This window comes from Monodon monoceros, unplaced genomic scaffold (assembly GCF_005190385.1).
Source record: "Monodon monoceros isolate NGI ecotype Baffin Bay Population unplaced genomic scaffold, NGI_Narwhal_1 Super_Scaffold_7, whole genome shotgun sequence".
NCBI lineage: Eukaryota > Metazoa > Chordata > Mammalia > Artiodactyla > Monodontidae > Monodon > Monodon monoceros.
The window spans coordinates 39,012,659-39,156,837 of record NW_021703784.1 but is presented as its reverse complement, the minus strand read 5'-3'; the positions used below and the strand labels follow the sequence as shown (position 1 = coordinate 39,156,837).

At 37.6% G+C, this 144,179-nt stretch overlaps 1 protein-coding gene across 5 annotated transcripts; it reads left to right on the top strand.

Annotated features, from left to right (window-relative positions):
• Window positions 1-25,419: 25,419 nt before the first annotated feature.
• On the top strand, window positions 25,420-131,150 carry DEUP1 (deuterosome assembly protein 1). Of its 5 annotated transcripts, XM_029206988.1 has the most exons (14): window positions 25,420-25,527; window positions 27,263-27,335; window positions 56,188-56,359; window positions 57,759-57,854; window positions 64,849-64,983; window positions 69,639-69,752; window positions 71,761-72,003; window positions 77,950-78,095; window positions 81,503-81,608; window positions 86,267-86,476; window positions 88,174-88,260; window positions 109,034-109,185; window positions 114,865-114,979; window positions 130,140-131,150. In XM_029206988.1, exons 2-14 carry the CDS (start codon window positions 27,289-27,291, stop codon window positions 130,314-130,316), a joined length of 1,800 nt encoding a protein of 599 aa, XP_029062821.1. In that variant the 5' UTR covers window positions 25,420-25,527; window positions 27,263-27,288; the 3' UTR covers window positions 130,317-131,150. The 5 variants fall into 5 exon arrangements, with proteins under 5 accessions (XP_029062821.1, XP_029062822.1, XP_029062823.1 ...); XM_029206989.1 differs by lacking the exon at window positions 57,759-57,854; XM_029206990.1 differs by lacking the exon at window positions 86,267-86,476.
• The last annotated feature ends 13,029 nt before the right edge of the window (window positions 131,151-144,179 follow it).

Sequence of the window (144,179 nt, the reverse complement as noted above, 5' to 3'; positions counted from 1 at the left end):
TGGTGTGTCAGTTCTGCTTTATAATAAAGTGAATCAGTTATACATATACATATGTCCCCATATCTCTTCCCTCTTGCATCTCCCTCCCTCACACCCTCCCTATCCCACCCCTCTAGGTGGTCACAAAGCACCGAGCTGATCTCCCTGTGCTATGCAGCTGCTTCCCACTAGCTATCTATTTTATGTTTGGGAGTGTATATATGTCCATGCCACTCTCTCACTTTGTCCCAGCTTACCCTTCCCCCTCCCCATATCCTCAAATCCATTCTCTACTAGGTCTGCATCTTTATTCCCATCTTGCCCCTAGGTTCTTCTGACCATTTGCTTTTTTTTTTTAGATTCCATATATATGTGTTAGCATATGGTATTTGTTTTTCTCTTTCTAACTTACTTCACTCTGTATGACAGTCTCTAGGTCCATCCACCTCACTACAAATAACTCAGTTTTGTTCCTTTTTATGGCTGAGTAATATTCCACTGTATATATATGCCACATCTTCTTTATCTATTCATCTGTCAATGGACATATAGGTTGCTTCCAGTTCTTGGCTATTGTACATAGTGCTGCTATGAACAATGGGGTGCACGTATCTTTTTGAATTAGAGTTTTTGTCTTTTCTGGATATATGCCCAGTAGTGGGATTGCTGGGTCATATGGTAATTCTATTTTTAGTTTTTTAAGAAACCTCCATACTGTTCTCCATAGTGGCTGTATCAATTTACATTCCCACCAACAGTGCAAGAGGGTTCCCTTTTCTCCATACCCTCTCCAGCATTTATTGTTTGTAGATTTTTTGATGATGGCCATTCTGACTCGTGTGAGGTGATATCTCATTATAGTTTTCATTTTCATTTCTCTAATGATTAATGATGTTGAGCATTCTTTCATGTGTTTGTTGGCAATCTGTATATCTTCTCTGGAGAAATGTCTATTTAGGTCTTCTGCCCATTTTTGAATTGGGTTGTTTGTTTTCTTGATATTGAGCTGCATGAGATGCCTGTATGTTTTGGAGATTAATCCTTTGTCAGTTGCTTCATTTGCAAATATTTTCTCCCATTCTGAGGGTTCTCTTTTCATCTTGTTTATGGTTTCCTTTGCTATGCAAAAGCTTTTAAGTTTCATTAGGTCCCGTTTGTTTATTTTTGTTTTTATTTCCATTTCTCTAGGAGGTGGGTCAAAAAGGATCTTGCTGTGATTTATGTCATAGAGTGTTCTGCCTATGTTTTCCTCTAAGACTTTGATGGTGTCTGACCTTACATTTAAGTCTTTAATCCACTTTGAGTTTATTTTTGTGTATGGTGTTAGGGAGTGTTCTAATTTCATTCTTTTACATGTAGCTGTCCAGTTTTCCCAGCACCACTTATTGAAGAGACTGTCTTTCTCCACTGTATATTCTTCCCTCCTTTATCAAAGATAAGGTGACCATATATGTGTGGGTTTATCTCTGGGCTTTCTATCCTGTTCCATTGAACTATATTTCTCTTTTGGGGCCAGTACCGTACTGTCTTGATTACTGTAGCTATGTAGTATAGTCTGAAGTCAGGGAGCCTGATTTCTCCAGCTCCATTTTTCTTTCTCAAGATTGCTTTGGCTATTCAGGGTCTTTTGTGTTTCCATGCAAATTGTGAAATGTTTTGTTCTAGTTCTGTGAAAAATGCCAGTGGTAGTTTGATAGGGATTGCATTGAATTCACAGGTTGCTTTGGGTAGTAGAGTCATTTTCACAATGTTGATTCTTCCAATCCAAGCACATGGTATATCTCTCCATCTATTTGTATCATCTTTAATTTCTTTCATCAGTGTCATACAATTTTCTGCATACAGGTCTTTTGTCTCCTTAGGTAGGTTTATTCCTATATATTTTATTCTTTTTGTTGCATTGGTAAATGGGAGTGTTTTCTTAATTTCACTTTAAGAGTTTTCATCATTACTGTATAGGAATGCCAGAGATTTCTGTGCATTAATTTTGTATGCTGCTGCTTTACCAAATTCATTGATTAGCTCTAATAGTTTTCTGGTAGCAACTTTAGGATTCTCTATGTATAGTATCATGTCATCTGCAAACAGTGACAGCTTTACTTCTTCTTTTCCGATATGGATTCCTTTTATTTCTTTTTCTTCTCTGATTGCTGTGGCTAAAAATGCCAAAACGATGTTGAATAATAGTGGTGAGAGTGGGCAACCTTGTCTTGTTCCTGATCTTAGTGGAAATGCTTTCAGTTTTTCACCATTGAGGATGATGTTGGCTGTGGGTTTGTCATATATGGCCTTTATTATATTGAGGAAAGATCCCTCTATGCCTACTTTCTGGAGGGTTTTTATCATAAATTGTTGTTGAATTTTGTCAGAAGCTTTCTCTGCATCTATTGAGATGACCATATGGTTTTTCTCCTTCAATTTGTTAGTATGGTGTATCACGTTGATTGATTTGCTTATATTGATTCTTATCCTTGCATTCCTGGGATAAACCCCACTTGATCATAGTGTATGATCCTTTTAATGTGCTTTTGGATTCTGTTTGCTAGTATTTTGTTGAGGATTTTTGCATCTATGTTTATCAGTGATATTGGCCTGTAGTTTTCTTTCTTTGTGACATCTTTGTCTGGTTTTGGTATCAGAGTGATGGTAGCCTTGTAGAATGAGTTTGGGAGTGTTCCTCCCTCTGCTTTATTTTGGAAGAGTTTGAGAAGGATAGGTGTTAGCTCTTCTCTAAATGTTTGATAGAATTCGTATGTGAAGCCATCTGGTCCTTGGCTTTTGTTTCTTGGAAGATTTTTAATCACAGTTTCAATTTCAGTGCTTGTGACTGGTCTGTTCATATTTTCTATTTCTTCCTGGTTCAGTCTCGGAAGGTTGTGCATTTCTAAGAATTTGTCCATTTCTTCCAGGTTGTCCCTTTTATTGGCATATAGTTGCTTGTAGTAATCTCTCATGATCCTTTGTATTTCTGCCGTGTCAGTTGTTACTTCTGCTTTTTCATTTCTAATTCTATTGATTTGAGTCTTCTCCCTTTTTTTCTTGATGAGTCTGGCTAATGGTTTATCAATTTTGTTTATCTTCTCAAAGAACCAGCTTTTAGTTTTATTGATCTTTGCTATCATTTCCTTCATTTCTTTTTCATTTATTTCTGATCTGATCTTTATGATTTCTTTCCTCCTGCTAACATTGGGGGTTTTTTGTTCTTCTTTCTCTAATTGCTTTAGGTGTAAGGTTAAGTTTTTTTTTGAGATGTTTCTTGTTTCTTAAGGTAGTCTTGTATAGCTATAAACTTCCGTCTTAGAACTGCTTTTGCTGCATCCCATAGGTTTTGGGTCATTGTGTTTTCATTGTCATTTGTTTCTAGGTATTTTTTGATTTCCCCTTTGATTTCTTCAGTGATCTCTTGGTTATTAAGTAGTGTGTTGTTTAGCTTCCATGTGTTTGTATTTCTTCCAGATTTTGTCCTGTAATTGATATCTAGTCTCATAGCATTGTGGTCGGAAAAGATACTTGATATGATTTCAATTTTCTTAAATTTACCAAGGCTTGATTTGTGACCCAAGATATGATCTATCGTGGAGAATGTTCCATGAGCACTTGAGAAGAATGTGTATTCTGTTGTTTTTGGATGGAATGTCGTATAAATATCAATTTAGTCCATCTTGTTTAATGTGTCACTTAAAGCTTGTGTTTCCTTATTTATTTTCATTTTGGATGATCTGTCCATTGGTGAAAGTGGGGTGTTAAAGTCCCCTACTATGATTTTGTTACTGTCGATTTCCCCTTTTATGGCTGTTAGTATTTGCCTTATGTATTGAGGTGCTCCTATGTTGGGTGCATAAATATTTACAATTGTTATATCTTCTTGTTGGATTGACCCTTTGATCATTATGTAGTGTCCTTCTTTGTCTCTTGTAATAGTCTTTGTTTTAAAGTCTATTTTGTCTGATATGAGAATTGCTACTCCAGTTTTCTTTTGATTTCCATTTGCATGGAATGTCTTTTTCCATCCCGTCACTTTCAGTCTGTATGTGTCCCTAGGTCTGAAGTGGGTCTCTTGTAGACAGCATATGTACCGGTCTTATTTTTGTATTCATTCAGCCAGTCTATGTCTTTTGGTTGGAGCATTTAATCCATTTACATTTAAGGTAATTATCAGTGTGTATGTTCCTGTTACCATTTTCTTAATTGTTTTGGGTTTATTATTGTAGGTCTTTTCCTTCTGTTGTGTTTCCTGCCTAGAGAAGTTCCTTTAGCATTTGTTGTGGAGCTGGTTTGGTGGTGCTGAATTCTCTTAGCTTTTGCTTGTCTGTAAAGCTTTTAATTTCTCCATCAAATCTGAATGAGATCTTTGCTGGGTAGAGTAATCTTCGTTGTAGGTTTTTCTCTTTCATCACTTTAGATATATCTTGCCACTCCCTTCTGGATTGCAGAGTTTCTGCTGAAAGATCAGCTGTTAACCTTTTCAGGATTCCCTTATGTGTTACTTGTTGTTTTTCCCTTGCTGCTTTTAATATTTGTTCCTTGTATTTAATTTTTGATAGTTTGACTAATATGTGTCTTGGCATGTTTCTCCTTGGATTTATCCTGTATGGGACTCTCTGTGCTTCCTGGAGTTGACTAACTATTTCCTTTCCCATATTAGGGAAGTTTTCAACTACAGTCTCTTCAAATATTTTCTCAGTCCCTTTCTTTTTCTCTTCTTCTTCTGGGACCCCTATAATTCGAATGTTGGTGCATTTACTGTTGTCCCAGAGGCCTCTGAGACTGTCCTCAATTTTTTTCATTCTTTTTTCTGCTCTATTCTGCAGTAGTTATTTCCACTATTTTATCTTCCAGGTCATTTATCCGTTCTTCTGCCTCAGTTATTCTGCTATTAATCCCTTCTAGAGTATTTTTAATTTCATTTATTGTGTTGTTTATCATTGGTTTTTTACTCTTTCATTCTTCTAGGTCCTGGTTAAACTTTTGTTGTATTTTCTCCATTCTATTTCCAAGATTTTGGATCATCTTTACTATCATTATTCTGAATTTGTTTTCAGGTAGACTGCCTATTTCCTCCTCATTTGTTAGGTCTGATAGGTTTTTGCCTTGCTCCTTCATCTGCTGTGTGTTTCTCTGTCTTCTCATTTTGCTTAACTTACTGTGTTTGGGGTCTCCTTTTTGCAGGCTGCAGGTTCATAGTTTCCGCTGTTTTTGGTGTCTCCCCAGTGGCTAAGGTTGTTTCAGTGGGCTGTGTAGGCTTCCTGGTGCAGGGGACTAGTGCCTGTGTTCTGTTGGATGATGCTGGATCTTGTCTTTCTGGTGGGCAGGTCCACATCTGGTGGTGTGTTTTGGGGTGTCTGTGGCCTTATTATGATTTTAGGCAGCCTCTCTTTTATTTTTTTAAAAAAACATATGAACATTTTATACTATAGTGTTTTAAATTTTTGTATTTTACCTTCTTTGTCTTGAACCTTCTTAGGGTAAAAAATGGCATAAAAGTATAAATAAGTACATGTTAGCTTTAATTACTTATCATAATGGCCACCGTCTGTTTAGCGTCTTACTGTGGCAACTTGTCCCTGCCAAGCCCTGTGGTATGTGCTTTCCATGCTTTGTTCTATTTAATTTTTGCCATAACTCCATGAGATAAGTATTATGTTCAGACTCTTTTAGTTGTAAATGATAGGAACACAAGTCAAACTAGTTTAAGCAAAACGCATTTACTGGCTCAATTAGCCAAAGGATCTGGGGGTAGTGGTTCAGCTGGATCCAGGGCTCAAACAGTGCTATTAAGGTACTATCCGTATCCCTACTTCTAACCCTACCCTCATCCCCGTCCCTACCTCTAGCTCCACCCTCATCCCTATTCCTACTTCCAACTCTATCTCTATGCCTATCTCTAACTGTATTCCTATTCCTATCCCTAACTCTACTCCTCTCCTCAGCTCTACCTCTATCCTCTCCTCTGTCTCGAGCTCCATCTATATCCCTTTCCTTATCCCCGTCTCTATCTCGCCAAAATCTCTCTTCCTATAGCAATCATGGTGGGTGTCAATAGACTCAAACTTATATTCTACCCCCTTAGTAACCCAAACAAAAGAGAAGCATCTTCTCTACAGTTCTGGGAGTAAAATCCCAGGGAATTGTCTGATTGGCTCCCTTGGGCGTTCTGCCTCTCCCTGAAGTTGAGATTGATTAGGGAGGTGGGCAATGTGGTTGACCAGGCCCAGGTCATATCCAACCATGTGAATAGAACAGAGCTCAACCCCTACTGAGCTAAGCACGTGGAGTGAGTGTCCCTACAGGAAGGTAGAAAAATGCCTGGCAGGCAAAAATGGAAGATTTCTGTTCTCTCCTCGCAGATGAGAAAACTGAGCTCAGAGAGATTACTTCATTTTCCCAAGGACACATGAGAGGTAAGTCATGGGGCTGGGATTCAACTCCAGTTCTGTCGACTCTACAGTCTTTGTCCCCTAACACTCTGCTGAATTACCTTCCTTTATACAGTACTAAAAAGTAAACAGTAAACCTTCAAAGTTTAACGGATGATGAACCAGAAATAAAGAAAAATAATTAATTTGCCCAAATTTGTGAGATAGGGCTAAGGCTGTGATCTGAATTGCCCCCATCCCCCATATCCTACCCAACCAAGTTAAGTATCCTTACCAAAAAAGTATGCTATTCCTTTTTATACATTGTTCAAAAACAAAGAACTAAAAACATATGTGAGTCACTTTATGCCTTTAGGGAGTTTACTTTTCATTTTTCTTGAAGCTTTGTTCTTTACATAGATAGTTCCTATAAAGATATTTTATACTCAGCTTCTTAATACCTTTTTCTCACTAGACATAATCATAGCAACCTTAAACTACTCAAATGGATTCCTACGTGAACTCTACTTGTCTTGGCACTGCTTTAACACTGGTCATGCTTTTTGGTTAAAAAAACCTCTACCCTAAGAGAATACAGGCTACCCTTCCTACATACTTTCTATGTTTAACACTCATCCATAGGAATCCTAAAAGATTAAGACATGCCACATCAATATTAAGGGATTTGGGTGCAGGGAAGGATCTTAGAGATGATTAAACCCAATCATCACATTTCACAGATGAGAGAAATGAGATTCAGAGGTTAAGTGGTTTACCCGAAGTCACTCCACTGCTTTGGCAGAATTTGGGAGCCTAGTTTTTCTGATGCTTTGTCTAACACTGTGTCATCACCCACATTGCCCCATATCTCATTTACCATGCCCTGCTGGGTCTTCCTCTCCAGGACCTGAGATGCAACCTCCTCTGAGACTTTGTGGGCCAGAAAATTCAAGCTATAAACATGTGCCCTTGCACATTAGCCATGTGATTAAAATAAAGACGAGACAGACACAATCAAATTCCAAGGAATAGGAAAGTGTGCCTGAAAAATGCCAGGGTAAAGGTGTGGAGGTGGTTCAAGATGGAAGAGTAGGGAGATCCTGAGCTCACCTCCTCCCATGGACACACCAAATTTACAACTACATATGGGGAAACTGTCTCTGAGAACAGCCTGAAGACTAGCAAAAAAGAGGGCTACAACTAAAGATAAAGGGTAGGGACTTCCCTGGCGGTCCAGTGATTAAGACTCCATGCTTCCACTGCAGGGGGCACAGGTTCCATCCCCAGTAGGGGAACTAAGATACCTCATGCCACATGGCGGCCAAAAAATAAATAAGTAAAAAGGTAAAGGGTAAAAGCCACATTGAGATGAATAGGAGGGGTGGAGACACGGTCTGGCTGGGATCCACATCCCACAGGCAGAAGGGAAATCACAGCCTCAGAGGTTCCCCCTGAGGAGCAAGGGCTCTGAATCCCACACTGGGCTCCCCAGCCCGGGGCACCCACACAGGGAAGATGAGCCCCCATGACATCCGACTTTGAAAACAAGTGGGACTTATATCCAAGTGGGCCAGAGGGCTGTAGGAAACTGAGAATCCACACTTAAGGGGCACGCACAAAAACTCCAAGGCCCAGCACAGAAGCAGCAGTATGAAAGGCACCTGGAGATTCATTGACTAATTTTAGGGTATGTGCCTGAGGGGCAGGGATCTGATGGAACTTTTTCTTATAAAGGAGCTGGTGGATGGCAGTTTTGTTGTTTGGTTGGTTAGGTATTTTTCTTTCTAGCTCACCCTCTACCTAGCTGGCCCAGTGCTGGCAGGTGCCATTACTGACTCTCCCCATGCAACCAATTAACCCTGGGTTCACCCATGAACCCAACAGTATGGCGCCCTTCCAAAGCACCCCCCACACACACACTTCACCAGGCCTGGCAGGTGCCCTTGGCTGGCATTGGAGCCAGGCAACCGAAACAAAAGGAAAAATAAACAAATGGGACTATATCAAACTAAAAAAGCTTTTACAACAAGAAGAAAAATATCAACTAAATGCAAAGGCAGCCTACCAAATGGGAAAAATATTTGAAAATATGTCTGATAAGAGGTTAATATCCAAAATATATGAATAACTCATACAACTCAATATTTTTCTTTAAAAAAACCAGCAATCCACTTAAAAAATGGGTGGATGTTCTGAATAGACATTTTTCCAGAGAAGACATACAGATGGCCAACAGGTACATGAAGAGATACTCAACATCACGAATCATCAGGGAAATGCAAATCAAAACCACAGTGAGATACCACCTCATACCTGTTAAGATGGCATTTATCAAGTACACAATAAATAACAAGTGTTGGCAAGTATGTGGAGAAAGGGAACCCTTGTGCACTGCTGGTGAGAATGTGGATTGGTGCAGCCACTATGGAAAACACTGTGGAGGTTCTGCAAAACATTAAAAACAGAACTACCATATGATCCAGCAATTCTACTTCTGGGTATTTACCTTAAGAAAACAAAACACTAATTTGAAAAGATATATGCACCCTTATATTCAGTGCAGCATTATTTACAAAAGCCAAGATATGGAAGCAACCTAAATGCTCATGGATAGATGAGTGGACAAAGAAGATGTAATACACACACACACACACACACACACACACACACACACAGACACTGGAATATTACTCAGCCCTAAAAAAGAATAAAATTTTGCCATTTGTGACAGCATGGATGCACCTAGAGGTATTATGCTAAATGAAATGAGTCGGATAAGGACAAATATTGTATAATTTCACTTATATGTGGAATCTAAACAAAACAAATGAGCAAACAAAACAGAAATGGATTCATTGATACAAAGAACAAACAGGCGATTGTCGGGGAGGAAGAGGGAGAGTTTGGCAAAATAGGTGAACGGGATTAAGAGGTACAAACTTCCAGTTATAAAATAAATGAGTCACAAGATGTAATAGACAACATAAGGAATATAGTCAATAATACTGTAATAATTTTGTATGTAACAAATGGTTACTAGAATTATTGTGTTGATCATTCTGTCGTGTATTTGATTGTCAAATCACTATGTTGAACACTTGAATCTAATATAATACTTTACATCAACTATACTTCAATTTGAGAAAAAGAAGTGAGAGAGCAGGAAGAATCAAAGACATTGCAGATGTGTCCTGCTTGAGGAATAGCACAGATGCTATGGCTGTGTCAGGAAACTCTGAGGGAACCCACTAGCTCCTGTTATACACATTTCACATAAGGCTTTCATCTCATAGCTAACTTCTTTCTGTACCTTTACAATGAAGACAGTAGATTCAGAGAAAAATGTATTCCTTCTATTCAATTTCATGTCTACCCTAAAGCTGTTTAGAAAGTGATTTTTTGATATACCTCTCTCTACATAAAGCAATGGTCCAACCTGTAGAAATGGTAGAGAGGGTTATTAGATCTCTAATTAGTTCTCAATTGTTCTACATTTCATAAAAACGTTGGAAATAAATCCAGTTAAACATTTTCTTTAATGCCAGGAGATGCTGTGTTTGATGGATTTAAGTATGCTTCTTGAATCTTGTACAGAAACTCGTTCTCATTATAGAACAAATAATCCTAACACTGTGTCATAGAAATGAAAAAAGAAAGAAAGAACACCAAGATAAAAGAGTGCCAATAAGTCCTTGCAAATGACTGTTAAAAATTGTCCAGATAATTCTGGTATTCTATTTTTCTATCCCAAAGCATTTCTGTTCTCTTCCTTTTAATAATTCCTTTTCCAGATGTGTTCAAACCACAATAAATTGTCATGTTGTCATAGTAGCCTCGTCTCCAGATGTGAATTAACTATATGTTGACTTGAAGGAATATGATTTTCATATAAAATGCTAGGCCGATACTGCTAGTGAAGAGATTAAGCTACTATGAAAACTCTGAGGTAATAAAATTCTATTAATCATAGTGCTGTAAAGCTTCAAAGTATACCTTCATGTTAATGTTCAGAAACCTAAATGACTTCTTTCAACTGTAGCAGTTTCACTGGAATAACAGAGTTCTATAGCGCTGACGTACATCCTTTAATAAAGGTATTTCTCAGAATTAGGATATACGTTCTAATTCTGTATACCGTGAAAAATATTCTGGGCTTGCTTTCACTTAAGTTCAGAAATGCAAGGCCAGGCCTACACAAGACTGAGCATTTCCTCTTAGGCCAAGAATGGCAAAGAATTTTCAACTGAAGACCGAACTCCAATATACCTAAAAATAAGTGTTGGGAACGACTGTGAGTGAGATTCCAGCCTCTGTAGGGAATGAGAGCTTTATCGGTTAGTGATGTCTCCCGCAGACAAAAACAGGAGATGTAGCACCCTGTGGTGCATTTATACGCTCCAAAAGATAGTTCTTATTGTCTCTTTGTTTTCTTTTGTTTCAGTTTTAATTTTTATCAAACTTATATATGTACATAGCTAGAAAGTCAAATAGTCATGGTTAGAAAGCCCAAGAGAAAGACAAAAAACAGTTTCCTGATCAACCTCTTCCCACCCTTGATTTTCACTCCCAGAGGTAACCACTTCAAGTTCTTTAGCTATTCTTTTCGTATTTGCCTCTGTAGTTCTGAGGGTTGTTAGGTACTTGGAAACAACAGACTGACTCTAGACGTGGGGTAGCTCGTGGGGATGCTAAGCTTCCAAGAACAGTGATTAAACCATACAGCAAACTCCCCTGAAAAAAGACACATTCTACCACCACGTGCCCCATGGATGTCAATTCTGCTCTGGAACTCAACCTTGTGGCCACCCTCCAAAGCTGAATTGTTCTGCTACAGCCCTCACCAGCCAAATGTTTTCCATATGGGATCACCTTCCTCGAGTCGCTCACTTCTAGATCAGAATCTCATGGGAGTGAGTCTGCTGGCAGAGCCCAGGTCACATGTGTCTGTGCTAGCTGAAAAGGACACTGGAACAGAATTTGGGAGTTTATTTTGGGGATACAGAATTCATATGGCAGTAAATTCCCCAAATATAACAGTATGTTGTTCAAAAGGAGTTAGACAGCCTGAAAAGAAATGACAAATACATACCACAGCTTTCTAGTGAGCAAGTTTATTCTACTATTTATTAATTTTGTATTTTAGAGATTTTCTAGGCTCTCCCCACTGTTGAAGATACATCATGACACCCCTGGACACCACACAGACTCCTTCTTCATCTACCCACACATTTATCTGTATCATATTTTTAAATAGATCAGTATTTGAGTTTGCATTATTTTGTCTATGTGAACATTATTTTTATCTTAGCCAAGTACTGTATTATATTTTCTTATATAATGTTATGTTTTCCCTAGAATTAATAGTTAACTTTTTTCATTTGATAACTTTCTATATACCTATCATTAATGCATTCTAAACTTTATTCCAGAATTGTAACTTCTTGTATCATAGTTTAAAATTTCTAAGGTCTATTTGGTTTTCTAAATGTTCTTTTTATAACTTTTGTGTGCATGTGTCATGGATGTAACGCAGGGATGTAATCATCCCTGAAGATGATTATAGTTTTTTGTTTTTGTTTTTTCTGCTTCCTATATTGTTTCATCTGTGCTACCTTTTTCTATTTGTTTTGGTCTCTCTGATGTTAAAAGTTTCCCCAAATCTCTTGTTATTCTTATTTTGCTCATATTTAAGAAAGAGGACTTAAAATTGTGAGAAGAGAGAATAGGGCTTATTAAAGACTTGGCTTCACTGAAGGATAATTGAGTAGAACACAGCCATTTCATTAGGGGTCTCCCAAGTGCAAGTAGTTTATTTTGTTTTTCTCATTTTCCTCTTTGGCTGATCACTTTCCTCAGAGAGGAATCCTCTAATCTCCTGCCTTTAAATATGACTGCCAGCATTCTAAGAGCTGAGCCATGGAAGAGGTTGTTTAGAATAGAGGCTTTCATTCAGTTCCCCTGTTTTTGGTATGGTACTCTGTCCTCCTCTCTGCTGAATGTCCTAAGTCCGGAGACCTCTGGTTTGACATCTCCAGAGAGTAAACCTCTAGTTTTCTGCCAGATTCAAGAAGAGGCAGTTATCCAGCTGGGGAATGGTATAGAGGGAAGGATCTGGGTACACCCTATGTAGATGTTCAATCAACACTCTGTTTTCTTCCCTACCTGTTCCCCAATATTTTGAAGTACTCGGTGGATTCAATTCCTGAGCTTTCTTTTTTGGAAATCCCTGGCATAAGTTGACATACTTCTTAGCTTCAGCTCTTGTAAGCTTAGATTTCAGCTTCCCCTGGCCTAAGTAGTCAGTCACCACTAATCCATCAGCTTTCCAGCTGCCAAAATTACACCACTGTCTTCCTTCTTGTTCTTTCTCTTCCTGTTCCCTTCCCTTTCTCTCTCCTCCTTCTCTCTCTCATTCTCTCTCTCTCTCTTGCAATCTCTCTCTCTCTTCCTCTCTCTTTCTCTATCAATATCTACCTCCCTCTCCCCTCTTCTTCTATTTGTGTGTGTGTGTGTGTGTGTGTGTGTGTGTGTGTGTGTGTGTGTCTATCTCATCTTCTATTGACATTGTAGTGGAATTTCAGGAGAGGAGAGTAGGGAAGGCATGTTTCAATCTGCTGTATTAGTCAGAAATCCTTTGTTACATATTCTTTCTTAAAATATTGTCAACACCCTGTGGTCCAACAGATAGAATTGAAATTATGTTTTTCACAATTCACAGGGCTGATTTTATCCACTTTCAACAAATCAGATCTTCAGTACTAACAAACTGGTGTTCCTGTTGGGCTTTTGATCATTATGTTGAGATTTGGGTAAGGTCTCATCTCCATTCTCTTCCAATCTCCATCCAATGTTTATAGCTAAAAGTTAAATCTCTCCCTGTTATGCACACTTGCTACCTTCTAATTATATAAGCAATACATGTTTATTTTAGCAAGTTTGGAATCACAGAAAGACACAAAGAAAGAGTAAAAAAATTACTTGTAATTATTCCTCTTTTTCAATGTAATGTGTAAAACTCACTCCTCTGCAGTCCACTAGGCTCATTTCCAACCACCTACCATACCTCTGTAAGTACTATCAACATTTTCATCTGTAAGCTTCTAGAAACTTTTATGCTTACACCTACATATGTAAGATTTGGTCGGTTTCTCCCAAAATAAAAAATCACGCTATATATATCATTGCTTGCTCTGTTTTTTTAAATTAATGATATATCAACAATGCTTTTCTAAGTTAGTATTTTTTAACATACCTCATTATTTTTAATGGGTATCGATATGGTTTTAAAATACATTCACAAAGTAAAAGAAGTCCATTAATTCTTGATACTCCTTTCCAAAAGGTGGAGCCTAATTCCCCTCCCCTGAGTGTGGACTGAACTTAGTGACTCGCTTCTAATGAATAGAATGTGGTGGAAGTGACATTATGTGACTTCTGAGACTAGATCATAAAAGGCATAGCAGCTTCCCCTTTTCTCTTTCTCTCTCAGATCACTCATTCTGAGAGAAGCCAGTTTTTTGTCATGAGGACATTCAAGAAGCCCTGAAGAAAGACCTATATGGCCAGGAACTAAGGTCCCATGCCAACAGCCAGTGAGGAACAGTGGCCCTCTGACAGTACACATTCAAGTGAACCATCTTGGCAGTGGATTCCCCAGCCCCACTGAAGAAAAGAATGCCACGGGAGGGAGAGGAGGAGATAAATTAGGAGTTTGGGATTAACATATATACACTATTGTATATAAAATAGATAATCAACAAGGACCTACTGTATAGCACAGGGAACTATACTCAATATCTTGTAATACCTATAATGGAAAAGAATCTGAGAAAGATTATATATATATATATATATAACTGAGTCACTTCGCTGTACACTTGAAACTAACACAACTTTGTAAATTAACTATACTTCAATTTACAAAAGTGAAAACAGCTCCACTGACATCTTGACATCTCATGAGAGACCCTGAGCCAAAGCCACCCAGTTAAGTTGCTTCCTGATTCTTGACCCACAGCAATTGTGATATAATAAATGGTTGTTATAAGCTGCTATGTTTTGGAGTAATTTGTTACACAGCAGTAGATAATGGTACTGATTTTGATACCTGAAAGTTGGGTGCTATCCTAATAAGTACCTAAAACTGTGGAAGTGGCTTTGGAACTGGGTAGTGGGCAAAGGCTGTAAAGGCTTTGAGGAGAGTGTCAGAAAGTATCAATAGAGGCCTGGTTGCCATAGGGTGAGAGCTTACAGGAGAGTGAGGAACAGCTTTAGGGAAACTGGAGAAAAGGGGATCCTTGTTACATAGTGGCAGAAAGTTTAGTAAGACTGTCCCCTGTGGTAATGTGGAAAGTAGAAAATGTACCTGATGTGCCAGGTGATCTAGCTAAGGACATTTCCAGGTAAAATGCTGAAGGTGCCACCTGGTTTCTTCTTGCTGATTGTAATGAAATATGAGAGGAAACAGAGAATCCAAAGGAAGGATTGTTAAACACAAAGAAGCCAGAACTGGATGGTTTTTAAAAATTCTGTCTTTGCAGATGGCAAACAAAACTAAAATGAAGAAATGGGTTTGTAGCAAAGATCAATTCCAGGCCACTGCCAAGAAAGCCTAGTTTAGAGATGAGGCTAAGAGTATAGCTTTAAAATACTTTGCTTATGACCTCAGGAAGATCTAAGATGGTGCCTCAGAGAACTGTTCAAACAACAGAGCTTTGAAGAAGCTAAAGGATACTATCCTTCCATAGTTCAGCAGAAGCTCAAGGTAGAGAAGAATTTACCTTGAAGAGATTTGTGGGTGTGGCTTTTGTCTAATGAAGTGAACCCTGATAAGATTCATGGGAGGCCCACAGAGTTTCTAAAAATAATTATAATTACAGAAATAACACCAGCTTAGAATGAAGGAGATAGTACATAATGAAAACAGGCATTTGGAACTCCAAAATTTTACTGAGAAAACTATACAGCTCCAAAATAGGCTAACTTTCAAGGAATGAATCAGGAAAGTAGAAAATGTACCTGATGTACCAGGTGACCTTCAGAGGTTCTTGAAGCCAAGAGCCATGAACAATCATTCCTGGTCAGGAGTAGGAATGAGTTTGAATCAAGAACTTCTAACATGTAGCTGAGTGGATTTCAGAATTGCTATGGAACAGTGACTGCTTTGGACATCCCATTTTTTCTCTTTTTGAACAAGAATGTCCAGAGTGGTTATCCTGTGCCTGTCCCATATATACATATACATATATATACATACATATATATATATATGTATATATATATAGGATGAGTTATCCCCTCATGTATGTATTTATGTGTGTGTATATGGATGTATATATATATGGATAACTTGTCTCTTTAGTTCACAGGGCTTGAGATCTAAGGAACCATACTCAAGGAGTTTCACTTAAGGAATGACACCTGACAAGCCAAAGCCTCACCTGGATCTGATTAAGTTGACATGTTTCTGGACTTTAAACCGATGCAATAAATTGTTGAAACAGGGTTGGTTGGGGGGTGTTGGAAGGGGATGAGTATATTTTCTATGTGAGAATAATTTTAATCTGTGGCCAGAGGACAAGTTAAAGAGTTTTAAAATACATCCATAAATCATTCAACACCCTTCCCTCCAAAAATGGAGCCTAATTCACTTTCCCTTGAGCTTAGACTGGATTTGGTGACTTGGTGCTAATGAATAGAATATTATAGAAATGATAATGTGTGATCTCCAAGACTAGTTCATAAAAGGCATTGCAGCTTCCTTCTTGCTGTCTTTTAGATCATTTTTCCTGAGAGAAGCCAGCTGCCATGTCATGAGGATGCTCAAGAAGCTCCATGGAAAGGTTCACACGGTCCATGTAGAGAGGGACTGAGGTCCTCTGCCAACAGACAGGAGTGGGCCATCTTGGAAGCAGATCCTTTAGTCCCAGTCAAGTCTTCAAAGCCTCCAGTCCTGGTCAACATCCTGACTGTAATCTCATGAGAGACTCTGAGCCAGAAGCACCCAGCTAAGCCAAAACCAAATTCATGACCCTTAAAGAAATAAGGTAATAGATATTTGTTGTTTTCAACTGATAATTTTGGGGGTAATTTGTTACACAGCAATATATAGCTAATACAGGTGTACACTATTCTGTTGCTCTCCCCCTTCCTTTTTTGCTATTATAAACAATGCTGCAACAAAACCTCTTTATATGTATATCTTTATGTCCTCAAGAAATTATTTCAATAGGATAAATTCTTAAAATTGGAATTTTAGGCTTGCACATTTTAAATTTAGGTAGATATTGTTAAATTGCCTCCCCAGAATAATTGTAACAATTTATACTCTCCCAAACAGTAGATGAGAATGTCTCTCTCTCTTTGCCAATTTTAAATGTTATTAGTCTTTCTAATTTTTCTCAATCCTATTTGATAGTTTTATTAATTTGTATTCTTTATTGGTGAGGATGAGCATTTTTTTATATATTTATGATTTGAAAAAAGCACCTTGCTTATCATATGAATTTCTCTTTGCATGCTCCTACCCCTTGATCTTTCCTCTCCCACAATGCCTAGCATATAGTTCACATTACATAAATGTGCTGTTTTTGAATGGATGAATAATGGAATAATAAACGAAATTTCGACACACAGAAAGTCTTTATTTAACCCCATGGGATTGACTTTTAATTGGGAAAAATACCTTAGCAACCAATTAATTTAATTACCTTTCGCTTTCCCTTTATCAATATTTAATTATCATTCAGGTTCTCTGAATAAGCTCTTTATTTTAACTTGTCCAGGCTAATTTGCTTCTAAAAGTTTTTGTCTCTGAATATATAAAACACAGCAGAATAGTTATATAACAAATAATAACACTACAATAGAAACAACCATGTAGTGATGCTAATTCCAACTATTCTTAGGTACCTACTGAGTGACAAGCACAGCACATTAAATACATCATTGACCTAATTTAATATTTACTACAGCCCTGTAACTACTGTTATTTCCCACTATGGAAAGGAGGAAACTAATATTCAGTGAAATTAAATAAATTAGCCAGTCATATGGCTGTTAAATAACAGAGTTGGGATTCAAACTCTCGTCTGTCTGAATTCAAAGCCCATCTTCTTTCTGTAATGCTCAGCTGAATTTCTCAGAAATAAATCACTTGTATAGTTGTATTTTAATATTGTATATTCAAAGGAAAAGAAGGGTTCAAGATAAGAATTCCACAATTTTAAATGATGAACATTGAAATTATATATTTTTTCCTGCTTGGAGGGCACTGTCTACTGCTATTGATTCTTTTTTCAGAAGAATGAATTTCCTTTCCTTCATTGTTAACAAACCTAATTCAGCCATCGACAGGTAAGTGACTTAGCCCCAGTTAAAGTGAGAAATGCAATTGAAACATTTAACAATGAAAAGAGAAAAAAAAAAAAGAAAATGTGGTTTCTTCTCACAATGATCATCAGTCTCTACCATCTAAGGATCTATGTCAAGCTGAGAAAATTCTCCCAGTCAGTTCAGATATAGGACTGCATAATGAATTTCGGCACAACCCCATGATAATGAGATTGATGCCTTCTTTACAAAGCAATTTACAAACTTTCAGAGATAATTTTGGTTTCTGGATGTTGAGGTTACCATAAACTGAAGGCAAGTATCCTTTTCAGGTGACACTCCACAATGTTCCATCAGAATGATGTAAATTTATTTTTTAGAGATGATCAATCCCTAAATTGTCAAAAGTTGTTTTCTAACAAGTTTTCTGTAGAATCGAGCACTGTAGAATGCAAGCAGGTGGGGAGTAAGCGGCTCTCTATGTAAGGGCACTGGGAACTAGATTTCATGGTACATATTTCTCTGCTTCCTTTTCTGAGACGTATCTAAGAGGTTTCATCATTTTTGTCCAGGAAAAGGAAAAGAGAAAAACGTTCTGGTTTTCTTTTTTCCTATTGAATGTGGCAAACTCATGTTCCCTCAACACTGAACTCAGATGCCTCCTGGAATAACGTTTTATTATAGGCATAACAACTCATATTAGGTAGCAACAGGGACAGTGCTAACATGCTTTATACCAGGAACAAAAAGAGGCACAATGGTGGCAACATGATGAGTAATCTTGCAACACAAACCTAAGAAACAAAGGTACTAGGAGTCACTTTCCTTCAACCTTCATGTTGTTTCACATGCTCATTGAAGGGTGACACTAAAATGGATAAAACACTGGTATCTCTCTAAAACAGGAGCTGCAGTCTCTCATGGTGATGATAGAATGTTTATCCATTGAAATTTGTTTCTTCATGTATCTCTAATTCAGTTTTACTCAGCCACCTGCACATTAACCACTGTTTATAGGATAACTAGGAAACATGACACTCAGAGATACACAGAAAGTAATTCTCAATTCATAGAAGTCATTTCAATAAAATTAAATAACAACAAAATAATGATAGTTAGATTTCCTAATATAAAATCTGTGTTCTAAATATATTTTAAAGCCATATTCTCTTACTCTACACATTGCTATAGTCTGTTCTTTAATCTCTCACTAACAACACTATCTATAGCAGATGGGGGCTGATCTTGAAGCATTATTTATTTAACTCATTCATAATTTTTACTGTTGCTGTTTCTAAAAATAAAGAGCTGAGGAAACTTAAAGAACATTTATATATAATATGATATGAAAAAATTTAAATAATGTAGAAAAGACTTCCATTTCTGGCAGCATGTTTGATTAGGTATACTGAACAACCCTCCTTATCAAAACAAATAAAATATAAAATATAAATATATTGCTGAGTTGGAAAGAAAGAACGGAACCGATAGATTTATAAACCCAAGTAGAAGCAAGACCTCTAACAAGGGAGTGAATGCTAACAGCAGCTTTGCCCTGAGTGTTTCTTCTTACACTGTGATGACTATGGGCAGAAGGGCAATGGATATAAAGCCCAGGACCAGCCCAGGTGAGGATTCCAATAGAAGACCCCTGCAAAAAACTGGGATCCCCAAAGTCTACTCTCACTATAAAAGTAAATGACAGACAAAGAGTAAACTTTAATGCATACAAATTTTTTAAAAGTGATTTAGGGGGTTGAAGGATCCCAGGATGGAATGCAAAATGTGACATTCTAACTGTATTATAAATGTATGAAAGAGGTAAGGGGAAAAGGTACTGATCTGAGTAACTTTAGGTGTGAATAGAATCTGTAAAAAAGGCAAAATTAACTGTACATAAGTACTGTACTCTAACTGATTAAGTTGTTTTTCAGAGGATACAGGTTAACGCTTCCAATACTGCGATACCTGTATACTTATGCAGTTGAGTAATTAAGTAAATAGATGGTGGATGGTGGGAGCCAGTTTTTTCCTGTTGGAGTAGGAGTTTACACATAAGCAAGGAGAGGAGGTTAGAATGATCCACATAATAGGTTAGTTGGAGATTACAATGGGAACTCATGTTTAGCCTAATAAAGAAACAAATGGTTACGTACAGAAGCATTCATAGATACTTGTAGATATAGATATTTATAGATATAGATGAGCCTGGAACATCTTATAATGCCAGAAAGTCATGAAGTGCTTCAAAAAAACCCCAAACTAAACTAAACTAAAACCCACAATGATGAGAGTATGTCAAAGGGACATAGAAGTTAACTGAAAGAATTCCCGATGGCCAAAGCTGGAACAATTTGAGAAACAAACTAAATAAAAAAGCTTTGAATTATAATTCAAAGTATACAATAAATATCCATGAGTCCATACAGATATAAATAAATGAGAGAGAGGAGACAAAACTTCCATGCAGAAGAATTTCAAATAATTTATATAGATACCCTACCCTTAAGGAAGTGATGGAGCAAAACTCCTTACTCCTTAAGTGTGGGCTCTACATAATAACTTCCATCCAAAGAGCACAGAGTGGAAAGGGAGAGGAGAGTAACTTTACAGTGGGGAGACCTGACAAACACTATCTCAATCAGGTGACCAAGATCAACACCCACAATCATAAACCATGTGGACAGTAGGTACCCTTGATACAATGTGATGAAAATGGCAGTTTACTTCTGTGATCTTCTTCCCCCAAACCCATAATCCCAGTCTAATCATGAGAAAAACACAAGACAAATTCCAATTGAAGGACATTCTACAAAATACCTGACCAGCACTTCTCAAAACTGTCAAGATCATTAAAAACAAGGAAATTCTTAGAAGCTGTCAAAGCCAAGAGATGCCTAAGAAGACATGATAACTAAAGGTAATGTGTTATCCTGGGTGGGATCTTGCAACAGAAAAAAAGGATGTTAGGTAAAAACTAAGGAAATCTGAGTAAAGTACAAACTGTAGTTAATAATAATACATCAGCATTTGTTTATTAATTGTAACAAATGGACCATACTAATAAAAGATGTCAATAATAAGGGCTATTGGATGTGGGGTATATGGGAACTCTCTGTATTATCTTCATAATTGTTCTGTAAATCTAAAACTATTCTAAAATAAAAGACACTTATTTTTTTGTCACAAAAATGGAACAGCAGAACACATACCTATCTTAACTTTGACCCTAAGTGAAGGAAAATTCTTTCTCTGGAAATTTGTATCATAGTTGTCCCTACACTTATTTTTCATTCATTCATATTACCTGTGTTGTCTTAAAAATCTCCTGTCAAAAATTTAATATAAAATAATTTGGGGTTGGTTATGCCGGAAGGCAACTCTCAAAAGCAAATGCAAATCCTCTGGAAGAATTTAACCTCAGTTCTAGCCTCAAAGATGTCCCAGAAATGAATCCCCCCCCAAATTATCTTATAGTCAAAACTCATAAAACATACAAGAAAATAAGATAACATGATAAGAAATAGCAGTAATAGATCCCAAAATTTCAGATTGGAATTATAAGACACAGAATAAAAAATGACTATGATTAATATGTTTAAAAATTAAAAGAGAAACCTGAACACTTTGACAAAGAAATGGAACTTATAAAAAGTGACAAAGATGATTTGTGAAATAACCAAATTTCAAATTCAACAAATACTTCTTGAGTACCCACTAAATGCAAGGGCATGTACTAGATACTTTCATATATAGTATATATTTTTATTTTCATAACAACAAATAATTCTATTAATAAGTACTAAAGTTGTAAACCTTCATCTTAAAATATTTTCCAATATTTTGTCTTTTCCCTACAATCTGGAAAATTTCTTCTGATCTATTTTCCAGTTCACAAATTCTCTCTGTACCTGTATCAAATCTACTATTACACACATCTGCTGTGTTCTTAATTTTTGTTATTAGTAATTTTTTTAGCTTTAGAATTTCTATTTGGTTCCTTTTCAAATACACCAAGTTGCTTTTTATATTTAGCACTCCATACAGATTTTTCAATCTTATTTTTATTTCTTTAATCATATTATCCATATTTTTATAATCTTTGTCTGATTCCAATATATAAATCTTCTGTGGTTCTGTTTCTGTGGTCTGTACTTTCTACCAGTTTTCCCTGATGGTATCTTGTTTCCTGCTCCTAGATTATATTTGCGTCTGTTCTGCTATTTGAGAAATTATTCTTAGGAAGAATTTGAGGACTAGAATGATTTTAATCTTCACCAGAGAAAATTTTTGCTAACATTCTCCAGGTGTTTTAATCTACCAGTCCAACACTGCCTTATCCATGCTCAGAGACTGAGATTGTCCTGAATTACTTAGGTGATCCAAAGCTGGGCTGCAGGTTAGTGAGAGGACTGATTTATTTCCACTTCACCATTTTCCTGAGGGCAAAGCTCTTTGGGATTCCAGCTTAAAGGCAGAGGGTATTTATTGACTCCTTATCTGGGGTGAGCCCAGGCTTTGTCTTTTGGCCGCTTTGCTTCCCAAGACTACCAGAACTGCCGCTCAGTTTTGTGGTTATTCCTTCCAGAACATCGAATGCCTTCCAGGCAAAAGCAGCATTGAGCTCTGGGCTCACTTCTCTAGGTTCTTGCCTTTCTTCGATTTTGACCCAATAATTTCTCACTATCATATTAGCTCGAGACCTGAAATGTTTTAACAGAGATGAGCTTTTGGAAAGAGTTGACCCCTGGCTCCAAATTTGTCTTCCCCATTGGGAACCTTTCACTTCAGCATTAACCCTGCCATGCCTGATTCCAGGAAATAAGCTATTCCATCTATGAAACTTTAGCTCAAGACTGTAAAAAATCTTTGGTTCCCTTTAATATCCAAGAGAGGGTTACATTTCCAAAACCACAAAGCAAAACACTAAGGACCTCTAAGAAGGAAAACTATAGGAAAAAATCATGGAATCCATTTTCCAAAAAATTTAGTTTTGTTTTCTGAACCTAAAATGAGATCCGGTGTTCCTAATTCCCATCAGGAGGACGTGCTTCTGTGGCACCTGGGCCCCTGGCCAGCCGACACAAAGAGGCCCTTCCATCAAACCTGAATTGTCTGAATTCTCTTTGGAGAAGCAGCCCTGATGAGGAGAATTGACAGGACTGTGAGTCATGATGCAGTGAAAGGCCTCACCCTGCCTGGCTAAGGGGCCTAGTTATGCTTTTCTCCAATCCCGCTCCCAATGCAGAGAAGGTTAATGAGGATTTTGAGGGAGGAGACTTTCATAGTCCCTCTCAAATCACACCCAAATTACTTAGAATCTCTCTCATTGTATGAGGCTTCACACTTAACAAAAGGCTTTAGTACATTGACCAGGCACCTGTATTCCAGGGCTATGCTGTCCAATATGGTAGCCACCAGTCATGTGTGGCTATTCAGCACTTGAATATGGCTCTAGGAACTGATTGTGCTGGAAGTATAAACTACACACCAGATTTTGAAGACTAAGTATAGAACAAAAGAATGTAAAATATCTCAATTTTTTATACTGACTATATGTTGAAAACATATTTTGGGTATGTTGGGTTAAATAAATATATATTCAAATTAACTTCACCTGTTTCTTTTTACTTTTTAAGTTTGACTACTAGAATATTTTAAATTACATGGGTGGATAGGTGGTATGCATTATGTTTCTATGGGACAGTGCTGTCTCTAGGGTGGCCTTGGTTCTAAAGACCGAATCTCCTTTTCCTGAATGGCTATTTTCTCAACTGGAGTATGCATTGAAGCATCTCCAGAAAACTCCCTCAACCTGCTTCCACTTATAGAAGTGGCAAGATACCATAAGGAAAAAACCTGGATTCTAATCTCTATTTTTGTCATTAACTAGAAATAAAACTAGTCAAATCATTTTAATTCTTTGGGTCTGAGTTTCTTTATATAAAATGAAGGGTTGGACTAGGTGCCCTTAATGAATTCTTCCAATTCTATGGTTATTTCATAATTATTATTATTAAAATTTTTTTCTAAAATATTTTCCATGCATAAGGTAGTCATAACTTTTCATTGTAATATATATATAATTTTTTAGCCTTCTTTTGAAAATGATATAAAAATAAATATTCCCATGTTGATAAAAAGACAGACATAAAGATAATTTATATAACCTTCCATATATTAAAGTTGTATGTTTGTTTTCTGTACTACTATTATAAATTTTGGCATGAAAACTGTTTTGTTAATGAAGGTTTTTCAATGTTTAAGGTTCAGTCTATAATGATTATTATTTCTTCTACATAATTCATCCCTTAGCTTTTCTTCCAAAGACCATCCTCGATCCTCTCCTCATCCCTTTCAAAACAATTTCACCTGAAAAGATCTCATAATAGGTACATTTCAGGGTAAATTCAAGGCTTTGCAGTTCTTACTTGATGGCGGGGAGTCATGGAGCAGTGAGGAGCGGGGGAGGATAGGTCTTTGCATTTTAAGTTTTAGGTCTCACCCTGAAATGAAATCTTTATTCCTATTAAATTGAATGGGGTATTTCTATTCTGTATTGAAATTTTCTTTAAATCTGTCATAGTATGTGAACTCTCACATACCTATGCTTTGCAAGCCCTGCTCACATTCATTCTTTCTTGTGAAAATATGGCTTTAAATACATCTACAGTTACCTGTGCAAGATTCTGACTGCTAAAGAAACCTACTCAACCTCAATTTTAGGACAGAGTTTGAAGAGCACTGGATTTGAAGTAAGATGATCTTGGTTCATATCTTAGCTGCACTTGAACTAGATGTATCCTCTTGGACAAAATTTTTTTATTCTCTCTAAACCTTAGGTTCCTAATATGCTAAAAGGAGCTATAATAACACCTGTTACACTTGTGTTGCATGGTACATTTTGAGCATATAAGGAACTAATGAACATAAAAGTACTTACCAATGGTAAAGAGCTACACAGCATGAGTGATATTGGGCATCCTGAAACTTCATTAAATTTCATTCCTAGTTCCATTTTCCCTTCCTGGGGTCAGAATAAATACATTGATCCATTCAGTTTAGACAAGAATAGAGAATATGACTAAGGTTTACAGAATAATGGAAGGTCTCAAGTTAAGATAAAATGATCACTTTCTTCATTCAATCATAATGAGAACCATGAAACACTTATTAGCACTAATGACCTGAGTTACTTTACACAACTCATCTATGAAACTCAATTTGTCAAGTAACAGCAAATGTTTTTTTGAAATTCAGGTGGAATTTGGATGGAGGAATTGAGGTCAGTATTAAATTGATAGCCATATTAAAGTAACAAATTAATGTTAATATTATGAAAGTGGAGTGCAAATAAAAGATTTTAAGAATTAGGAATTAATCGACTGAATGTATTGCAAGGAATTCTGTCCCTAAAATAGATGCTGGAATATTTTCCAAACACAAAATCTAAGTGCTTAAAATATCACTCGTGGTATCAGTAGGAAAAAAAAGGGTATATATATATATGTATGTGTGTGTGTGTGTGTGTGTGTGTACAAGTATTTATGCATATATTCTTTCCTATCATTTCTTTGAAATCAGAACCATGAGACAGAGCTTCTGTCATCAATTATACTTGGAATTTGGTGAAAAAAAGAAAGAATTTGGAATCAATCACTCTGAGTTCCGTCCGTGTTCCCCCACTTAGGAGGCATTTCCTTCTCCCTAAAAGGGAAGCAATACTATCTGCTCCGTCTAACTCGCAGAGCTGCTCTAAGGACCCAGTGCGCTGGACGGGAAAGACAGGTACAGTTGCTGCTGAAAGTCCAGCTCTTCCTAGCTGGGGACACTGGCGACTCGAAAGGCAGCTCTCTTTGCCGTAAGTCTATTTCTTTTTCGTATCATTTCAAATGTGGGTAAGAGAGGGGGGAAGCCAGGGGATTTAAGGAACCTGGATGCAGAACCCTCCCTCCCCCCAGCTGTTTACACTTTGTTCCCTCGTTATTTCGTTCATTCATTCGACAAATATTTCTCGGAACCCGTCGAGTGCCGGACACCCTGCTAAGCAGTGGGAGCCACAAAGAGGACAGCACCCAGAATGTGGTCGCGGGGAGCCCTCCGCCTGCTGAGCAGACCCCACACCCAGAACTGCAGGGCGGCGAGGTCCCGGGTAGCCCGACAAGGCGCGCCAGCCGCGGCCTCCCGCGGGTCAGCCCGCCGCGCCGCCGAGCCCATCCCCCGCCTCACCCCCCCACCCCCCCCCCCCCCCCCCCACCCCGCAGCAGCGAGTTCGGCCGCGTCCCCATGGCAGCCAGCGGTGGCTCTGCGGCGGCGGCGGGCCGGGAGCTAGAGGCCGTAACGGCCTCGGAGGCCGCGCGGCGGGCGGGCGGGCCCGGGAGGCGGGCGGCGGGGCCCCTCGGGGCGGGCCGGGCTGGCGGTGGCCCCGGCGTTCCTACTCTCGGGGCTTCAGACCTCTCGGGAGAGCGCGGCGCGGCGCAGGTAACCTTCCTCGGACCCTCGACCTTTAGCCCAGCTTGCCCAAGAGGGGCGGGGGACCCCCAACAGACAGGCTGTTCCGCGGAGGCTGGCCTTGAACCCTCCTGGGGGGCGCGGGCTGCGGGGCGGGTGGAGAGAGGCTCGGACTGACCCTGTAGAATTCAGAACAGAGATTCTCCCTAAACTGGAAGGTCTGTGTTCTAGTTGTGTGGCTTTGGGCAAGTCACTTGGCTCGTCTGTGCCTCAGTTTCGCTGATGTTAAAGTGAGGGATTTGAGAACCTACAAAATGAAATTATTCATCTGAACGTACTGGTCAAGTTTTCATTGCCCATTCCTGCTCCTCGCCCTTCTGCTCCACTCTCAATTCCAGGGTCTCTCTTTAATCCCTTTGATTTGAGAGGGACTTGAGCCCGCCTGTCTTCCTCCTCTTTCTACCATCTTGAATGCTGTTTAACTTTTATTCAGAGGAGTCAAAGTCCTTTTCAATATTTGTCCATTTATCCTCATAGATTTTTTTCTTTTTAATTAAAACTACGTTGCTGGGAAAACCTTTTTTTTTTTTACTTTAGGAAGTACTAACATCCCTATTTTGTCAAAAGGGTGAGCAGGTGCCCACAGAGCCACTGAGGAATTGTTAAGATTTCTATTTTTAGGCAATTTTACGTTTTTTGTCCTAAATCTCATGGCATATTCATTCTAACTAAGTCCAGACAGGACCAAAGAAAGAATCTACTCAAATAAAGGTAGACCTTTAGGGGAACCACCAGGAAGGAAAGCTTGAGTACCTTCAGCTGGGACCCATCTGGAGTAGGAATTCTGTTTTACTTATCTCATGTGTTGGCACTTTGCAAAGTACCTGGCACCAAGCTGTTGTTCATTAGATAGTGAATGAATGTTCACTTCAGTCAGTAGCATCTATTTCAACTCATCACTAAGCCAGTAAATGCATGGGGCACACGCACACATGCAAGTTTCTACGTTTTGTGGAACCAAGAGCTACTACACTCAGAAAAACTCATATAACAACATGGTTTGCCAGTAGCAAAATTTTCTTGTTTTATAGGTTAATAAATGTAAGCATTTTAGGAATCTAGATCATTTTTTTTCCTCCTCACAGATTAAAAATCAAGAAATTCAAACCAGATGCAGCAGTTTCTTGACATGGAGAACCAAGCCCATAATACAGTGGAGTAAGTGCTGAGACATTGCTTTTTAATTACGTTGGTACTTAATTATGCCAAAATCTCCCTGATGATATGTGAATTTTGAAATTTAGTATTAATAGAGGATGTACCAATTATTTTTGGTGAGGACGTTGGGAGAAATTCAAGTGTCTTTAATTAAGAATCTATAGTTTGAGTCTTTCCAGTTTTGACTATGGATCTGTAGTCAAAAATCACCATTTTCCAACTTTTAGTGAAATTTTCCAGTGTTCTAGGGTGATGGATGCCCACATAGCCTCATGTGCTCTTGGGTTTCCACAGTGCAGCAGCTCCTGGCCAGCGTGCTCCTTTCCTGCTGCATTGAGTGTCCAAGCATCCCTCCAGGCTTGCCCTCAAGGCTGAACTCAAAACGTAAACATAGCCTCAAAACAGATTTAGCTCCTCAAAACTGCAGCAAGAACTGGATATTTTACCAAACGTTTCAGGAAGAGATAAGGAATAGAGTTTGTATGGCATTTGCCATTGTAAAAAATTAAATTCTTTTTGACAAATGTCTGTCCTGCCCTGCCACCAGCACCATAAAGGTTTCTCTTCCTACTGTTTCATTAGCCAACTGGCCACTGGCTGACCCTAGAGCTTAGGGAGTTGAGAGGGAGTGGAGAAAGTGGGAGAGGCATGGGGGGTAGGGGCGATACTATAGTGCCTGATCTTGACTGTGACTCACTTTGGCACTAGTCAAACACTCCAGATATCTTACTTTCAGTTATTCTGCTCAGACTGTGACTTTGACATCAGGCTAAAAGGTGCACAAGTCTTAAAATTCTACTGCATACTCCTCCTTAGAACAGCCCTGCTAGGTATCATTCTCATTTTACAACTAACAAAATTGAGCGTATTAGTTAGAGTATAGTCTAAGCTCTTGTGACAAAGAGACCCCCAAATACAGAGGTTTAAAAAAGATTGAAGTGTATTTCTGTTTCATCCACAAGACCAGAGATGAGCAGACCAGGGCTGGTAGGGCAGCTCTGCCATTCTCACTACATGATTTCCAGCTCTGGGCCTGAAGTGATTGCTTCAGCTCCCACCGTCATGACTGTGCTCCTGCCAGAGGGAAGGGGTAAGGGCAAGAGGAGAGAGTAAGACCATTCCTCTTAGGAGTATGACCTGGAAGTGACAAGCCTTGCTTCTGTTCACTCCGCATTGGCCAGAACTTAGCCCCAGGGCAAGAGCTAGCTGCAAGGAAGGCTGAGAAATGCAGACTCTAACTGGGCAGCCATGTGGCCAGTTAAAGCTTAGAGGTACTATAATAAAAGGAAAAAGAATGGATATTGGTGAACAACTAGCAGGCTCTGTCACACTGAGTTCAGAAAGGTAGAAAGAAAGAGAGATAAAGCAGGAACTTGGCCCAGAATACACAGCTGGTTTGTGGAGAAGGTAGGATTTGAATTCAGCAGATACGTCTGGCTCCAATCCCAGCATTTTGCTACATTAGAAATGGATGGGAAAAAGATGTGGGGAGCATCCTGCCTGGAATCCATAGCAGAGCCAGGATAGGGTTCTGAATGGAGCAGGTGTTAAGTCCCTGGTGTGAAGATGGCACTAAGGGCTATGATGCAGATTGAAGGTCTTGAAGCTAAGGTTGGGTACCAGATATCACTTCACTCCTGCAAATCTGAGGCATGGAGACTGCTGTTTCTCTTCATTCTTTTGGAAAAAAGTATGGAGGACTGAATGTATGCCAGGCACAACACTAAGCTCTCTGACTCATACAAAGACCGTTAAGGAACAAACCTGAAAGAACTTGGTATTTAGTAGGGAGCCATAGAGCTCATTTGGGTACAATGTAATTACAAACCAGAAGTGAATGAGAATTACTGGAGGTTTCCATGAGAAAGCCACCACTTACCACAGCAGACATGGGACCAGACCTTGTCGACCTTGGTCTCCAAAGAATGGAGAGCCGGGTTGGCTTTGCCTCTGTCCCATGCACTATTGAGAAATATGTAAAAATTTAGATCATGAAGATGATAAAACCTCACTCATCAGGGGTTTGTTATATGCTTATCAAACCATGTCACCTATATACACAGTAATGATTTGTGGAGCAACCTTCATTTGACAAAGATTTCATTTATCTAAAGTCTACAATGAGCCATTCATTGGTCTAAGCACCAGGAAGACAGCAGTGAACACACTAGAGCCCGCTCCTCCAAGGGATTTTTACGTTAGTGGGAGAGACAGTGAGAGATATCAACATGTTTCATATGTGATATGAAGAAGAATAAAGCAGGCTGAGGATGAAAATGGGGTGGTCAAACAAAGATTCCCGGTAAGGCAGCATTTGAGCAGAGCTTATGTCTGGGAGAAGACGGTTCCAGACACGAAGAACAGAAAACACAAAGGCCTGAGGTGGGAGCTTTTACACAGAACATTTATGATGTGGGTGAGTCATGATTCTCTGACATCTAGGTTATAACAGGGTTTGATTTTTATTTATCCAAGATTTCTCCCAATTATAGGTGTTTGTGCCATAATTATCAACCTAAACTTCTAAATGAAACATTTATTTATTTATTTTTGTCATGGGGGTTTTTTGTTGTTGTTTTTTATACATCTTTATTGGAGTATAACTGCTTCACAATGCTGTGCTAGTTTCTGTTGTACAACAAAGGGAATCAGACAAGTTTGTCCTTTTTGTTTTCAGAGTGTATGCCCAGAACATAAATAACTATAGGATGAATAAATAACCTACTTTTATTGGACTTTTTAAGAGAACCATGTCTACATTTTACTTTGTTTTTGTTTTATTCATGAATTACTGCTCTTTGTCCTTTTATGTTTTATTTTACTTATCCTGTTCTGATTTTTGAGTTGAAAAGTATTCAGTTATTTTCATGATTTCTGGATTTCATGATTTCTTTAAATAATACAGGCATTTAAAGCTAAAGTTCCTCTTGGGCTCAACTTCGCTGCAGGCCGTAGAATTAGTGTTCCCACTCTCAATTTCTAAATTATCTATTATTTCAGCTTTGATTTCCTCTTTTTTTTTTTTTTTTTTTTTTTTTATTTTTTTTGCGGTACGCGGGCCTCTCACTGTTGTGGCCTCTCCCGTTGCGGAGCACAGGCTCCGGACGCGCAGGCTCAGCGGCCATGGCTCACGGGCCCAGCCGCTCCGCGGCATCTGGGATCCTCTTGGACCGGGGCACGAACCCGTGTCCCCTGCATCGGCAGGCGGACTCTCAACCACTGCGCCACCAGGGAAGCCCGATTTCCTCTTTGACTCAAGAGATATTTGGGAGATGTAACTTCTGGGGGCGGGGTTTAATTATCTTTTTATTATTACTTTCTAATCCCCCTACATCCATGGTCATAGAATATGACCTATATGATAGTTCAGTTTCATTAAGATTATTCTTATGATTTGTTACATGATCAACTTTTATTAATGTCCTTTAGGCATTGAAAACAAATGTATATTTTGCTTAAGAAAAAAGGTTAAAAAGTTATACATATGTAGCCAAACTGTTTAATTGTTATTATTATTATGTTTAAATTATGCTTTTCAAATCCATTATTACCTTTTTGTCTATTTGACCTGTCACATTTTAAGAAAGATCTTTAATTGTAATTTTTATCCAATTCTTCTTTTATTTCAGGCAGTTTTTATTTTATATGTCCAGTGTTCTGTTGCTCAATATATTGAGGTTCATGGATGTTATATCTTCGTGGTATACTATATGGTTTAACTTTATAGAATGTCTCACAAGTATAAGTGAGTGATTTTTATTTGAATTCTACTTTGCCTGATATTGATATTGCCATCTCTGCTTTCTTCTTAATTTGCATTAGTCTGTAATAGCCTTCTTCATCCCTTTTATAAGGGAAAAAATTCAGTCTTTTCATTCCTTTGTAGGGAAAAACCCATTTCTTCCCTACTGTGTCTTTCTTCCCTGTGTGTCTCCTTTACCTTCACAGAGAACACTTCACTTCTGGTCACCAAATGTGTGGAGGTTTTTTCCCCCACCAAGCAATTCTCTGGGACACCAGCTGGGTGTCCTGCAATTCAACTCAGTTCTGACACTGTCTACCTAGAGACAGCATCAGATCCCACAGGTTGAGGGCTTAGTCCCACAAGACTGCTCACCACCCTCTTCAGCTCCAGTTGCAAGCCCAGGTTGTCACCTGTGCTTCTGACCAACCAGTTACAGATCAGAGGTTCCAATAGCCCCTCCTTGGATTTGATTAATTTGCTAGAGTAGCTCACAGACTAGGGGAAACACTTACCTTTAAACTCTTACTTTCATCCAGCTTGTTAAAGGATACAGATGAGCATCCAGATGGAAAGGATGCATAGTGCAAGGTATATGGGAAGCGGCATGCCACTCTCCCAGCATCTCCACCTGGTCACCAACCCAGAAGCTCTCCAAACACCATACTTTGGGAATTTTTATGGAGGCTTCATCACGTAGGCATGATTGATCACTAATTCCATTTTCAGACCATCTCCCTACACAAGGGAATGGAGTGGGGAGAGGCGGGGCTGAAAATTCCAAGTTTCTAATCATGACTTGGTCTTTCTGGTGACCAGCCCTCATCCAGGAGTCATCTAGGAACCTGCCCAAAGTTGCCTCAGTAGAACAAAAGACACTCCTATCACCCAGAAAATTACTAAGGTTTCAGGAACCAAGGTCTAAGACCAATATTAGAGCAAGAGATGCCCCTAGAGTTCTTATCACTTAGGAAATTACAAGGGTTTTAGGAACTTTGTGCCAAGAACTGGGGGCAGAGACCAATACATATTTTCTATTCTCTCATACCCTTGTTTGCAATATTTTTTTAATATCATATTGTGTCTCTTATAAGTAGCATATGGTTAGATTAATGTATATATATACCTCAATTGGAATGTCTTTGCCACTAAAAAGAGGATTTTATGATCATTAATATATTAACATTTGACCCTTTTTGCTTTGCCAGCATTTGCTAGTCTTATCTAGTTTTCTTTTTTTTCTTTTTCTCTTGGAAGTTCTACATCCTATTTTATAAGTTTTTAATTTACATTTTTTACAAATTTTTTTTTTTTTTGCGGTACGCGGGCCTCTCACTGTTGTGGCCTCTCCCGTTGCAGAGCACAGGCTCCGGACGCACAGGCCCAGCGGCCATGGCTCACAGGACCAGCCGCTCCGCGGCATGTGGGATCCTCCCGGACCAGGGCACGAACCCGCGTCCCCTGCATCGGCAGGTGGACCCTCAACCACTGCGCCACCAGGGAAGCCCAACAAATATTTTAAATTTGGATTTCTAGTCTGGCTTCCCGAATTTTTAGTGTAACTTTGACCTCCCTCAATCCTATGTAAGACTTCACGTTTAGTACTGTTTTTGCTTCCACATTCCCTTACTTCACCTCCAAGAAATAATCTGGATTTCTAGTTCTGATTTCTATTAATTTATATATAAATGATTATATATAGATAATGTTAACTACTTTATTCCTCTTTTAAGAATCCTCTTTAATAGCTGTAAATTTTATTGCATTGCTTATTACTATTATATAAAATTTTCCCTGTTCTTAATTTAATTTATTTAAAATTCATTTTTAATTTGACTGAAGTACTGCCTTAGGTAATCTTTTCATAAAAATGAACATAGGTAGTGTACTTCTTAACTTTTTTCATGTCCAAATGTCTTATCTTTACCCTTACACAGGAACTCTGTAACAGTCATTACTCCCATGGTCTTGAAGTGTAGTGTTGAAGATGGAAAGTCCAATGCCAGTCTCATTCTCTCCTCCAGGTTTTGTTATCCCTTTCTTTTTTTTTTTTCATATCTGGAGGCTTATGGGATTTCTTTTTATCCTTGAAATTTACAAATTTACCAAGATAACTTTCTAGGTATAGATCCTTTCTCAATAATCCTTCACAGCATTTGGTGAACACTTTTATTACTGAAGATTCAAATCTCTTCAGCTCAGTGAAATTTTCTTCTATTCCTTTGATTAGTAATTTTCTACCATCTTGTTTCAATCTACTAGAATGCCTACATCTTTTTCTTTTTTCTCATAATTTCCATCATTGTCTTTTTTGTTCTGTGTTCTGGAGGAATTCCTTGCATTTTGTCATTTTTATTTCAGCAATGATTACATTCTGGTTTTTTATTGCTTCTCTTGAGATCTTTAATATTGACAACCATGTTTTTATTTCCAATACTTCTTTTTTGTATGTTTATTTCATTGTTCCTTTTACATAGTAAATTGCTTTACTTTATCAATGCAATACACCCTTTGACTCATTAAAAATATGAATAAGAAGTGTTTGAAATTATCTCTTGCTTCTTATGTTAACTCCTTTACAGTCAGTCATTCTGTGGGTGTGGCTCCGGTATATTTCTCCACATCCTTCAATTTGTGCCTCTTTCCAAACCCCAACAATTACTCCACGGTGCTGCCTTTCTCCCAGCCTCTGCTACTCTAGAAGAGAAATCAATTACATTTCCAGAGAAATCATTCCACCAACTACAGTGCAGCTACAGCTCCCTAAGGGCTCAGTATAACCACCATCCAATGTGCTGTGCAGTCTAATATATTTAAGATTATTAAAGCTTATGTTTAACAAACTTATCTCTGAAGGTCATTTCTAAATAGGAATTCCACAAATGCACTGAGCAATGCTAAGGTCAATAAAACACAGAGAGTCCCAAAATTTCTGAATTCTGGAGTGATGTTTTGAAAAATGTCATTTTCCTTGTACAATATAAGTGGATGCACATATGATGGATTTTTTTCTTTAAAATATCTTTTCTAACTGAAAAACAATATTTATCCAGATTTTCCTTTACTTAGTTACTCATGTATGTAATTTAAAAAGTCATTTGGTTTTCTTTGTCACTGTTACCAAAAAACAGCAATCTCCTATTCCTGCTCCAGTTTTCCACTCCCGAAAGGCAACCACTTTCATTTCTTTTGGCTAATCCTTTGATATTTATCTCCATATCTCTAAAGAACATGCTTACATTGCTACTTCTTGATTTTTCAGTTTTGGTCACCTCGTCATCCCTGCTATACACACACACACACACACACCATTCCTCCGTTCTCTCAATACACCATAATTTTGGTTGGATCAATATTCTGTTTGCCTTGTTATGACTTTATAAATACCTCTACCTTTATAAATACTCTTCACCTCTGAGCCATATAGTATACTGTGATTACTTTTCCTTTCCTGCACGTTTTGTTTTTCCTGGAGCTAATACCTCTAGTATCTTAATTATAAATTTTTTGAAGTTTTCTTCTTTCTGCATAATTTTCTTCAAACAATGTCTTTCTGTTTGTATTTGACCTCGCTGTGTGAACTGCTTTCCTCAGATGTCTGTGATCTCTGACTGCTTGCTCCTATTTAAGAGTAATGGCATCGGAAGCTGATGGGAAGATCCAGTGTACAGGGGTAGGGCTTGTTGATAGTGGTCTTCACTGTCTGATTATCAGGGTAGTCTCTTTCCTTTGTCTCAGGCTGATCAGTTTCCAGAGAACGTGATTCGAAATCCTCCTGCTTACAGGGTATAAGTTGGGCAGCCAGCGTTCACCTCCTACTTCCAGAAATATCTAGTGGGTTGCTTCTTGGCTTTTTCCAATACTAGCTCCCGTTTTTTTGTCCTGTAGGTTTAACCTTGTAGGTTAAAAATATTCCTTTGCTTTATTTTAGTAGGATTTGGGAAGGGAGCAAAATTTGTATGTTCATCCGCCTTCAACCAAAAGTCTCATTTTCTCTACTGAATCATTTACTCTTTATTCTGTGACTTATATCTGAGTCATTGATCTCATTCATAGAATCTTGTCAGATCCTTCCTAAAAACCTAGGTACTGCTACATGATCTACCAAAATGTTTTTATCTGCTGTGAAAGTCATATTTTCAAAGACCAAGGCAGATGAATATTAAAGCACATTCTCACATCTGAATTCAGAAAAATCCTTTAAAGGAGTACTCTTCTATGTATACAACTTTCTTTTTTTTTTTTGTGGTACGCGGGCCTCTCACTGTTGTGTGGCCTCTCCCGTTGCGGAGCACAGGCTCCAGACGCACAGGCTCCAGACGCACAGGCTCAGCGGCCATGGCTCACGGGCCTAACCGCTCCGCGGCATGTGGGATCTTCCAGGACCGGAGCACGAACCCGTGTCCCCTGCATCGGCAGGCGGACTCTCAACCACTGCGCCACCAGGGAAGCCCTCCTTTTTTTTTTCTTTAATGTTTTTATTAGTGTATAATTACTTTACAATGGTGTGTTAGTTTCTGCTTTATAACAAAGTGAATCAGTTATATATATATACATATATCCCCATATCTCTTCCCTCTTGCATCTCTCTCCCTCCACCTTCCCTATCCCACCCTTCTAGCTGGTCACAAAGCACCAAGCTGATCTCCTTGTGCTATGCGACTGCTTCCCACTAGCTATTTTACATTTGATAGTGTGTATATGTCCATATATACACTACCACTCTCTCACTTTGTCCCAGCTTACCCTTCCCCCTCCCTGTGTCCACAAGTCCATTCTCTAGTAGGTCTGCGTCTTTATTCCCATCTTGCCCCTAGGTTCTTCATGACCATTTATTTATTTAGATTCCATATATATATGTTAGCCTACGGTATTTGTTTTTCACTTTCTGACTTATTTCACTCTGTATGACAGACTCTAGGTCCATCCACCTCACTACAAATAACTCAATTTCGTTCATTTTTATGGTTGAGTAGTATTCCATTGTATATATGTTCCACATCTTCTTTATCCATTCATCTGTCGATGGACACTTGGGTTGCTTCCATGTCCTGGCTATTGTAAATAGAGCTGCAATGAACATTGGGGTACATGACTCTTTTTGAATTATGGTTTTCTCAGGGTATATACCAAGTAGTGGGATTGCTGGGTCATATGGTAGTTCTATTTTTAGTTTTTTAAGGAACCTCCATGCTGTTCTCCATAGTGGCTGTATCAGTTTACATTCCTACCAACAGTGCAAGAGGATTCCCTTTTCTCCACACCCTCTCCAGCATTTACTGTTTGTAGATTTTTTTTTTTTTTTTTTTGCGGTAAGCAGGCCCCTCACTGTTGTGGCCTCTCCTGTTGCTGAGCACAGGCTCTGGATGCGCAGGCTCAGCGGCCATGGCTCACGGGCTTAGCCGCTCCGTGGCATGTGGGATCTTCCCAGACCGGGGCACAAACCCGTGTCCCCTGCATCTGCAGGTGGACTCTTAACCACTGCGCCACCAGGGAAGCCCTGTTTGTAGATTTTTGATGATGGCCATTCTGACCGGTGTGAGATGATATCGCATTGTAGTTTTGACTTGCATTTCTCTAATTATTAATGATGTTGAGCATTCTTTCATGTGTTTGTTGGCAATCTGTATATCTTCTCTAGTGAAATGTCTATTTAGGTCTTCTGCCCATTTTTGGATTGGGTTGTTTGTTTTTTTGATATTGAGCTGCGTGAGCTGCTTGTAAATTTTGGAGATTAATCCTTTGTCAGTTGCTTCATTTGCAAATATTTTCTCCCATTCTGAGGGTTGTCTTTTCATCTTGTTTATGGTTTCCTTTGCTGTGCAAATTTTTTTAAGTTTCATTAGGTCCCATTTGTTTATTTTTGCTTTTACTTCCATTTCTCTTAGGAGGTGAGTAAAAAAGGATCTTGCTGTGATTTATGTCATAGAGTGTTCTGCCTATGTTTTCCTCTAAGAGTTTTATAGTGTCTGGCCTTACATTTAGGTCTTTAATCCACTTTGAGTTTATGTTTGTGAATGGTGTTAGGGAGTGTTCTAATTTCATTCTTTTACATGTACCTGTCCAGTTTTCCCAGTGCCACTTACTGAAGAGGCTGTCTTTTCTCCATTGTATATTCTTGCCTCCTTTAGCAAAGATAAGGTGACCATATGTGCATGGGTTTATCTCTGGGCTTTCTATCGTGTTCCATTGATCTGTATTTCTGTTTTTGTGCCAGTACCGTATTGTCTTGATTACTGTAGCTTTGTAGTATAGTCTGAAGTCTAGGAGCCTGATTCCTCCAGAATCCAACAGCACATTAAAAGGATCGTACACCATGATCAAGTGGGGTTTATCCCAGGAATACAAGGATTCTTCAATATACGCAAATCAATCAGTGTGATACACCATATTAACAAATTGAAGGAGAAAAACCATATGGTCATCTCAATAGATGCAGAGAAAGCTTTCGACAAAATTCAACACCCATTTATGATAAAAACCCTCCAGAAAGTAGGCATAGAGGGAACTCTCCTCAACATAATAAAGGCCATATATGACAAACCCACAGCCAACATAGTCCTCAATGGTGAAAAACTGAAACCATTTCCACTAAGATCAGGAACAAGACAAGGTTGCCCACTCTCACCACTATTATAGTTTTGGAAGTTTTAGCCAGAGCAATCAGAGAAGAAAAAGAAATAAAAGGAATCCAAATCAGAAAAGAAGAAGTAAAGCTGTCACTGTTTGCAGATGACATGATACTATACATAGAGAATCCTAAAGATGCCACCAGAAAACTACTAGAGCTAATCAATGAATTAGTTAAAGTAGCAGGATACAAAATTAATGCACAGAAATCTCTTGCATTCCTATACACTAATGATGAAAAATCTGAAAGTGAAATCAAGAAAACACTCCCATTTACCATTGCAACAAAAAGAATAAAATACCTAGGAATAAACCTACCTAAGGAGACAAAAGACCTGTATGTAGAAAATTATAAGACACTAATGAAAGAAATTAAAGATGATACAAATAGATGGAGAGATATACCATGTTCTTGGATTGGAAGAATCTACATTGTGAAAATGACTCTACTACCCAAAGCAGCCTACGGATTCAATGCAATCCTATCAAATTACCACTGGCATTTTTCACAGAACTAGAACAAAAATTTCACAATTTGGGCTTTCCTGGTGGCGCAGTGGTTGAGAGTCCTCCTGCTGATGCAGGGGACACGGGTTCGTGCCCCGGTCCGGGAAGATCCCGCATGCCGTGGAGCAGCTAGGCCCGTGAGCCATGACCGCTGATCCTGCGCGTCCAGAATGGGAGAGGCCACAACAGTGAGAGTTCGCGTACCGCAAAAAAAAAAAAAAAAAATTTCACAATTTTTATGGAAAGACAAAAGACCCCGAGTATACAACTTTCATAACCTTTAGAGTGTCCTGTCCCTCTGAGGCATATTCATAATCACAACTTTATTTACCTGTTTCTTATGAGTTAAATACAGTTTTAATTATAATTTGTAAATAATTCTAATATAAGTCAATATATATTTGTAGTTTAATAAATTGTCATGTATTATTTTTGCACATTGAAAATTATTTTTAATTTGATTGATTCTCGTATCTGAGTGGCCCAGACTATACCCCATTATTCTCCCTCCCTCATAATTTATCCCCCACAAAATACACATATTCCTCTCCAGAGTAATCAAATTTAACAAGTTCTAGTTTCTTGTTTCTCTGAAGAAGCAAAGTGAAGTGGACCTAGGGTAGAATTCTGATATCTCAGACTTTGAAGTTAGACCCTGAAGTGTTAGCACAATGCTAAGTGGTTGTAGGAATTACTGAGTGACTTTGAAAGGAGGGAAAGACACTTAGGAAGAAAGGGGAGGGAGTGAGATAGAGGGGAGGAGGGAGTGAGGGAAGAAAGAAGGGAAGAGAAAGATTCCTTTGAAAGACTCATTAAGCTGCTATTAAGTTAAGGCAAAGATTAAAGTTTACCTCTGTGTAGGATAAATTTGCACGTAATTTTTACAGGACAATGTTTACAAAAGGTTGGTTGTATTAGTTACAAGTTACATTTTTTTAAAAATGAAAAAGAAATAAGCCATGATATGTGTAAACCTAGGCATGTACATCAGGATCCAGGCACACTTACCCTGACCTGACATTGCAGATGCTCCGTGGTCTGGCACCTTGGAACCACTTGGCGCAGTTGTGAGCCTCTTGTCAGATCATTGGTGAAACAGAGAGGTGCTAAAACATGAAAATGATAGAAACAGGAGGAGCTCGTTAGTTCTCTCCCCTGCGGGGGAAAAAGCAGTCTCACTGGACCATAGGTCATGTAAAAGCTATGTACAAAAAGAGCATAACAGAGCCAGGTGCACTATAGAATCATGCGGTGAAATGGCTTCCAAATTTTCTCTAAAAGAGAGAAAAGCAGAAATGCAAATATCTTGTGCTAATCTTATTTTCAAATTATGAAAATACTTTTAAAAAGTTCAAGAGTAGGAAAAAATGGGTGGATCAGCAAAACAGCTGACTCATGAAGGACAGCTGGTCAGAGTACAGATGAAGTCTGTACCCATTCATATAAGAAACTGAAGTGGGATATGAGGCACATTTGGTGCTGTGGCCCAGGGATCCCGGAATACCCAAATCTTGCCTCAGATCACAGACAATCTCAGGGAGATACATACATACTTACGATGGCAAAGAAAAACAGACACTTTGAGCGGTGAATGATAACGAGGCCACCCACTTCCCACAGTGTCCATGGGGGCCATGAGGACACCCCTGCCCCTCTCAGCCGTGGTGGTATTGGCAAAGGACTAGTGGGGAGCCTGAACCCCTCCCCCGGCCACCCAGCAGTAATGAGGAGTCCCTTCTCCCAAGTAGCAACAGATGCTTGGTCAAGAACGTGGATTCCACCATGGCCTGGCAGGAGTGAGACAGCACCCCATCTCTCTGATGGTGCATTCTCAGAAAAGGCCTGTTGAACACAAATTTTATAAAGGATCCAGAGTCTCATAACACGATACCCAAACAGATTAGGGTTTTTATTTTTCTGCAGGTTGGCAGTTCAGAGCTGACACTGACTCTACCATACCATCAGGGATTCATGGAGCCTACAGTGCAGTGGGGGGACAGATTTTAACAGATAAATGAGGGTATATTCTGTCAGGGGGATGGTAGTGACTGCTTTGAAGAAAAATTAATCAGGTTATGGTAGTAGAGAGTTACAAAGTAAATCTGATAAGGTGAAATCTGAGGAAAGACCTACAGAAAGTGAGGGTTCTCTTCATATGTATTCATATATATGAATTATATATAATTCATATATATATGAATTATATATGAATATATATAATTCATATATATATGGATTTTATTTATATATATATATATATATATATGTATTCAATATGGCCTGGGGAATGGCATTCCAGGCAGAGGAGACAGCAAAAGCAAAGGTTCTGAGGCAGGAACATACTTAGTATTTTCAAGGAACAAAAAAAAGGCCAGTGTGTTTAGAGAGGAGCAAGCCGGGAGGAAGGTGGTAGGTGGTGACCTCAGAGAGACAAATAGAACCAAGTCCTGTAGGGCCTTGCAGACCTGGTAAAGACTTTAGGTTTCACTCTGTACAATGGGAAGTCACTGGAAGGCTTTGAGCAAAGCACTGACATTTTCTGACCTAAAGTTTTGAAAGGCTCATTCTGGTTGCTATGTGAAGACTAGACCATAGCAAAGCAAGGGTAGAAAAGACAGACAAGCTGAACTCTAATTCAGTGGGAGATGGCAGTGGTTTGGATCAGGTTGGTAGAAATAGTGACAAATGGGGATGTTGTGACAGAAAAGCTGATAATATTTATAAATCATAGATTGAATGTGGAGTGTGCAGGAAGAAGATGTGATGGTGGGCTTTTGTCCCACCAATTGGAAAGATAAGATTGTCATTTATTAAAATAAAGAAGACTGGAAAAAATGCAAGCTTGGTTTGAGATGCCTGTTACCCATCCAAGTAAAGATCAAATAATTAGCTGTATATCCAAGTCTAGATGTATCTTTCTGCTTTATCACCCTCAGTGTGTGGCTTTATTGTTTGGCCCCAACTAATGATTGCAAGATGGCGGAACCACCTCCAGCATCACATCTGCCTTCCAGGAAGGGAGCAGAGGAAGGGCAATGGGTAAAAACAAAAGAGAGCGTGCCAGCATTTTATTTGGGGTTCCTACAGAAGCCAAAGCCCTGAAACAAGGATTTGGATACAAGTAGTTTATTTGGGAGATGAAAGTATGGTCTATTAGTTTCCTATGACTGCTGTATAACAAACTCAGTGGCTTAAAACAACTAAAATGCATTTACTCACAGTTCTGTGGTCCAGAAGTCCAAAATCAGTGTCACTGGGCTAAAATCAAGGTGTCAGCAGGGCTGCATTCCCTCCAGATGCTCTAGGGGAGAATCCGTTCCTTGCTTCTTCAGGCTTCTGGTGGCTGCCAGCATCCCTTGGCTTGTGGCTACATCACTGATCCTTAAGGCCAGCATCTTCTCATCTGTGTCTGATTCATCTTCATATCCCCTTTTCTTGTGTGTGTCAAATTTCCCTCTGCCTCCTTCTTAGGGCCCACCCAGATAATGTAGGATAATCTCCCCATCTCAAGACACTTAATTTATACAACAAACTTTCTTCCAAATAAAATAACATTAATAGGTTCCGGGGACTCAGACCTTACATCTTTGGTGGCCATTTTTCAGCCTATCACCTGTAGGGTTGGGGAAGTAAAACAAGGAAAGGCAGGTTATCAAACCAAGTACCACTGAGGGTGACTGGAGCAAAATCCTGATGGGGAAACTCTGGAACCCAGTGTAAATCACACTCCTCAGAGTTCTTCCATCCAAGGAGCAAATGAATGTTTATACACCAGTAACCGACAGTTATTGGTTGAAGGTTGCTCCTGGGAGGGCTTCAATTCCCTGTCACTGCTGGCCTATCACACAGGAGGCAAAGAGGACTCCAGTAGCAAGAGAAGACACTTAGGCAAAGAAATGCAGGTTCTGTCCACTGGAAGTAGGCTGAGTGCCCTGAAGTGGTAAGTGTGAGAGATGTGTGGGACACCAACAGCAACTGCTGTGGCCTTCTTTTCAACAGCTTCACGGCAACTTCCGCTTACATTTCATAGGCCAGATTTTGTTACATGGCCATGCCCAGGGGAGACTGGGAAATGTAGTTGTTTTTTTCGCTGGATACATTTCCACACTGAATAACATCAGAGCTCTGTTGGTATGGAAGAAAGGAAAGCTGGATGTTGAGTAGGCAACTAGCCACATAGGAGATAAGGATGGAAGCAGACAAGAGATAAGGATGACTCAGGCTAGGGTTTTATCACTGGATATGGTGAGAAGTAGTCAGAATTTAGTATACTGGAGGCAGTGCCAATAGGACTATGGTTCTGGGGTTTGAGGAAAACCCAAATCTAGAATCATGAAGAGTTTTTTTATCTTGAGTAACTGTAACTATGGTGCCAATTAAAGAAATGGAGTGGACTGGAGTGGGAGCAGGTTTGTGGCACAGGGAGTCTAGCACTCTGCTTTGAACTTGTGAAGACTGAGATGCCTATAGACGCCTATGGGAATGTCAGTGTGGAATAGGTAGTTGGTTAAAGTCCGGAGCTCAGCAGCTCAGGCTGCAGATACAGATTTGGAAGTTATCAGAACAAGCTGACATTAGAAGTTTCATTAGAAATTTCTAATATTTAGGGAACAGTATATTTCTTAGTTTTCTAGCGTTGGAAAAACAGATTTTATCAGTGTTTGCCTAATTCTTCACTGTTAGGATCCAGTGAAATAGATGGCTGTAGTTTTAAACAGAAAAAGGGTAAAGTGACTGTCCTCACATGTACTAACACTGCAGTCTCTCATCAGATAGACCTTTTGGCAGGAGGGAATTTTAATTGTCTTAAGAGATTGGCTTATAGAATCCATGCTTATGGTTATTAGTGGAAGTCAATTCTTAAATATTTAAATGTTTAAATAGTCAAAAAAAGTACAAAGGGTAATTTTAGATGTTGAAAATGGGATAGCAATATGCGTCAGATACAAATTTGATTTTGGGTTCATACTTTTTCAGTGGCTTTATAATATGTCCAGATTTGCTTTAGTTTCAACCTCTCCCACAGGCTTAAGAAAAGAAATATAAAAAAACGAACAAAAAAATCTAAGCTAATGCGTGTGTAAATATTTATTTACTATTAATTGTATCCTATGTTTGTATGTATTAATATGGAATAATTTTTCAGATAATTATTTATGCTTCTAGATGATTGTAGAAATCACCTGAAGAAAGAGGGTTAGTGCTTGCTAACATTTCACTGTCTCCTTACCTCATTCGATCTGTGAACCAAGATGTTACTCAGAATGTGAATAATTATCATAGAAAAGTTTCAAGAAAAAGTTTATCTGTACTGTAGATCTTTAAACAGAATTTCCATTCCCTTTAGAACATAAAAAAATGAGATTTTAAATTTGTATGTACCTAGAATTCTTATAAAACATTGATAGAGACTTGAAAGCTATGACATTGCATTTTCTTTCTATAAACATCTTTTTTTGATGATTATAATGAAGGCTTTAGAATAAGGCCTTTATAAGTACAGTTAAGCATGCTTTATTGGAATAGTGGGATTTACACCTCCTCCACATCCTAACATTAAGCTTATCAAATGAGAGCAAAGAATGGACTGAATATGAGCTACCATCTCAAATATGCAATAAGAATAGGCATTGCAATGCTAGTATGTCAGCAAACACTCATGGTGACAGTAAATAACATTTTTTGGACAACAAAAAAAAGTGCTTGAGAAAAAGCTACTTTTAACTATAATTCAATAATTAATTTTGAACAAGGGCAACCATGAAACTATGACCTAAAAATCATAAAGTGATAAATCTTTCATTTACTGTTTTAGGAGACACAATTGACTAAAGAGCAGGCTGACACCATAGACATGTCTACAAAAGTGAGTTCTAGGAGTTCTGCTGGAGTCTCTCTCATTTGGTTCTAATTATGTTTCAGGTGTAGTACAGAATGTGACGTGCAAATAGGATTTGTGAGCCAGCACAGAAATGTTAAATTCTATTTATTTATTATTATTTTTGAAACTGAAAAAACAGCTTATCCATTTCTCCTACCTCCACCTCTTGCCTCTGGCCACCACCAATCTGTTACCTGTATCTATGAGTTTGGTTTATATATACATTATATATATATATATATATATATATATATATATCTTAGACTCCACATATAAGAGAGTACATATGGTATTTGTCTTTCAGTGTCTGACTTATTTCACTTAGCATAATACCCTCAGGGTTCATCCATGTTGTTGCAAATGGCAAGATATCACTCTTTTATGTGGCTGAATAATATTCCATTGTATGTGTGTGTGTCTATACACACACACGTATACATACATGTACCACATCTTCATCCATTTATCCATCAATGGACGTTTACTTTGTTTCCATAACTTGGCTATTGTTAAATAATGCTGTAATGAATATGGGGATGCATATATCTTTTCAAGTTAGTGTTTTCATTTTCTTCAGATAAATGCCCAGAGGTGTAATTGCTAGATCGTATGGTAGTTCTAGTTTTAATTTTTTGAGGAAACTTCATACTGTTTTCCATAAAAACTGTACCAATTTACATTCCCACCAACAGTGTACAAGTGTTCTCTCTTCTCCACATCCTTGCCAACACTTTATATTTCTAGTCATTTTGATAATAGCCATTCTGACAGGTGTGAGGTGATATCTCATTGTGGGGGTTTTTTGCATTATGTTTAATGATTAGTGATGTAGATTAACGATAAAGAGCATTTTTCATGTGTCTTTTGGACATCTGTATGTCTTTTTTGGAAAAATGTTTATTCAGATCTGCTTTTTTTTTTTTTTTTTTTTCGGTAGGGGCCTCTCACTGTTGTGGCCTCTCCCGTTGTGGAGCACAGGCTCCAGACGCACAGGCTCAGTGGCCATGGCTCACGGGCCCAGCCGCTCCGTGGCATGTGGGATCTTCCCGGACCGGGGCACGAACCCGTGTCCCCTGCATCGGCAGGCGGACTCTCAACCACTGCACCACCAGGGAAGCCCCAGATCTGCTCATTTATTAATCATATTTTTTTGTATTGAGTTGTATTAGTTGTTTATATATTTTGGATATTTGCAAATGTTTTCTCCATTTTCATTTTGTCAATGATTTCCTTTGCTATGCAGAAACTTTTTAGTTTGATGTAGTCCCACTTGTTTATTTTTGCTTTTGTTCCTTGTACTTCTGGTGTGAGAATCAAAAAATCATCATCAAGGCATAATGTCAAAGAGCTTTACCACCTGTTTTCTTCTAGGAATTTTATAATTTTGGGTCTTACACTCCAGTCTTTAATCCATTCTGAGTTAATATTTGTGTATAGTGTAAAAGTATTAGTCCAGTTTCAATCTTCTGCATGTGGCTGTCCAATTTTCCCAAAACCATTTATAGAAAAGACTGTCCTTTCCCCATTGTGTATTCTTGGCTTCTTTGTCATCAATTATTTAGCCATATATGCTTGGGTTTATTTCTGGGCTCTTTATTTTGTTCCTTTGATCTGTGTGTCTGCTTTTCTCTGAATATCATACTGTTTAAATTACTATAGCTTGTAATGTAGTTTGAAATTAGAGAGTGTGATACCTTCAGCTTTGTTCTTTCTCAAGATTGCTTTGGCTATTTGGGGTCTTTTATGGTTTCATACAAATTTTAGGATTATTTGTTCTATTTCTGTGAAAAATTCCATTGGGATAGGGATTTTGATAGGGATTGCATTGAATCTGTAGATTGATTTTGGTGGTATGGACATTTTAACAATATTAATTTTTCCAATCCATGAGCATGGAATATCTGTCCATTTATCTGTATTGTTTTCAATTTCTTTAATGTTTTGTAGTTTTCAATATACAGGTCTTCCAACTCCTTGGTTAAATTTATTGCTAGGTATTTTATTCTTTTTTGATGCAATTGTAAATGGGATTGTTTGCTTAATTTCTCTTTCTGATAGTTCATTATTAGTTTATTTAAATACAACAGATTTTTGTATATTGATGTTGTATCCTACAACTTTACTGAATTTGTTTATTAGATTTAACAGTTTTTTGATGGAGTCTTTATACTATATATATATATATATATATATATATATATATATATATAGTGTCATCTTAATAGAGTGACAGTTTTACTTCTTCCTTTCCAATTTGGATGCCTTTTATTTCTTTTTCTTGCCCAATTACTCTGGCTAGGACTTCCAATGCTATATTTAATAAAAGTGGTAAGAGTAGGTATCCTTTTCTTGTTCCTGATCTTAGAGGAAAAACTCAGCTTTTCACCATTCAGTATGATGTAGGCGTGTCACATGTGGCCTTTATTATGTTGAAGTACTTTTGTATGTCCCCTCTGTACCCACTTTATTGAGGGGTTTTGTCATAATGGATGTTGAATTTTGTCAAATGCTTTTTCTGCATCTATTGATATGATCATATGATTTTTATCCTTTATTTTGTCTATGTGACATATCACAGTGACTGATTTGTGGTTGTTGAATCATCCTTGCATCCCTAGAATAAATCCCACTTGATTGTAGTGTATGCCTGTTGAATTTGGTTTGCTAATATTTTGTTGAGGATTTTGCATTTGTGTTCACCAGGTAATTTTCTTTTCTTGTGACATTCTCGTCCGGTTTCAGTATCAAGGTAATGCTGGCCTCATAAAATGAGTTTGGAAGAGTTCCCTCCTCCTTTTTTTTGGAAGAGTTTGAAAAGGATTGGTATTAATTCTTTGAATGTTTGGTAAAATTCACCAGTGAAGCCATCTGGTTCTGGACTTTTGTTTATTGAGAGGTTTTTGATTACTGATTCAGTCTCTTTACTAGCAGTCAGTCTGTTTAGATTTTTTATTTCATTATGATTCAGTCTTGGTAGATTGTATATTTCTAGGAATTTATCCATTTCTTCCATATTGTCCAATTTGTTAGTGTATAATTTTTCATAGTAGTCTCTTATGATCTGTTTATTTCTGTGGTATCAGTTATAATATCTCCTCTTTCATTTCTGATTTTGAGTCCTCTCTTTTTTTCTTGGTGAGTGTAGCTAGAGGTTTGTCAATTTTATTTATCTTTTTCACAGAACCAGCTTAGTTTCACTGATCTTTTTTTATTGTCTTTTTAATCTCTATTTCACTTCTGCTCTAATCTTTTTATTTCCTTCCTTCTACTAACTTTGGGTTTTGTTTGTTCTTTTTCTAGTTCCTTGAGGTGTAAAGTTAGATTGTTTATTTGAGACTTTTTTTTTTCTTGAGGTAGGTATTTATAGCTAAAACTTCCCTCTTAGGACTACTTTTGCTGCATTCCATAAATTTTGTATGTTACATACGTATTTTCATTTGTCTCAAGGTATTTTTTTACTATCTCCTTTTATTTCTTCTTTGAACCTTTGGTTATTCAGTAGCATGTTGTTTAATATCCACACATTCGTGAATTTTCCAGTTTTCTTGTATAATAAATTTCTAGTTTCATAACACTGTGGTCAGAAAAGTTGTTTGATATGACTTCAGTCCTTTTAAATTTAGTAAGACTTGTTTTGTGACCTAACATATGATCCATGTACACTTGAGAAGACTGTGTTTTTGTTGCTTTTGGATAGAGTATTTTATAAATATCTATTAAGTCCATCTGGTCTAATGTGTTGTTTAAAGGCTGATGTTTTTTAATTGATTATCTGTCTGGATGATCTATCCATTAATGTAAGTGGAGTATTATAGTGTCCTACTATTAGTGTATTGCTGTCTATTTCTCCCTTTAGGTCTGTTAATATTTGCTTTATATATTTAGGTGCTCCTACGTTGGGTGTGTAAATATTTACAAATGTTATATCTTCTTGTTGGATTGACTTCTTTATCATTATACAATGCCCTTTTTTGTCTCTGTTACAGTCTTTGTTTTAAAGTCTATTTTGTCTGATAAAAGTATAGCTACTCCAACTTTTTTTTCAGTTTCCATTTGTATGAGATATCTTTTTCCATCCCTTCACTTTCAGTCTATGTGTGTTCTTACATCCTAAATGAGTCTCTTGTAGGCAGCATATAGATGGGCCTTATTTTCTTATCTGTTCAGCCACTCTGTGTCTTTTGATTGGAGGATTTAGTCCATTTACATTTAAAGTAATTATTTTTTTTAATTTTAAAAATTATTTTTATTTATTATTTATTCATTTTGCCTGTGCTGGGTCTCAGTTGTGGCATGTGGACTTCTTAACTGTGACATTCAGACTCTTAGTTGTGGCATGAGGGCTTCTTAGTTGCGGCATGTGGACTTCTTAGTTGTGGCATGTGGACTCTTAGTTGCAGCATGTGAACTCTTAGTTGTGGCATGCATGTGGGATCTAGTTCCCTGACCAGGGATGGAATCCAGGCCCCTGTGTTCGGAGTGTGGAGTCTTACCCACTGGACCACCAGGAAAGTCCCTAAAGTAATTATTGATAGCTGTGCACTTACTGCCATTTTGTTAATTGTTTTCTAGCTGTTTTTACAGTTCCTCTCTGTTCCTTTCTTCTTCTCTTGCTCTCTTCCTTTGTGATTTGATGACTTTTTTTAGTGGTATGCTTATATTCCTTTATCTTTTGGGTATTTACTATAGGTTGTTGCTTTGTGCTTACCATGAGGTTTACATGTAACAATTTCTATCTATAACAGTTGATATAAAGTTGATAATAACTTAAGTTTGATACCATTGTAAAGCTCAACATTCTTACTCTTCCCCTTGCTGCATTTAATGTTTTTGATGTCACATTTTACATCTTTTCATCTTGTATATCCCTTAATTGTTGTAATCATAGTTATTTTTACTACCTGTTTTTGAATCTTCTTACTAGCTTTATAAGTGATTAACTCACTACCTTTACTATATATTTACCTTTCCAGTGAGATTTATTCTTTCATATGTGTTCTTGTTATTAATCAGTGCCCTTTCTTTTCAGCTTCAAGAAGTTCCTTTAACATTTCCTGTCAGGCCAATTTAGTGGTGATGAACTCCTTTAGCTTTTGCTTTTCTGGAAAATTCTTTATATCTTTTCTGAATGATAACTTTGCTGGTTAGAATAGTCTTGGTTGAAAATTTTTTTCTTTCACCACTTTGAATATATTGTGTCACTATACATTTAGTAGAACTAAATAATAGTAATATAACTAAGACAGATAGTATGTTAATACATTTTTAAAATGAGTTTTATTAGAATATTTTGAAAAAGGTAAGACCTGATAAGATTGCTCATCAGCCTTTTGGAAACTCATTTTCTTAGGCTTGTCCATGTTGCATGAAATAGTGTCCTCTTTATTTTTTCTCCCTGCTTCCCTTCCTCTCTCCCTCCCCTTTCTCTGTGATGACTTCTATATTTGTTTTTTAAGGCAAAGCCCCTCTTCTCTCTCCCAAGGTGAAGATCCATTTCTGTCAGACATCTCTCATGTCCTAAACTGAACTCACTCTTTTTTTTTTTTTAAATAGACCTGTTATCCCATTTTGTTTTCCAGACTGGTGATGTATAGACTGACCCTACATTTCAGTTTGCCGAGAACAGCCACTGTTTATACCTGTTGTCCTGGAATAATTAATATTAGTGCCCCTTTCACTTTTAAAATTGTCCTGGGTTGGATAACAAATCATATGGTCACCATAGTTATCTGTCTGATGAAGGTCTGCCTTTTAAGAATCAGCACCTGGGCTTCCCTGGTGATGCAGTGGTTGAGAGTCCGCCTGCCGATGCAGGGGACATGGGTTCGTGCCCCGGTCCGGGAAGATCCCACATGCCGCGGAGCGGCTGGGCCCGTGAGCCATGGCCGCTGAGCCTGCGTGTCCGGAGCCTGTGCTCTGCAACGGGAGAGGCCACAACAGTGAGAGGCCTGCCTATCGCAAAAAAAAATAAAATAAAAAGAATCAGCCCCTAAGCCCATTGTTAAAGGACTTTGGGGTGACATATATTACATGTATCTTACTCTAGCCCCTTTTACTCTGAATGACTCTCTCCACATTCCATTCCCCTGCCCTTTCCCAACACACTTGCCACTACTGCCTCCATTTACATCACCAGCTTTCTAGTTCGCTCTCTCTTCATCTCCAAATAATGATGTCCTGATATTTTAACTCTAGGATCCCCAGACTGATATGTTACCCTGCAAGTCTCAATGTGCCCCCTCCTTTCTGGCTTAATGCATTCAGACTGCTGTCCTGACCTCAGGATCTTTCTCTTGTGAATTGCTCCCAAGGATAAACCCAATAGTTAGGGCGGGGGTTTACGTGTCTTAAGTAGTGTTATCCAGCACAATCCAACCAGTCTCCAATGCTGAAAGATTCAGAGAATTTTTTTTTTTCTTTTTTAGCTCCTCAGTCAACTTTTCTAAACTTGGAATAATAAGGTCTACTTTATGGGATGTTATAAGGCTTCATGACAGGAAGTACAGGAAAGTAATTAGCATAGTGTTAGTCAGCATTTGACTAAAGGAAGAAATACAAATATAAATAATGTACTGTCCAGTTATGGAGGAGGCTAAACTAAGCCTTTTGTATTTTATTTTAAAGTTCACTAGATTTAGGAACAGATATTGATACTGAGACAGCTGAACTGCTATTAATTATCTCTGAGAAACTGAAGAAGGGAAAATATACTACAAGATTAGACCATTGACTTTCAAAAGGGAGTATTAAATATGACCAAAAGCTGAATTTGATGTAAAAGTGTGTTTGACTAAATCTTAGGTAAGACTCTGGAAAAGATTATCAGTGGTTTGTGAGCATCCAGAAGAGGAAGCAGTGGCCACCAGGACTCAGCGTGGATGCACCTGGACCACTGCATGCTAGACCAGCCTTGCTTCAAAGTGCAAATATGCTGGTATATCAGAGAACATATAGACAGAGATGTACTTGGGCTTTGGCATATTTTATAGGGCTTTTCACCACATATTTTGTGGGAAAAAAAAGTAAGGTTAATTAAGTGGATTAACATCTGATTATAATAAAAGAAATAATCAACAGATCACTGTGACCCTGAAGGGCTTGATTATGGAAGGCCAGAGGGCTCTGTCCTGTCTCCTGTCCTTTATGACATTTAACAATCACTTGTATGAAAAAAAACTGTATATGTAAAACAAGTAATGCTTATCAAATCTGCTGCTGACACAAAATTGGGAGGTATAGTGAATATATTCTCTGACAGTACCAGGATCACAAAATATATGCTCAGGTGTTACCTCTTTCAGGAAGTCTTCTGTGATAGTCCACGCTGTCCAATACCCAAGGGGTATTCGGGCCCCTCCTTTCTGTTCCCAAAAGAACTGTATGTATTCATCAATCTGTTACTGTACCTGCCTGCCTTGCAAGTCTTCCTATACACAGGCAGTTGGTCTTGTGTCTCTATCTTCCTAGTTCCTCTCACAGTGGGGAGAAGTCACCTGTGAATGTTTGCTTCCTTAAAGAATCAGTGATGACAACCTACATCAAGGCTGAAACTGTAACACTGAAATGTAATGAAAATAAATATAAATCCCTGCCCTTGGAGCATCCCCCAAAATGAAACAATCACAAGATAGCGAGTAGGTGGCTCTACTCATAGCATTCATGAAAAGGAAAAAGCGTGTTTAGCAAGAAAAAACTCGCCTTAAAAGTCATATGATATCACTGCTTTACCCTTCCCCCTCCCAAATTCAAAGCTAAGGTGTTCTTCATCTGCTTGAATGAAAGCATGTATCACCTAAAACAAAGGATGTGAGAGTCCCTCTCTGAGCTGATTAGACCATGCCTTGGGTACCATGTTAAAGTTCTGAACAATACATTTCAAGGAGGAAATCGACAAACAGGAAGGAACTTGTTCAGAGGAGAGCCACCAGGATTATGAAGGTTCTGAAAATCTTAAAATAGTCATTCATTTCTTCAACTAATACACAGTTCAACAACTGTATATTAAGCATGTAGTATTTCCTAGACAGTATACTAGGTAGTGAATGGTAGAGAAAAAAAAAAATCTCTACAAGCAATTGAAGGAAATAAAGATAACTTGTGAAAATAAACAAAGACCACCCAATAAGAACAAATGAAGGCTATTTATTCAAAGATTTCTATAAAAAGGGAGTCAGCTATCACTTGCATTTGGCAGACTCAAAGACAGGCAGGAGAGTGGGAAGGCTTAACAGTGAAAAACCAGAAGGCTTCAGGTATGCCTCAGCCCTAGGCTGTCGACATGGGGAAGCTAGAGGCAGGATCGTTAGAAGCAGGGCCTCCCAGCACCATTTATTGAAGAGGCTGTCCTTTCTCCACTGTACATTCCTGCCACCTTTATCAAAGATAAGGTGTCCATATGTGCGTGGGTTTATCTCTGGGCTTTCTATCCTGTTCCATTGATCTATCTTTCTGTTTTTGTGCCAGTACCATACTGTCTTGATTACTGTAGCTTTGTAGTATAGTCTGAAGTCAGGGAGCCTGATTCCTCCAGCTCCTTTTCTTGTTCTCAAGATTGCTTTGGCTATTCGGGGTCTTTTGTGTTTCCATACAAATTGCGAAATTTTTTGTTCTAGTTCTGTGTCCATATGACCCAGCAATCCCACTACTGGGCATATACCCTGAGAAAACCAAAATTCAAAAAGAGTCATGTACCAAAATGTTCATTGCAGCTCTATTTACAATAGCCCGGAGATGGAAACAACCTAAGTGCCCATCATCGGATGAATGGATAAAGAAAATGTGGCACATATATACAATGGAATATTACTCAGCCTTAAAAAGAAATGAAATTGAGCTATTTGTAATGAGATGGATAGACCTAGAGTCTGTCATACAGAGTGAAGTAAGTCAGAAAGAAAAAGACAAATACCGTATGCTAACACATATATATGGAATTTAAGGGGGAAAAAAATGTCATGAAGAACCTAGGGGTAAGACAGGAATAAAGACGCAGACCTACTGGAGAACGGACTTGAGGATATGGGGAGGGGGAGGGGTGAGCTTTGACAGGGCGAGAGAGAGTCATGGACATATACACACTAACAAACGTAGTAAGGTAGATAGCTAGGGGGAAGCAGCCGCAAGGCACAGGGATATTAGCTCGGTGCTTTGTGACAGCCTGGAGGGGTGGGATAGGGAGAGTGGGAGGGAGGGAGATGCAAGAGGGAAGACATATGGGAACATATGTATATGTATAACTGATTCACTTTGTTATAAAGCAGAAACTAACACACCATTGTAAAGCAATTATACCCCAATAAAGATGTTTAAAAAAAAAAGGAAGAAGCAGGGCCTCCTATGTGATTGGTTTGGGGAACATATTTGCCTTTCTCTGGTTGGTCCTGAGTTGGAAGTGGAGGCAAAATTGGGGAAGCTGTCAGTCATTGACCAAGTCTTGACCATTCTAGGACTTTTGCTGCAAAGGTTTTGGGTCAGAATCCATTACCGTATATCCTGGCATTGTCTGTTAGTATGTTCAGTATGTTCAGTATGTTCAAATATTGAGCATTGAGAAGACTCAGGGAGAATCTGGAGGTACACTGATAACTGTATTCAGCATATTGATAACTGTATTCAAGTATTTTATAGTCTACAGTGTTGAAAAGGCATTTGTTCTCAATGGTTACAATGGATCAAATTAGGACCAGTGGATGAAAAAGTTCTTCAGTATAAGAAAGAACTTTTAAAAACCCACTTCTGTTTAGATGCAATCTCAGACAGTGGTTACCTGCTAAAGGAAAAGTTCAGACCTAGGCTGGGTGACCTCTTGGCAGTGATATTACAAAATAGATCACAAACTTTGGCATGCACCAAGTGGCATGTACTTGATACCTTTGTTACTAATGCAGAATCTGGGCTCTGTCCTAGATTTGCTGAATCTGATCAGTGGGTTATGATAGATGATTCTCTCCAGAAACATTTGTGGAAGGTATGCAAACACTGAATGGGTAGTTGGACTAGATGACCTGTAAAAGCCCTTCCACCTTGAAGTCTAATATTCTGACTTTTGCATATCATAGTCATAACCAGGAAATAAACACTTCGTTCACTTATTTAACAATACTGATTGAGTAGCTCATATTATGCCACACTCTACTTTAGGCCTATATTTTAATTCTATTAGCATGGTACATTCCTATATGCCAAGGAGATAGTAATGGAAAAAACTCGTTTGTTGACTCTTCAGAGATTTATTGAGCATCTGCTATGTGCTGGAGCACTGTGCTAAGCCTTGGGGAGATGGTGATGAACAAGACTGATGTAGTCCTTTTTCTTTCAGAGCTTACACCAGCAGAAAAAAATAGACAAAATGTATTTACAGTAAAGGGTGATACATGTTGTTATGAAATAAAAATGGTGTGAAAACCATTCTTTTCGTTCTGTTGTTTTTCCCCACATCAGAACTCCAACCAAAATCCAATCAAGTTTTTTATAGAGGAACTAGTATTTCCTTTCCTCAGACTTGTTTTAGGTTTTAAGTAAAAATTGAGAGCCTTTGGGCCTTAGCCCAGGAATGTTAGAAGACTTAAGAATGGCATTTTGTACTTAAAACCTCTGTGGTGTCAAAACTGGTGAATCTGCTGTTGAATAAGCCAATCAAAGGGACATCTCTTGTTCAGGATGACTCTGGGTACTTGAGAAAGGGATTCTGGAAATTCTGAGTTCTTTGAGTTCAAATACCTATTTCTAAACCTATTGCAACAGAGCTAATTTGTACTACATTTTTCAAGCAAGTTCTTATGCAAAACACCATGTCTTTTGCTGTGTGGTATACAGGAAGGAGCTTAATTAAGATGGGAAGCAGCCGTCTAAGATCTAGCTCTGGCTCTTCCATTAATTAATGTGTGACCTTGATGTCTCCGGGCTTCAGTTTTTTAAAAATGCTAAATGATCCTTAATTAGCCCTAAAATTCTGATTTGGTGCAACTAAATGGAGGAAATGATGTCTTTTACACCTGCCTCTCCTGCCTTCCTCCCAGCTACGCAAATATATTGGAAGCCCTATCAGCACCACTGAATGGATACTGAAGTAACTTGCTTTTCTCATCTGGACATTTGTGTGTTCTTTAAGCTGAAGTCTGAGGTCTCAACATCTACCTACTTATCCAGGCTGAATGACTGGATTTATACCAGGTCCTTGCGGAATGCTTCAGCTTCTATGAAGGAGAACCCTGCCCTGGGAGCACTTAGCAACCTCTCTAACTCTCGGTCTCTATAATTCTAGTTATCATCAAGCGTCTTGTTTCAAACACAGTAGACCTTCCTAGACTCAAAATATTACCACTTTTCTGACTAATAGTATCCCCATTGTCTAAAATCTTACATTACTCTGCCCACACCTGCCCACTTAGATTCCTTCCAAAGAGATACCACCAGCCAGATCACACCAAGTTTCTCTCCCGAAGGAGCAGCAGTATAGCCCAGATAGTACATCTGAATCTGGTCCTACCTAGCCTGGGCTTGTTCCTCTCTCCCTGGCAGGCACAATTGAAGCCCCAGCTGACCTGCCGTCAAACCTCCTCAACTTATGATAGGCACATAGGTATATGTATATTTACATGTAAGAGCATGGAATCATTTTTCATAATTAGAATTTTCCTTCGAATTAGCCCACTCTAAAATTAATTAATTTATTTATTATTTTTAAACTAACTTTCTTTATTGTGACCTTATTTTTGATGTAATCCACACAATATTTTTTTCATTTTAGGACTCCCTTGTCTAAGTCAAAACTTTTGGGTCAGGGAGATCCATGCATTACCACCAGTACATAAGAGAAATGCAGGCAGTGACTTTATCAATATATTGCATTATATTATGGCAGCAACTGTACTTTTTAAAATGCCTTTGAAAAGTATGTACACTGTTAGCTCTGAAATTAGCTTTTAGTTTTAATTTAAAACGTTAACCTCTGGTTTTCGGAATTCTTCCTATTTAAATAATTGAACAATTTGAGGAAATAATGATCAAGCTATTCAAAGCAAGATCATAATTTTTCTTTTTTCTCACATTTCACTCTTTTTAAATGTATTTTACTTTTCTACAATTGCCAGAGTTTCTCCTTGTGAGGCTGAGCTTCAGGAATTAATGGAACAAATTGACATCATGGTAAACAACAAAAAACTGGATTGGGAAAGGAAGATGCGGGCTCTGGAGACACGATTAGATCTTCGGGATCAAGAGTTGGCAAGTGCACAAACTTGTTTAGAACAGAAAGGTCAAGAGGTACTGCATAGATGTGTTAATAAATTGTTAATTCCTCAGACTGTTATAAATAGTATTTGTCCTGTCCGAATATATTTTTCATTACACATACTTTTTATCAGGCATCAGCAAGAGCATCCATAGCTTGAAATTCTGTCACAGTGTGCTACATGTATTCTATCAAATAAGCGGCAAGCAGAGCTTAAACCGGTAGTAATTTGCCAATGCAGACAGAAATAGAGTCTAGTCAATGTCCTCTAGGAAAGTGAACAAACATTCAATATGTATGTGAAGTAAATGCTGTTTGCAAGCAAAGATGTCCGTGCTTTTGCTGCTGTAGAAACAAAGTAGTCAACAAAGCTGTGCCTTTGGATGAGGCAGAGTTCAGGAGCATTTGCCTTTTCTCATCTGCTAGAAAAATCTTTCCTAAAAGAAGTAAAAGGTAAAGCCTTGATTGCATAACAAGAGAGAAAACAGTTTGGTGAAGGGAGTGTGTGTCTACCTGGGCGCCCACTTGGGAGGAATGCCCTGGGCCCCGGTGAAGGTGCTTGTGGCCAAGCTGGTGATGGTAGAAGGAGGTCTGAGTGCTCTCGGGCCTGCAGAGGAGTTCAGGAAAGGCATACGCTTCACCTGATGTGGACTTTCATGTCTGTGAATTTTTCTTTGGGGTGAGGCATAAGAAACATGTTTACTGATCACATGCTAATAACTAAAACATCAAGTCAACTTGTTCAGTGGCTGTTTTTCTAACTCTAGTGGCCTCTCAATGGAACTTAGTTTTTTGTCATGGTTAACTAAGTTAATGTTTGGCCTAGTTAGTTATCAATAGAGGCAGGTCATAAGACCTGGCATATGGAAGGGACTATTTTCTCACTTTTGTACCTGTCACAATACAGATGTGCGAACAGGGGCCTCGCCTACTTTTTAAGCAGACAAATTCTGTAAGCCAAATCCCTAAGAACTCCTCTTAGACATTTCTCTTTTTCTTTTTAATTTGTTAGTTCTTATAAAAATGTAACAATTATTCCACAACACCAATAAAACAGAGCTCCCATTGAAGGTAGTAGCACCTAAAATAAAGGCTGAAGTGTGTCTGCGGGGGTTCTGCCCCAGGAACGATGACATAAGCCTCCCAAAAAGATAATGTGAAGTAAATTTTAAATCTTGCTTTAGAATGTGCCGGTGAGAAGGATCTTTTGTCAAACATCCATACCATACTGTCTTAATGTGTACCCAGTGGAATAGTGCTAGCTACATTTGGTTTTTGTGAATTTAATTATTAATAACTATTCTAAGAACCACAGTACAAATATTTATTCTTGGTTTGGTACAGCAGTTTTATTTGAACTGTACTCCTTTTGTACATTTTCTGATTTTGTCAGGCAAAATTTAGAAAAATTAAATTTTATTCTTAATTCAGGTGGGGTTACTTAGACAGAAGTTGGACAGTTTGGAAAAATGTAACTTAGCAATGACTCAGAATTACGAAGCACAACTACAAACCCTAAAAGCTCAAGTAAGGAAACTTGTTACAATTTAATATTATATGTTTTGGTATATGTTTTGACCTACAAAATTGTGTTAATTTTGTTAAAATGAATTATTTTTAGTACAAGCAAAAGTTCTAGTATTTCAACTACAGGTTATATGTTTGGCCCTGTCTTTCATTGTTTTATGTGTATTGATTTTGTCTCTTTTATTAGATTGTCAGCTCTGTATCCCTTTAACTCTTAGCACAGTGCTAGACTAATGGCTTTCTATTTATCAAGTGATTAGTAGATTAATTATATCATGATAATTAGCTTTGTGAACAACAAAAACAGAGTATTATCTTTTGTAGTCACTACTTCCTAATAGGGGTGTCCTTTCTTCTATGGCAATTTAAAATATGGAGGTTTGCTATTATGAAATAGATATTTGAAAGAACAAAACTGGTCTTTATTGCTTTATTACTGGTAGGGCTGTTTCATAAGTGAGAGGGCTTCTGCATATATGATGAGAGGGATACTGATTTCTTTCGGATTTATCCCTATATTATACTCCCCACTGTGCTAGGAAGCAAAAAGTCTTCTCTTTCTTCCCACAGGTGACACATAGGGCAATAAGCATCTGAGCATCTCAGGTCTCATAGGTACTGTATCCTTGCTTCACTTAGTAAATTAATCAATGGGAAATATGGTTTGATTATGAATTTTACTTTATAACCAGCTTTCTCTGGAGTGCAGAGATTTCACAGATGATAATATAGTTAAAGGAGCCCAAAGAAGTTAAAGTTCCTCCTTATGTACCTTCTTAGGGAGGTGATCAGCCATTGCAATAGGAATATGAAGCATTTGATTCCGCCTAATGGGTATGATCTTACACGACTAGCTCTTAAGTCTCTACCTAGATATTTTGCCTGCAATTTAAATAGCTGCTGCTAGATGGTGGCTTGAATTATGAAACTTTATATGCGTTTTCCTACTTAAGACTCTAAGCATTTAACACTTAAGTCAATCAACCTTACTTTTTCTATAAAGATGAAGCTCTAACATAGCAACATAAATATTGAATCACTATAATTTTTCAGTATAAACAAAGAGATCACAACCTGGAATAAGTTTGAAAAAATACAGAAATCTAGATACAAGTTAAGTACCATCTCTAAATTATATTTAACGAGTTCAGCCGCAGCTTACCAGATCTTTAATTTCTGGATTTTTTTTTTTTCATGTCTGTTGGTAAAAAGTTTTGGGCTTGTTTACAGGCACTGAGCAGTCATTTAATATATGAATCCTTGCCATTTGATGCTTTGCAGCTCTATTTTATTACTCAGCTGCCAGCTAGCCAACAAATGTCTTTACGGCAATTTTCACAAAAATTTGTTCTGTGTACTGACACTGAAAGCTTAGGAAATGCTATTTACTCTTCCTCTTCTCCTGGACATTCACAGTGCATAGTGGCGTATTACAGGCTGTGAGAAGTCTTGCTTTAAAAACATCCATTTAGCCTTTTTAATCCATCATTTTTCAAACATATTTGACCATGGAACCCTTTTGTTTTTTAAACTAAAACCAACTAACACCATAGCACAGCTACAGTGTAAACACCATAAACAGGTATTTCATAGAATACACTTTGGAAACACTACATTGTTGTTGAGAGAACAGCCATATGCTTCCGCTGCAGTTTTCTGCCTCTCTTTTCTTCTCTGGTTAAAAGAAAGGAAAGGAGAGAGTTGGGGGGAGCAGGCAGAAGAGAAGGAAGAGGAAAGGAGGGAAAAAGAGAGAAAAAGAAAAGTACTATGTATATGACTTGGTTTGCATAATAACTAGTAATATGTCATATTTCTAACCAGAAAATGATATCTTGTGGCAAACATGCTTTTGTTGCTGCTGGCTCACTCTACTGCTTCTTTCTTTGAAATTCCTCATTTCTTTACAACCTTATTTTCCTAAAATTTCTTAAGGGTACATTTTACCACACTCTGTCTTAAAAAACTCAACTCTGTCAAAACTTTCTTGTAGAAATTGCTTCCTTTTATAAAATGGGATATTTTCTTTTCCTTCTAACCATTATAAAACTATAATTATATATATATTTGAGATTTCTACTTCTGGAAAGATGGAGTCAATGTACTTTCCCCTATTCTTCCTGCTAAATGGAACTAGAAATCCTGGGCATTATTTATAAAACAATAAGAAGACGCTGAGAAGTGGAGAGGAAAGACAGACCAACTAGGACCTTGGGACCCAAGGAACAACATGGTGATGAGTTCCTGGAATTTCTTTTTACCTCTTATATCGCAGACTGGATAACAGAGAAGCCAGCAACCCAGACACTCCAGTGGGCACAATCAAACAAAAAGAGCCCCAAGGAAAGCCTGTTGCCTACAACTGAAAAACCAGAAGAAAAGACAACCTACCAAGATTAAACACTTTTAGATAATAACTGCTTGACACTAGCCAAAGGCCACAGAATAAGACTATGGCTGCAAACCCACTTCACTGGCAGAGACTGAGTGGACAGCCTCGGTTCCACCCTTACTATCTATAATGAGGTAGCTCAGGCCCCAACCTGGATGGGGTCAGAGAAGACTGAGTGGAAATCCAGGAGTTTCATCACCACGGGGTGTCAACAAGGCCCTCCCCAGCCCATGGTGTCAGTGGAGACCATGTGGAGAGCCTGGACTTCTCTGCCCATCTGGTGGTGATGAGGCAGCCCTCCTCCTCTTCTCTGGAATGGTATCCAAGGAAGCCTAATGAGGAGTCAGGACATTCACCACCTCTCCATAGTAACAGGGCTACGCCCCTCACTACAGCATCATTGAAGGCCGTGTGAGAAGCAGTAACAAGGCACCTATGCCCCTCCAATCAAAGTGTTGTCAGTGGAAAATGTGGGGAGCCTGAACTCTCACTCTCACTCAGCAGTAATGAGGAATACTTCCTCCCAGTTACCAGCTGAGGCCAAGTTAAGACCTGGACTTTCCCTGCCAGCTGACAGCAACGAGGCAGCATTCTATTTTTCCCTACTGGGATGTTGTCAGAAAAGGACTGCTAAAACACAATATTTAAATAAAATCCAGAGTCATGTAACACAATACCCAAAAATGGCCTCAGTTAAAAAATCACTCATCACGCCGAAGACAAGGAAGATCTCAACTTGAATGAGAATAGGCAATCAAGAGACACCAACGCTGAGTTGATATAGGTGTTAGAATTATCTGACAAGGAGTTTAAAGCAGCTATTATAAAAATGCTTCAGTGAGCAATTACAAACATCCCTGAAACAAATTAAATTAGAACGTTTTAGCAAAGAAATAAAACTAAAGAGCAAGCAGTTAGAAATTTTATAACTGAAAAATACAATAACCAAACTAAAAAAATTCAATGGATAGGCTCAAAAGCAGAATGGAGAGGACAGAGGACATAATCAGTGAACTTGAACATAGCAAAATAGAAATTACCCAATCTGAACAACAGAGAGAAAACAGACTAAAAGAAAATGAACCTCAAGGACCTGTAGTATTATTACAAAAGGTTGAAAACTTGTATCATCGGAGTCCCAGAAAAGAGGAGAAAAAAGGGTAGGACTGAAAAAGTATTCAAAGAAGTAATGACTGAAAAGTTTCAAAACCTGGCAAAAGATGTAAATCTACAGATTCAAGAGGCTGTGTGACACTCAAATATGATAAATCCAAACGAATCTACACCAAGACACATCATGGTCAAAGTTCTGAAAACTAAGACAAAGTCTTGGAAACAGGAAGAGAGAAATAACACTTTGCCTATATAGAAAAACCAATTCAGATAATGGATTTCTTATCAGAGACCACGGAGGCCAGAAGGAAGTGGAATGTTTTTCAATTGCTGAAAGAGAAAAAGTGTCAACCCAGAATTCCATGTTCAGAGAAAATATCCTTAAGAATCAAGAGGAAATTGAGAAATTCTCAAATGAAGGAAAACTAAGAGATTTTGTCAGTAATAGATCTGCCCTAAAAGGATAGCCAAAGGAAGTTCTCTTGGTAGAAAGGAAATGATAAAGACTTTTGAGACATCAGGAAGGAAGAAAAAAAATGGAAAAAGTGAAAACATGGGTAAATGCAATAGACTTTACTTCTCTTGAGTTTTCTATTGATAAATTGTTTGACAGCTGAAGCAAAAATCATAAGTGTCTAAAGTGATTCTTAATGTATATTGAGAAATTTCTTAAAGACAATAATGTTAGAAATGGGTCATGGCAAAGGGAAATAAAGAGAACTAAGATGCTGCACTTCGCTTGAACTGGTAAAATGTTGACACCAGTAGATTGTAATAAGCTATGTATCTATAATATTACACCTAGAGCAATAACTAAAAATGCTATACAGAGAAATACATTCAAAAATACTATAGATAAATCAAAATGGAATTCTAAATAATGTTCAAAGAACCCAGAGGAAGTCAGGAAAGCTAAAACAGAGAAAACAAAACCTGGATAACAAACAGAAAACAAAAAAATGTCAGGCTTAAACCCTAACATAATAATAATTACTTTAAATGAAAATGGTCTAAATACACGTGTTAAAAGATAGAGATTTACAGAGTAAATTTTAAAAAAGACCAAACTATATGCTGTGTTCCAGAAACTCACTTCAAATATAACTACATATGTAAATTGAAAGTAAAAAATAGAAAAAACAAAAAAATATAGAAAAATATATACCCTACAGATATTAATCAACAGAAAGCAGAAGTGGTGCCAAAATAATTCAATGGAGAAAAAATAGTCTTTTCAACAGTGACAGGACAACTGGATATCCACATGAAAAAGAATTAAGTTCAACCCTTACCATAGACAAAAATTAACTCAAAATGGATCAAAGACCTAAATATAAAAACTAAATCTGTAAAACTCTTAGAAGAAAACATAGGAGTAAATCCTCATGATTTCGGATTAGGCAATAGTTTCTTAGATTTGGCACCAAAAGCACAATAAAAATTAGGTAAACTTGATTTCATGAAAATTTTAAAAACCTCTGTGCTTCAGAGCACACCAAAAGAAAGTGAAAAGACAACCGACAAAATGGGAGAAAACATTTGCAAATCATATATTTGATAAGGGACTAGTGTCCAGAATTAAAAGAAAAAAACTCTTACTAGTCAACAATAAAAAGAAGGCCAAATTTTAAAATGGGCATAGGTATAAATAGGCGTTTCTCCAAAGGAGATATATAAATGACCAATAAGCACATGAAAAAGTGCTGAACATCATTAGTCATTAGGGAAATGCAAATCAAAACCATAATGAGATACCCCTTCACACCTGCTGATAGCTATAACCAAATGATAGATAACAGCAAATGTTGGTGGGGATATGGAGAAATTGGAACCCTATACATTACCACTGGAAATGAAAAATGGTGCAGCCACTTTGGAAAACTGTTTGGCAGTTCCTTAAAAAGTTAAACTTAAAGTTTCCATATGACCCAGCTATTCTACTCCTAGGTATATACCCAAGAGAAATTAAAACATATATCCACACAAAAACTTGTACACAGATGTTCATAGCAGCATTTTTCCATAGTATCCAAAAAGTGGAAACAATCCAAATGTCCATCAATTGATGAATGGATAAACAAAATGTGGTATATCCGTGCAATGAAATATTATTCAGCCATTAAAAGGAATGAAATATTGATACATGCTACAACATGGATGAACCTTGAAAACATTATGCTAAGTGAAAGAAACCAGACACAAAAGACTACATGTTGTATGACTCCATTAATATGAAATGATCAGAATAGGCAAATCTATAGAAACAGAAAGTAGATTAGTTGTTGCCAGGCCTTGGGGAAGGAGGAAATGTGTAGTCACTGTTAATAGATATAGGGTTTCTAACGGAGGTGATGAAAATATTCTGAAATTAGATAGTGTGATAGTTATACAACTATGAATATACTAGAAACCAATGAAGTATATACTCTAAAGGGTGAATTTGATAGTAGGTGAATTATATATCCATTTTAAAAACAATGTGAGAAGGAAAAAGGAAGCAGCAATGACTACATTACTGTCAGATAAAGTAGACACAATTGTTCACAGATTTACTTATAATAGTCAAAAACTGGGAGCAACCAAAAATGTCTCAATATGTGAATGGTCAAACAGACTGTGGTTACATCCATACCATGGAATAATACTGAGCAATAAAAAGGAATGAACTATTGATACACTCATGCACATATTGTACTGACATAAATTTCCTGGGTTTGATACTGTACTATATAGTTCAATAAGATGTAAATATTTGGGGAAACTGGATGAAGAGGACCCAGAACCTCTCTGTAATATCTTTGCAACTTCCTCTGAATCTATACTTATTTCAAGATAAAAAATAAAAACAAAAAATCTTGTTAAGTTATTTAGAAATTTCCTATCAACAGATGTTGATAGACCATGACACTTATAATCAATTACTTGAAGGTAGAAGCAGGAAAAAAAATAATACAGAGTCTAAGTTATAACAAGAATTACTGGTAAGAAAAAGATCATATCAAGCTCGATATTTAATTTTATTTAAACTTATATCAACATGAATAAGCGTATGTTGTTTGTATCTTTTAAATTAAGTCCTCAGTTTTCTTAAATGGATTATAAGTTGGTTATTTTATAGATTGAGTTACTGAAATTAAAATCGTCAACACAAGATGTCACTAAATAAAAATAAGAAAAAAACTTGGTTGTTTTAAATTTTGAGCCTTGCTACATATGGTTAAGACAAAACTGAACAAAACATTTTATCAAGTGAATCGCTGTTTAACTGTGCAGTTAATGAAGTTCCAAATTTACATGAAAGCTGAATTGCGTTCAACTTCAATAATTTAGTTTTAATAACTAGTTCTATCTTCACTAATTGGAACATTTAAGCTTTACTGCATTTGCTAATCGTGACTTAAATTTTGAAAGAGATACACAAGAAAAGAACTATCGTGAAATCGAGTTAGAAATAACCAATAATAAAATGTTATCATTCTGTATTATTTACAGTTCTCCAAATTAACTAATAGCTTTGAAAAACTGAGATTACACCAGATGAAACAAAATAAATTTCGACAAAAAGAAGTACCACACGTCAAAGAAGAAATACCCTTTGAACTGAGCAATTTGAACCAGAAATTAGAGGTGAGCTATATTTTCTTAGTTTCTCCCTGTGTATTGAGATGGGTTTTTGTTGTTGCTGTTGAGGGCTATTTGTCTCTCATGTACACAATGACATGTACCGCTGTGGTAACAAACTCCATTAGAAATCAACTTCTCATTGAATATATTTTCTTAGTGCACCTTCCCTTCAGGCACTTAGTGAATTAAAACATCACTTCGATTTATACATCTTTTATGTGTATCAGCATTTTTGGAGAGCAAAAAACAAAGTTCAAAGGAACTGCAGATGTCGAGTGAAGTTGAAGGACATCCCTGGGGTCACTTAAAGCGAGTGTCTAGTAAATCTTTTAATGGCTGTTTAACTATTAGGTACTTAAATCCCAATGAAGCCTCATAGCAGTTTTCAGAACAGAGCTTGAAGTCTCAGGATCTTTTCTTTGAAGAGGTAGTGCCACTCCAATATAGCTACCCCATGTTACCCGGAACTTCTAAAATCTCAGTCCCTATAAAGGTTTACTATGACATAGATACACTTATTTTAATCCCCTTAACTTTCCAACCTTGGAAAAAATAAACCAGCTATTTTTCTTCCCTGTGCCCTTGAGCATTCCTGCTACTGGTCACATGACAGCAAATAGATTCTAGTATGAATCCCTGTTCTCTAACCTTAGCTAAATTCCCAGTGCTGCTCAATCATTGTTTTTTAATTGACCTCAAGTTGACCCCTATCATGTTATCCCAGTCATTTTTTTTTTCACTGTTCTCAAGCCCTAAACCCCAGCTTCTCCCACCGTCAGCCAATGATTTCAGTTTCTTCTACTTTGTTAATAGGTAATGGTTCTGTACTTCCCAATCAACCAGGTAGAAACCCCTTAGGAATCTTTGATCTGTTCCTTTCTCTAACTCTCATATTCCAGCCCAGATTTGCCCCTTTCCTTTGTCTAATGCCTCTTATCTCTGTCTTTCTCCTATCTAATTGTCCTTGCCCTGTTTCATACTTCTTCATCTTTATCATGACTCTTCAATTAAGTCCTTCTCAAACTTTTCCTCCAAAATATTTTTAAGAGCAGGAAAAAAAAAAAAATCTGGAATCACAGTCCTAAAACCAGCCTATCGCAAGAACTTTGTTGGAAGTCTTTGGTTTTAGTTTTTAAATTCCTGCAAATTTTATATTGTACTGAATAATAAATGTACCTTCTTTTAAATACAAAATTACTACCACTGAGTAAGGTTGACCCTCTAGGAAAATGCACTGTGTATAACTCCCTGGCTCTTGCAGTGGTGTAACTCGACTGGCTTCTGAAATATTCTGGTCTCACAGAAGATGCCCAAAGACTGCGACATAATATACACGAGCTTTCACTGAAAATGCAGTTAAGTCACTGATGTTCCATTTGATTGACTTCTCATGGGGATTAGTGGGAGAATTACATTCATATAAATTGTTTGGACAAAGAAAAAGCCTTAAATTAAGTACTTTGTGTGTATACATTTTACATTTAGGGAGCTAAATATTTATATAAAATGTATCTCGTGAAATTATAGTGGAAATTAGTAGCAAAGTATGACTTGATATGTTTGTACTTATACAAACATTTTTAAGCACACTATGTAGATACAGTTTAATCTATTTTATTACAGAAATGCTTCATGTACCTGTTTTTGCTTAGAAGCATCTGAAAAATTAATGTGTAGGAGATGGGCTGTTCCAGTTTTAGTCTACATCTAAGCATGCTTCTCCTTGGGGACAAACATTTATACACTGGTACAGCGATCGAGCAATGGGAAGCAGCTTGCTATAGTGGAAGAACCTGACAGTTTACAACTTAAAATAGGACCTGACTGACTCATTTATTTGCCCTGTGACCTTTAGACAAGCTGTTAACTTCACAGAGATTACAGTTTTCACCAATAAATGGGGGCTAAAAATATAAGTGACATTGTGGTTATGGAAGAAAAAAATATATGTGTGTGTATGTGTGTTTAGATGCACACTCAAGCATTTGGGGGTAAAAATACATGAAGTCTGGAAGTTGCCTTAAAATACTCCAACAAGAATGGGTGGAGCGATAGAGGAAATATAGATGGACTGAGTTGACAGTAGTTAAGCTGGGTGAAGGGTATATGGGAGTTTGTTTTACTCTCTACTTTTATGTAAGTATGGACATTTTCATACTAAAAAGTTAAAACTATCTTGCAAGTGGAGGTTTGTAGAGTCCCTGACATACAGTAATCACTAAAGAAATGGTCATTCTACCTCTCAAGATTTAGTAGAGGGATTAAAAACTATATATAATAATATAGCTTCTGCTAGAAACTTTGATTTTAATGCCTCTGATCCACTCTCAAACTTAAAGACCTAGAAAAGGTTTCTAGCTGTGGAGAACGTACTCTGGAGGTTTAAGCAAGTGTACAGAGCCTCTGGAACTGGAGCCTGGGCCGACACCTCCAGTCTCTACAAAATCCTCATAAAGCTTTTCTGTGTCTTTGCACGGCCCCATGACTGCTGGAGATGTGCTTGCTTGTTTGCTGATCTTGAAACCAATACATCTGTAAGACCAAGGAAGCCAGGACTGTTATAAGGACCAGACTATATGTTTGTGACACACATTTTTAGTCTTGTTTGGCCTCATTCTTGGCCTCATTTCTACCTGTTGTAGAATTTGTAAGGAAGTGAGGCTGATGTTCCTGCCTCCTCCTAAAGCATGCTGGGAAATATTTATTGTCAAGATTGAGATTGTTGGGTGTTAAGTATTAATATCATTGAAAGATATGAACTGTGCAAGTCAACCTTGCCCACATTTTGACTTCTGACTCCAAATACTCCTTTCTAAATTAAACAGCAATTTTTTAATCCACCTTGTACTGATTTGAAGTGTACCTAGTTTTGTAAATTTGTCACTATTTCTGAAGACCCTGTTTTCATGTACCTAATTTTAAATTGTCAAATATCAGAATCAAAGTCAATAACTTTAAATGAACTGTGTCCATTTATCTTAATAAATATGGTCTATTTATCAGGGTATTATTATATATTTAAAACAGGGTCTATCTATATTTCTCCATCTTTCTTACCACCACTCAATCTCAGGTCACCTTTAATTACTATAAAAGCCTCCCAATTTATAGCCTTCTTTCACTGATTATCTTGGGACTTTTGGATTTATGAAATGAAGATTTCCCCAAATAGTCTTTAAAATCATTTCTCTATAGAAAATATGAAATGCCATATTCTCATTTTAAGCAAGTTGTAGCTTTCATTCTCTAAATTAGTATATTTATTTTCCAGCTAGCCAATCCAGTCATTTCAACCATCTTCAAAACATCGCCAATCTCTCTAGCCAAATGAAGTCTTTTCCAATTGACGTATTATTGGGGACGGCTAAGATGATCACGGCATCATCTGCATGGCTTTTATGTGGCACTATTATTGTACTAACACTTTACAATTATTTACATGTACATTTCCCTACTTTATTTTATATATAAATTGATTTTTTCTTTCAAAAATTTGTTTCTTTTAATCATGAAATATTTCCAAATTCTCCTCTCTCCACAGTACCTGCTGGACACTAATACTACTAATACTACACTTAATACTACTGAGTTGATAACTGGAAACATCAATGCATTCATGCCATGTATCTACCTTCAGTAATATATCGCTATGGACTTAGTAGCTATAGAGTTTGTTTCCAACCACATTGTTTTCTTTGCAAAATTTAGTGAGAAATGTTTACATTTTTGGAAATATTAATACCATGCTTTTGTTTGTACATCCCTGTACGTGGTGCCTGGCACTTTGTCATGCACTGTGAGCAATACAAAAGTAATGAAATACATAGTCCTTACCCTTAAGTTGCTTACAGCCTGGACAGAAAGATGAGATATGATGGCCAGCCCTAGGCAAAATTGAGAAGCGGTGAAGTTTTCTTTGGGATTCCCAAAGCCACATTCTTTCCTCTTATAAATTTGTGAACAGATAACCAGGCTCCATGAAGACACTACTTGAGCAAAACGGTGAAGAACTGAGAGCATGCTGTATCAAGTAGTTCTACCACTTCTTCTCCAGCTTAGCCCAGTTGGTACTGCCTAAAGGAGGCCTGAGATGGTTGTTCTGTCTGTTCTCAAGAATGGGTCAATCTTGGCTTCACCTGGGATAACAGTTTTGAAAGCCACAGGGGACAAAGTCACTAAATCAGTCCAAGCCCCACCCCCTCAAAAACAAGGGAGCAGGTTTGGTGACTGAGTGTAAAGAATGAAAGAAGGGAAAAAAACTTCTGGTGTCAGCTCAGGAAATAGAAAGGAAGTACTGGTTGATGCAAAAAATTGTTTGAAACTCTGCTGTTTGTTATCAGTGTTTGTTATAAAATTTTTTAATATTTTTAACAAACAAAATCCTTATTTTTAAAAAGATGCAGTAAAGGAACTATACTCCAATAAAAATAAAAATAAAATAGTGGATTCAATTCCATACTTTCCTAGCAAAAATTAGAAGATATATCTATTAGTAAATCCAAGATGAGTGATTTGATACTTTTTTGTTTTCCTAATGGGGAAAGAATGGATTTACTTTTTTTCTCAGAAGAAAGACGTACAAATGAAAGAAGCCCTGTTCATTGTGCTTTAAAATGAATAATTTTTTCAATTTATATTTCTCTCTCCACTTTTTAAAGGAATTTGGAGCAAAGTCAAGAGAATGGGACAAGCAGGAGATACTATATCAGACTCATCTGGTTTCTTTAGATGCTCAACAAAAAGTATTATCTGAGAAGTGTAATCAATTTCAGGTACATTATCTAATACTATCCTCTAAATCAGAATAAATTAGAGGTTAAATACTATTACTCTTTTTACCATTCAGCATGTAATCCTTCTACAGATACAAATGCCAACTAAGGGAAAATAACCAGAGTAGGTCCAACACTGGGTAGAGTTACAAGTGCATGAAATATCTGTAATGGTGACTTTAGTCTGTATGTCTCAGAAGGTGGTGCTATTAAAAGTCTCCATTGTTATTATGTCATTAAATAACATGTTTTTGCATGCCTATGAGCAAGTCATTTAGAAAGTCTTAAGATTGCTTGGTCCTGGCACTCTAGAACCTTACAGCCTAGACACAGATAATACATGTACAGGTTTACAGATAATTAATGACAAGTGAATGAAAAGGATACAAATCCTTTTGGAGGTCAAAGGAGTAAGAGAAAAATTTGGACTGAGATAGTCAGGAAACATCCTTCAGCAGGGGTGGGACTAGGCCTGGGCCTAGGAGAAGAATGGCTATATTTTGAGACAAGAGAGAATGTATTCCAGGTGGTGGAAATAACATGAGCAAAGTCACTGAGGCAAGAGAGCAAAAGGCAAATTCAGGGAATGGAAAGTGGGCCAATTGGCTAGAAGTCCATGTGGGAGGTGAAGGGGCAGTAGGTGGGAGGGAAGGCTGGCGAGTTGGATATTAGATTGTAATAAGCCTTAAAGGCTTTCCTAAGGAATTTTGAATTTTTATTAAAGCTGGTAAGAAACATTTTGTTTGATATATACTTATTTTTCATTCTTTCTTTAAGTTACTTGAATTATATGTTATACATGTTCCCTGAATTCAACAATACAAAATAATGTGATGTAAAACTGATAGCCTCATCCTCTATTTCATTCTTATCCATTTAATATAAACACTGTTAACAATTAGGTGTTTATCTTCACATACATTTTCTTTTGTTTGTACAAATATGTAAATATATGCTTGTGTGGAAATTGTATATTTTTCTTTTTTAAATTTTGCTTTTTTACTTAATAAGCCATGAATAGCCTTTTGAGTCACTACTTAATTAAAATATTTCAAAGTATATAGTGTATATATATCATATATACCATAGTATATTGCAGATGTACCATAATTCTTTCAATCATTTCCTTATTAACTAACACTCAGGTTGTTTCCAGTTTTCTGCTATTACAGTAGTGTAACAAATACCCTTGTATGTACATCTTTAAATACGAATACTTTCGTTTTGTTAAATAAAAATCCTAGAAATGATCGCTGAGCCAAAAGGTGTGTTCATTCAAAATTTTAATAAATATTAGCAGATTCCTTTCTTAAAAATGATAGTAATTTATAATTCATGAACAGGCAACAAGACTACCCCTACTCTCACCAGCATGGACTATCTGTCTTTTGATTTTTACTAACTTGATGGACTAACAGTAACCTTGACTTCATTTGCTTTACGTTTCTCTGACTACTTGTAAGGTTGAGCATCTCTTCTTGTGTTTCTCAGCCTTTTTCATTTCCTCTTCTGTGAATTGCCTGTGCATAAACTTTGACCACTTTTCTTTTGTGGTGTTTGTCTTTTTCTTATTGATGCGTAGAAGTTTTTGTACATCAGAAATTACCCTTGTTATACATGTTGACAACTTTTTTGTACAATCCAGATCTTTTGTTTTATTTTGTTTATTTTTTGTCATAGAGACATTTTCAGCTATTATGTAATTGAATCCATGCTTTTTTTCATATCTTCTATATTTCCTTTTTCGCTGAATAAGAATTCCCTAGCAAAAGCCATCTGCTCTACTCTGCATCTTTGCTCTGAGGTTATACAGATATATTTTCTCTTTATGCCACCTGAAATTGAGGTTTTAGAATAAACCCAAGACTGAATTATGAAGGACAAAGCTTCATTATCTAATAATATATTTAAAGATGTTTTTACTAATTCTTTTCTATCATTCTTGAACTTTGTGTAAGCTTAAATATGATATTCTTCACTTAACTGAAACAATTTTCGTATTTCTCAGAAACAGGCGCAAAGTTACCAAACTCCACTAAATAGTAAAAAACAGGGCATAGAAGAAGACAGCAGCTCTGAAATTCCTTGGATATGCGAAGCAGATACCAGTTGTGAAACCAATGAAAGAGATGAGTTCATTATTGAAAAATTAAAATCAGCTGTGAGTGAAATAGCGTTAAGCAGGAATAAGTTACAAGATGAAAATCAGAAGCTCTTACAAGAACTGAAAATGTACCAAAGACAGTGCCAGGTAAAGATTTATTTGTTTTTCAACTGTTATAGCCCATGAGTTGTACAAATGATGACTCAACAGGCATGTGGATTAGAAAGCTAATTTTTTATTACATATGTAAATTCAGCTCATATTTCCTCTTAATAAGTAATTCTTACTTGATGAGTAAATTCAGTATTTCCATGGGTACTTTTCCCCACTAGGTGCACTCGGGTTCTGCAGCGACGTGATAATAAATATTACCAGTGCAGTAGAGCAGTGGTCTCTCACAGACCTCTCTTCCTAAAAACCATGGCCCTTTAGCCACACCACACCCTCTGTCCCCAGTGTTCATTCTCTCTGACACTGTGCCTCTTTGCCTCTCGGGAATCCTGGGCTGGAGATCCAGGAAATGATTAAGGGTTTGACAATCTAATCACCTCCCTGAGAGGCATGAGGGTCACTCCCTGTGATTTATCACCATTAACCTTATCATAATCGTTTACCAGATAGGAGGTAACTCCAGCTTGGTAGATGTGATGGATGGTTTTTCCAAGGATTAATTTTTTTCTTAACTCAAAAATCTTTTTTTTGTCTCTCTCTTGGAACTGCTAAGAAGGTTATGCAGCATTCATCAAAATTGATCATTACCAATTTCTCGACTAAATATGTATTTCTTATTCATGGCTCTCCCAGTTACTTGAGACATTCTGTGGTTTTCTCTCTCATTCTAGGTCTTATCTCCCACCAGCAAACATTCAGCCTCTTTCTACTGATTCCTCTGTGTCAGTTGGCCCATTTCTTAGTCCCACTCTATTCCCTCCTCAGGCTGAGGTCACCTTTCCAGGTCATTGCCTGAGCAGACTCCCACTTCTCTAAGATATTCCACCTCAGGCTCTTGTTCCCAGGGTCACTTCTTAGTGTTGGGCCGACTTCTCCTTCCCTCCTTCTGCCACATTGTATGTGGGATTACGTGTGGGATTCATCCTTTCACTTCTTTCTCTGCCAGCATCTATCTTCTGTGTTCCCCTGTCCCCACGTTGGGAAGGGGACAGAGCACAGGCTCCCCGCTTCTCCTATCCTGTGGCATTTCTACGAGAAGTACAGCTTCCCACCCCAAACTCCAGCTTTGTTTGTGGAGGGGGTGTTATTCCAATACAAATGAGAAAGCAGATGTACACAAACCAGGCTAAACTACAAATGCTAAACACTGAGAAAGGCATATATCTTCTAGAAACAGAAAAGTTATCGATGATGCTTTCTCTGGATTCACTAGAATGTAAGTGAGACGAGCCCCTCCTCTTCTGCTCTAGAGCTTGTCCAGGTTCTAGTTTTCTAGGTTTCTAGTGTTTAGCTCGCCATCAGCCCACCAGTCCTGGTGGAGCTGGGTTTGCGTGACTGCTAGTTCTGACAGGCTCCCCTTCCTCCCAGGGGCTGCTTCCCCTTCATCCCCCTGGACAGGGGCCACGGGTCACACCTCTGGCCCTGATTTAAAGACGACTTAAATTTACATTTTGCAGCTGTCTTTATACTGCTAGAGGCTGCACCAGGATCACAAGGGTTCACTTGCAGAAAAAAAAAGCAAATTATTCTGGAGTATGTTTCACACACACACACACACAAAATATATTATAGTTCTAACGAAAAGATTTTTGAGAAGTAATTTACTTCAAAAACTTCAAGGTGTCTAAAAGCTAAGATTTCTACTTCCAGGAGAACACTAATTAATTTTGATGCAACTAGAAAAAAATGCTGAAAATGATGCTTTTGTTTGGCCTTTTCCCTGTTTTACTTCCAAATTTTACTTACGTTTCATTCTTTTGCTTTAGAATAAGTATCAATTATTTACTGCTTGATAGCTGATTGAGGGTTCAAACTCACTGCTTCTCTCAAACCATTAAGCAAATTTCTAACTAAACAGATGGGCCTCAAACTAGTTTTACAAAATTTATATTTTACCAAATGGGAATAATTAGAAGTGAATAATCACTGTAACCAGTGCATGTATTTAGAAAGAAGTTTCTCTTCTCTTTTTGCAAAACTGTCATATGATGGTGTTCCACGTCTTGCACATGAATTTAAAAAGACAACCATTTCAGTCTTAATTACTGTCACTTATTGTATATAAACTTCTCTTTAGTTTACAACACACTTTAATGCCAGCTGCATCTGAATTTTCACACGAATCACATCTTCTCACTTGTCTTTCCACAACCTTGAAATGTGTCAGCATAGCTATTAATTCCTTTGCATATGTTTATTTACTGTGCTGCATTACTCACATTTTGAAAGTGTACAATATTTCCCATTGGCAGTTAATGACAGAAATAAATTGTTCTGCATTTTTTCTAATATCTATGCCAAAAAAATGGACCTTTTTTGTTTGCTTGTTAATGTGTCATTAAGGTACTAGAGCAGCACTGTCCAATAGAAATATAATGCAAACCACAAATGTAATTTAAACTTTTCTAGTAGCCACATTAAAAGAAGTAATACGAAATGGATGAAATTAATAGATAATAGTAATAAACTTTATGTAACACAACATATATCCAAAGAGTTATCATTTCAACATATAATCAATGTAAAAAATTATTAATGAGATATTTTACATTTCTTTTCATACTAAGTCTTCAAAATCTGGTATGTATGTTACACTTGCACATCTCAATTTGGATGTTTAGTATTCACCGGAAGTTCCCAATCTGTATTAAGATTTCATAAAATTTACAGTTAAAAAAGTAGAGATTTACATACCCAAGTTGTTCCAAGCAAACTTGAAAGTGTTCCAGTAACTGAATCAAGTACCAAAGAATCATTTTTCCTGAATATTTGCATCCACACTGACAAATAATTGATTTGACTTTTATACAAAAGCATGCTAATTTTAAATCACCTAATCTAAGTTAAATCACCAATTCTTGTGTCAACTCAGTATTATTAACATTGACTTCAAAGGGATATTACACAAGTCAAAAAACAACTCAATTTATCAATATCAACAAAGCTTCTTTTTTTGCACTTTCTAGTCAATTTTACATAATGCTGTCAATTATAATTAAAAACTTTCACATATTTCTTCATGTTAGAAAAACCTGTCAAATCATTATTATTGTAAAAGTTTCAATTCTAACATAAATTCTTCTACCTGTGCAGCTAGATCACAAATAAGCTTTTTTTTTCCCTTAATGATATCTCCAAATGTCACTCTTTTTTTTTTGTGGTACGTGGGCCTCTCACTGTTGTGGCCTCTCCCATTGCGGAGCACAGGCTCCAGACGCGCAGGCTCAGTGGCCACGGCTCACGGGCCCAGCCGCTCCGTGGCATGTGGAATCCTCCCGGACCGGGGCACGAACCCATGTCCCCTGCATCGGCAGGCAGACTCTCAACCACTGCGCCACCAGGGAAGCCCCAACTGTCTCTCTTTTAGGTATTATTTTCTAATGACAGTACACAAATAGACTCCATTATTATCACATTTTACAGAATTCCATGGTGACACTACATTTCATTGTCCTGGAGTTAGAGCCCTTTTGTACCCCACCCCTTCCCCAAGTGAAGGCAGGCCCACTCTTCTACATGCAGGTTCATGTTAGATTGCTCCCTGGTAGTAAATCTGCAATGCAGGGAGCCGGGAGAGTGCCTTCCTCAATTGGGTAAAATAATCGATGAAATTCACATCAAGTTAATTTGTCTTTCTATTTGCTAATCTATTGTTTCACATTTCTTTTGTTTATTTTGGAATTTTAACCTCATCTGAAAAATCCCCGCTGTTTGAGACAAGGACTTTATCCAAACAAGTCTGTTAGGTCACCTATTTGAATATATTTTCATTCTTATTTCCAAATCGGCCAGGAATTTCTGGGGCTAAAGTATTGCAGCTAGGTCTTTTACTGAGCCCAGGTCTCTAGGTCTCCTGGAAAATAATACATTATATTTAAGGCTTTGGTAAAAAAGAAAAAAAAAAAAAAAGAAAGTTTATCTGGGAACCCATATGTCCTATACTGTCTACATGATTATAATTCTAAGCTGTGAATTTTTGCATAAGAATTAATGAATAAGAAAATGTATGTCCACGTAAAAGCTTATACATGAATTTCATAACAGCATTATTCATAATAGCTAAAAAAAGGAAATACCCAAACGTTCATCAATTGATGAATAAATAAAGTGGTATATCTATACAATTAAATATTATTAATAAAAAGGAATGAAGTACTGATACATGCTACAACATGGATGAACCTTGGAAGCGTTATGCCCAGAGAAAGAAACCAATCACAAAACGCCACATGTCATATGATTCCATTTGTATGAATTGTGCAGAATAGGTAATTCCATAGAGACACAACATACGGTAGTGGTTGCCAGGGGTTGGAAGGAAGGGAAAATGAGGAGTGGTTGCTAATGGGTATGTGGTTTATTTTAGGAGTGATGAAACTGCTCTGGAGTTAGATAGTGGTGATGCTTGCACAACTTTGTGAATATTCTCAAATCCACCGAACTGTACACTTTAAGTGGGTGCATCTTATGGTATATAGATTATATTCGAATGAATCTATTATTGATATATAAGGCATTATTGAACAAATGATTTTTTGAAAATATCAACAGTGGTTTCTTTACAGCCTTTATTAGCAGTGCCCTCAGAACAACACCCCCCCCATCTTTACTGATAAGCTACAGGTCTGCTTTACTTATTTTGCACGAAACAATTATTTTTGCGTCTTGAATGTTCTAACTGGACTAGTAGACAAAAGATCTGGATTTTTCCATTCCAGAATCTGCCAGTTATGAGCTATGTAACTTTGGACCAAGTCTGGCCCTCAATTTCCTCATCTATAAAAATGGCGATGGATTTGATGACTTGGGTCATCAAATATATTAATATGTATTTAATATTAATTACATTAATAAATGTTCATTTCTCTGTGTAATTGAGTGGAGGAGAACTGTTGATATGAAAGGACTCTTCCATTCCTCTCTCCCAGAGAACAGCCAAGTTCTGCTGGAGAAAATCACTCAACAGGTCATGGGCACAAACCTCAAATGAGTATCAGCATTGCCAGGAGTCCTACTGTGTTGCTCCAAACAACTAACTCTCCCATGCCCATTGAAGGCCATCTCAAACCTTCTCCACTCTCAAAAACCCCTCCCCTACCCCCACCTCCACCTCTCCTTCCACTGACCTGACATTGCCTTTTTCCTTCACAAGGAAAATAAAAGCCAACAGGTAGCCCCTCTCCTAGCTCCCCATTTCCAAATGCATATACGTGTCTCCATTCCATCTTCCTTCCTTCTTTCCTACTGCAGGAGCAGAGGGACTCTTTTGCTTTAGGCAGTTCTTTCACTTGTGCTTTGGGACCCACCCCACCTACCTTCTCAGGAACCTGACACTTAGTATTACCCCTTCTCTCTCCCAACTAGATCCTTCCCAACAGCTTCTAAACTTGCTCAAGTCCCTGCTATTAGCCAAGTAAAACACTGGGCTCACAGGATTGCTGGTATTTCTAGTTACCAGCTGAAGTAGGGCTACTATTGGGCAATAGTGGGACCGTAAACCATGGTTTATAATTCACTTTGTTGGCCAGCTTTGAAATTAGATTTTTCTTGGCTATTATCTTATTTAAATTGGGAATTACTTGCATTAATTCAAATTTTATGCATTGATATTTTATTCATACTTTTATGTTTCCCTCTTTCATACAGTATGGCCATATTTGGATGCATCTTTGTCTTTATCACTAGACTGTAAGCTCATGAGGACAGATCCTGTGACTGTATCCTCAGTGCTGAACATAGAGTAAGAGCTCAGTAAATATTCGTTGAATAAATGAATGAAATTCTGTAAGACAGATCCAGCAAAGGATTATATATCAGTTCATTTGAAATTAGGCTGCTTCATAGATGTTAAATATTTTTAAAAGTATTATACATCATGGTATCCAAATGTGAGGATTGAAATTTTTTGATGTTTTTATTTAGGCCATGGCAGCAGGACTCTCAGAGGTGAAAAGTGAGTTACAATCACGTGATGGTCTCTTGAGAATTATAGAAATGGAACGATTGCAGTTGCACAGAGAATTATTAAAACTAGGAGAGTGCCAAAGTGCTCCAGAAAATAAAAAAAGGTATATTTTTATATTCAGCAGCCAGAGAAAAACTATTCAAAACATCATGTTTGAATATTTTTAAGAGTTTTATATTTGAAACTAGAATTAAAAGTCAGTTTTGTATTAACATGCTGTTAATTATTAGGTAATATTAGATATTAAAAATAAAGTTAGTGGGGACTTCCCTGGTGGCGCAGTGGTTGAGAGTCCGCCTGCCGATGCAGGGGACACGGGTTCGTGCCCCGGTCCGGGAAGATCCCACATGCCACGGAGCGGCTGGGCCCGTGAGCCATGGCCGCTGAGCCTGTGCATCCGGAGCCTGTGCTCCGCAACGGGAGAGGCCACAACAGTGAGAGGCCTGCGTACCGCAAAAACAAAAAAAAAGTTTGTGATTATTTTATCTTCAAAATCAGTATCTTTACTCACCTAGAAAATTATATCATGTTCTGATATGTGGATATTTATGTGTCATAATGAAGTCAGAGACTTTCTTAGAACTTTCTTCTTCAGAATATCTTAAAAACAATAGTTTAGAGCTGGTATTTAATTATCAATGTTGATACATAAGATTTATTCCATATTTTTCAAATATTTTTATTTTGTTGGCCTTAAACCTGTTACTAACTTTTCACTCATAAATGTTGTATTTATTTTGGCCTCCACACTCACCACCGTGTCAGTTCCATTAAGGGTTTTGTTAGACCAGACTTTTTTTCCCTTTTTTAAAATCAGACAGATATTGTGTACTACATAACCACAAAGGAAATGGGACTTCAGAGAATTATTAAATGTTTATGTTTGTGAATAGACAGTTTGACTGTTCTAACTATTCACTGATGTTCTAATTCTCACTAGAACTTGAATCCTTCATACATCTGAAGGCGAATGCCAGACCAATGATAGGATTTTAGAAACTGAATAGCCAAATGGTAAGGGATATTTTATTGAAGGATAATTACATTGTTTTAAAGGCAATAATTATTTCTTCAAAGTTGTGGGATCTGCTAGCATTTCTTTGAGGTCTACACTTAACAACAAATGGCAAATTAAGATTCGTAAAAATGACCTACTGTGCATCTAACCAAGGATGGTAGAATGCCTGTTAGCCAGTTAGCATTATAGAGTGCTCAGATATATAAGCTGTATGTCATCACCACTGATCACTAATCCATTGGAAATATATTATGTGCAAGGCACTGTCCCAGTGTGGTGAGTTGGTGAGAAACGTCTTCGCGCAAGGAATGTATATGCCTAAAAACGTAAGAAGTTTCCTACAAGAGCAAACCATTCAACCCATGTCTAGCTCTGGTTTGTGAAGAGCATTGTAGGTATTTTCTCTGGAACTTCCTCACAAGGCCAATGCTGAATTCCAGACATTGCCAACTGTCCTTCAATACATGATTTAATCTAAAATCTTGCAGTTATTCACATATTTGGCTAATACAACTCTTCTGGTATGCCTGCTTGCCATCTTCTGTTTAAGTTGGTATATATTTTGGTCTCCAAGCTACATCTTTCTCATTTGGAGGATATTCTTCAGTTCTGGTATTCTGAGATTTGATGAAAAGATAGATATTTAACTTTTCACAGCTTCCATTGTATTTTAGACTTTGGGCAGAGTCTTCTCAGCCTTCATCTTTCCCACTGAAAGTTTCTAATTCTTTTAGTTTGTTCTCATATGAACATGATTCTATCCTCTTTATCGTTTTGGGTTTCTTTTTTTATTTAGACTCTGTTTTGTCTTTACAGCTGTATTAAGGTGAAGCAGCCAAGGCTACTGAGTGTAGACACACAATAGCTTTATAATAGTAGCATTATAATGTCTTCATTCATTTTCAGAACCTTTCTCCATAATGCTAAGGTTTTGTTAGCTTTTTCTTTCCCTACTTATAGAAACACCTTGGGCTGATATGTTCTGAGAGTTATAAAAATAATTTCTGCATTCCCTTCTTACAAGCTAAATGATAGTTCCTTTATATCTTTATATTAGCATGATTATTGTTTTCTTCTTTAAACCTGTCCACATTAAAGCTTGATGTTTGTTCCATTCACTCACTGAAATTTATAAGGTCATTATGAGGTTTTACCATTCAGTTCAGCATTCCACTCCCTGAACTGCTTAGGGAGAATTAAAAAAATAGGAAATTTCATTTTTTACCTTTTTAAAATCATAGCAAATAAGAGAAATTTAAGATTGATCCTGAAATAATGTTTTAGGAGAATATTGGATAAAATACTCACAATATATTACTGAGTGGGAAACAAAAGCGGACTGAAAAATAATGTGTTCAGTACATTCTAATTGTACAGGAAACATGTATGTTTTTATACACATATGCACAGGCAAAAAAGACAATTAATATACACAAAAATGCTGACAACAGTTTTTCCTAGATGACAATTTATCGCAGTATATATTCTGATAAACTGTTTTCTACACTTAACATGTATATTTGATAATCAGAAAAAAGGCAGTCCAGTCCAGACATATGTACCTCAGGGATATCACTATTAATTTATACCTTTTAAAAGAGCCCTTTATTTTCCATCTTTACATTAGTTATTTCTCTATCATTACGCAGATTTTGTTGTGTTTGAATGTGTGGCTTAAGTTTTTGATTTGTGGAACTTTTTAAAAAGCTCTTTGGAAATCTAAAATTATACTCACTTATAGGTGGGTACATTTCTCAAAACCCCAGACTCTACCAGGTTAGTCCAGCAATAGTGGAAAGCATGTTTCTTTTCTTGCCTGGTTATCTTTATTTTTCTGTTTTAATGTTTTTTTAATTTTACCAACCTCCCTGATGTGGAAGTGAACATTACCTGTTTCTAGTTCTCCAACCTTCCTATGGAAATGGTACTTTTTATACTAGTTTCTGCCTTTCCTCTCTAGTGTCCATATATAGTTGCTATTCCATTTTATAAATTGAGCAGCCAAAAAATAGACATATTTGCACTCTCTCTGGGTAGGCTGTCAGATTTAATCACTTTGAATCACTTTTACAGAGTAGCGGCTCCCCTCGGACATCTCCTGACATAGTTCCTTTCCACGATGTAGAAGCAGGTCAGGTTTATTTTCTTTTTTAAACTGGCTCCCAAGCTATTTTATTATACCAAACAGTCTTTTCATCTTATCCAAAAATCTTATCTACATATGCAAATCCAGTATTCAGCCAATTTTTAATGTATAATTGAAATTCCATATTAATAACTAGGTTTTATTTTTTTCACTAAGACTATTTGCACTCAGTTAAATATGCAAATACTTATGGGACCTGAATGTATTAGAACTTGCCATTTCTGTAACTAGAAATGTTTCCAGAAGACTAATAATCTATCTCTGCATCCTATGATGGCCTAAATTAACAATATAATCATAACAATTTATCAAGTTAAGCTTAATTTGTACTCATTATAATTTGTAGACTTGAATCATCTTATTCACCATCTATTAAAGAATCAGAAAAACAACGGAAAGAGCTGTTTGCAGTGACCCCAGATCAACCAAATCATGAAAAAGAATTGAACAAGGTATGGCAAATAATGAGCTTTGTTCTTCCAGTCAGATCTGAAGTCTCTGAATACAAAGGGGGAAAAACATCTTCCCTCTCACTCCCTTCTTTTTCCTTCTGTGTTTTCTCCTAAGATAATAACCTACCGAGCTGCTAATTCTGACACTCTTCTGTGTGATGCTATAAGAAAGACAAACCTTAGGTCATCACTCTGCTGCTGGGAGACTGCCCAGGAAACACAGAGGGCCTGTGGCTCGGTGCAGGGTAGCTGAGCGCAGGAAGTGTGAGAGCAGAGGCCTGCACTCAACCACACACTAGGTGCATGAGCTTTGGGAAGCTGCCTATGCGAGCTGCTTATGTTTCTCATTTCTAGGATGGGGGTGGGATAATTCGCCCTACCTCACAAGGTTGTGATGAGGATTAAACAAGCTTAAACAACTCTTGCCATGTGCCAGAAGCTGTTCTAAGGGCTTAACAAATCCTAATTCATGTATTCCTCACAACCATCTTATGAGGTAGGTACTAATACTATCCTCCTTTACATTTAAGGAAGCTAAGGCACAGAGAAGGTCAGTAATTTCCACCAATATTATATAACTAGTAAGTAGCAGTGGCCGGATTTGAATCCAGGCAATCTGGCTCCAGAATTCATACTCTTCCTTTAAGAGTATGAATTCATACTCTTCCATTAAATCCATAAAATAATGCAAGTAAAGTGCTTAAAACGGGGCCTACCTAGCTCAGAGGAAGCACCTAATAGATGTTGGCTGCTATTGTTATTGGTGACACCCACATTTTGTCATTGAGCACCTAACATGTGCCAAGTACTCTGCCAGGAGCTAGGCAGCTACAAAAACTGTCTTTTCTTCCTCTCGTCAAATTCAGTAGTGGCTTTCCCATGAGTTTCTCACGGCTGCTACCCACTTCTCTGGTCTTTCAGTTTAAGGATTACACAGAATATTCAATGCTATATAGTCTAAACAATTTTTAAAAGCAGGAAAATACTGGATGTGGCTTTGAATTATCATCCAGTGCCCAGCAAAGTGCCTGACACACGATGAGTGAAAATAAATATTTAGAGAACAAATTAATTAATATTAAGGCTGAAGTCTCCCATAATTGTATAGGGTTATAAATTCAGTTGTTTGTATCAATTAAACAAACATTTATTGAGTATCTAGTAGGACTGTTGCTGTACTGCTTATTTCTGTAGGAAATATAATAATGTAAAAGGCAAATCCCATCGCCTGAAGAATTGACTGTCAGGCAGCTATTAAGTGTAGAAAAGGTGTTATGAATTAATTATCATTTTCCTTATATTTTTCACATAATCCCATGAAACTTATTTTACTGATATTTTAAAATATAACTTTAAAAACTGTTCTTGACTGGAGTCCCCAGTGAATACATTATGATAAAAGGTTGATTAGATCCTCCTAAAGCATAGTTACACCGTTCTTAACCTCATAGATTTAGGTAGAGAAGTAAAACTTAGAAGGAATCTACTGATTTCGCACAGTTTTGATGTGGAGGGAGAGACTGCAAGACACAAATCTCTTTACAGACTCTGGGAGACCTCTAGATAATGCATTGCTGTGCAGAAAAGGTAACAAATGAATTGTGTATAAATAGCTATAGTTTCTGGGAAGTGTTTGTAGAGAGCATTTTCATTGTCTTGTAATAAAACCAACAAGAGCCATGTATTATGAATCTTGCAAGTGTTTTATTTCTTTCTCTTTTGTCAATATGGAACGATTTTTAGTAACTTATTTTGTGATAAAATTGACATTTTTAATAAAGCCAAAAGTCATTTACGGCTAGGTAAATTCATCTCATTTAAAAAGAAATTTTGCAGTATAGCATGTTTTAATATCTAAATGTTGTGAAAATAATGAAAATAGTTTACTCCTTCTTCATGGTAATATATTCTTTTTTTCCCCACATTTTAAAAATACCATTTTAAGAGAACATGTTAAACTACACCATGGGGATGCAATCAGCAAAATCCAAATTGGGGCAAATGATAGAACAACCCCATTGTTCATCAAATAAATTGTAAGAGAAAAAATTGGAGAGAGAAGATGGGAGACGAAAGGAGATGTGTAATATTGTCCTGGGGTGAGGGTATTTGTACTTCAGTCTCCTAGTCTACGCTTCTGCTCTTAGGAGCTGGATAACTTAGACCCAGTCAGTTCCTTTCCCTATGAGCCTTTGTTTTTCCATTTTTTTAATGATGGAGTTAGACCATGTGATTTCTAAGGTTATGTCCAACTCTGAAATTCTGAAAATTTTAGTAAAAAGAATAGACTTAGATGAGAAATTGACGGTATAAAGCCTGAGGCTGGACCATGGTTGCCTTACTGACCTGAGAACTTTCCATGTTAGGTCATCCCACTCTAGCTTTTTTCCAATGTGGGAACCACATTCTAGGGCTATGCTCACAGAGGTTACGTAGAACAATGGGTAAGGACCTGGAATCAGACTGCCTGTCACCAAGAACGTGACTGTAAACAGTTATGTATCTTAATTTTCTGATCTGGAATATAGAGATTGTGGTGATTAAATAAGACGATGTATGCAGAGTACTCAGAACACACACACACACACGTGCACACGCACATGCATGCACAAAGAGAGGCTTTAAAAAGATAGGTGCCAGGGGCTTCCCTGGTGGCGCAGTGGTTGAGAGTCCGCCTGCCGATGCAGGGGACACGGGTTCGTGCCCCGGTCCGGGAAGATCCCACGTGCCGCGGAGCGGCTGGGCCCGTGAGCCATGGCCGCTGAGCCTGCGTGTCCGGAGCCTGTGCTCCGCAACGGGAGAGGCCACAACAGTGAGAGGCCCGCGTACCGGAAAAAAAAAAAAAAAGATAGGTGCCAGTCTCAACGTGTGGACCATATTTAGATCTCAATTCAAATAAGCAAACCTGAAAACCATCCATTACACTTCTGATATAATTTTAAATTTGATAGTGCCTGGATATTGTATGATATTGAGGAATTGTTGTTAATATTTTTAAGACATTATAATGGTATTCTGGTTATGTTAGAAAAGAGAGAGAGCACACCGCTATTCTTTTAGAGATATATCCTGAGATGTTTAAAGATGAAATGAAAAAAAAGTTTTTGAAGTAAGTTCCGAGGGGTAAATTCATATAAATCTCTTTGTGAATGGCCCCTCCTTAACTGTCCAGCCTTACTTCTCACAACGCGCCAAGTCCCAGCCACTCCAAACTCCTTTTGGTTCACTGAGTATGCCTTCTCCCTCTGACCCCACTCCTTCACTGCATTCGTTGCCTGGGAGCTCACCTCCATCTCTCTCTTCCATCTGGCTTCCATTCATCCTTCAGTATTCAGTGCGATGTCCCTTCCTCTGGGAATCCTATCCTGGCATCCCCAGGCTGGAGTAAGCACTACTCCACTACATACTGCTGATATCAGTTGCTACACTGTGTTCTAACTGTTTATTTTCCTGTTTCCCCCGATGGACTGTGATTTTTTTTTTTGAGACCGGTAATTACATACTTTATCTCTGAACCTCAAGAATTAGAGAGAGTGAAAGATTTCTAGAAAGACGGGAGGAGGCTGGACTAAGACAGTGGCAGTAGGAATGGAAAGCAGAGGTGAGATTTAAGAGAGGTTGAAACAGAAGGGACAGAACTTGCTACCTGACTTGATTTGGGAGGATGAGGGAGGGGAGGAGTCCAGGGTGATCCAGAGGTTTCTACCGTGGAAGGTTTAGCTAAAGTTAAGAATATGAGACTCCACCGGCTTAAGAAATGTAGGTGTTGCTTTTTGATGGACACTTTAAGTTTGAAATTTATTGTAGCAAGATTCTAAAAAACATAGTGTTCAGTCGCAAATAGTACAGCATGATTTAGTCCCAAAAAGCACTGAATTTAGATCCAACAGTCCTAAGTTCTAGACCCAGCTCTGCCAGTTAATAATTTTATGAATTTGAGCGGGTCACTTAACCTCTCTTAGCCAATTTTTTTCTCCCTAAAAAATGGCTCATCAGCCTCTGCGCTGTGGGTCCAGAGCTCTTCCATGGCACCAAGTCCGGAGTGGTGGCTTAATGGGTATCAAGTAAGTTACACGAGATGAGTGAGTTCCACAGCCTGCTGTACAACACAGTGCAACAGTAAACGATAAGGTATTGTGCACTTAAAACTTTGTTAAGAAGGTAGAGCTTGAGTTAAGTATTCTTACCACACGTACACAAAATTAAAACAACAAAGGGACACAAAGAAACTTTTAGGGGTAATGGTCATGTTTATTTTCTTGATTATGGTGATAGTAACACAAGTGTGTGTCCAAACTCACCAAATTTTATCCACGAACTATGTACAGTTTTTGTATAGCAATTATACCTCAATGAAGCTGGGGGGAAAGTGCTTGATAATACTTTCCCCACCTTCCTGTCAAAGTCGTCATTAAAGTGGTATCAGTAGTTGGTGAGGACTTACATACAATAGAAAATAGAAGTGAAAAAAAATTTTTGAAATTGGAAGGAAAAAGTAAATGAATCATTATTGTAAGTTTCTTTTTCATTTAGCATTGATCAGAAAAGGAGGGTAAAGTGAGGTCTGGCAAAGTTTTAAGATAGGATGGGAAGACCGAACATGGCCAATAAAACCTTTCAGCTGCTGTATAAAGGATTTGTTACTATTTTCTGGAAAGTATCTGCTGCAGATAAGAAGCCAACTCTATCAGGAGGAAGAGTACCATAGCTCTGAGCAGGAAAGAATGAGGAATGAAATCTCTGACCTAACAGAGGAGCTTCATCAGAAGGAAATCACTATAGCAACTATCATGAAGAAAGCTGCATTTCTGGAAAGACAGTTAAAAATGGAGTTAGAAATAAAAGAGAAAATGTTGGTGAAACAACAGGTATGCAAGCGGCAGGAAGCACCTGTCCAGGTCACTCTTGCTCAGTGCAAATAGTCGCCTTCCTTATTGATTAATAAAAGGGTTGTATTTCTTGTATTGTTTCTGAGACTAACAGCACAGAAATGCTTTGTGGAGTCACATAAAACCTTGGTGAGATAATGCAAAGTGTCATCAGACAAGAACCAGGGAAACAAGTGACAGCACAAGAAAATTTCTTTAAATCTCATGCTAACATTTTCTAGTGACCCATATTCTGATCACCTCCCACAGCATGCTCTGGTCAAAGATTTCTTCCTGAATTTGTTTTCCATAGTTCTCTTCTATTAACATTTGTATCTTAAAAAAAGCTTCTACTCCAGTTTTTCTTGGACATTTCATACCTTTATTTTAGAGTTTTAAAAAATGGACATGAAACACAAAGATTAGTTCATATTTACTGAACATTCACTCAATGCATAGCGTGGTTCATGGGGAAAAACAGCCATTATAACGTTCTACTGTTAAAATACTGCAAGTGACTTCTAAGTCTTCCCTCCCTCCCTCCCCTCCTATTCATTTTGAAATTCCCTCAGTCCCATACTCATCATCAAATTGGTGGCCTGCTACTGAAAGTATAGGGTTTCTCAGTGTTTTTACCCCAAATATAGAGGGATTTTTAAATTTTATTTTATTTATTCATTTTTATACAGCAAGTTCTTATTTGTTAGCTATTTTATACATATCAGTGTATATATGTCAATCCCAATCTCCCAATTCATCTCACCACCAAATAGGGTTTTTGAGAGCACCATTCAATAATTTTCTAGGCATATGAGGGTTACTTCATAAATAACAGGGCTATTTCAATCCTGAGTATTGTAAAAACAAGAAAAGATTCTGCCTTTGCCCAATTATAAGCTTTAAACTGTGATTAATTTGTATAATATTACAGGAAAACAGCATAGATAGGACAATAGCATTGGTTGCACCTGTAAAGGAAATGATATTTTTACAGGTGTTAACAGTGATCTGGGTAGTTGGATCATGAATGATTTTTATTTTCACCTTTATATTCTTCTATATTTTTAGATTTTTGTCAAGGAGAATATATTTTGTAATTTACAAAAGTAAACCTTTTTAAGGGAAGTGTTTTATATGGAAATGAGCCCTAGATAAATAAAAGGGCAAATACTATGTCTAAGTGCTCTTAAGTAGAAGAAATTAGGGAAAAAAATAAATGAGGAGACAAAATGAAGTTGTCACAAAAAAGAAGGAAATTTGGCAGAAGTATCAAGAAGAACAAAATTAAACATGAAATCATATTTGCATATTGTAAAAATTAATCAGGTCATGAACAAATTTAACGGACACTATTATTCAAGCATGTTTTTAAAACTGTAATTTTTCTGATGGTAATTTGCATACCATAAAAAATAGAAGTGAGAAATGGAATTTTGGAATAGAAAAGTATAATGAATCATTATTGTAAGTATCTATTTTTAATTTAGCACCAATCAGAAAAGGAGGGTAAAATGGGGCCTGCTAAAGATCTGAGAACTGAATGAAAATACCTGATTTATGATGATCCTGCCTAAGAAGTGTTTCCCTTCACTACACTTTGAAAATATTTACATTAACAAAATAAAATTAATTTTCATAGAATTGTGAACTTTTATTATGAATTTTACATTCACTTTTAACTACTAATCTCCTTTCAGGTCTCAGATAAGAGAGAGAAAGCTATCAGAACTGAAAACACACACCTGAAAGGCATGATGGGAGATTTAGACCCTGGACGGTACACGGTAATATGCTGAAATCATTCAGTAACTTGAACAGAGAGATTACTTAGTTGGTCAGGATTTACCCAGACATTCTTTACTGAATGCTTCCCACATGTCAGGCATGCAGGAGATGGGGTGGCAAATTATCTTGCACTTAGATTGAATTTACTTTTATCCTCAGGCTAGAACATGTGAATTTCTAGTTTTCTCCCTTGTTCTTTTCTTGCATTGGGCTCAATTCTGATCATTTCCTCAAACACACTACTTCCTTGCTTTTGCTCTTGCTGTTGCCTCTGGAATCCTACATCCTACATGGCCTGACTCATGTGTCAACTTTCCCCTTGATGAAGCTGCTCCTGAAACTCCAGTCAGAATAAATCATTCCATCTACACTTGGTTTGTATTTTGGGTCCAACTTGTTTCATAGCTTATCACTTCCCCACTGGATGGTGAACAAAGACTGTGCCTCACTAATGTGTGTATCAAGAGTACCTCCCAGCGTCAGGAGTGTAGACAGTGTTCAGTGAATGCTGGTTGAATAAAAAGGATGGATCAGTGAATGATTGAGGACTGACTGTGTGGTTTCAAGCAGTGTCTTTACAGGTTTACACGAGGCAACTTAAACAGGTTCTGTGCCTTTCATTTCAAATGTTTAATATAACAGTTGAGGGTTGGTTTTTTACATGTAAAATAGAAGAACTTTTATTTATTGAACTAATGAAATACCATTGTTACTTGTCTACCATTTATTTGCTCTGAGTGAAAATTCTGAGATAAAATAATTTTCTGCCATGCAAGGAATGGAGGGAATCGAGTACGGCAGTCGCTTAACCTGGCCTCACATTCCTCGGCTGTAAAGCGAGGAAGTTGGATCGGGCATTTTCCAAGGTCCTTTCTTAAGCCAGGATACTGTATTTCTTTTTTTGTCAGTATTTTATTTTTGCTTTTTTAATTGAAGTATAGTTGATTTACAATATTATATAAGTTACAGGTATACTACATAGTGACTCACAATTTTAAAGGTTATACACTATTTATAGTTATAAAATATTGGCTATATTCCCTGTGTTATACAATATATCCTCATAGTTTATTTTATACATGATAGTTTGTACCTCTTAATCCCCTACCCCTATCTCTATATCTGTGAATCTCTTTCTTTTTTGTTATGTTCACCAGTTTGTTGTATTTTTTAGATTATACATATAAGTGATATCATACAGTATTTGTCTTTCTCTGACTTATTTCACTTAGCATAATACCCTCCAAGTCCATCCATGTTGTTGCACATGGCAAAATTTCATTCTTTTTTATGGCTGAGTAGTATTCCATTGTGTGTGTGTGTGTGTGTGTGTGTGTGTGTGTGTGTGTGTGTACCACATCATCTTTATCCATTCATCTGTTGGTGGACACTTAGGTTGCTTCTGTATCTTGGCAATTGTAAATAATGCTGCTGTGAACATTGGGGTGCATATATCTTTTTGAATCAGTGTTTTTTGTTTTTCTCAGATACATACCCGTGAATGAAATTGCTGGGTCATATGGTATTTCTATTTTTAGTTTTCTGAAAAACCTCCATACTGTTTTCCACAGTGACTGCACCAATTTACATTCCCATCAACAGTGTGTGACAGTTCCCTTTTCTCCACATTCTCACCAACATTTGTTATTTGTGTTCTTTTTGATGAGAGCCATTCCAACAGGTGTGAGGTGATATCTCATTGTGGTTTTAATTTGCATTTCTCTGATGATTAAGAATGTTGAGCATTTTTTCATGTGCCTGTTGGCCATCTGAATGTCCTCGTTGGAAAAGTGTCTATTCAGTTCTTCTGCCTATTTTTTAATCGGGTTGTTTGTTTTTTTGATGTTGAGTATATGAGCTGTTTTTGATATTAACCCTTATTGGTCATATCATTTGCAAATATTTTCTCCCATTCAGTAGGTTGTCTTCTCATTTTGTTGATGGTTTCCTTTGTTATGCAAAAGCTTTTAAGTTTAATTAGGTCTCATTTGTGGTTTTTCTGCTTTTATTTCCTTTGCTTTAGGAGACAGATCCAAAAAAATATTGCTACAATTTATGTCAAAGCGTGTTCTGCCTATGATGATACTATATTTCTGTGATAGTATGTCCTTGTTCTCCTAATAGTCTGTATTCTAGCATCAAAGAATAGAAGCATTCTGCATTCTTCTTTGGGCCTTGTTATGGATCCTGTGATTGGAGTATAAATGGATAAAAAGTAAAGTATGTGTGATTTCCCTGTCTGTTACAGAAAATCTGTTTAACACAAGGACTTTTTTTTCTAAACTGGACACACGAAAACGTTATTTAGGATCCTGCCCTCATCTATGTCTTTCTCTCTCTCAAATATATGGTTTTTATGTTAATTTTTTACATTTCAATCTGGATTTTTTTTTTTTTTTTTTTTGCGGTACACGGGCCTCTCACTGTTGTGGCCTCTCCCATTGCAGAGCACAGGCTCCGGACGCGCAGGCTCAGCGGCCATGGCTCACGGGCCCAGCCGCTCTGAGGCATGTGGGATCTTCCCGGACCGGGGCACGAACCCGTGTCCCCTGCATCGGCAGGTGGACTCTCAACCACTGCGCCACCAGGGAAACCCCCAATCTGGATGTTTTTAGTTGTGTATTCACAACTAAAACTAAAAAAGCTGTGTATTCACAGTTCGTCACAGCCCCCACTAAGCCTGCTTCACTCTGGCTCCTGTAGGCATTTGGCTTTGTTCATTTATTGGTTTTCATTTTTTCAAGAAATAAAACACGTGAAGATGTGTAAAGAAGAAGCTAATTATCTCTGCTCCTATCCCCAATCCCAGTTTGGACTCCAGAGATATTCAGTGCTAACCAGCTAGTGTGTAGCATTCTTTAACTTTTTCCTTGCTGGTGTACACACTTAGGAGGGATGAGCTGAGTGTTGTTTTACAGAAATACATGTGTAATATATACGTTATTCTAAACTGCCTTTTGACTATGTATCACGGACATCTCTACAAGTCAGTAGAGAAACACCTTTTTATTTTTCTTAATTTCTTAGAAAAAATAAATGTATATATAGTCATGTAAGGTATATACAAATTTTAATGAATTGAAGAGTAACTTACACACTAGTGATTTTAGTGCAGTCTCTCTTTTTCTCTTGCTTCTCCCCTTCCCCTTTCCTCCATTTCTCTAGCCACCTCATAACCCATCCACCAGATAGCACGTTAACTATTCAGTATGTATCATTTTGTGTTTTCTCATATATGTTTGTGTGTGTGTGTAGTCATATACCTATTTAGTGGTTTTAATTTTTTAAAAAAAATGGTTTAGATTTTACACACTTCTCTGTGTCTTGTATCCTTTGCAGATCCTATGTCAACAAGTTTAGGTCTTATTTGATTGTATAGAGTAGCTTAATAATATCCCATGATGTGAATGTATCAAAAGTTATTCAGCTATTTTTTCAGAATTATGGTTGACCCTTGCATAACGCAGGGGTCAAGGGTGCTGACTCCATGCAGTCAAAAGCCTGTACATAACTTTATAGTCAGCCCTTCTCCATATCTGAGGATTCAACCAACTGTGGGTCTTGTAGTACTGTGGTACGTATTTAGTGAAAAAAATCCATGTATAGTGGGCCCACACAGTTCAAACCCCTGTTGTTCAAGGGTCAACTGTAATTCATTCATAATTAATAACTTTCTAGATTTTTACACAGATACACAATACTGTCAAAATCATCCTTGTACATACATCTTGGAATAGCTTTCTGAGAATGGAATTGCCGATTCAAAGAATATGTTTTAATTTTAAAATATTTGTTGAATCATATTTCTGCCGTCTCTGTATGAGAGTACCCTTTTCTTTCATCCTTAGTGGCAATAATAGGTGTTATTGCTCTTTTATATTTTTGTCGGTCTGATGGGTGTAAAGTGATATCTCAATAGTAGTGTAATTTGCATTTCCCTGACTACAGTGAGCATATTTTTGTGTATTTATTGACAATGTACTATAAATTAGTTATATTCTTTGCTCGTTTTTCTCGAGCAAAGCTCAAACTCATTTCCTTTGGGCAATCTTTTTCTTGTCAATTTATAACAGCATTTTTCTAAATTTGCTGTTTCTAATTTTATTTATGATATCTTTTTATCATACAAAAAATTTTAAACTTTTATTTGTCAAACATGTACATCCTTTTGTTTATAGCATCTGAATTTCCTTGTGTAACATGGTTCTTCCAACTTCTAGACAATACATATAGTTTATTCAAAGATTTTTATATTCTTCATCTAAGTCTTTAATCCATTTGAATTACACTTTTGCGTGTGATATAAAACAGGAATCCGATTTAAATTTTTATATAAATATTAAGCTCAATTAATCCAGTTTCTCCTGATAATTTCCTGTTGGATTCTATTTGGAATTGAATTAAGTTTATATATTATCTTTGAAAGAACTGGCATTTTTATATTAGTAAAATTTGCCATCCAAGAATATGGCATGGCTTTCCATTTCTTCATCTCTTATTTTATGCTCTTCAATAAGACCTTACAATCGTCTTTGTATAAATTCTGTGCCTTTCTTTTTATTCTCAAGCATTTTATAATTCTTGTCACTATTGTAAGTAGAATATTTTCCTTTTTCCATATCTAAAAACTTACTGCTAATATAGAAAAAAAAGCCAAATTATCTTTTAATTTTAGTAGGCATTTTACTAGAGATTCTTAAGTTTTTTGAGATATGCAGTTGTCTCAACAAAAATAGCTGTATCTCTTCCTTTCTCCTGTTCATATCAGTAATTTTTGTCATATTGAACTTGCTAGCACTTCCAAGAGAATATTAAATAATAATAGTGATTGTTGACAAATTTGTCTAATTGATGAAATTGTTTTAGAGTTTTACTGTTTAGGATATTTGTTCTTGACTTATGGTCTTTATTTTGTCTTTCTATTCCTAATTAGGGTTTTTAAGATTTGCTGCTGGTTTTATCAAATGCCTTTTCAGCATATGTGACATCATGTAGTTTTTGTCCATTAATTTGTTGATGTGTAATAGACTATGATTGACAGATTTGCTGATATTGATCCACCTTTGAATTCCTGGAATAAACCTTCTTGGTCATTGTATTCACTTTCTAGTGCTGTCATAACAAAGTACCACAAACTGGGTGGCTTAAAACAATAGAAACTGTTGTATAGTTCTGGAAGCTAGAAGTCTAAAATCAAGGTGTCAACAGGGCCATGCTCCCTCTGAAACCTGTGTGGGAGGATTCATCGTTGCCTGTTTATAGCCTCTAGTGATTTGCCAACAATCTTTGGCAATCCTTGGATTGTAGATGCATCACTCCAATGCTTTGTCTTCACATGGCCATCTTCTTTCTGTTTCTTCATATCATCTTCCCTCTATGCATGTCTTTCCCGGTGTCCACATTTCCCTTTTTTATAGAATACCTGTCATATTGGATTAGGGTCCACCCTGATGACCTCATTTTTTATTTGATTACCTCAGTAAAGATCCTGTTTACAAGTAAAGTCCCATTCTAAGGCATTAATAATGGTTAGGACTTCAACATATCACAGTCATACTCTAACAGTTTTGATATATTTCTGGATTCTATGTGGTAATATTTTATTTAGAAATTAAGATGTGTGTGTATAAATGAGATTTGTATATAGTTCTCTTTTATCTTGCTTGTTATACAGTTATGCTGGCTTTATAACATAAATTGGGGGCTTTCCATATTTATGAGCAGTCTAGCATGGTTTAAATAATATTGGAATTACAGTTCTTTAAAGGTTAGAAGGAGCTTAGCTATGAAACTGTCTGGACGTTGAACCAGTAAGATAAACCATAATAGAAAAGGATATAAAAAAGAACGTATATATATATGTAACTGAAGTTCAGCGAAGTAGATTTTCAATTACCTTTCTGCTCTCTTTCAGGGTACCTGGTATATTCAAATTTCACTTCTTCTTAGGTTGTTTGTGGTCATTTTTATTTTTCTAGGAAATCTTTACCCATTCCAGTATGTTTCCTTGTTACCAAAGGGAGTAATATCCTAAAGTTCTGCATCTCTTCTATATTCTGTATTTGTTTCCTTTCTTAATTGTAAGTTTGTATAGTTTAACTCTCTCTCTTTTTTAAGTCTGGCACACAGAATCATTGCTTGTTTTCTTAGTATTAAAAGTATTGACTTTGGATTTGTTATTATTTATTCTTCCTAATTTCATTATTACTGTCTTTTATTAATTTCCTCTTCCTGATTTGTTTTGTTGTACTTTGTCTAATATCTTAAGATAAATACTGAATTTCTTAATTTTATATCTTTTTCTTTAATTGTAAGGGTTTTTAAAGCTCTGTGTGTTCCTCTGGATATAGCTTTTGCTGCGTCCCATCAATTTTGCTGTGAAATGTTTTCCTATATGTTTCTCTTCAAATGCACTCTGCCGGTCATAGAGTGGGCTTGGTCTCTGAGAACTGGACGATCAGGCACACCCAAGAGGGCTAATATAACCCAGCCAAGCCCCTCCTAGGTTACGTGGCCCTGCTTTCTCTGAGGGAGGGAAGGAGTCTTCACCAGCTTTCCCTGACAGGAGCCTCACTCACTTGGCTCAGGAGCAAAAGTTTAGAAATAAACATGGTACAGGGGAGATGCAGCAAGATGCCAAGTCTCCCTCACTCCTCAAAACAAGAATATTAGAAAATATATATCCCACAGAGAAGTTAGCACTCAAGTTTTAATGAAGTTAGTCAGTTTCACATTGGTTTCTTAAAGCTTTCTTTTGTTCCCCCCTAGATTTATTAAGGTATAATTGACAAGTAAAATTGTATATATTTAAAGTGTACAATGTGATGATTTGATGTATATATACATTGTGAAATGATTACCACAAATTATTTAACACATCCTTCACTCACATAGTTACCATTTGTGTGTGTACGTGGTAAGAACACTTAAGATCTACTCTCTTTGCTAATTCTCAGTGTACAATACAGTATTATTAACTATAGTCATTATGCTGTACATTAGATCTCCTGAAGCTTTTCACCTTATAAATGAAAGTTTGTATTCTTTGATCCAACATCTGCTCATTCCACCCCCCTACCCAGATAGCCCCTGGCAACCACCATTCTACTCTCTGCTTCTATCAGTTTGACTTTTTAAAGAAATTCCACATATAACTGCAATCATACAGCATTTGTTTTTCTCTGTCTGGATCGTGTCACTTAGCATAATGTCCTCCAGGTTCACCCATGTTGTCACAAATGGCAGGATTTCCTTCTTTTTATGGCTGAATAATATTCCATTATGTGGAATTTTCTGTATCCATTCATCCATTCATAGACACTTAGGTTGTTTCCATATTTTAGCTATTGTGAACAATGCTGCAATGAACATGGGAGTGCAGATATCTCTTCAAAATACTGATTTCATTTCCTTTAGATATATACCCAGATGTGGGATTGCTGGATCATATGGTAGTTCTATTTTTAATTTTTTCAGGAACCTCCGTACAGTTTTCCATAGTGGCTTCTCCACTTTATATTCCCATCAGCAGTGTACAAGAGTTCTCTTTGCTCCGCATTCTCACCAACACTTGTTATCTTTTGCCATTCTGATACTAGCCATCCTAACAGGTGTGAGGTGATATCTCATTGCGGTTTCGATTTGCATTTCCTTGATGATTAGTGATGTTAATAACTTTTTCATGTGTCTCTTGCCATTTGTATGTCTTCTTTAGAAAAATGTCTATTCAGGCCCTTTGCCCAATTTTTATTGTTCGTATTTTTGCTGTTAAGTTGAATGAGTTTGTTATATATTGTGGAAATTAACCCCTTTTCAGATAAATGGTTGGCAAATATTTTCTCCCATTCCATAGGTTGCCTCTTCACTCTGTCGATTGTTTCCTTTGCTGTGCAGGAAGCTTTTCAGTTTGGTGTAGTCCCACTTGTCTACTTTTGCTTTTGTTGCCTGTGCTTTTGGTGTTATATCCAAAATATCATTGCCAGGGCCCATGTTAAACAGCTATTTCCCTTGTGTTTTCTTCTAGGAGTTTTACAGCTTCAGGTCTTACATTTAAGTCTTTAATCTATTTTGAGTTAGTTTTTGTGAGTAGTCTACGATAGAGGTCTAGTTTCATTTGTTTGCTTGTGAACGTCTAGTTTTCCCAACAACACTTATTGAAAAGACCATCCTTTCCCCATGGTGTGTTCTTGGTGCCCTTGTCAAAGATTAGTTGACTGTACATGTATGGGTTTATTTCTGGGTTCTCTATTCTGTTCTGTATTTATCGCATGCCACAATCACCACAGAATGTTTTCATTCATTCTATAAATACTTACTGAATGTCTGCTATGTGTCAGGCAGTATGTTAGGATTGTAAGTCAGACTACATCCTTGAATTCATGGAGCTTAATATTAGTGGAAGGAGACATACATTAGTGGATACAGACAATTAACTAGATAGTTAGGCTAAAGAGTGATAGGAAATTGCAGAGTGCAGGGGGCTGTATAGGGGTTACCTAACCCAGTATTGGGAGTCAGAAAAGGCATCTGAGGAATAATTAGCCAGACAGAGTGGCGGGAATGAGTCATGATAAGGTAATATAATGTACAGAGACTAGAGATAAAAAGTCAGGGAGACTGGTAGAACTGTATAACAACAAAGAGCTGCTGTTCATTGGGTGTTTACTACATGCCTTGCCCTCTGCCGAATACTTTACATACATTAGTGTCTACATCCTTATACCATGTGTGTAGGGTAGGTATTATTATCCCAATTTCACAGAAAAAGAAATCTTTAAGTTTTTAAGTAATTTGCCCAAGATCACATAGCTTGTAAGTAATTTGCCCAAGATCACATAGCTTGATAACTCCAAGTGCATGATATTAACTGTTATTATATCCCGTGGTTCTGTTTCTTCTGTTTTCTTCACTGGCTCCTCACCCCTCTTCCTCTACTCATCCTTCAGATTTGGCCTTGGCCCTCTGCTTCTCTGGCTGTGTACTTTCTCTTAAAGGATAGAGATAATGTCAGTTATCTCTTCTGGATCATAGAATGGCTTCCAAGTTGGGCACTTCTCAGACCAGATATGCTTTCTTTACATAAGCTTTCCTTGTAGAACATGTGCTCAATTTCCCATAGGAAGTCAGAACTCTTTACATTCCACGGCTTCCTTAATCTGGCTCACCCACTTTGTTTCCCTGTAGTGACTTACACAAAGCCTCCACTATAGCTAGAGTAGCTTATTCTCATCTGTGTGTGTGATGCTCATTTCTCATGTTCTTTCTTATTACCAGGCCTTTGCACATGCTTTTCCTTCTACCTAAAAATCCCCTTTCCCTACTTCACATGGCCATGCCCTATTAATGTTTCAAGTCTCTCCACATAAATTTTACGTGTTATACGAAATCTTCCCCGATTTTCCTCTGTTAAGAGTCCCTCCTCGAAGCCATCATAGCATCCTTTACTTAACACCTATCATACCACAATATTAAAATTACCTGTTTCTTGTCAGCTACCCATCCCCTTACCAGTAGGCTCACTGAGGGCAGTTATGGTCCTAGTTTACCATTGTACCTCAGCACTTACTATAGTGCCTGAATATAGGAGGCACTGAAAAAATCTTCTGTTGGATGAGTGAATGAATAAATGAATGAGTGAATGATGAATTAATTAACCTATTATATGTCCTCCACCTTTCCTTTACTTTACGAGAGTAAAGACATACCCTTTTCTTTATTAAATCCTACCAGTCCCGGGCTTCCCTGGTGGCGCAGTGGTTGAGAGTCCGCCTGCCGATGCAGGGGACACGGGTTCGTGCCCCGGTCCGGGAGGATCCCACGTGCCACGGAGCAGCTGGGCCCGTGAGCCATGGCCACTGAGCCTGTGCGTCCGGAGCCTGTGTTCCGCAATGCGAGAGGCCACAACAGTGAGAGGCCCGGGTACTGCAAAAAAAAAAAAAAAAAAAAATCCTACCAGTCCCTTAAGGGACTAGATTAAATTTTATTTCCTCCATGAATTCATTTCCCATTACTCTAGGGCCCATTTAGTTCTCCTGTCTTTGACTTTCTTTAGCACTTAGTTATAACAGTTTAGCACTAAGTTTAGAATTGTCTTCTTTTATTTTTTTAATTGTTTAGTATGGGTATGTTTTGTCTCATCAATCATAGACTTCTTGAGGGAAGGAGTGGACTATGTTTTATACTTTTTCTTCATGTAGGGTTTGGTATAGTGTAGGGCTCAATGAATACTTGCAGATTTATGGGACTCACCTGTAGTCTAAGAAGCATGAATAAGTTATCATGAAAATCATTTCTAATATCATTAAAAAGATCACTGAAGCCTTGTCTTATCTCACTTTCTGGATGATCTCAATCCCAATGATTGTTGACATTCATTGATTCAGAAAACATTTGAGTTCCTACTTGGTGCAACATAATTTAACACATAATTATACCATATCTATATTATTTACTATTTTTTCATACATGTTACTTTAGCCTACTCAATTTTATTATATTTTCCATAAAGGCAGAGTCACTTTTTGATATTTGATTACATCTGGAGAACTTAACACACATATATATATATATATATATATATATATATACACACATATATAATATATATGTCTAAAGATTTGTTAATGGGCTATCATAAAATGGAATGCCATTGATGTATAGCCTTCAATATGATCTTATTAAAATAGCATTTAATCATATATATTTTATGTAACATTTTACTTCATATAGGAAGGTTATTTTAATTGAAATGTACTTGACATAAAATATGTTGGTTTCAGGTGTGCCTCATAGTGATTCAACATTTGCATATATTATGAAATGATCACAATAGTCTAGTAACCATCTGTCCCATATAAAGTTATTTCAGTATTATTGACCATATCCCATATGCTGTTTAGTACATCCCATTGCTTATTTACTTTATAAATCCCCTTCACTTATTTCACCTATCCACCCTTATGCCCTCCCCTCTGGCAACCATCAGTTTGTTCTGTGTATCCTTGAGTCTGTTTTGTTTTGTTTTTTAGATTCCACGTATAAGTGAGATTATATGATATTTGTCCTTCTCAGTCTGACTTATTTCAGTTAGCATAATAGCCTCTAGATCCATCCACTAGATCCACTTGTTGTCCCAAATAGCAAGATTTCATTTTTTTTAATTATGGCTGAATAATATTCCATTGTATATATACACCACATCTTCTTTATCCATTTGTCTATTGATGGACATTTAGGTTTTTTCCGTATCTTAGCTATTGGGTTAGTGTTTTTGTTTTCTTTAGGTAAATACCCAGATGTGAAATTGCTGGATCATATGACAGTTCTGTTTTTAATTTTTTGAGGAACCTCCGTATTTTTTTCCTTAGAGACTGTACCAATTTATATTCCCACCAGTAGTGCACGAACATTGCTTTTCTCCACATCCTCACCAACACTTGTTATTTTCTGTCTTTTTTATGATAGCCTTTCTAACAGGTGTTAACAGATAATCACATTGTGGTTTTGATTTGCATTTCCTTGATGATTAGTGATGTTGAGCATCTTTTCATGTCTTTTAGTCATCTGTATGTCTATTGACATCCACATTTTTTAATCAGTTTTATTTTTTGATGTTGAGTTGTATCAGTTCTTTATATATTTTGGATATTAACCCCTTATCAGATATATCATTTACAAATATCTTCTCCCATTTGTTAAGCTGCCTTTTCATTTTGTTTATAGTTTCCTTCCCTGTGCAAAAGCTTTTTAGTTTGATGTAAACACACTTGTTTATTTTTGCTTTTGTTTCCCTTGCCTGAGGAGACAGATCCAAAAACGATATTACTAAGGCCAGTGTAAATGAGTATACTGCCTATGTTTCCTTCTAGGAGTTCTTTGATTTCAGGTCTTACATTTAAATCTTTAATCCATTCTGTGTTTATTTTATGAATGGCGTGAGCGTAGTCCAGTTTGATTCTTTTGCATGTAGCTGTCCAGTTTCCCCAACACCATTTATTGAAGAGGCTTTTTCCCATTGTATATTCTTGCCTCCTTTGTTGTAGATTAATGACCATATAAGTGTGGATTTATTTCTGGGCTCTCTAGTCTGTTCCATTGATCAATGTACTATTTTTGTGCCAGTGCCATACTATTTTGATTACAGTAGCTTTGTAGTATAGTCTAAAGTCAGGGAGCATGATATATCCAGCTTTGTTCTCCATTCTCAAGATTTCTTTTGGTTATTCAAGGTCTTTTGCATTTCTAAACAAGTTTTAGAATTATTTCTGCTAGTGCTGTGAAAAATACGGTTGGTATTTTGAAAGGGATTGCATTGAATCTGTAGATTGCCTTGGGGAAAAGGGTCATTTTAACAATATTAATTCTTCCAACTTATGGGCACAGTATATCTTTCCATTTGTTTCAGTAATCTTCAGTTTCTTTCATCAGTGTCTTATAGTTTTCCAGGTATAGGTCTTTCACCCCCTTAGGTCGATTTATTCCCAGGTATTTTATTTTTTTAATGTGATTATAAATGGGAATGTTTTTTTAATTTCTCTTTCTGATAGTTCATTATTAGTGTATAGGAATGCAAAGGATTTCTGTATATTAATTTTGTATCCTGAAACTTACTGAATTCATTTATTACATCTAATAGTTTTTTGGTGGCATCTTGAGGGTTTTCTATATATCGTTTCATGTCATCTACAAACAGTGACAGTTTTACTTCTTTTCCAATTTGAAATCCTTTTATTTGTTTTTCTTGTCTCATTACTGTGGCTAGGACTTCCAGTACTATGTTAAATAAGTGGCAAGGGTGGGTATCCTTGTCTTGGTATTGATCTTAGAGGAATTGCTTTCAGCTTTTCACTGTTGAGTATGATGTTAACTGTGGGTTTGTCATATAGGGCCTCTATTATGTTGAGGTATGTTCCCTCTATGCCCACTTTCTGGAGAGCTTTTATCATAAATGGATGTTGAATTTTGTCATAAAGCTTTATCTGTATCTATTGTGATGATCACATGACTTTTATTCTTCAATTTGTTACTGTGGTGTATCAAATTGATTGATTTGCAGATATTGAACCATCCATGCATCCCTGGGTTAAATCCCACTTGATCATGGCGTATAATCTTTTTAAAGTGTTGTTGAGCTAGATTTGCTGGTATTTTGTTGAGGACTTTTGCATCTATGTTCAGCAGTGATATTGGCCTGTTGATGCCAATATCAACAGAAGGGGTGTGTGTGTGTGTGTGTGGTGTCTTTGGTTTCAGCATCAATCTGATGCTGGCCTCACAGAATGAGTTCAGAAGCATTCCTTCCCCCTCAATATTTTGGAATAGTTTGAAAAGGATCAGCATTAACTCTTCTTTAAATGTTTGGTAGAATTAACCTGTGAAGTTGTCTGATCCTTAACTTTTATTTGTCGGGAGTTTTTTGATTACTGCTTCAATTTCATGACTCGTAATGTCTGTTCATATTTTCTACTTCTTGATTCAGTTTTGGAAGATTGTACATTTCTAAAAATTATCCATTTCCTCTTGGTTGTCCATTTTATTGGTGTATAATTATTCATAATAATCTTTTACAATCCTTGGTGTTTCTGTGGTGTCAGTTGTAATTTTTCCATTTTCATTTCTGATTTTATTTATTTGGGCTGTATTTCTTTTTTTTATGAGTCTGACTCATTTAAAAAATTTATCAATTTTTTATCTTTTAAAAAGTTTATCAATTTTTTATCTTTTAAAAGGAGCAGCTCTTAGTGTCATTAATGTTTTCTATTTTTTTAGCTTCTAATTCATCTATTTATGCTCTAATCTTATGATTTCTTTCCTTCTGCTAAGTGTGGGTTTTGTTTATTCTTCTTTTTCTAGTTTCTTTAGGTGCAAGGTTAGATTGTTTGAGATTTTTTATTGTTTCCTGAGGTAGGCTGATATCACTATAAACTTCTCTCTTGGAACTGCTTTTGCTTCATTCCTATAGATTTCAAATTGTGTTTCCATTTTCATTTGTCTCCAGATATTTGTATTTTCTCTTTATTTCTTCAGTGACCAATTTGTTGTTTAACAGCATGTTTTGTTTTGTTTTGTTTTGTTTTTACAATTTTCCATTTAGTTATTTCTAGTCTTATAGTACTGTAGTCGAAAAAGATGCTTGATATAATTTCAATTTTCTTAAATGTATTGAGACTTGTTTCCGGCCTAGCATGTGATCTATTCTAGAGAATTTTCCATGTGCACTTGAAAAGAACGTGTATTCTGCTGGTTTGGGATGAAATGTTTTGTATGTATCTATTAATTCTAACTGCTCTAGTGTGTCATTTATGGGCAGTATTTCCTTATTGATTTTCTATCTGGATGATGAGTCCACTGATTTAAGTAGGTTGTTATAGTCCCCTACTATTATTGTATTACTTTCACTTTCTCCTTTTATGTTTGTTAATATTTGCTTATGTATTTAGGTGCTCCCATGTTGGGTGCATATATATTTACAATTGTTATATCTTTTTCTTGAATTGATCCCTTTGTCATTATGCTATGTCCTTCTTTAGCTCGTTATAGTCTTTGTTTTAAAGTCTATTTTGTCTGATAGTATTGCTACTCCAACTTTCTTTTCATTTCCATTTGCATAGAATACCTTTTTCCATCCCCTCACTTTCAGTCTGTGTGTGTCTTTAGATCTACGTGTGTCTCTTGTAGGCAGCATATATATGGATCTTGTTTTTTAATCTGTTCAGCCACTCTGTGTCTTTTGATTAGAGTGTTTGGGCCACTTATATTTAAAGTAATTATTAATAAGTATGTGCTTACTGCCATCTTGTTCATTGTTTTCATAGTTCTTTTTTGTTCTTCTTCTTTTGCTTTTTTCCTTGTGATTTGATGACTATGTTTATGATGATTTCTTAAGTTCAGATGCATTTTGACAACTCTACATTTTTACTCCCCACTCACGTTTAATGTTTTTGAGGTCATGTTTTATATCTCTTTGTTTTGTGTATTCCTTAACTACTTATTATAGATATAGATGATTTTAATACTTTTGTCTTTTAACCTTCTACTAGCTTTACATATGTAAAGCTGTACATCTTTACATATAGATGATTTTAATACTTTTGTCTTTTAACCTTCTACTAGCTTTACTACCTCCTGTATGTTTGCCTTTACCAATGACGGTTTTTCCTTTCCTAATTTTCATATTTCTAGTAGTGACCTTTTCTTTTCTGTTTAAGGAAGTCCCTGTAACATTTCCTGTAAATCTGGTTTAGTGGTGCTGAACACTTATAGCTTTTGCTAAAAGCTTTGTCTCTCCTTCAAATCTTAATAATAGCCTTACTGGGTAGAGTATTCTTGGTTGTAGCCTTTTCCCTTTCATCACTTTAAATATATCATGCCATCCTCTGATGGACTGCAAAGTTTCTGCTGAAAAGTAGGCAGACAGTCTTTCGGAGTTCCCTTGTATGTAACTAGTTGCTTTCTCTTACTGCTTTTAAGATTCTCTTTACCTTAATTTTTTTCCATTTTAATTATAATGTGTCTTGGTGAAGGCCTCTTTGGGTTCATCTTATTTGGGACTCTCTATGCTTCCTGGACCTAGATGTCTGTTTCCTTCCCCAGGTTAGGGAGATTTACAGCTATTATTTCCTCCAGTAAGTTCTCTGCTCCTTTCCCTCTCCCTTCTCCTTCTGCGACCCCTATAATGTGAATATTAGTATCCTTGATGTTGTCCCAAAGGTATCTTAAACTGTCCTCATTTTTTAAAATTATTTTTTCTTTTTTCTGTTCAGGTTGGGTGATTTCCACTACTGTCTTCCAGTTCACTGGCCCATTCCTCTCTATCATCTAATCTCCTATTGATCCCTTCTAGTGTATTTTTTCAGTTATTGTATTCTTCAGCTCTTTTTGGTTCTTCTTTGTATTTTCTAACTCTTTGTTAAACTTATCACTGTGTTCATCCATTCTTCTCCTGAGCTCATTGAGCATCTTTAAAATCATTGCCTTGAACTCTTTATTGGGTAGATTGCTTATCTCCCTTCACCTACCTCTTCTACATATGGAATATATATCTCTCTCACCTCATTTTGCCTAATTTTCTGTTTTTATTTCTTCATAGTAGGTAGGTTGATTATGATTCCTGATTTTGGAGAAGTGGCCTTATGTAGGAGATGTCCTATGGGGCCCAGCAGAACACTCCCCTCCATTCACCAGAGTTGTGTGCTCTTGGGATGCCTCATATGTGGGCTGCATGAACCCTTCTCTTATGGCATGGCTAACTACTGTGGGCACACTGGTTGGCAGGGCTGGGCCCTTGCAAGGGTGGCTGCCAGGCTTTGCCTCATGTGGTGAATGCTGGCCCACAGGTGGGTGGGGTTGGGCCCCAGCATAGCTGACCATGGGGCCTGTGGGGCCTGAGGCTGGTTCCAGACCTCTGATAGGTGGGGCCATGTCCTGGCACAGCTGGATGTGCAGCCCATGAAGTCCTGGGACTGGTGCCATCCAGCTGGTGGGCAGGTAACCCCTGGCACTAAGAGGCTAGAGGGAGGTCTCCAAAATGGCACTTGCCAGTGCTGGTGTCCATGTGGTAGAACGAGCTCCCAAGAATGGCTGCCACCTGTATCATCATCCCCAGGGGAGTCCTAGCTGCCTCCTGCCTCTCCAGGAGGCTTTCCAAGATTAGCAAGTTTATCTGATCCCGGATCCTTTCAAACTCTGCCTCTGTGCTGAGACTTGGAGCATGAGAAATTTTGTGTGTTTTCTTGAAGAGCAGAGTCTCTGTTCCCTAGTAGCCCTCTGGCTTAACATAAGTCCTGCTGGTGTTCAAAGCCAGACATCCTAGGGGCTCATCTTCCTGGTACAGGACCCCCAGTCTGGGGAGCCTGATGTGGGGCTCAGATCCCTTGCTCCTTGGGGAGGACTTCTGCAATTATGATATTCTTCCAGTTTGAAAGTTGCTGATCCAGGAATGTGGGTCCTGACCATACCGTGTCTCCACCCCTTCTACCCGTCTCGTTGTGGTTCTTTCTTTATAACTTTAGTCATGGAAAATCTTCTCTGCTAGTCTTCAGGTTGTTCTCATAGGTAGTTGCTCTATAAGTAGTTGTAATTTTGGTGTGCCCCTGGGACAAGGTGAGTTCAGGGTCTTCCTACTATGCCATCTTGAACACATTCCCCTCATAGGAAGTTGACTTTATAATTGCTCTCCATTTTTTATATATGAAGATTTGGAATTGACTTTGATAATTGAAATAGTCAAGCCACTGCCCAAAGAGAAAAATCTTGTGTCTATTGAATAATAAAAAAGAATTCAATATGACTCTTGGCTCTTTAAGCCTTTATAATCTATTGTCACCTATTTAGCACTTATCTGTTTAAAGATTTAATAAAGAAAACTCATATCTGCTATATGTTAAAATCCCATAATTAGATAATTTGCTCTGAAATAACTAAAATTAATAAGTAAACATACAATTAAATAATTTGTGCTGAAACTTTACCTCACGCAATAAGAAACAATATTTACATCATTATTTTTAGATCTTCTAAAATATGTAGTATTTGTATAATATTAAAATAACAATTATTTTTTCCTTCCTAGACAAGTGGAATTACTGATATAAAGGTAGATCATTTCTGAATAACTAGAGCTTTGAGAACTTTTCTGCTTAATTAATTGTGAAACTCCCTGATTATTTACACTTAGGGGAAGAAAAGGTTGAAAAATGACACCCACCCAGTGGTAGGACCTACCCAGGTAGGACCAGCAGCCCTGCACTCAGTTCTTACCTATTGCATACCTGGGGCTGTGACCACCCCCATTTTCCTCTGGAGAATTTACTGTTGGTACTATCCACCTGGTATGTAAGTTTTCCTCCGGTCTCAGTGAGACACTTAGAATAGGAACAGTACTAGCAAGAGGTTTTCTGTGCAAAAACTTGACTGTATGGAGAAAAGTGAGGGGTTTATCTTTATTCTGCTCCTGGATAAATTATGAAGAATCAATTTTATCATGATAGATTTTTGTGATTCCATATTTATTTAGACCTATATTTGTATTTGTTAAATTTTCTTTTATTTAATGAAGGTATAATCCAGTTAGATTTAATCAGAACTCAGAATTTATGGTAATTTTTAAGACTAATTTGCCTTTCACTATCCATAAAGTTTGCTAAACAAAATAACAGCATAAAAAATTAGTACCCTCATAAGCATCTAAAACATCCATTTATGTACTAAAAATTAATATAGTAACCTTAAATTAACATGATTAAAGCCAGTCCTTCTGTAGAAGTACTTTGTTAGCCTAATTACTATTGTAGAATACACATGAATTTCAGAGAAAAAGTGCACATACGAAGCACTATCATTCAGACAGTTCAGCAACTCAACTGGCCTCGAGCCAGTGAGTTCAAGTAAACAGGCACCAGCAGGTTTTTCCATTTCAAGAAAAAAAGTCGAAAGAAAAAAACTATGAAACCCTAAAATTTGGGAGGAAAAAAACAAGAAATTGAGATAATGGGCCTGTAAAAGAACTGATCAGCAGTACAGAGGTAAAGTTTAATCAATGCATGATAACCATCTAGTGGAGGATATATTTCTGAAATCCCTAGAAAAGTATTTAGGAAAAAAATAAAATGAGAGAGCCCCAAAATGTTGTCCAGGAAACTGGAAAACGCTTTTAAATACAAATCGTGTAAACACAGTACCTGTGTAATTCTTTCAGGTCATGCTCACAACACATTTAATTTTGGTGCATTTAGAAAATTCTGGGTTTTTAAAAAAATCATTACGATCATTCTTAATTACTTTAAACCAACACTGGGCCAAAGAGTCACAGATGAAATCTAATTATATAGAAAATTTTTGAATAAAATTGTAACAGAGCAGCAGACCATCAAGAATTATATATTTTGACTAGTAGATGTCTTTTTAGGAGTAAAATTTTGAATCTTTTCCAAGATCTTTTTCAAACAGATCTGTGCATATGAGTATTCTCCTTATGAGTACAAATTTTATAAGATCTGCCTCCTTTATGTTTATCACAAATCTCTAACTTTAGAATAAACAATCCTTTCTCTTTTAAAGCAGATTATAGATTACTCTTTTATATGCACCAGTGTATCTCAAATGAGCAAAGTTGAGATATACTAAAGGCAAGGGCCTAACAAGCAGAGAAATACCTTGAATGACTCTTCTTTCCCAAAGGGCATCTTGGTCAATAGACATATAAGTATATAACCCTTGCTGTACTGTTTTGAGGACACTTGATCTCCTGGAGCACTTTTTTTTTTCATTCAAAAGTAAGATCTTTCTAAAATTCATAAACTTCTATAATACATTAGGCAGTAAACAAAAATTTTAATAAACAGACTTTGCCTGTGAAGCAAAAAATAAAACAAATAGGTAAACATTTTAAATGCCTAATATATATTTCTAATACTTATCAATGTTGATACTAATATGATAGTATATGAATGATTTTAAATGTGCAATTAGTCAAAAATTTTTGAATGACTTTATGGCATGGCAGCCCATATGAAATGGCACTCAAAGCCTTAAATTTAGAAACTTATAAATGAAAGTTCTAAGCCATAATCAACTATAGTCTTATGAGCTTTGAAACATAGACATTTGTAGCTTCAAAAGATATTTTACTCATGTTATGCTTTTTGTGCTAAAATATTATCCTTCTGAAAGCAGAGAGCTATTGTTTAATCAGCAACTACATGATTCATGGGTATTCGAATCATAACACTGTAAAGGACTACATGGGGTCATTTAAAGCATTTTAATGAGTTTTCATGTGAGTATATATCCTGTTTTTTAAAATTTTGTGAGAAAAAAGTTTAGGGCTTCCCTGGTGGCGCAGTGGTTGAGAGTCCGCCTGCCGATGCAGGGGACATGGGTTCGTGTCCCGGTCCGGGAAGATCCCACGTGCCGCGGAGCGGCTGGGCCCGTGAGCCATGGCCGCTGAGCCTGCGCGTCCGGAGCCTGTTGCTCCGCAACGGGAGAGGCCACAACAGTGAGAGGCCCGCGTACCGCAAAAAAAAAAAAAAAAGTTTAGACTCTCCCTAAGAAACTTCTTACAGCATTTAATTAAAACAGCATCAGGAATCTTTCTTCTTGCTCTAAACCTCTCATTTTGTGATTTAAATATGCTGCTTATTCTTTTATGAAGACATTAAAATTGGGTTGCCCGTACTAGAGAGTAAAACTTTATCATGTAGCTACATTGCTCAAAACTGTGTGGTATTGGCACGCTCTCAACCAGGATCTAATGATCTTGGTATAGAATGGTCCAGAATCATATCCCAGTCTACATGGATTTAGTATATAATTTGTTGCATCACCCAACGGTGGGGAATTGATGTGTGATTTTCTATAATGACACGTATTGTTTTAATCAGAAAAAATCTCTTAAAATTGAAAGCTGTGTTAATTCTGGTTCCATGATTAATCAGCACTAGAAGGCGTACCCTATAAACACAAGAACTCCTTTATCTAGCCAATTTCTTCTAGGTGCAGCGAACGGTAATGCATGGAGTGAGCCTTTTCTGTACTGGAGCGTGGGCAGTAGTGTGTGCACCCCTTTTACTGCGATGTGTTCAGTGGCAGCTGTCCCTGAGTGCCTGTGTTGTGAGAAGGCGGGGGTGAGAAGAGGCATTTAGGAGGCACACAGGAGTAGAGCGACATCACTTGACTCAAATTAAAGGGTCTTTCCAACGTGTGTCCAAACGCACAGAAAACATGCGTCACTTGTAAGTAACAATTTTTTCAATGATAGTTTATTTTATTCTCTAGAGTGTGGACTTCACTAACAGGGAACATGCAAGGCATACATCTATTAACAAACTGGAATATGAGAATGAAAGGCTCCGAAATGATCTTGCAAAACTTCATGCCATTGGAAAATCAGCATGGGCTAACCAAAATACCTACAAAGAAACAGGAAGGTATGCCTATCAGAGCCAAAAAAATAAGGGAAAAAATGAAGATTGGTATGCTGACACCATTACATAAGGACATAAACGTACAGACATTTAAGTGACATTTATTTTTAAACAATTCAAATTATAATTTTATATACTTTCTCTTCAGCTGTTTAACATTTATTTTATGGTGATAATTCAATAGTCTAGATATACCGTTTTTTATATGAAATTCTGTGTTGCCAATAGCTTTCAAAGTATAACAGTGAAATGGGTAGAATGTTAAAATGAGTTTTCGTCACTTCACACCCTTCTTAGAACCTGATGTGGCATACAAAATATACAAATAAGTAATCTTATTTTTTACGTCAAAATATAGGAAGATAGCATGTCTGACTTAACTTCAAATATATATACACTTTATATTGACACTCCGGCAGTGGTGAAAAACTGTGGTCATTTCATAGGAAAGAATCTATGAATGTGTAAGAGAGGTCTTTTCTGTGTGAAAAGAAGAGTGTGGAAAATCAATATCTGTTGCCCTCGTTATCCCCAGGCTCTTTAAAATGTCTTAGTTCAGGGCTTCCCTGGTGGCGCAGTGGTTGACAGTCTGCTTGCCGATGCAGGGGACGCGGGTTCGTGTCCCGGTCCGGGAAGATCCCACATGCCGCGGAGCGGGCTGGGCCCGTGAGCCATGGCCACTGAGCCTGCGCGTCTGGAGCCTGTGCTCCGCAACGGGAGAGGCCACAACAGTGAGAGGCCCGCGTACCGCAAAAAAAAAAAAAAAAGTCTTAGTTCAAAATTTAAGTAAATACATCAGCCATAAAATTGGCTAATTTCTTCAACTTTAGTAAAGTATTTATGGAGTCAGAACTGTCTCTGGAGTTCTTTCACCATTTTCCCATACTTGGAAAATGCTCAGCAAGACAAACAAGTTTCTTTTCTACAGGATTTCTCAAAGCCATTAATATTGCTAATTACATTGTGAGTTTCCAGGAACAGGTATGATGTGCAACATTCCCCAAACTTATTTGATTTATTAACATTCCATGGTGCTTAGAAACGGCAAATTAATAAGTCCAGACCCAACTTCAATACAACTTTTGCTTTGAAGCTCATAATACTTAGCATGAAAACTTTACATATTGTTTTCATAAAATATAATTAATATTTGCAACTTTGGGAAATTCACTTAACCTTTGTTTTCCCATCTGACAAATACAGATAATAGTTATAGGGGTTTTCTGAGGATTATAGGAGAAAACATATTTCCATGTAAAATATATAGTCCCCTAAATGTTAGCCATTATCATTGATGTTATTATTACCAACAAAATTGTTAGTATTTATAATAATGTTAATACTGCTCCAACAACTCACAGTACCTAAAAAGTATATTATTTTGGTGGATAAACAAATGGCCGAATCTGACATTTCCTCAAAAGATAGTCCTGTTGGGGAGGAGTGATGCCAGGCTCATCTTTGTAACTAAGCGGTCCAGTTCTACAGGTAGATAAATCCATAAATCCAGGGGCCGTACTAAAAATGTCTGCTCAGCATTCTTGCGGATGTAGTACAGCTCTCTCCCACTTTCACCGCCCCAGCCCTGTATGTATTAGAGGGATATATTCTAAACTGATGTAAGAAACAGAAAGCATTCAGAAGTGCTAAAGTAATAACTCCTCTTCAGGTGGTTAGGGAAGGGAATGAGGGAAGATTGGCTGCTACCCAAAACAAGCACTGTGCGTGGGGTGCTGTGATGGGGTGGGAGCAGCAGCACAAAAGCAGTGTGGGGAGGATGAAAGCGGGCACTGCGCCACCAGGGCCCGGTTCTCTGGTGAGCGTGCCCACGTTGACCGGCCAGTATAACTGAAAATCTGTCCAAAGGGGCCTAATCTTGATTTGAGGGTAAGAATGTATTTTCTAATATAGAATGAACGCTTTACAAAGTGCTTCCCTACACTATGGATTCATTTCTCCATGGGTCAACTCACCACCCCATCTGTATAGTTTCTCATTGTAGGAGAAAGCAGGCCCCTGTGTTACAAAGGATCTTCCAGTGTATCTTAGTCACTGGTCTGTGTTGAGTGCCCATTAGATGCACAACACTGTTTCCTATTCTTGCTTGTTGGGAATAACTTTGAAAGCCTTGGATGAAGGTACTAGGTGTTGTTATTTAAACAAAAAGACAGCTACTCTGCTTTTTACTATTTTTAAAGAGTGTTTTTATTGTTTGGATTGCTCCCTTTTCTCTTTGCCAGGCAGTAGGGAATGTGTTAAACATGCCTAACGAAAACAAGACAGTAGGGGACACAGAGAGCAGCATAAGAGGTAAAATGCTCAGCAGGAGACTCTTAATAAGCAGTTTGGGTGACTATTCCTGCTGCAAAGCCTTGTGTCCTGCCAGTCTGATTTGTTGAAAGTTTCATTAAATTTGTTTTAATGGCTTGTCTGATTTCAGTGTTCTCCAGTGACCTGATTTTTTTTTAAAAGAAACAGCACTTCAAATGTTCTGAATAAATTATTACCATGTAAAACCCACTATGGGGAAAGAGTTGTTGAGAGGCAAGGACACTGTGAACTCACCAGTGGAGAACTGTAAAGCACATATCTATTAATTTTAGCAAGTGAAAAAGGCAATGTGCTTTCCTTCCCTCACAGCACGGCTCAGTGAAGTCAAATAGTGAAAGCTGTGTGTATTGATTAGGCAGAAAATAATTTTAAAAACTACATAGTCATATTTACATATCAATGGTGAATACAATAAGGTCATATTAAGCTATTTTAGAAAGGAAAAAGCTTTTAGGTAAAGGTATATAAAGATAACATTCCACAAAATTTTTAAGTCTGTAGTCTAATTTTTAGCCACTTCTTGCTTTTACCTGAGGAAGATTTGTATACTGTATTATTAAAATAATCTTTTATCCACTTGGAGGTGACTCAGTTTTTGTTGTTGTTTTTCACTCCTGTTAGAAGTGATAAGAAAATTTTCATGCTCATCCACTTAAAATGTGAAGCATTTTAGGATATTCCAGAGGATTTACTTTCCAATAAGAAAGTTATTCAGCACTTTAAAAAAAATTAATGAATGAGATGAAATTGAATTTGGTGAGGATGTATTAAATGTTTTAAAAGTTTTTTAAATTAGAGTTTTGAAGTTTAAGGATCATTTACATTCTCACTTAGAGTAGTGGTATCCAGAGCTATTAATATACAACTAATTTTAATGGCAAATCAGTTTTATAATAAATGGAGCTTTATCTCTATATATGATTCATACTTAAAACTGAATATACAGCTTTAAAAACTATATCCTGTACTGGAAAGATTTTGGTAATCACAAGCAAATCTAGTCAATAAATTAAAAGTTTGTAATACTAAAAAACCACAAAGTCAGGTTTGTCTTAATCACTCTACAGGATCCCTTGTCAAGGAATGAATAGCTGGTTAGAAGCAAAAAAAGTAAGTTGAGTAAGTTTTGGCACCATGGTATTGCTTAATCAGGAGAAAAACACAGCAGGCGAAAGAGTTCTAGGCCAGGAAATAATGAGTAGTTCATAGAATAAGGGAGCGTTATGTGGAGTGTTAGAAGGCAAGGCTGGAAGCAGGTAAATTAGCATAGTTTGTGCAGGGATCCTGTTCCATGCTGAGGACATTATGCGACAGCCCAAGGAGGGTTATAAAATTAATGGAGGGCCAGGATTGGATGTACAGTCGGACAACTCTGTAAACTGTGCAGAGTTGACTGAGGTCTCAAGCTGACTCCCGTTGGATAGAGTTCTGCTCCCCAACAAAGCAGCCAGGTCCTGCACTCCTGGCAAAGTAGGCAGAGGCCTTAGAATGGGGCCTGTGGAAAAGCTAATTGAACAGACCGGCTTGTGAGAGTGTATTAAAAGCCTTCTGAAATAATTTTTAAGATAGCTTTTAAATTGATATTCTTAGCGTGTTTTTGCAAGGTGGTTTTATGAAGTATTTGAATAGCTGTATTCTAGAAGAACAGCTTAGATATAAAGATGAGTTAAAGCAAAAGTACTTTACTTCATAATGTAGTCTTTCCTTTCAATTTCTACATTTTATTGATCTTACAATAAAGAGAATGTTCATACATAAATTTTAGTAGTTAAGACCGTAAAATTGTATCTATACATCCAAAGCCAAATGGATAATTGAGATAATTATTTAGATAATTTAAGACAAGTAATACTTTCCCTGAATTCTCTGTATAATTGAGATTATAGAGAGACGTATATTTCTTGAACCACTTCTATAATTATCTTATTTTTTCCCCACTGTGCTTTGAAGTATAGATGGTAGCCTCACTCAAAGGTTCAGCTGAAGAGTCTATGCAGATGTACTAGGCAATTGTTGTAATTCTATTTGAATTGTGGGATGTTTCATTTTATTGTGCACATCATAAACCATGTTATTTCAGTTTAATTTGCTGTTCTGTTTCCATGGTAATTATGGTTTGGAAGAACGAATTTTAAAAAAAGATCTATTTCAAGATAAGTAAAAATGTAAAGCATGTTGTGTTTGTTTTTATGTACCAATTTACAGATGCCTCACTTACCTTTTACTGCTATTTGTATGCATAGCTTTGAAAATGTTTGCATAATAAAAAACAAGTTTATATAGATAGTCTTTGGATAAGAACAGAGGAAAAGAATGTAACTTTTTTGAATGGTGTGAAGTTAAAATATGAAGACTTTGAAAATGGTTAATCAATACCTGTGGAGAATTTGAATTATTAGTAAAAATAAATAATTTTAAATTCAAGGGGTTTTTATGTTTTCATGGTCTTTGATGATTTTGATTAAATTTAAACCCCATTTTCATGAATTAAGGTTCAGAAAAAATATTTATCAAGCTCCAAACAGCCCCTACTGTTAGGACCTTTTTGTGTAAAATTTTAGGGTAAGTTGGTTTGTTTCTTTGTTTCATTATTCATTTGTTTAGTCAGCATACCAAAATTTAAAATCTCACTGGTATTTTGTTCAGTCTCATCTTCTACCCCATATCTTAGCACAAACAGCAAATTCTATACTGCACCTTTCATCAAATTGTGGAGTTCAATTCTCATAACCTTTTTTTATAAATGAAAAAATTAAGGTCACAGAAAGATATAGTCACCTGCTCAAGATCGTACAACTAAGGGTGGAGGAGTTCAGGAGATGATGTAAATTGAAAACATGCTATAAATTATTAAGCTCCTTAGAAATTAGAATTATTATTATACAGAGATGTATTAGCATCAAAAAAAAAAAAGGAATAACTCTGCTAAGAAAGCCAGTGAGCTTAAGTGAAATAGAAAATTAAAAAAAAAAGAGTACCTATTTATAACTGTCAAGGGCAGCCGTGTTAACTGTTTTGAAATTTTTCTCAAACTGTTTTAATATTATTTAATTAAATGGCCAAGAGATAAAACAGTAAAACACAGAAAGGGAAAAAACGTAGCCAATAAGAATGGCAGAATATTTTTTAACAATTATAAAAGTTTTCTGCTTCATTATTAATTGTTCTAAGTCTTTTAAGTGGAATAGAAATTATCAGCAAAATTATTTTCCAAGAAATACCCAGATAACAAGCACAAACGTTTTGTTGTGTTTTCCTCACAGTTAGATATCAGAGATATTTAAATCCTTAGCCCCATAAATAAGCAGGTGTCCTTGGGAGCAATAACGACAACCAGTCCTTCTCTTTTAGATTTAGCCACGATCGTGAGCCAAACAAAAGTGCAACACCTTCGTTGCCACCTTCGCCATTTCAAACCAAAGAAATGACAAGTCCTTTGGTTAGTGACGATGAAGTATTCCCAGTGGTGAGTTGCTGATTATTGGTTATTGTTTTTTCCTTTATAGGGTGATTACTCTTACACTGATACTGATATACTGATGTGTACATAGTGGTTAAAAAAAAAACATTGCTCCTTGAATAGGACTCCAAGATGGGTCTTGTGAATCATCTGGCCATGACTACCTATAGAAGGAAAGGATCCATAATGTTTCATGAAGTATTTCACTTCTAGAAAAGGCCAGAATTACTGGTGACTCTTTTTTTAAAAAAATGCAAGTCACCTCTGCACATTCTAAGACCCCTCAAAGATCTGTATATTTTAAAGAGCTACAAGTGATTTTTTGTGCCTGTTTTTTTAAAAAAAAAAAAAAAAAACTTTTGTTGACTCTGACATACATACAGAAACATGTGCAAATCAGAACTGGACAGCTTGATGAATTATTGAAAAGGGAACACAGCAGTGTAACTACCACCCAAGTAATAAAAAGAGCATTAGTTGTACTCCAGAGGCTCCCTTCTGTGCCCTTCCAGTCACTCTGATTCGCTCTCAAGATAACCACTGTCTTGACATTTAGCATCGTAAATTAGCTGTGGCCATTTGTAAATTTTATATAAATGGTATTACACTATATGTGTTCTTTTGTATAGCTTCCCTTGCTCAACAGTGTTTCAACATTGTTTGATGAGAGTCATCATCCATATTGTTGGCTGTAGTTTATCCCTTTTTGTTTCTCTATAGTATTACATTGTATATAAATACTATATATAATGATAGTGTTATATAATGATGCTGATACAATTTATCCATTCTACTATTGACAGATATTTGAATTATTGCTGTTTGGGGCAATTACAAATACTGCTTCTAAAAACATTCTTGCAAGTGTCCTTTGGTGCACATGTGTACATATTTCCATTGGATCTATATCTAAGAGTGGAATTGCTAGGTTATAGAATATGCATAAGGTCAGCTTTAGCAGGTACTGTCAAGCTGTTTTCCTAACTGTTTGAGTCAGTTCATATCCCTACAAGTAGTGCGTGAGTATTCTCCTTTTCTATATTCTAACAGTTGGTGTTATTGGTCTTAATTTTAACTTTTATGGTCAGTGTGTAGCAACATCTTATTGTGATTTTAATTCTTGTTTCCTGGTGACTAATGAGGTGAGCACCTTTTCATAAATTTATTGGCTATTTTGATATCCTCCTTTGTAAAGTATCTGTTTGATTTTCTTGCCTAATTTTCTATTGGATTCTCTTTATTCTTCTTGATTTATAGGAGCTCTTGGTATATTCTAGATATAAGCCCTTTGTTGAGTATATGTATTGCAAGTATCTTCTCCCACTCTTGCTTGCCTCTTCCCTTAATGGAATGTTTTGATAACCAGAAGTTCCTAGTTTTAATACATTTGTACTTATGAATCTTTTCCTTTATGCTTCATATTTTTGGTGTCCTATTTAAAGCTTTTGCCTGTCCCAAAGTTATAAAAGATATTATCCTATGTTATCTTCTGGAAGCTTTGATTCTTTATTTTTTAAAGTGTACACCTGGAATTAATTTTTTGCATGTAGTGCAAGGTATGACCTCAGTCCCTTTTCCCATGGAAATATTCAATTGAATTTATACATGTTTTCCAGTTCTGTAGATTCTTTGAATTTTCTATATTCAGAATCAAAATAATGATAGTTAGACTTCCTACTTTCAAATCTTTATACCTTTCTTTTCTTCTTCTTGCCTTATTGTACACTAGGACCTCTAGTAAATGTTCAGTAGTAAAAGTGGTATTGCCAGCATCTTTCTCTTATTTTCCATTGCAAAGGGAAAGCATTCAATATGTCATCATTGTACATAATATTTGCTATATATATTTTGTAGGTTCCTTTTAAAAGATTAAGAAGGTTCCTTTTATTCCTAGGTTGCTAAATTTGTTTTCACGAGTTGATATTGAATTTATCAAATGCTTTTTCCACTGCTATTGAAATGACCATATAATTTCTCCTTTGCTCTGTTAATGTGGTGTTTTTTTCTTGACGTTAGATTGTTAACCCAACTTTGAATTCTTAGAATAAACACACTTGATTACTGGCTTTGGTCTGTTCATATTGGTTTAGAATTTTTGCTTTATGTTCATGAGAAAAATTAGTCTGTAATGTTTCTTTGTTGTCTTTGTCAAGCATTGGTATCATATTTTGTCGACCTCATAAAACAGGTGGGAAGGGTTTTAAATTTCATATTCCTTTGTTCTTCGTTTTCCCTGACTCTCTGTGTTGGTTTCTCTGCATAAGATAAAGAGCCACCTCTCCCAGCCTTGACCTCTCCCAGGCTTGAGGAAGTGGCCTCATGTAGGTTAATTTCAGTTTTATTATTTTTCTGTTCTTGGATTTTCATTTGATTTTTCTTTTTAGTTTCCAGTTCTTTGCTGAAATTTTCTACCTTGTGATTTGATTTACTGAACATAATCACATATTTTTAAAAGATATGTAGGTTTTTCACCTCAGAAACTAGTAGTACTCTTAGCAGTTACCTTTGCTTATATTCAAAGTGTATTATGTAATTTTTCAGTGCCTCTCCATGATATACCACTATTAGATACAAATTATAAAAACAAACAATAACAAAAAAAACCAGAAAATGTTTAAACTGGTTAGGCATCCCATGAGTACTTTTTTGCTTTTCTGGAATCTATCACCTTCTTTGGGAGAGACTGGTAGTAAGATTTAAGCTATTGTGGAAGAAGACGACGTAAATCCATTAACTTTGGATGTTTTAGAGATCTCTATAGCCCTGAAATGCTCTTTTGTTTCATCTCAACATAAAATGCCAAAATTATTTGAACAGAATAAAATTCCATAACAATAAAGTAAAGTAAATAAATTTCCTCATTTAAGCTAAGGGAACATCTAAGGGGACTTAGCAAATTTTGATCAACAAAACTTTGATCTTTAAGTACTCCAAAGTAAGCACATACTCCAGTCCAGCAAGAAAAAAAAAGGGATAAACTGCTAAATCCTTCATTGTTCTAATATCAGATGATTTTAGGATGATTTGTCTCTGCTCAAATATCACCTCATCAGAAACACCTGCACAGCTACCCTACAGTAGCACCTCCCTTGTAGACTCCCTGTCCCCTCATCCTATTTTTTGTTTTTCCATAGCACTTTACCATAAGATATTTTGTTTGTTTGCCTCCCTCTTCTAGAACTTAAGCTGCATTAAAGTAGGATTTTTTTTTTCTATTTTTGTTTACTGTTTTAACCCCAACACCTAAAACAGTGCCTGGCACTAGCAGGCACAAAAAGCATTCAAGAGTATTGTATAACTTAACACGGGGTTTCTTTCCACCTCTAAAATTCTACACTATTCCTTTGAGGAGTTCATAACTACAGAGTCAACCAGGAAAGAAAATTCTCTACTGTTGTAGGTCTGGGCACAGGGAACTTAAGATGTGATGGTGGCCCTAGAATTTCCTGAAAGACATAGCCCAACCCACCGTTCTGGGTCCAGTGATTTCCATCCACTGCTGCATTTTTACTTCTACACCAATACTGTTCCTACTCAGACCACCAGTGACATCCTAGTTGTTAATTAAATACACAGTTTAAAGAACTCATCTTCCTTAACGCTTTTCTCTTGATACTCTTATGTTCTCTGACTTCTAAGATGCTGTTCTCCACTGATTCCCCTACTGCCTTTCTGGTTACTCTTTCCCAGTCTGCTTCCAAGCTTCTCCCTCCTATACCTGTCCCTTAAATACTAGAGTTCATCATTCACTCAGTCACTGATAAAATAAACATGTATTAAGCACTCACTGTATGGCAGGTTCTGTTCTAAACACATCTTTGATGAGACAGACAAGTCTATAGACTGGTGAAAAATGAGGAGAACTCCATCAATGGGTGAATGGATAAACAAAGAGTGGTATGTATACATGGTGCGATACTAGTCAGTCACAAAAAGGAGTAAAGTACTGATATATGCTATAATGTGGATGAACCTGGATAATATTATGCTACGTGAAGGAAGCCAGACACAAAAGGTCATATATTATATGATTCCATTTATACAAAATGCCCAGAATAGGTAAATACATAGAAACAGAATGAAGGTTGGTGGTTACCAGGAGTAAAGGGGGAGGGAGGATTAGGGAGCAGTGGCTTAATGGCTATAGAGTTTCCTTTTGGGATGATGAAAATATTTTGGAACTAGATAGAGGTGTGGTTTTAGTACATTGTGAATGTGCTAAATCCACTGAATTGTTCATTTTGAAATGGTTAATCTTATTTTATGTGCATTTTATCTCAAAAAAGAGGGAACAGTTAATGACTAGAAACAAATGAACAAGTAAGAAAATATCAAAAAGTTATAAATGCTATAAAAAATGATGAAAAGAAAGCAGACGATGTGATAGGAAGTGATGAGAGTATGGGGGATGACTTTAGGTTGAGTGGCCAGGAAAATGATTACTGAGGAGGGGACGTTTAGGATGAGACCTAAATAACCAAAAAAGATCCAGCCTTGAAAAGATCTGGAAGTAGAGCACTTCGGGCAGAGGTAACCACTGGTGCAAATCTGTATGGCAGGAAGAAGTTTGGTAAGTTTGAGAAGCAGAAAAAGGGAAGGGGGTGGTCTGGAGCTTAGAAGGACAGAGAGAGAATGTAATGAAATGGGGACAGAGAAATAGGCAGGGGAAGTCCAGGTATGTAGAGACTGTAGGCCATGGGAAGGAATTTGGATTTTATTTTAAAGCAATGGGAAGCCATGGGAAAGTTGCAAGTGGGGGAGTATATGCTCTGTTTAAAATTTTTTAAGAGATCCATTTGACTGCCAAATAAAGAATAAATTATAGATGGGCAAAGGTAGAAGTGGGGAGAACAATTGCCAGCCTATTTCAGTAGTCGAAGCAAGGGATGATGCTGCTGGCTTGGGAACGGTGGAGGTGGAACCACATGTTAGATCCAGGAAATGTTTTGGAGAGATCGGACTTGACAGTGGATTGGCTATGGGAGCGAGGGAAAGAGAGGACTCAAAGATGACTCCTAGGATCTCAGCCTGAGCCTCAGGTAGATGCTTGTACCACTCTCTGACATGGAAGGCTAGGGAGGAGCCAGGGTTAGAGGAGAAAATCATGATTTCTAGGTTAGACATTTAAATTTAAAGTGTTTATTAAACATTCAAATGGAGAAATTAAATAGGCAATAGATATGTGAACCTGGTAATCAAGGAAGAGATCAGAGCTGGAAATAAAATATGGGAGTAATCAGCATAAGGCTGATACTTAAATCTATCAGACTGGTTGATAATACTTAAAAGAGTATAAATGGAAAAGTTGTCCCAAGACAGAGCCTTAGACCATAACATTTAGTGGTCCAGTGGGCATCTTCAAGGAGAGGAGGAAAGTTTGATGGTGAAAGAGGTGGGGTGGGACCCAGGGAGGGATGAGGTTCATTTGTAGAAGTCATTAAGCAGGTAAGAAGGAATAGAATCCACAGTGTAGGTAGAAGGAAGACTCTGAAACAGGGTATGGCCTAAAATATGGCTCCAGGTGCAAGTGGTGTGGAGAGATGAAGGAGTTTCCACCTGAGAAAGAGGCAAGGCCACAATGCCATGAGTGAGAAAGTGAACATACTAGGGAAGTGCAGTAGAATGGCCAGGCAGTGCTAACTAACCATTTGAATTTGTGGTCATGAATTTCAAGTGAAACCAGTCCCTACAGTAATGTAATTTCTCCTCCATCCACCTGCCCAGCATTCAGTTGCTCAGGTACAGGCATGGTGCAGGCAGTTTAATTAGGCCTGGGTTTTACCAAATACCTAGGATAGAGCCAGGATATAGGGAGGGACAAGTCGCTGAATGGCTATCATAATGGATATGGAATATGAGCAGAGTTAGAAAAGAATGGAAGATATGAGAAAGTGGGAATACTAGACTAAGTCAGATGGAAGGATAATAGGTGGGTTGCATAAAATCTTTAATAGTAAGTAATGCAGTTATCACTGATGACAATGTCAAGAATATGACCACGGGAGTGGGTGCCTGAAATGAAGTGTTCCCCTACGTTTTCCTCTAGGAGTTTTATAGTATCTGGTCCTACATTTCGGCCTTTAAACCATTTTGAGTTTATTTTTGTATATGGTGTTAGAGAATCTTCTAATTTCATTCTTTTACCTGTAGCTATCCACTTTTCCCAGCACCACTTATTGAAGAGATGGTCTTTTCTCCATCGTATATTATTGCCTCCTTTCTCATAGAGTAATTGACCATAAGTGCATGGGTTTATTTCTGGGCTTTCTGTCCTGTTCCATTGATTTATGTGTCTGTTTTTGTGCTAGTACCATACTGTTTTAATTACAGTAGCTTTGTAGTACAGTTTGAAGTTAGGGATTATGAGTCCTCCAGCTCCGTTCTTTCTTAAGATTGTTTTGGCTATTTGGGGACTTTTGTGTTTCCATACAAATTTAAAAATCCTTTGTTCTAGTTCTGTGGAAAATGCCACTAGTAATTTGATAGGGATTGCATTGAATCTGTAGATTGCCATGAGTAGTATGGTCATTTTTAACAATATTGATTCTTCCAATCCAAGAACATGGTATATCTTTCCATCTGTTTGTGTGGTCTTCAATTTCTTTCATTAGTGTCTTATAGCTTTTGGAGTACAGGTCTTTTGCATCCTTATGTAGGTTTATTCCTAGGTATTTTGTTCTTTTTGATGCGATGGTAAATGGAATTGTTTCCTTAATTTTCTTTCTGATATTTTCTTGTTAATGTATAGAACTGCAACAGATTTCTGTATATTAATTTTGTATCCTACAACTTTACCAAATTCATTGATGAGCTCCAGTAGTTTTCTGGTAGCGTCTTTAGGACTTTCTATGTATAGCATCATGTCATCTGCAAACAGTGACAGTTTTACTTCTTTCCAATTTGGATTCCTTTTATTTCTTTTTCTTCTCTGATTGCTGTGGCTAGAACTTCTAAAACTATGTTGAATAAAAGTGGCAAGAGTGGACATCCTTATCTTGTTCCTGATCTTAGAGGGAATGCTTTCAGCTTTTCACCATTGAGTATGATGTTAGTTGGGGGTTTGTCTGTATGGCCTTTATTAATATTGAGGTATGTTCCCTCTATGCCCACTTTCTGGAGAGTTTTTATCATAAATGAATGTTGAATTTTTTAAAAGCTTTTACTGCATCTATTGAGATGATCATATGGTTTTTCTCCTTCAATTTCTTAATATGGTGTATCACATTGATTGATTTGTATATATTGAAGAATCCTTGCATCCCTGGGATAAATCCCACTTGATCCTTCTAATGTGTTGTTGGATTCTGTTTGCTAGTATTTTGTTGAGAATTTTTGCTTCTATGTTCATCAGTGATATTGGTCTGTAATTTTCTTTTTTTGTGATACCTTTTTCTGGTTTTAGTATCAGGGTGATGGCCTCACAGAATGAGTTCAGAAGTGTTCCTTCCTCTGCAGTTGTTTGGAATAGTTTCAAAAGGATAGGTCTTAACTCTTCTCTAAATGTTTGATAGAGTTCACCCGTGAAGCCATTTGGTCCTGGACTTTTTTTGTTGGAAGTTTTAAAATTACTGATTTAATGTCAGTACTGGTAATTGGTCTGTTCATATTTTCTATTTGTCAGTGTTGGGAGATTGTATCAATACCTTTATAAGAATTTGTCCATTTCTAGGTTGTCCATTTTATTGGTACATAGTTGCTCATAGTAGTCTCTTATGATCTTTTGTATTTATGTGGTGTTGGTTGCATTGTAACTTCTGCTTTTTCATTTCTAAGATTTGGGTCCTCTCTTTTTTCTTGATGAGTCTGGCTAAAAAAATGTATCAATTTTATTTATCTTTTCAAAGACCCAGCTTTTAATTTAATTGATCTTTTCTATTTTTTTAGTCTCTATTTCATTTATTTCTGCTTTGATCTTTATGATTTCTTTCCTTCTACTAACTTTTTGCTTTGTTTGTTCTTCTTTCTCTAGTTGCTTTAGGTGTAAGGTTAGGTTGTTTATTTGGGATCTTTCTTGTTTCCTGAGGTAGGATTGTATTGCTATAAACTTTCCTCTTAGAACTGCTATTGCTGCATCCCAGAGGTGTTGGATCGCTGTGCTTTCCTTTTCATTTGTCTCTAGGTATTTTTTTTATTTCCTCTTTGATTTCTCCAGTGATCCATTGGTTGTTCAGTAGCATATTGTTTAGCCTCCACATGTTTGTGCTTTTTGCAATTCTTTTTCTTGTAGTTGATTTCTAGTCTTATAACGTTGTGATCAGAAAAGATGCATGATTTGATTTCAGTTTTCTTAAATTTACCAAGGCTTGTTTTGTGGCCTAGCACATGATCTATCCTGGAGAATGTTCCATGTGCACTTGAAGAGAATGTGTATTCTGCTGCTTTTGGGTGGAGTGCTCTATAAATATCAATTAAGTCCATTTGGTCTAATGTGGTATTTAAGACCTGTGTTTCCTTATTGATTTTGTCTGGATGATCTGTCCATTGATGTAAGCGGGGTGTTAAAGTCCCCCACTATTAGTATATTACTGTAAATTTCTTTTATGTCTGTTAACATCTGCCTTATATATTGAGGTGCTCCTATGTTGGGTGCATATATATTGACAATTGTTATATCTTCTTCTTGGATTGATCCTTTGATCATTATGTAGTGTCCATCTTTGTCTCTTTAACAGCCTTTATTTTAAAGTCTATTTTGTCTGATATAAGTACTGCAACTCTGGCTTTCTTTTGATTTCCATTTGCATAGAATATCTTTTTCCATCCCCCCACTTTTAGCCTGTATGTGTCTCTAGAACTGAAGTGGGTAATTTGTAGGCAGCAAATATACAGGTCTTGTTTTGGTATCCATTCAGCCAGTGTGTGTATTTTAGTGGAGCATTTAATCCATTTACATTTAAGGTAATTATTGATATGTATGTGCTTATTGCCATTTTGTTAATCGTTTTTGTAGGTCTTTTTTTTTTTTCCTTTTCTTCGTTTGTTCTCTTCTTTTGTGATTTGATTACTATCTTTAGTGTTATGTTTGGATTCCTTTTTCTTTTTTGTGTGTTTATCTATTATAGATTTTTCATTTGTAGTTACAATGAGGTTTTGGTATAGCAGTCTACATATATACATGATTGTTTTAAGTTGCTAATCTCTTAATTTCAGATGCATTTTAAATGCCTTGCATTTGTACTCTCCTTCCCTCATGATTACTGTTTGTTTGTTTGTTTTTTGTTGTTGTTTGCGGTACACGGGCCTCTCACTGTTGTGGCCTCTCCCGTTGCAGAGCGCAGGCTCCGGATGCGCAGGCTCAGCGGCCATGGCTCACGGGCACAGCCGCTCCGTGGCATGTGGGATCTTCCCGGACTGGGGAACGAACCCGTGTCCCCTGCATTGGCAGGGAGACTCTCAACTACTGCACCACCAGGGAAGCCCAATTACTGTTTTTGATATCATATTTTACATCTAATTGTTTTGTGTATCCCTTAACTGCTTATTGTGGATATAGACAATTTTACTACTTTTGTCTTTTAACCTCCCTACTAGCTTTGTGTGTGGATGATTTCCTATGTTTTCCTTTACTGGTGAAGTTTTTCCTTCCATAATTTTCTTGTTTCTAGTTGTGGCCTTTCTTTTTTGCCTAGAGAAGTTCCTTTAATATTTGTTGTAAAGCTGGTTTGGTGGTCCTGAATTCTTTTAGCTTTTGTTTGTCTATAAAGCTTTTGATCTCTTCATCCAATCTGAATGAGAGCCTTGCTGGGTAGAGTATTCTTGATTGTAGGTTTTTCCCTTTCATTATTTTAAATATATTGCACCACTTCCTTCTGAACTGCAGAGTTTCTGCTGAAAAATAAGCTGATAGCCTTATGGGGATGCCCTTGTATGTTATTTGTTGCTTTTCCCTTGCTGCTTTTAGTATTCTCTCTTTAATTTTTTTTCATTTTGGTTACTATGTGTCTTAGTGTACTCCTTTGTGGCTTAATCCTGTATGGGAGTCTCTGCATTTCCTGGACTTAGGTAACTATTTCCTTTCCCAGGTTAGGGAGGTTTTCAGCTATTACCTCTTCAGATATTTTCTTGGGCACTTTCTCTCCCTTCTCCTTCTGGGACCCCTATAATGTGAATATTAGTGCACCTGATGTTGTCCGAGAGGTCTCTTAACTGTCATTTCTTTTCATTCTTTTTTCTGTTCGGCAACAGCGATGTCTACTACTCTGTCTTCCAGCTCACTGATCCATTCTTCTGAATCATTTATTCTATTATTGATTCCTTCTAGTGTATTTTTCATTTGAGTTATTGTATTCTTCATCTCTGTTTGGTTGTTCTTTATGTTTTCTAACTCTTAGTTAAAAAATTCTAACATCTTGCTCTGTGCATCCATTCTCCTCCTGAGTTCTTTGATCATCTTTATGATCATTACTCTGAACTCTTTCTCGGGTAGATTGACTATCTCCATATCACTTAGTTCTTCTTCTAAAGATTTATCTTGTCTGGAACATACTCCTCTACCACCTCATTTTGTCTAAGTTGCTATTTGTATTTTTATGTATGTGGTTGGTAAGTTAACGTTTCTCGACCTTGGAGAAGGCATCCTATGCATCCGAGCAGTGCACCCACGGTATATGCTCTAGGGGTTCCCCCTAAGAGGGCTGGGTGGGTCCTCCTCTTATGACAGGCTATGTGGGTGGTCTGGTAGGCTTGGTTGGCCCCTAGTCTGGTTGGTTGCCAGGCCCTGCCTTGTGCAGTTGCTGCTGGCTGCTGTTTAGTGGGGCCTGGTCACGAGGCAGCTGGTTGTGGAATCCTAGGGGGCCCTGGGGCTAGTGCTCACTGGTGGGTGGAATCAGGGTCCCAAAGACTGAGGCTGTCGCCAACTCACTGGCAGGTAAAGCCAGATCCTGGGGTTAGTGCTGGAATAGTGGCAGGGAGAGCTGGTTCCTAGAGTCTGGCTGCAGGGCCCTGGGATCCCAGAGCTCATTTCAGATCACTGCGGGGGGAGGCAGTTGACTATGGGGTCCAAGGTGTCTGGAAGGTTGCGTTGGCCTGCTACTGGGCAGGGCCAGGGCCCAGCTAGTCCCAGGAGGCCTGCATTGTGGGATTGTAGTTTTCTTGCTTCTGGTGTCTGCTCTGTGGTGGGTGAGGCTGATCTAGAGGTTTGTGCAGGCTTCCTGGGAAGAGGGGCCAGTGCCTGCCCACTGGTAGGTAGAGTTGGATCTTGGCCCTCTGGTGGGCTGGGCCCTGTCTAGGGGTGTGTCCACAGGCGGCTGTGGGTTCTTTAGTCTGTAGGCAGCCTGTCTGCTGATGGGTAGGGTTGTGTTCCTGCGCACTTAGTTGTTTGGCCTGAAGCACCCCAGCACTGGAGCCTGCAGGCTGTCGGGTGGGGCCTGGTCTTGGTGCTAATGATCCAAGATGTCAGTTGTCAGGGGTGTTCATGCAGTTGAATGTTTCCCGGTATGTCTGACACCAGTGTCTTTGTCCCCAGGGTTAGCCACAGCCACTCCTTACCTCTCCAGGAGACTCTCCAAGGTCAGCAGGTAGATCTGACCCAGGCTCTTATCAAATTACTACTTTTGCCCTGGGTCCTGGTGCACGTGAGATTTTGTGTGAGCCCTTTAAGAGTGAAGTCTTTATTTCCCCTAGTCTTGTGGGGCTCCTGCAGTTAAGCCCTGCTGGCCTTCAAAGCCAAATGCTCTGGGGGCTTCTCTTCCCAGTGCTGGAACCCCAGGCTGGGGAGCCTGATGTGGGGCTCAGGACTCTCACACCTGTGGGAGAACCTCTGCAATATAATTATTCTCCCATTTGTGAGTCGCCCACCTGAGAGGGTATGGGATTTGATTATATCGCAAGTCCCGTCTTGTTGTGGTTCCTTCTTTATGCCTTTCATTGTAGAAGATCTTTCCTGGAAGGTTCCAGTCTTTTTCATCGATGGTTGTTCTGCAGACAGTTGTGATTGTGATGTGCCTGTGAGAGGAGGTGAGCTCAGGGCCTTTCTACTCTGCCATCTTCTTGGCTGGTGTTTTGGGCCCTGTGTCAATCAGTCACTGCCTCTGAGAAGAGGGGGGAAGAGTAACTTCCCAGGTGAGGCGGGAGGCTCCAGTTTAGCCACAGGCAGATCTCCAGAGAAGTGGCCAGCTCTGAGCTGTTAGCAGCCAAAACCCACAGCAGCTGGAGGATAGGTGCATCAGCCTGGTGAAGGGATCCAGGTAGAGCACCAGCGGCATCCACTGCGGTCCACTTCTTGAACCACTCAGAGCCATGTGCTTTCCATGTTGTTCATTCCATTCAGGCATAGCTTCTCCAAGATTCTGGCTGGTTATAATTTCTGGGAAAATTTACAGAGGAGGGTTGGTAGAGCAAACTATAGCCCTTGATGCTGTCTCAAGGGCTTAACTGATACTCATCATCTCTTCACCCACTCTAGGTTCCCGGCCCCCTCAGCTGGCACTTCTGTTGGTCCAGGTGGCTTGCCTTGTGGGGTGAGCCCCTGGTTCCCGTGCCCTTATCAGGATGTGGTTTGTCATCTACAGTTAAATCTGGGCATGAGAGCACCAAAAGACCACCTCAGGGGATTACCTGAGTTCCAAACATATTCCTCACTGCTTCCATTATGTAGTAGTAGTCTTACCTCTTCATGATGCTTGGGGTCAGTTACTGCCGCCAGTATAGTACCTCTTTTCTGTGCCTCTGATCTGTCAGCATTAGGAGGCCAAAGTGAGTAGGTACAGCCAAAGCTTTAAGTTTAGGGAGACTCTTACAGTCTCACTTGGTGAGAGGCATTGCTTCTCTGAGACCAAAGACCTGTAGACCAACCAGACAGAGACAGAAGGAACAAATTCTCCAAGAGGGCCAACAGAGAGTGAAGCCATTCCTACATCCTCCCTTCTGTTCCCAGATCACTGTTACAAACACAGTAGCCTATAACAGCCATTGGTTTAAAGTCTCTACCATATGCTGAAGAATGGCACCCCATCCTCACGGGATATGATTTCCAAGCTAATTCCTCAGCTGTGCCTTCAAGAAGCCTATCAGGCTAGCATCCTCTGGAGACACTTCATGCTGTATGTGGTAGAACCAGTAGATACCCGGTCATGCCCTCACTGCCATACTCCTCTGCTGTAAAGTAGGTTCGTTTATTATTAATCAGGATCTCATGTCAGTAAATCAGTTACTCTATGAGCCCTCGGATAGTGGTGCTGACCGAGGCCCTGCAGGCAGGAAAGGCAAATTATAGGATACACATCAGTTCTGGTAAGGATAACACATTGCCCTTTCCAAAGTGTAAGGGACCTGATGTAATCTAATTGCCACCGAGAGGCTGGTTGATGTCGTTGAGGGACGGTGCCATATCAGAAGCTCAGCTTTGGCCTCTACTGTAAGCAGATCAGCCATTCAACAGGAACAGCAGCTAGATGAACCTGGGTAAAAGGGAGATGGTGCTGTTCGGCCCATGCACAATTTCCACTGGAGTGGCCAAGGACAGAAGCTAGATCAAGTCATCCTGTCTACTTCTTAGATGCTCTGTCTCAACCGGGGCGCACTAGCATGACAGGAACTGTTCTGCAAATAGGATACAGTTTTCTGCAGCAGATGGCATGGCCTTGCTGCAGAATCTCAAGGGTTTGTAACACAACTCCCTGCCAAACCTTGCCAAAGGCTCCACAGAGCACTTTTCTCTATGAGAAATTCTTCTAGTATGAGAGCTGCTAAGTCATTTCACCCAACTAGCAGGACTGCATTCCCAACTTACTGCAAAGCCCTTTCTTGCTCTGGGCCCTGCTCAAAAACAAACAAAACTGCCTCTGTGTCCACGTAATAAATGAGTCAGGTTATTCCTCCCAAGAGTGGAACATGCTGCCTTCCAAACCTGAAGAGACCTACCAAGCTTTATGCTCCTTTCATAGTGATAAGAAATGCAAGGCGCATTAATTTGTGCTTAAAAGGAGATGTCCTGACATGTTCCATATCACCAGACACCTACAAACAAAGTGTCAAGCCTTGAATTGCTTCTGGGGTTTACCTTTCACTCTCCGGAGCACCTGTGTCTTTCCAAGCCTTCAACATGCTTGCCAATTCTTGCTTATCAGGGCTTAGCATGATGTTCATGTTACTGTATCATGTCCTGTAGTCTGCAGTCCGTGGAACGTCCAGGTGGTCCAGGCTCCTTGAGAGTGTATTATGACAGCATCGTTAACATAAAACATCATGTTGGGGCGAGAACATGGATGTGTACTGTCTATCCCATGAGAATGCTAACTGCTTCTGATCTTCCTCCTTGCTGAGTATTAAAAAGAATGCATTTGCCAGATCAACAGCAGCATACCATGTCCCCAGGACTGTGACATTCTACTTCAGTAAAGATGTGATACCTGGCACGGCAGCTACAGTTGGGGCTACTACTTGGATAAGCTGGCAGTACTCCACTGTCATCTGCCACAATCCCTACACTTCTGGCAGAGGCCAGACTTGTGAACTACATCCCCCTATAACAGAGTTCACCTGCATACAGATCGCTGACTCTCCAAACGCTTTATAAAAATCCCATTCTTCCCATAAAACAAAAGTTGAAGAAAAGTCTGGGGGGTGCCGCAGAACTAAAAAATTAAAGTACAGATTTCCCCAACTTATTTTTTTTTAATTAAACTGAACAAATTATTTTGAATGAAACACTGTAAAATTATGGTATCATTGCCCTTTATTCCTCAGCCACACATTGTATGTGTGTGCGTGTGTAAATAAGCACTACACAGGTCACAGTTAACTGAGCGCTTCCATACCACATGAAGGGTGGGAGCAGGCACTCATCACTGAAGGGTTCTCAACTGCACTTGGACAAACAAGATAGCCCCAGCATTACGCACCCGCCTCCACTATACATCATGCTTTTATCCCACCTCACCTGGCCACCTCCATGCAGCAGCGAGCCCCCTTGAAGCCCAGCCTTAAGTTTCTTTCCTCTATAAGCTTTCTTTGCCCGACTCGACTATACTCTTCACTTGCTGTTTTCGTTCCTTAAGGGTTTCATTAGCAGCAGCTGTGTTACACTGGTGTAGAGAGTTCAGCTTAAGACACATTATTTCATTAAGAGTTGCAGTGTTTTGTCAGGGGTGAAGCATACCAAGAAATATGAAAACTTTTTGTAAAAGACCTTGTGTTCCTCATCTAACTTTTCTTTTTCTTTTTTTAGTCGCCCCCAGATATAGCCTTCCCCGCTTCTTTGGCTGCACAGCATTTCTTTCTGGAGGAGGAGAAGCGAGCAAAAGAACTTGAAAAACTTCTGAATACACATATTGATGAACTGCAAAGACACACAGAATTTACTCTTAATAAATACACCAAGCTAAAACAAAACAGACACATATGAGCTTTTAAACTTTTTTATTTGCTTCGCCCACCCCAAGGAAAAAAGCTCTGGCAAAATATTTACAAAGCTGATTCATGAAACTGAGAAATTTTGTTGTGTTTTCCTGAGTAAATCATTTCTGTAAGGCAGCTAGAAAATAGAATTTTGTTCAATAAAGCTGTTTGTATTTCTGCATTAACAAACAAATTGTTCAGCTACAGTTACTCTAAAATAAACATGACTTCTCCAAAAGAGATTTTTTTCTCCAGTCTGAGGAATAGTTTGGAATTAAATATGCAGTTTTTCCCCCCCTGAATCATGTATACTGAAACCCATTTCCTCTGTAACAACACATGATGAGGGAAAGGGACACACTATATTCTAAATACAAACAGATCAAGTGCAGCTCTGTTGTACTAGGTTTGAAAACCCAATGATTTTTTGAAATGAATAGCTATGTAAACATCCTAACATTTCTTTTAGGAAAAAAAGATACAGCTTACTGTTACTGCATTCATCTTTGTAATGTCTCTCTGTTTTTTGTTTGTTTGTTTGTTTTGTGGTACGCGGGCCTCTTACTGTTGTGGCCTCTCCCGTTGCAGAGCACAGGCTTCGGACGCGCAGGCTCAGCGGCCATGGCTCACGGGCCCAGCCGCTCCGCGGCATGTGGGATCTTTCCCGGACCGGGGCACGAACCCGTGTTCCCTGTATCGTCAGGCGGACTCTCAACCACTGTGCTACGAGGGAAGCCCCCTGTCTCTCTGTTTTAACACAAAAGACCTGGAATGTGCTGTTTGCACACTTAAAACATATGTGCCAAATATTAATGCTTTCCTGTTAGTACTAATTATTACTTCATGGACATAAGATAAAGAAACTATAAAGTATCGCTGTTGTTACCTTCTCCTTTGTCATACCTCTGTTTTAAATACAATTAAAGAATGAGAAATTCTTTGGACTTAAAACATAAATGCCAAGTCTGTAAAGAATAGTAATAGCATGGTGGTGAACAAGGAAACTCAAGTTCCAGATACACAAGCATGATAATCCATTTTTCTTTCTTTAAAAATGACATTTATATAAAGATTACGAAAAATCCCCATGTCATTACTCCAGGTTAAGTCCTACAGTTTTTATAGTTTTCTTTTTCTTTTTGAAGAAACTAAATCTCCACATACGGAAAGATAAGTCACAATGTCCTTAGACAAGTGTCATTGCCACGGGAAATGCAGAGCCCTGTTCACTTCAGCTGAAACAACCACGTGGGTTTGTAGAGCTCTTGATATTTGCAAAAAGCCTTCAGAGAGCATTATTCATTTCAGCCCAAAACAAGCCTGTGCAGTCAGCAAGGCTAGTATCCTTGTTCCTGGGAATCAAGCTGTTAAGAACTTACTAGAATCACGGTGAGCAAGAGTCAGAAACGCCAGCCTCTGATTCCCAGCTCTGGCTCTTACCACTTCCCAGCATTATGTCTTGTCAGCAAGCAGGTGGTGAGCAGTGCTCTATCCACAGAAGCCATGTTTCATGGCAAAACATCAGAGGGTACAATGACCCACATGAGGAAAATAACCCGTTACCATACCTTTAATTAGAAATTTAGTAATTTCTAGCCTGGACACAAAGAAAATAGAATACTTTTCAGTGTTATCTTTAGAAGATGGGAAGAAAAAGTATGTTTAGGTAAAGGACAGTCCATAAACAAATTCTAAAACCTTTATATCCCTAATGCAAATGCAAACAATGCAAAAATTTAAAGGTACGTATCTTTAAAATACGCTATGTCTGCATGCTGAATCGAAGACTCTAGACTACAATGATTTTAAAACTTAACAAAGTCAAGAGAGCATGAACCTGGAATATGTCCAGGACTCACAGTGCATTTGCCCCTCCAGATTATTATGTCAAGTCCACAAGCAAACTTCTGTTAAATCACTAGGTTCAGCATTCCTCTTCATACCCACTTTCTTAAAACACTGGTTTTCAATAGTTTTTGCTTAACAGCAGGATTCAATGTTTGAAAGGAATCATATGCTGAAGCCCAACATATATACAGTCAAGATAAAAAGCAAGCAGCTCTGGTTGAACGTTGAAAGGAGAGGAGTGAGGCCTACCTGCTGCTCCTCCCTTCCCCTCCCTCCCCTTCCCCCTCCCCCCTCCCAGCCCCTCCCTTCTCCCCCCTCCTCCCATCCCCTCCCCTCCCCGGACCCAGGGAGTTGACAGAGCAGTTGCCCATGTGTTGCTGTGGGAGGGGTCGAAGGAGAGGCAGCTGTGCTGTTACTACCTCAGGACAGAATACAGTTTCCTACAGAAACCATGCCATGAAGAGGGTTATAATCCCCTTCATATTACAAAAGTCAGTTTAGCCCATGATTGAGCTAAAACACAATGAAAGGAGTAGAAGCAGAGCCGCAGGAGAAAGACCAATCAGGTCACCTAATGCTGGGAGTCAACTCAAAGAGGAGGTGGGACTTGAGTTAACTTTTGCCTTGTAATGGCCTAAATATATACTTTTACTTCTTAATTATCCAGGAGCAAACTGGTTTGAGAATCAACCAAATTTGAAGGAGGGAAGGCTGCTGGAAAAACACAGATAACCCCCAAATGTCAGTTAAAACAAAATGATGGACAGCTCTGGATTATCTGTCAACAGCGCCGCTCCGGCTAAGTGGGACGCAGTCTCCCCAGGACCATGATCCTGAGACAGCGCCCTCCCCTCTGGGAGAGCAATCAGCTCAGCAGCTTGGGCTGCCTAAACAGAGGCCTGCCCTGCAGTGAGTTTGTCTAGATCCCTGCCATGCCTCAACCATGGTTAACCTGACCCAAGCAATCCGTAATCGTGGTTTTCACAGTGCTGTGCAGTTATCCCCTCCCCATCCCGTTATCTCACTTAATGTACATTTCCTCTTTATACATGCGCCTCCAGTCTCTCCAACTGGCCTGAAAGCTCCTAGAAAAGAGGAGTATTAGGCTTCTTTGCCTCCCCTGTGCACCTAGCACAGGGAGGTATTGGATAAGTAGCAGTCAGTGGGTGGATTGAGTCCAAACACTGGGAATGCCTTTAGCAAAGGCAAAAAGTAGAGGAAGTTTGAGGCAGTTTAGATACAAGACAAACTACTAGCCATATCAAATTGTCAGCTGCAGAAAGGAGCACAGAACTGTGAATGTCTGAATGGTGATGGGCGTGGGGGGAGATTTTCACTTCATACTTGACCTAACGTAGGACCATCTGAGCATCTACACACTCCTTTTATATGTTTTAACTAATGTCTAATAGGAATCTAATATAGAACAGCAGCCATGGTGCTTAATAGAGCAAATGAAACCATTAGAATCCCAGGATTGTGAGAGGGATTTGGGCCCAAGGACTTATACCCAACTAGCAACTGAAACTCTGTCCTACCCTCCCAATCCCACAGCGTAGAGCATCACCAAGAGCTAAACCCTAAGGGATAAAGCATTCCAAACTGATGAAAGGCTCTTTCCTGCTACAGAGAGGATGCTCTCACTGTGCCAGGGATGACAATGAATGGGCAATGGGCCTATAAGTCCTGGCTGAGGGAAGAGCCTGGGGAAAAATTTTCATGACCACCAGGGACTCCCAAGGCAGGCATGAGGCAAAAACATTGGCACAAGTCACAGAAGCCAACTGGGCAGTGTTCAGAGGCTACCTGCCACACAGCACCATCCTCCAACACGGGTCAAGAAGGGTCACAGTAACTCATGAAGCTCAATAACAAACAAACAACCAAATCAAACAATGGGCAGAAGACCTAAATAGACATTTCTCCAAAGAAGACATAAAGATGGCCAACAGGCACATGAAAAGATGCTCAGTGTTGCTAATTATTAGAGAAATGCAAATCAAAACCTCAATGAGGTATCACTTCACACCGGTCAGAATGGCCACCGTTAAAAAGTCTACAAATAATAAATGCCGGAGAAGGTGTGGCAAAAAGGGAGCCCTCTACACTGTTGGTGGGAATGTAAAGTGGTGAAGCCACTATGGAGAACAGTTCCTTAAAAAACTAAAGATAGAGTTACCATATGATCCAGCAATCCCACTTCTGGGCATATATCCAGAAAAGACAAAAACTCTAATTCAAAAAGATACATGCACCCCAATGTTCACAGCAGCACTATGTACAATAGCCAAGACCTGGAAGCAACCTAAATGCTCATCGATAGATGAATGGATAAAGAAGATGTGTTAGACAGATACAATAGAATATTACTCAGCCGTAAAAAAGAATGAAATGATGCCATTTGCAGCAACATGGATGGATCAAGAGATTATCGTACTAAGTGAAGTAAGTCAGAGGAAGACAAATATATGATATCACTTCTATGTGGAATCTAAAAACAAAACGATAAAAATGAACTTATTTACAAAACAGAAAGACTCACAGACATGGAAAACAAACTTATGGTTACCATAGGGGAAGGCAGGGGAGGGAAAAATTAGGAGTTTGGGATTAATGGATACACACCACTATATATAAAATAGATAAACAACAAGGACCTACTGTATAGCACAGGGAACTATACTCAAAATCTTGTAATAACCTATAATAGAAAAGAATCTGAAAAACACATATATATGTTTATATATGTGTGTGTGTGTGTATATATGCAAAACTGAATCACTATGCTATACACCTGAAACATGGTAAATCAACTATACTTCATTTAAAAAAATTTTTGACACCTCAAAGAGCAGTCACAGTCTTGTGACAAGGAGAAACATGAGTCAGAGTCAGCCAGGTAATTATTGCTATGGTGACCAGCAATTTCATTGCACAGCAGAACTGCCAGGTAATCTAGAACAGCAAGGCTTCAAACAGCAAAGGCTTCAGGAGGGCCAAGCAGAGCACAAAGGAGATGCTTAGAGCCACCTAGCCAGACCCATGAACAGACTAGAAATTCTTAGGTCTTAAAGGTTCCCGACACATTTGGACAGGTTAGATCTGTTGGAGGCCAGGTATTCTCCATGCCTTGACCCCAGGACCATAACAAAGCTTCCGTTTCCTTTTCTGTAGAACAGGCACAATGTCAGAGAGTTGTGAGATTAAAGAAGGCAATACACATAAAACGGTTAGCAAAGAGTCTGGAACAGTGAGTACTCAGTAAATGCTAGCTGTGAGCACGTGTCATCCTTGCCCTCTTGAGGCATTAGGTCTGAGCTCAGAAGAGAAAATACATCTTCAAAGAATAAGACTATCATTTATGGAGGACCATGTGCCAGCCACTATAATATATACTCATTTAATCATTAACAGTTCTATTAATAATTTACAAACCGTAAAATTCAGCCATTTCAAGGGTATAATGCAATGATTTTTACTAAATTTACAAAGTTTTGCAACCATTGCCACAACCCAATTTTACAACATTTCCATCATTCCCCAAAGATCCCTAGTGCCCATGTGCCGTCACCCCCCCTTCCCATGCCCGACCCCAGGAAGCTGCTAAACTACTTTGTCTTTGTGACTTACCTGGACATTTCGTATAAATGGATTCATATACAGTGTGGGTTTTTGCATCTGGCTTCTTTCATTTGGTATGTTTTTGTGGTCCATACTCTAGCATGTATTGATACTTTGTTGTTTTTATTGTTGCTGAATAGTGTTCTGTTGTATCAATAAACCACATTTTCTTTATCCATTGCACTAGTTCATTGACATCTGAGTTGTTTCCACTGAGGCTATTATGAATAAAGCCATGATGAACATTTACATACGAGTCTGTGTGTGGACATCTTTTTGTTTCTATTTAGTACGTTCCTATGAGTAGAATTTGAGTCACATGGTAAATTTATGTTTAACTTTTAAAAGAAACTGTCCAACTGTTTTCCTAAGTAGCTACACCATTTTACATTCCTACCAGCAAGGCCTAAGAGTTCCGATTTCTCCATATCCTCTCCCATACCCGGTACTGTCTTTCTGGTGAGTCATTTCAGTGTGTGTGAGTGGTATTTCATGCTAGTTTTAACTTGCATTTCCCTAATGACTAATCATGTGAGCATCTTTTGTGTGCTTATTGAGTATTCATATATTTTTTTGCTGAAATGTCTGTTCAGATCTTTTGCCCATTTTATAATTATTTCTTCTTTTACTGAGCTATAAGAATTCTTTATATATTTTGGATATAAATGCTTTATCAGATATATGATTTGCATATATTCTCTCCCAGTCTGTGGCTTCTCTTTTCATTTTCTTCATGGTGTCTTTTGAAGCACATAAAGTTTTGAATTTTGATGTAGTACAGTTCATCAATTTTCTCTTTTACGGACTGTGATTTTGGCATCATAGCTAAGAAATATTTGCTTGACTCAACGTCACAAATATTTTCTGCTACATTTTCTTCTAAAAGTTTTACAGTTTCAGGTTTTACATCAGGTTTATGATCCACTCTTAGTTAACATTTTTGTATAGTGTAAGGGTCTAGATTCATCCTTTTACATGCAGATGGATACCCCATTGTCCCAGACCATTTGTTGAAGACTATTCTTAACCCCATTGAATTATCTTGGTACTTTTTGTTGAAAAATCAACTGACCATAAATATAAGGCTTTATTTCTAGACTCAGTTATTTTCCACTGATCTATATGTTTATCCTTATGCCACCACCACGTAGTCTTTTTTTTTGAAAACTTGAATTTTATTTTTTTATACAGGAGGTTCTTAATAGTTATCTATTTTATACATATTACTGTATATATGTCAATCTCAATATCCCAATTCATCACAACAACAACACCCTCCTGCCGCCACTTTCCCCCTTGGTATCCATTCGTTTCTTCTCTACATCTGCATCTCTATTTCTTCCCTGCAAACCGGTTCATCTGTACCATTTTTCTAGGTTCCACATACATGCATTAATATACGATATTTGTTTTTCTCTTTCTGACTTACTTCACTCTGTATGACAATCTCTAGATCCATTAACGCCTCTACAAATGACCCAATTTCATTCGTTTTTATGTCTGAGTAATATTCCATTGTATATATGTAGCACATCTTCTTTATGCATTCGTCTGTCGATGGGCATTTAGGTTGCTTCCATGACCTGGCTATCGTAAATAGTGCTGCAATGAACATTGGGGTACATGTGTCTTTTTGAATTATGGTTTTCTCTGGGTATACCCAGTAGTGAGATTGCTGGGTCATATGGTAATTCTATTTTTAGTTTTTTAAGGAGCCTCCATACTATTCTCCATAGTGGCTGTAACAATTTACATTCCCACCAACAGTGCAAGAGGGTTTCCTTTTCTCCACACCCTCTCCAGCGTTTGTTGTTTGTAGATATTCTGATGATGCTCATTCTGACTGGTGTGAGGTGATACCTCATTGTAGTTTTGATTTGCATTTCTCTAATAATTAGTGATGTTGAGCAGCTTTTCATGTGCTTCTTGGCCATTTGTATGTCTTCTTTGGAGAAATGTCTATTGAGGTCTTCTGCCCATTTTTGGATTGGGTTGTTTTTTCTTTAATATCGAGCTGCATGAGCTGTCTATATATTTTGGAGATTACTCCTTTGTCCATTGATTCATTTGCAAATATTTTCTCCCATTCTGAGGGTTGTCTTTTCGTCTTGTTTGTAGTTTCCTTTGCTTTGCAAAAGCTTTTAAGTTTCATTAGGTCCCATTTGTGTATTTTTGTTTTTATTTCCATACTCTAGGAGGTGGGTCAAAAAAGATCTTGCTGTGATTTATGTCAAAGAGTGTCCTTCCTATGTTTTCCTCTAAGAGTTTTATAGTGTCCAGTCTTACATTTAGGTCTGTAATCCATTTAGAGTTTAATTTTGTGTACAGTGTTAGGGAGTGTTCTAATTTCGTTCTTTTACATGTAGCTGTCCAGTTTTCCCAGCACCACTTATTGAAGAGACTGTCTGTTCTCCATTGTATATCCTTGCCTCCTTTGTCATAGATTAGTTGACCATAGGTGCGTGGGTTTATCTCTGGGCTTTCTATCCTGTTCCATTGATCTATATTTCTGCTTTTGTGCCAGTATCATACTGTCTTGGTTACTGCAGCTTTATAGTATAGTCTGAAGTCAGGGAGCCTGATTCCTCCAGCTCCGTTTTTTCCCCTCAAGACTGCTTGAGGCTATTCGGGGTCTTTTGTGTCTCCATACAAATTTTAAGATTTTTTGTTCTAGTTCTGTAAAAAATGCCATTGGTAATTTGATAGGGATTGCATTGAATCTGTAGATTGCTTTGGGTGGTAGAGTCATTTTCGCAATATTGATTCTTCCAAACCAAGAACATGGTATATCTCTCCATTTGTTTGTATTGTCTTTAATTTCTTTCATCAGTGTCTTATAGTTTTCTGCATACAGGTCTTTGGCTCCCTCGGTAGGTTTATTCCTAGGTATTTTATTCTTTTTGTTGCAGTGGTAAATGGGAGTGTTTCCTTAATTCCTCTTTCAGATTTTTCATCATTAGTGTATAGGAATGCAAGAGATATCTGTGCATTAATTTTGTATCCTGCAACTTTACCAAATTCATTGATTAGCTCTAGTAGTTTTCTGGTAGCATCTTTAGGATTCTCTATGTATAGTAACATGTCATCTGCAAACAGTGACAGTTTTGCTTCTTCTTTTCCAGTTTGTATTCCTTTTAATTCTTTTTCTTCTCTGACTGCTGTGGCTAGGACTTTCTAAACTACGTTGAATAATAGTGGCGAGAGTGGACATCCTTGTCTTGTTCTTGATCTTAGAGAAAATGCTTTCAGTTTTTCACCAATGAGAATGATGTTTGCTGTGGGTTTGTTGTAAATGGCCTTTATTATGTTGAGGTAGGTTTCCTCTATGCCCACTTTCTGGAGAGTTTTTATCATAAATGGGTGTTAAATTTTGTCAAAAGCTTTTTCTGCATCTTTTGAGTCGATCATATGGTTTTTATTCTTCAATTTGTTAATATGGTGTATCACATTGATTGATTTGCATATATTGAAGAATCCTTGCATCCCTGGGATAAATCCCACTTGGTCACGGTGTATGATCCTTTTAATGTGTTGTTGGATTCTGTTTGCTGGTATTTTGTTGAGAATTTTTGCATCTATAGCCATCAGTGATATTGGTCTGTAATTTTCTTTTATTGTAGTATCTTCATCTGGTTTTGGTATCAGGCCTCATAGAATGGCCTCATAGAATGAGTTTGGGAGTGTTCCTTCCTCTTCAATTTTTTGGAAGAGTTTGAGAAGGATGGGTGTTAGCTCTTCTCTAAATGTTTGATAGAATTCACCTGTGAAGCCATCTGGTCCTGGACTTCTGTTTGTTGGAAGATTTTTAATCACAGTTTCAATTTCATTACTTGTGATTGCTCTTTTCATATTTTCTATTTCTTCCTGGTTCAGGCTTGGAAGGTTATACCTTTCTAAGAATTTGTCCATTTCCTCCATGTTGTCCATTTTAGTGGCATACAGTTGCTTGTAGTAGTCTCTAGGATGCTTTGTATTTCTGTGGTGTCTGTTGTAACTTCTCCTTTTTCATTTCTAATTTTATTGATTTGAGTCCTCTCCCTCTTTTTCTTGATGAGTCTGGCTAAAGGTTTATCAATTTTTTTTATCTTCTCAAAGAACCAGCTTTTAGCTTTACTGATCTTTCCTATTGTTTTCTTTGTTTCTATTTCATTTATTTCTGCTCTGATCTTTATGATTTCTTTCCTTCTACTAACTTTGGGTTTTGTTTGTTCTTCTTTCTCTAGTTCCTTTAAGTCTAAGATTAGATTGTTTATTGGAGATTTTTCTTGTTTCTTGACGTAGGCTTGTATTGCTATAAACTTCCCTCTTAGAAGTGCTTTTACTGCATCCCATAGGTTTTCGGTCATCGTGTTTTCGTTGTAATTTGTCTCTGGGTATTTTCTGATTTCTTCTTTGATTTCTTCAGTGATTTCTTCGTTATTTAGTAACATATTGTTTAGCCTCCATGTGTTTGTGGTTTTTTACGTTTTTTTCCCTGTAATTCATTTCTAATCTCATAGCGTTGTGGTCAGGACAGATTCTTGATATGATTTCAATTTTCTTAAATTTTTGGAGGCTTGATTTGTGACCCAAGATGTGATCTATCCTGGAGACTGTTCCATGCACACTTGAGAAGAAAGTGTAATCTGCTGTTTTTGGATGGAATGTCCTATAAATATCAATTAAATCTATCTGGTCTATTGTGTCATTTAAAGCTTCTGTTTCCTTATTTATTTTCATTTTGGATGATCTGTCCATTGGTGTAATTGAGGTGTTAAACTCCCCCACTATTATTGTGTTACTGTCAATTTCCTCTTTTATAGCTGTTAGCAGTTACCTTATGTATTGAGGTGCTCCTATGTTGGGTGCATATATATTTGTAATTGTTATATCTTCTTCTTGGATTGATCCCTTGATCATTATGTAGTGTCCTTCCTTGTCTCTTGTAACATTCATTATTTTAAAGTCTTTTATCTGATATGAGCATTGATACTCCAGCTTTCTTTTGATCTCCATTCATGGAATATGTTTTTCCATCCCCTCACTTTCAGTCTTTATGTGTCCCTAGGACTGAAGTGGGTCTCCTGTAGACAGCCTATGTACGCGTCTTGTTTATGTATCCATTCAGCGAGCCTGTGTCTTTTGGTTGGAGCATTTAATCCACTCACATTTAAGGTAATTATCGATATGTATGGTCCTATTACCAGTTTCTTAATTGTTTTCAGTTTGTTTTTGTAGGTCCTTTTCTTCTCTTGTGTTTCCCACTTAGAGAAGTTCCTTTGCCATTTGTTGTAGAACTGGTTTGGTGCTCCTGAATTCTCTTAGCTTTTGCTTGTCTGTAAAGCTTTTGATTTCTCCATCGAATCTGAATGAGATACTTGCCGGGTAGTGTAATCTTTGTTGTAGGTTCTTCCCTTTCATCACTTTAAACATATTGTGCCACTCCCTTCTGGCTTGTAGAGTTTCTGCTGAGAAATCAGCTGTTAACCTTATGGGAGTTCCCTTTTATGTTATTTGTCATTTTTCCCTTGTTGCTTTCAATAATTTTTCTTTGCCTTTAATTTTTGTCAATTTGATTACTATGTGTCTCGACACATTTTTCCTTGGGTTTATGCTGCCTGGGACTCTCTGCACTTCCTGGACTTGGGTGGCTATTTCCTGTCCCATGTTAGGGAAGTTTTCAACTATAATCTCTTCAAATATTTTCTCGGGTCCTTTCTCTCTCTCTTCACCTTCTGGGACCCCTATACTGCAAATGTTGTGTTTAATGTTGTCCCAGAAAAATTGCAGAAGGTAGTGGAACAAAAGGATGAATACGTTGTTCTATCAAGTTCTCAGTGAAAATGAAAAATGTGTCTTTTATTTTTACTTAAAAACTGAAGGCACTTTTAGCCAGCCCAAATATAATCAATTTTTGTACATTGGTCTTGTCATCTGTGACTTTGCTGAGCTCATTTATTCTGGGCGGTGGGGGTGGGGGTGGGGTGTGATGAATTGGCAGATTGGGATTGACATGTATACACGAATATGTATAAAACAGCTATAACTAATAAGAACCTGCTGTATAAAGAAATGAAATAAAATTCCAATATTCAAAAAAAAGACTGTGGTAGTGGCATAAGGAAAAACATATAGATCAATGGGAAATAATTAAGAGTCTAGAAATAAAGCTTTATATTTATGGTCAGTTGATTTTTCAACAAAAAGTACCAAGATAATTCAATGGGGTAAAGAATAGTCTTCAACAAATGGTCTGGAACAATGGGGTATCCATCTGCATGTAAAAGGATGAATCTAGACCCTTACACTATACAAAAATGTTAACTAAGAGTGGATCATAAACCTGATGTAAAACCTGAAACTGTAAAACTTATAGAAGAAAATGTAGGAGAAAATATTTGTGACGTTGAGTCAAGCAAATATTTCTTAGCTATGATGCCAAAATCACAGTCCGTAAAAGAGAAAATTTTCTACATAAGGATCATGTTGTCTTTAAATAAAGACAGCTTTTACTTCTTCCTTTCCATTCTGGGTGCACTGTCTTTTTTTTTCTTTCTTACCTGATTGCACTAGCTGGAAACTCCAGTACAATGTCAACTTGAAGTAGTGAAAGCAACCATGTTTTCCTTGTGCCTGATCTTATGGAAAATGTTTCAGTCTTTCACCATTAAGCATGATGTTAGCTGTAGGTTTTTTTGTATATGCTTTTTATCAGGTTAAGGAAGTTCCCATCTATTCCTAATTTGTTGAAAGCTTTCACGATTGGCTGTTAGATTTTGTCAAATGCTTTTTTTGCATCTATTGAGGTGATCATGTGGTTTTTGTTCTTTATTAATACAGTATATTATATAAACTTATTTTTAGGATGAACCAATCTTGCATTCTTGGGACAAATCCTGCTTAATCATAATGTATAATCCTTTCTTACATGCTGTTGGATTTGGTTTACTAACATTTTGTTGAGGATTTTGTGTCTATATTCAGAAGCAATAATGGTTTGTAGTTTTCTTGTCATGTCTTATCTGGCTTTGGTATCAGGGCAATTTTTATTTTATTTTATCTTTTTAATTTTTAAAAAATTTTACTTATTTATTTATTTATTTTTGGCTGTGTTGGGTCTTCACTGCTGCACGCGAGCTTTCTTTAGTTGCATCAAGCAGGGGCTATTCTTCGTTGCAGCACGCGGGCTTCTCATTGCGTGGGCTTCTCTTGTTGTTGATCACGGGCTCTAGGCACACAGGCTTCAGTGGTTGTGGCACACAGGCTGAGTAGTGTGGCATGCGGGCTCTAGAGCACAGGCTCAGGAGTTGTGGCACATGGGCTTAGTTGCTCTGCTCATGTGGGATCTTCCTGGACCAGGGCTCTAACCCGTGTCCCCTGCATTAGCAGGTGGATTCTTAACCACTGCACCACCAGGGGAAACCCAATTTTTACATCATAGAACAAACTGGGAAGTTTCCCTTACTCCTCTATTTTGTGGAAGAGTTTGTAAAGAACTAGCATTATTTCTTCAAATATCTGATGGATTTCACTAGTGAAGCTATCTGGGCCTGGGTTTTTGTTTGTGAGAAAATTTTAGTAATTAATTCAATTTTTCTCCTTGTTATAGATCCATTAAGGTTTTCTATTTCTTCTTGAGTCAATTTCGATGATTGGTGACTTTTACATTAAATGTAATCTTTATAATAATCCCTCAAAATAATAATTAGGCCCATTTTATTTTAAGACTTAAAAGATTGAGTGATTTATCTCAAGGTCAGATATCTGGAAAATGTCCAGTCAGTGGGACTGCAAAGTCCATGCTGCTTCTACCAGGTCACACTGCCTCTAAACAGACATAGGGCTTTATAAGGTGACCCCCAACCCCCAGAGTCACCACTAAAAACAACCCTTTTTTGTGGATGACTTAATCTATCCACGTTTGGGGTTTTTTTTAATCAAAGACTTGTGACTCCCTGCAATACGAGTTGCTGGCATCAGGGATGCCACCCACAGCCCAGGGTTCTCCCTTCTTTAAAGCCCCATTGAGAATCACTGCCTTAGGAATCCCACTCAGCATGATACAGGTAAGCCCTCTTGGGAAGGCACCTAATGGCAGAGGCTGCACTTAACAGTTTAAACTGGTACACCTTCCTCCCCTGCCTGCCAAGGAGGGGAAAAACAAAATATGCCCAAGGACATAAGTGGTTAGACTGAACCACACTTGTTTTGACAATGACAGTTGACAACTGATATCAAGATCGCTTCTAGATTAAGAGAAGCCTGATGTGTGACTCCCTAAATTTTGTTTACTCACACAGAAATGATACGGTTGCTCCTTTAACAGGAAGAACCATCAACAATAAAATTTATTTGGCTCTGTGTGCTTCACATAAAATAAAGAACTAGGATTCTCACTTATCCGGTCAACGTGCCTTTTATC

What these genes read in the sequence shown, in the direction of transcription:
- DEUP1 (XM_029206988.1), top strand. Translation starts at nt 27,289, where the DNA reads ATGCAGCAGTTTCTTGACATGGAGAACCAAGCCCATAATACAGTGGA. An exon ending in TAGAACAGAAAGGTCAAGAG is followed by an intron (nt 56,360 to 57,758) that starts GTACTGCATAGA and finishes TTCTTAATTCAG; the next exon opens with GTGGGGTTACTTAGACAGAA. An exon ending in AAATGTTGGTGAAACAACAG is followed by an intron (nt 86,477 to 88,173) that starts GTATGCAAGCGG and finishes ATCTCCTTTCAG; the next exon opens with GTCTCAGATAAGAGAGAGAA.